At 45.6% G+C, this 144179-nt stretch overlaps 1 protein-coding gene across 1 annotated transcript; it reads left to right on the top strand.

Moving 5' to 3' along the window:
• The first annotated feature begins 32505 nt into the window (after positions 1-32505).
• On the top strand, positions 32506-104413 carry MEF2B (myocyte enhancer factor 2B). Its single transcript, XM_063954759.1, has 7 exons — positions 32506-32598; positions 32770-32973; positions 57309-57419; positions 58788-58932; positions 60832-60941; positions 104100-104196; positions 104301-104413. Exons 1-7 carry the CDS (start codon positions 32545-32547, stop codon positions 104411-104413), a joined length of 834 nt encoding a protein of 277 aa, XP_063810829.1. The 5' UTR covers positions 32506-32544.
• Positions 104414-144179: the final 39766 nt, after the last annotated feature.

The raw sequence follows: 144179 nt of genomic DNA, 5'->3' as shown, positions 1-144179 counted from the left end.
CAAAACCCGAAAAATTTCAAGTGCACATCTCTAGTAAATATGTGAAGATGTTCACTAATGATCGCATTATAAATGCATTCAATAATACATCTTGCCCTTAGTGAGATGGGGCACTTGTTACTTTGATATCCCATGTCTTGTGTGACCAAAGGATAGTCATGCAAGTGGAGACAGGCCTGAGAGATCAGGGGAGCTGCTAATAAGAAATTGGGTTGCGATAGCTGCGTTAATTTTTGCAGTGAAAATTACGCGCCCAGGTGGATATGCCGCATTGAGTTTGTTTACAGGTATGCCATTGTTGTGTTGCTCTTCCCTTGTTGTATAATATCATACCTCCCAAATGTCTCTGTGTTCGTAGGACAGTCCCACTCGCAGGCTGTAGTCCCACGATGGAGGAAGGGGGGGGGGGGGGCAGTTTGGAGGCTCGCTACTCTGCGGAAAATAGATTTTGTGTGCATGCGCACAGCGTCTATTCACGGGAGACAGAGGTAGTTGGGGCATGGCCAGCAGCTCACTGGGTGCTGGGAATGCCCCCAGAGTGACGAAAAAAGGGTGCGTGGCTCACGATCACGGCATTGGTACAAAGCCGTATCTTCTTTTTGTAGAGATCACGCCCCTTTTCAGGAGCGCAAGAAGTCCCGATTCCAGCTTCAGTGATGTATATGTATGCTATATTGATATTTTATTTTGGACTGGTTGCCATTAGGCCTACCTCCCTATGGGGCATATTTTTTTATTTTTCAGGTTCTACACCAAATAGTTTCATGTAATACAGTATCACCGCTTATCATCGCAATATGAAATTTAGGAATGCATGGCCAAGCATACAACTATGAATCCCTATTACATGTACGGACACACCCACAAATTATGGTTCAGTTTAATTAATCTACCAGTGGGCCTGATTCGGATGTGGATACAAATCTCATTGTGACTCATTGTGGCTGCTGGGATTTGTACACAGGCGCCCACCGGTGGCATCTCTAAATCGAAATTTGCCATTAGAGGTACAATGACATGACAGGCAGAATGATCTAGCAACTGAAAGTCACGAGTCTGCCAAGATACCTCCTTTCATAAACTTCCACCTACTGCTATCATGTAAGAGCCAAAGTCATGTTGCATCAGGAAGAAGACATCTTTCTTTGGGAGCAAGTTTTTGGGGCTAGACCTTTAAACTCCCCATGGACGATGATCTCCTCTGTCAACCTCCCACCAACAGCATCAACTTTTATATAAAATAACTTGTCTCAAAATAAGAAGACCAGACACGTATTGGTGGGGCAAAAAGGTCAACTTTATTTAAATATCACTATCCACCTACATGCATATTTAACAAAAAATGTGGACAACAAAAGGGGCCTTCTGTCAGCCCTGCCCAAGCTATCCCTACAAATCATCTCTCTATCTCTAATAGAGTGAGGTGGCCATATTCCTAACACCTGTTCTTTACTTCTTTCCCAGCCATAAGCCAACACAAAATGACACGGAGGGAGGGAATTCCAGAAAAAAGGAGGATGATTGACTGGCTACACACCTAACCAGAGCCGGCAACAGAAATCTTGGGGCCCCATACATCAACATTACCTGCAGTGACCCCCATTTTTTGCAGGATTGGAACAGCAGCAACAGGTCTGATGGAATCCAGTTGATGATTACCAGAACTTGTAAAGTAATTCTGCTGTTTTAAGAACTACCTGTAAAACCTGACCTGCAAAACCTGCATGTAAAGCTGTATCCTGCCTGAGGTGGAAATAAGGTGTGTTGGATTACACTCAATCTATGTGATTCCTGCCACAATATATATACAGGTTGAGTATCCCATATCCAAATATTCCAAAATATGGAATATTCCGAAATACGGAATTTTTTGAGCGGGAGTGAGATAGTGAAACCTTTGTTTTCTGATGGCTTAATATACACATACTTTGTTTAATACACAACATTATTAAAAATATTGTGACCTTCAGGCTGTGTATATAAGGTGTATATGAAACATAAATGAATTGTGTGAATGTACACACACATTGTTTAATGCACAAAGTGATGAAAAATGTTGGCTAAAATGACCTTCAGGTGTGTATAAAGTGTACAGTATATGAAATATAAATGCATTCTGTGCTTAGACTTAGGTCCCATCGCCATGATATCTCACTACGTATGCAATTATTCCAAAATACGGAAAAATCTGATATCCAAAATATTTCTGGTCCCAAGCATTCTGGATAAGGGATACTCAACCTGTATATATAATATATATATATATATATATATATATATATACTTACGGTCCATATACCAGGCGGCACTCAGAGACTTGTAACCAGCAGTATTAGTGCATAATGACCCCGCAGGGTGTGCTTTATTGAGGTGACATTTCGGGGACTTCTCCCTTTCTTCATTTAGAGAGGACCCCTGAGGAAGTCCCAGCACATTTGAAGGGACGAAACATATTGGGCATCAACCTCTGGTCTCCGCTCTGTCATGTGATTTGCAGATAAGCCTATACATCAGAGCTGGCCAAACCAGTCCTCGAGATCTACCAACAGTTCACATTTTCCAGACCACCTAGCTGGTGCACAGGTGTTGTCATTACTAATTAAGATGTGCTGCATTCATTCCTAACTGACAATTCTACAGATCTCCAGGCGGTCTGGAAAACATGAACTGTTGGTAGATCTCGAGGACCGGTTTGGCCAGCCCTGCTATACATTGTTTTAAAATTGTACACGTCCATTTATGTTTGTGCGTAGTTAAGTATAATAAATGTGTAAAAAAACGAAATTACACTATCAGAAGCACCTTTTCCCTTTAGGTAGCTTTTTCTTTGTTTTAAGGTCCTCAGTTGGATGGATGGTCTTGAGGAGTCCATTTGGCTACATCACATTCTAAAAAAGTGAGTGGCACCCCAGAGCTTTATTACATTAAATTGTAGATTTTTCTCGTTTTCCACATCCCCTCAACTTTTTTGATTGGTAAATAAGCACATTACCACAAGGTGGCACTTATAAAATTTTTGCACATCAAGCACTATAGCACTTTTTTTGCATGAAAGCACAGAGTCACTTTATATTATGATATGATATTATTGATATATTGTCTCCGTCCTTTACCCATGTGAAATATCACATAACGTTTGAACGGCCTTGGGAGGAGGAGAACACTAAAAAACTGCTAATTTAAAGACATCATTATATGTCAACATTTTCTTTCTGTCTGGTACGCATATTTGATTGTTTCTGCTGGATAGTATGAACAGTTATGTCTTGACCTCTAAACACTGAAGGCACAGCTGATTTACCATCAAAAACATTTTGAATCTGTCTTATTGGAAATTGGACTATTTTGAAATCTGGTTGTTGCCACTGTATATATTTGGAGAGTTTTCACGATTAGCCACCACGAGTTGGTGGTCCTTATTTATTATGTTCATTGAATATAAGGTTGTAGCGCTAATTGCACTATCTATCTATCTATCTATCTATCTATCTATCTATCTATCTAGTTCAAAAAGTCCCTCTGCAGTGAGCGCTGTCTGTGGGTGCAGGTCTCCTCAGCTGCTTTGGGAGGTCAGAGTGGGAAAAAGACAGTGGGGAATCACAGAGTGACCAGAGACTCTGCAACACCAGCTTATCTCATGTAAATAAAATGTTTAAAAACAATTATGTTGTCATTTTAGCACACATTTTCTGCGGGAGATTTGCTTACCACACAGTCACAGCAGAGGGACTGTTCCATCTGCAAGATCCCCCCCCCCCCCCCTCCCACTCCAGTCAACCTGCCAGGGTCCATCTCAGGGAACACCCGTTACCAAATGTCTAATCTTGCCTATGCCCCTTGCCCTCTGTTCAACAGAACAGCAGCTGATCCTTTTTTTTAAATATAGCAAATACGCTATATGTACCAACCAGAAGGGGGTAGTTGATAATGTTGTGCCTTTGGGCAGCCTGACCATTAAACCACTGGTTGTAGCTAATTCAAAATGGCATACAACCACCATGGAATTTGACACACCAATGTGATGTCATTAAACTCTCCACAGCCGATACACTCACACTCCATGCACACCCACTTACCTAAATAAATAAATACATGGACCACTGTAATTGCGGTGAAATGGGGTCAGCTTTTTATTGAAAGAGTTTAAACTATTTAAGTTTTATAATAATAATAATAATAATAATAATAATAATAATTTCATTTATATAGCGCTCTTTCTCCAATAGGACTCAAGGCGCTTAACAGATACATAGCATAATATAGTACAGAAAATAATGAAGTACAGAACAGAGTTTCATAAAATACAGAAGCATGGAGATACTAAAGGGACAATTATGGGAATGCTTGAGTAAAAAGGAAAGTCTTGAGTCTACTTTTGAAGGATTCTATAGTTGGAGCCTCTTGCACTGTGCGGGGAAGTGAGTTCCATAGAGTCTGAGCCGCATGACTAAAAGCTCGACCCCCAGATGAATTACGGGAGATTCTAGGTACTGCTAAAAGTCCTTCATCTACAGATCGCAGTAATCGAGTGGGGAAGTATGGGGGTTTTAAGCTAACTAAAGTATGGTGGCAGGATAAGAATGGCCTAGCGTAAGCAAACACTTAACATTAACTGTAAGAACCAGGGCCAATTGCCCGACAGGCAAGGAAGAGCCAACTGCCGTCGCGGGATCAGTACGTAATCCCGCTGGACGGGATCCCAGCAGTCGAAATACCGACGCCGGAATCCCGACCACACAATCCCGACAGGGGTGGCGAGCGGAACGCAGCCCCTTGCGGGCACGGTGCCTCGCTACGCTCGGCACACTATTATATTCTCCCTCTATGGGTGTCGTGGACACCCACGGAGGGAGAATATGTCGGGATTGTGGCGGTCGGGATTCCGGCATCGGTATTTCGACCGCCGGGATCCCGTCCAGCGGGATGTTGACCGCATCCCCCATCTTCCTTGCCCATCCAACTCACCAAAGCAGGGCCAACCGCCCAAGCCTTGCGGGGGGACAACACCACAAACCGATGAGGCCATCTGCCCACATCAGCATTGACTTGAGGCAGCAGTTCAGCTATATAGAAGAAGAAAGGAGGGCCCACCTGGTCCGGTGATGCCCTCCGACCAGCCACTGATTGTCCATGCCCAGACTCCTCTATGACTGAACTGCCTCCCAGGGAACAATTTACCTATCCTAACAAGAATGACACATAAGCCATTCTGAGAATGGCCACTCCTAAACCCAATCAACAACTAGCCGACACATAACAACAAAAACCAAGAACCAGGGGAGGGACAGGAGGGTAACGTCTCAGGAGAAAGAGACTGATTCTCCAATAACACCCTGGATTAACTTTATACAAGTACAACCCCTTCTAACTAAACCAATCAAAATTCCCTAGCAACTCGTTTAGACCCTCCAAATAAAAATGTTAACCCCTGGTGTGCCTAAAGGAATCATGAGTACACATAGCCGGGAGGTTTATGACGCTCCTGTCATATATTAATGCCTCCGTGTTCTTTCTTAAGGACTTGTGTATAAGGAAATTTGGTTCTTCACTTTTATGTTTTTTTTCTCTCTAAACAAATAAAAAATGGACAAAGAATGCAGATCATTTTCTTATGATGAAAGTAATAGCCAAAAATATTGACTGTTAGTGCGTTTCATTTTATTTAACCTATTGTCCAGTTTTAAAAATGCTGTCTATTTTTAACATATGTAGCATTAATTAAGAATTTGTAAAAATGTTCGGAAATATATAAAATCACACAAGTAAAACAAATAAAAACAGCAAAACAACAAATGCTACTTTTTTAAGCAAAATATGTAATAGATGGTAAAAAAAAAAATAGTTTTGACATGTTTCTTTTGTTTATGGTTTAAATCAGGTTCACTACGATCTGCCGGTGGCCGGCCTCCCGGCGACCAGCATACCGGCGCCGGGAGGCCGGCCGCCAGCTTACCGACAGTGTGGCGAGCGCAAATGAGCCCCTTGCGCCACGCTACGGGCACGGTGGAGCGCTACGCGTGCCACACTATTTTATTCTCCCTCCAGGGGGGTCGTGGACCCCCACGAGGGAGAATAAGTGTCGGTATGCCGGCAGTCGGGCTCCCGGCGCCGGTATGCTGGTCGCCGGGAGCCCGACCGCCGGCATACTGAAGACCACCCTTTAAATCATCTGTATGAACATAACCTAAAATATTATATTACATTGCTTCATCAGTGTTCAGTTGCCTTTCTCCAGGGAAAATGACTCCAGCGAGCCAATCAGCTAGTGGCTAAGGCAAAGATATGCTAATCATCCCATGTCACTGGAAAATGAAACATGTGTAGCTGTGTCCTTAGTATTGTACGGAGGTTGGAAGGTTATTTTGTTTCTAAAGAGGAATCAATGACTGCATTTACAAGAAAGGCTTTCTATTTATAGCCATCATTTCCTTTCATTCTTGCTAATGAAGCAGAAGCAAGTGTACAGATGTGAACCTGGGTATCATTGATTAGAGATCAGAGGAGTGAACACAGTGGCTCTGAGCAGGTGAGTGTAACACCACTAGTAAGGAAGAAGAACAATGCACATAGGAGACAATCAGCGAATAAGTAATTGTACAATATGACGGAAAAATGCATCAGTGTTTATGTTCATTGGAAACAAAGCTAACCACTGGCATGCCTTTTGCAAGGAATAATTGGAACAAAACGTCTGCATTTGCCTTGTCTTATTTACCATTGTCATGAGTTGAAAAATCTTGCAATCTTTATTAAGTAAGGGTGCAACTCTTATTCTTGTGTTTCCTGAATTGTGAGCAATATCTAGACCATTTACATGGGCAATTTAGAAAAAAAGCACTGAAAATGTCAGGGAACTAATTAATTCACCTATTTAAGTGTATTAAGTGTATTAAGACACCTCATACAAGTCCTGGGAATATTTAGTAAACTTTTATTGCTGATTGGCAGCAAGTCATGTCATCATAAACCCGCACCACTATGACTCCAATCACAGCAGTGCACAATGGGCCCAATTCATGTTTGTATGCAGTGGCCATTATTCATGCGACATCATGATTATCAGTAGACTGCGCATGTGCTGTGATTGCAGTGTGCATGCATCAAGGTTCCGCTGCCATCTCACTCACAACGAGCATTTCACAGAGAAGTGATTGACAGGAAGTGACTGTTTAGAGGTGCTAATGGAGTGTGGTTGGAAAAATGCAGGCATGTCATGGCCATGTTCGGGGTGTGTATCTACTGTCAGCTGCAAGCAAAAACATGGCATCTGTGTTACTACTGCTGTGTCCAGTCTACATAGCCGTAGGCCAACCCTAAACCCTGATATTCCTCCTTTTGGGTATAGGTTGCGAGTGTGTTCGCAATTGCGAATGGGCTTGAGATGTCTCCGGTGGGCGTATATTATCTTTTCTGGGTGGCAGCATCACTTGCTAACATTGGCCATAAACTGGGCATACACTATACAATTATCTGGCAGATTACATGCCAGATCTGGCTGGTTGGTATGAAAATCTGGTAATGGATGAGAGCAAATGGCAATCTACCATTTCCTCCCAAACACTGGAAAATGGACAACTTGCATGAACAACAGTATCAGTGTTTAGGAGCAAATGGTTGATTGTCATTTGCTCTCATCCATTACCAGATTTTTATTCCAACCAGCCAGACCTGGAAGATAATCTGCCAGATAATTGTGTAGTGTAATGGGCCCTAAACACTTATAGATCTAACTGAATGATATGAACATTCTCGTTCATTAATGAACGAGAACTCATTCATATCATGCAGTGTGTAGGCACCAACAATGAACGATGCGCTGCCCCAGACTCGTTCATCGTTGGTGCCGGGTCACTTATACATGCATGCCAATATGGACAATCTCGTCCATATTAGCATGCAGGGCTATGGGGCCAGGTGACGGCGGAGTGAAGAAACTTCACTCCCCCCCCCGTCACTCCCCCACCCCCGCCGCATGGTCGCCCTTCGGTGGCCAATCGCCAAATGTGTTGGGCCCATATGCCCAGCTGTAGTCTAGAAAATCAGAATTGCATCTGCATACACACATGAATTAGGTCCAATGTGGGTGCCAGTTATGATGAAACAGCTGCATTGCCACACTCTCACTCTTGCCACATAGATACCCCTTCTGACAAAAAATGGCAAGTATGCTGTGCAGTGTATTTGATAAAATAGCGAAAGTAACATGTAGTTATATATTCTTCTCTATAAAAAAAATACATTAATTGTTGTGTGCACCAGTAACATGCACTGGGCTCTGTTGAGAAAGGGTCTGGGAACTGGAGGGGCTGTGGGTAAATAAGCCTCCCAAGAAAAGTAAACTTAAAAATACTTGGTGTGGCACTGCACACTGCAAAGGGGGACATTTGTCCCCCTCTGCAGCTGACCCATACCACTGCTGGGACCCTCCAAAAGGCTTGGGCTTCCCTCTTGGTGCTCCCTGCATGTGCATGTGGCATTTGTTCTATGGATAGCAGAACAGTAGTGAATGGGACACCATCTATATGTTAATAGTAGAAGGACGATTTTGATGGGTGAATTATTTCTATGATGCCGTTGTCTGAGCAGGGCACATCATTTACCAATTTAAAGGTCTTAGGGGAGATGTACTAAGCCTTAAAAAGTGATAAATTGCACAGTGATAAAGTACCCGCCAAATCAGCTCCTAATTGCCATGTTACAGGCTGGGTTTGAAAAATGACAGGAGCTGGTTGGTTGGTACTTTATCACCATGCAATTTATCACTTTTCAAGGCTTAGTACATCTCCCCCTTATTCCATAGATTTGCAGAATGATATAGGCATTGTAATTGGTTACTTAATGCAGAGTTATGTGACAAAGGTCCGCTTGCTATTTACAATGCATCATCAATGTGACAATTGATGGACTCTCCCTGTGCACCTGCTGGAACATGTGATCTGCTGGGTGGTCTGGAAACTGTGACAGTTATTTGCATACATCCAATAAGCAGGTATTTTTCAAAATTCGACTCCTAAGGAGGTGAAAAGTGGTAAAATGTTCCACCCCGGAAAACTTTTGCCCGGTTGAAACACGGCACATCAGCTAGCTGGACTGATTAGGACAATGCAGTTTTTATTAGAAAAATAGGACAGAGACCTCAAATCGAGACGTCACAACAGAATTGGGATAGTTGTGAAGTATGCTTAAAGACATGGTATGCCATCAGGCAATGAACAGGTTAAAGCTGCAAAGATGCATTTCACTAGTAGGTCTCTGGTTGAATGTAATTAACATGGGAAAAATAAGATTTTACTCACCGATAAATCTATTTCTCGTAGTCCGTAGTGGATGCTGGGACTCCGTAAGGACCATGGGGAATAGCGGCTCCGCAGGAGACAGGGCACAAGAATAAAAGCTTTAGGATCAGGTGGTGTGCACTGGCTCCTCCCCCTATGACCCTCCTCCAAGCCTCAGTTAGGATACTGTGCCCGGACGAGCGTACATAATAAGGAAGGATATTGAATCCCGGGTAAGACTCATACCAGCCACACCAATCACACCGTACAACTCGTGATCTGAACCCAGTTAACAGTATGATAAACGAAAGGAGCCTCTGAAAAGATGGCTCACAACAATAATAACCCAAATTTTGTAACAATAACTATATACAAGTATTGCAGACAATCCGCACTTGGGATGGGCGCCCAGCATCCACTACGGACTACGAGAAATAGATTTATCGGTGAGTAAAATCTTATTTTCTCTGACGTCCTAGTGGATGCTGGGACTCCGTAAGGACCATGGGGATTATACCAAAGCTCCCAAACGGGCGGGAGAGTGCGGATGACTCTGCAGCACCGAATGAGAGAACTCCAGGTCCTCCTCAGCCAGGGTATCAAATTTGTAGAATTTAGCAAACGTGTTTGCCCCTGACCAAGTAGCTGCTCGGCAAAGTTGTAAAGCCGAGACCCCTCGGGCAGCCGCCCAAGATGAGCCCACTTTCCTTGTGGAATGGGCTTTTACAGATTTTGGCTGTGGCAGGCCTGCCACAGAATGTGCAAGCTGAATTGTACTACAAATCCAACGAGCAATCGTCTGCTTAGAAGCAGGAGCACCCAGCTTGTTGGGTGCATACAGGATAAACAGCGAGTCAGATTTTCTGACTCCAGCCGTCCTTGAAACATATATTTTCAGGGCCCTGACAACGTCAAGCAACTTGGAGTCCTCCAAGTCCCTAGTAGCCGCAGGTACCACAATAGGTTGGTTCATGTGAAATGCAGAAACCACCTTAGGGAGAAATTGAGGACGAGTCCTCAATTCTGCCCTGTCAGAATGAAAAATTAAGTAAGGGCTTTTATATGATAAAGCCGCCAATTCTGACACACGCCTGGCTGAAGCCAGGGCTAACAGCATCGACACCTTCCATGTGAGATATTTTAAGTCCACAGTGGTGAGTGGTTCAAACCAATGTGACTTTAGGAAACTCAAAACAACATTGAGATCCCAAGGTGCCACTGGAGGCACAAAAGGAGGCTGTATATGCAGTACCCCTTTTACAAATGTCTGAACTTCAGGCACGGAAGCCAGTTCTTTCTGGAAGAAAATCGACAGGGCCGAAATTTGAACCTTAATGGACCCTAATTTTAGGCCCATAGACAGTCCTGTTTGCAGGAAATGGAGGAAACGACCCAGTTGAAATTCCTCTGTAGGGGCCTTCTTGGCCTCACACCACGCAACATATTTTCGCCAAATGCGGTGATAATGTTTTGCGGTTACATCCTTCCTGGCTTTGATCAGGGTAGGGATGACTTCATCTGGAATGCCTTTTTCCTTCAGGATCCGGCGTTCAACCGCCATGCCGTCAAACGCAGCCACGGTAAGTCTTGGAACAGACAAGGCCCCTGCTGGAGCAGGTCCTTTCTTAGAGGTAGAGGCCACGGGTCTTCCGTGAGAATCTCTTGAAGTTCCGGGTACCAAGTCCTTCTTGGCCAATCCGGAACCACGAGTATAGTTCTCACTCCTCTCCTTCTTATGATTCTCAGTACTTTTGGTATGAGAGGCAGAGGAGGGAACACATACACTGACTGGTACACCCACGGTGTTACCAGAGCGTCCACCGCTATTGCCTGAGGGTCCCTTGACCTGGCGCAATACCTGTCTAGTTTTTTGTGTAGACGAGACGCCAACATGAACACTGCTGACAGTGCTATCACATGATTTTCCGCCCAGCGAAGAATCCTTGCAGCTTCTGCCATTGCCCTCCTGCTTCTCGTGTCGCCCTGTCTGTTTACGTGGGCGACTGACGTGATGTTGTCCGATTAGATCAATACCGCCTGACCCTGAAGCAGGGGTTTCGCTTGACTTAGGGCATTGTAAATGGCCCTTAGTTCCAGAATGTTTATATGAAGAGATGTTTCCATGCTTGACCACAAGCCCTGGAAATTTCTTCCCTGTGTGACTGCTCCCCAGCCTCTCAGGCTGGCATCCATGGTCACCAGGATCCATTCCTGAATGCCAAATCTGCGGCCCTCTAGTAGATGAGCACTCTGCAGCCACCACAGAAGAGACACCCTTGTCCTTGGCGACAGGGTTATCCGCTGATGCATCTGAAGATGCGATCCGGACCATTTGTCCAGTAGATCCCACTGAAACGTTCTTGCATGGAATCTTCCTAATGGAATCGCTTCGTAAGAAGCCACCATTTTTCCCAGGACCCTCGTGCACTGATGCACTGACACCTGGCCTGGTTTTAGGAGGTTCCTGACTAGCTCGGATAACTCCCTGGCCTTCTCCTCCGGGAGAAACACCTTCTTCTGGACTGTTTCCAGAATCATTCCTAGGAACAGTAGACGTGTCGTTGGAATCAGCTGCGATTTTGGAATATTTAGGATCCACCCGTGCTGACGTAACACTACCTGAGATAGTGCTACTCCGACTTCTAACTGTTCCCTGGACCTTGCCCTTATCAGGAGATCGTCCAAGTAAAGAATAATTAAGATGCCTTTTCTTCGAAGAAGAATCATCATTTCGGCCATTACCTTGGTAAAGACCCGAGGTGCCGTGGACAACCCAAACGGCAGCGTCTGAAACTGATAATGACAGTTTTGTACTACAAACCTGAGGTACCCTTGGTGAGAAGGGTAGATTGGGACGTGGAGATAAGCATCTTTGATGTCCAGAGACACCATATAGTCCCCTTCTTCCAGGTTCGCTATCACTGCTCTGAGTGACTCCATCTTGAATTTGAACCTTTTTATGTAAGTGTTCAAGGATTTCAGATTTAAAATTGGTCTCACCGAGCCGTCCGGCTTTGGTACTACAAACAGCGTGGAATAATACCCCTTTCCTTGTTGTAGGAGGGGTACCTTGAGTATCACCTGCTGGGAATACAGCTTGTGAATGGCTTCCAAAACTGCCTCCCTGTCGGAGGGAGACTTTGGTAGAGCAGACTTCAGGAACCGGCGAGGGGGAAATGCCTCGAATTCCAGTTTGTACCCCTGCGATACTACCTGTAGAATCCAGGGGTCCACTTGCGAGTGAGCCCACTGCGCGTTGAAATTCTTGAGACGGGCCCCCACCGTCTCTGAGTCTGCTTGTAAAGCCCAGGGCCGGTTCAAGGGCGCAGAGCGCCCCGGGCAGGAAAGGGGCGTGGCCTAATACAGGGGGCGTGGTGAGTCACGCCCCCTGTACATTGAAAGCGCCGCTTGAATGCTGAGCGGTGCGCGATGACGTCATCGCGCACCGCACAGCAAAAGGTCCTCTCCATGAAGAGAAACTAGACGCTATGCGTCTAGTTCCCTTTGTGGAGAGGACCTTTGCTGTGCGGTGCGCGATGACGTCATCGCGCACCGCTCAGCAGTTACTCTCCACGAAGGGAAACTAGACGCATAGCGTCTAGTTCCCTTCACAGGAGGCGCCGAGGACGGGGACGGCAGCGGGCAGCGGAGGCGGACGGGGGACACAGCGGGCAGCAGTGGCGGATCTTGCCACGGTGCGGCGCCCTCCGGATGGCGCCAGCGCCCTCCGGAAGGCGGCGCCCCGGGCAAAAGTCCTGCTTGCCCGTGGCAAGAACCGCCACTGGTAAAGCCCCAGCGTCATGCTGAAGACTTGGCAGAAGCAGGGGAGGGCTTCTGCTCCTGGGAAGCGGCTGCATGGTGCAGTCTTTTTCCTCTTCCTCTGCCCCGGGGCAGAAATGAGTGGCCTTTTGCTCGCTTGTACTTATGGGAACGAAAGGACTGAGTTTGAAAAGACGGTGTCTTTTTCTGCTGATGTGAGGTGACCTGGGGTAAAAAGGTGGACTTTCCAGCCGTTGCCGTGGCCACCAGGTCCGATAGACCAGCCCCAAATAACTCCTCCCCTTTATACGGCAATACTTCCATATGTCGTTTGGAATCCGCATCCCCTGACCACTGTCGCGTCCATAATGCTCTTCTGGCAGAAATGGATATAGCACTTACTCTTGAATATGCCAGGGTGCAAATATCCCTCTGTGCATCACGCATATATAGTAATGCATCCTTCAAATGCTCTATAGTTAACAATATATTGTCCCTGTCCAGGGTATCAATATTTTCAGTCAGGGAATCCGACCACGCGACTCCAGCACTGCACATCCAGGCTGAAGCGATAGCTGGTCGCAGTATAACACCAGTATGTGTGTATATACTTTTTAGGATATTTTCCAGCCTTCTATCAGCTGGTTCTTTGAGGGTGGCCGTATCAGGAGACGGTAACGCTACTTGTTTAGATAAACGTGTGAGCGCTTTATCTACCCTAGGGGGTGTTTCCCAACGCGCCCTAACCTCTGGCGGGAAAGGGTATAGTGCCAATAATTTATTAGAAATTAGCAGTTTTTTGTCGGGGGAAACCCACGCTTTATCACACACCTCATTTAATTCATCTGACTCAGGAAAAACTATTGGTAGTTTTTTCACACCCCACATAATACCCTTCTTTGTGGTACTTGTAGTGTCAGAAATGTTCAATGCCTCCTTCATTGCCGTGATCATGTAACGTGTGGCCCTACTGGACATTACGTTTGTCTCCTCACCGTCGACACTAGACTCAGTATCTGTGTCTGGGTCTGTGTCGACCCACTGAGGTAACGGGCGTTTTAGGGCCCCTGACGGTGTCTGAGACGCCTGGACAGGCACTCATTGATTTGCCGGCTGTCTCATGTCGTCAACAGTTTTTGCAAAGTGCTGACATTGTCACGTAATTCTTTAAATACGATCATCCAGTCAGGTGTCGACTCCCTAGGGGGTGACATCACTAACCCAGGCAATTGCTCCGCCTCCACATCATTTTCCTCCTCATACATGTCGACACACACGTACCGACACACAGCACACACACCGGGAATGCTCTGATAGAGGACAGGACCCCACCAGCCCTTTGGAGAGACAGAGGGAGAGTTTGCCAGCACACACCAAGCGCTATATATATATATACAGGGATAACCTTATATAAGTGTTACTCCCTTTTATAGCTGCTGTTTTTATTATTAGCTGCCAATAGTGCCCCCCCTTCTCTTTTTTACCCTGATTCTGTAGCAGGTCTGCAGGGGAGAGTCAGGGAGCCGTCCTTCCAGCGAAGCTGTGAGGGAAAATGGCGCTTGTGTGCTGAGGAGATAGGCTCCGCCCCTTCACGACGTCCTTATCTCCCGCTCTTTTCTGGAAAAATGGCAGGGGTTAAATACATCCATATAGCCCAGGAGCTATATGTGATGTATTTCTTTTTGCCAACCTAACGTATATCTGTTATATTGCGTCTCAGGGCGCTCCCCCCCCAGCGCCCTGCACCCTCAGTGACCGGAGTGTGAAGTGTGCTGAGAGCAATGGCGCACAGCTGCAGTGCTGTGCGCTACCTTAGTTGAAGACAGGACCGTCTTCTGCCGCCGATTTCACCGGACCTCTTCGCTCTTCTGGCTCTGTAAGGGGGCCGGCGGCGCGGCTCCGGGACCCATCCAGGCTGAACCTGTGATCGTCCCTCTGGAGCTAATGTCCAGTAGCCTAAGAAACCCAATCCACTCTGCACACAGGTGAGTTCGTTTCTTCTCCCCTTAGTCCCACGATGCAGTGAGCCTGTTGCCAGCAGGACTCACTGAAAATAAAAAACCTAAAATAAACTTTTATTCTAAGCAGCTCAGGAGAGCCACCTAGCCTGCACCCTTCTCGTTCGGGCACAAAAATCTAACTGAGGCTTGGAGGAGGGTCATAGGGGGAGGAGCCAGTGCACACCACCTGATCCTAAAGCTTTTATTCTTGTGCCCTGTCTCCTGCGGAGCCGCTATTCCCCATGGTCCTTACGGAGTCCCAGCATCCACTAGGACGTCAGAGAAAGAAGGATTTGGGTTCAGGATTTGGGTGAAACTGAGAAGCCTTCCAGTAGTGAAACATCATCCTGCAAAACTTGGTATATTATATAACTAATGAAAAATCAGGTATTTTAAGGGCAGATGTACTAAGCCTTGGAGAGTGATAAAGTGGAGAGAGATAAACTACCAACCAACCGTTTCCTAATTGTCATTTTTCAAACACGGGGGTAGCTGTAAGAATGGTCGTTATGGGGTAAAGGCAGTATCAGCACCATTATGTGCGCTGATACCGATTCTCCCCCATGTTGGAAGGAGGAGGTGTGTGCTGTATGACAGGGGTGCTATGCGCCCCTGTCTATATCGGTGCTGCTATATACAAGATAGCACGCTGATATGCTGGGCAATATATGAATGGATTTAGTATGATATCCCGCTGTCAGGATCCCGGCGATCAGGAGACTGACGCCGGGATCCCGACAGCCGGAATACCAACGGCAAGCGCAGTGTGTCCCTTCGCGGGCTTACTCTGGTCACCACGCTTCGTGCCCGGTGGCAACCTTTGGTCGCCACATGGTTATATTCCAACCAGTGATCGGGATTCCGACCGCCAGTATTTCACCGGGTGTCAGGATTCCGGCGTCGGTATCCTGACAGCTGGGATTTCAACAGCTGGCAAAATGAATGCCTCCCGTATGAACAATCAGTGGCACTTACCATTTTTATACCTGCAATATCGATTTTGACAGCCGCAGGTGTCGTTGCCCATATACCACAGCAGCTCTGTCCCTGGCTCCGGCGGCTGCCAGCTCTAGGCTACATAGTAGATAGTAGCGAGATCTTGTGCATGCCCACAGTAGCTGGCTGGGGGTGAGACACAGTGCATCAGCACTAAGCTGATGAGCTGTAGGGGGTCTGGCATCGTTTGCTGGAGGGGGGAGCTTCTGAGATGTTAATACTAGAGATGAGCGCCTGAAATTTTTCGGGTTTTGTGTTTTGGTTTTGGGTTCGGTTCCGCGGCCGTGTTTTGGGTTCGAACGCGTTTTGGCAAAACCTCACCGAATTATTTTTGTCGGATTCGGGTGTGTTTTGGATTCGGGTGTTTTTTTCAAAAAACCCTAAAAAACAGCTTAAATCATAGAATTTGGGGGTAATTTTGATCCCAAAGTATTATTAACCTCAAAAAACATAATTTACACTCATTTTCAGCCTATTCTGAACACATCACACCTCACAATATTATTTTTAGTCCTAAAATTTGCACCGAGGTCGCTGTGTGAGTAAGATAAGCGACCCTAGTGGCCGACACAAACACCGGGCCCATCTAGGAGTGGCACTGCAGTGTCACGCAGGATGTCCCTTCCAGAAAACCCTCCCCAAACAGCACATGACGCAAAGAAAAAAAGAGGCGCAATGAGGTAGCTGTGTGAGTAAGATTAGCGACCCTAGTGGCCGACACAAACACCGGGCACATCTAGGAGTGGCACTGCAGTGTCACGCAGGATGTCCCTTCCAAAAAACCCTCCCCAAACAGCACATGACGCAAATAAAAAAAGAGGCGCAATGAGGTAGCTGTGTGAGTAAGATTAGCGACCCTAGTGGCCGACACAAACACCGGGCCCATCTAGGAGTGGCACTGCAGTGTCACGCAGGATGTCCCTTCCAAAAAACCCTCCCCAATCAGCACATGATGCAAAGAAAAAGAAAAGAAAAAAGAGGTGCAAGATGGAATTATCCTTGGGCCCTCCCACCCACCCTTATGTTGTATAAACAAAACAGGACATGCACACTTTAACCAACCCATCATTTCAGTGACAGGGTCTGCCACACGACTGTGACTGATATGACGGGTTGGTTTGGACCCCCCCCAAAAAAGAAGCAATTAATCTCTCCTTGCACAAACTGGCTCTACAGAGGCAAGATGTCCACCTCATCTTCACCCTCCGATATATCACCGTGTACATCCCCCTCCTCACAGATTATCAATTCGTCCCCACTGGAATCCACCATCTCAGCTCCCTGTGTACTTTGTGGAGGCAATTGCTGCTGGTCAATGTCTCCGCGGAGGAATTGATTATAATTCATTTTAATGAACATCATCTTCTCCACATTTTCTGGATGTAACCTCGTACGCCGATTGCTGACAAGGTGAGCGGCGGCACTAAACACTCTTTCGGAGTACACACTTGTGGGAGGGCAACTTAGGTAGAATAAAGCCAGTTTGTGCAAGGGCCTCCAAATTGCCTCTTTTTCCTGCCAGTATAAGTACGGACTGTGTGACGTGCCTACTTGGATGCGGTCACTCATATAATCCTCCACCATTCTATCAATGTTGAGAGAATCATATGCAGTGACAGTAGACGACATGTCCGTAATCGTTGTCAGGTCCTTCAGTCCGGACCAGATGTCAGCATCAGCAGTCGCTCCAGACTGCCCTGCATCACCGCCAGCGGGTGGGCTCGGAATTCTGAGCCTTTTCCTCGCACCCCCAGTTGCGGGAGAATGTGAAGGAGGAGATGTTGACAGGTCGCGTTCCGCTTGACTTGACAATTTTGTCACCAGCAGGTCTTTCAACCCCAGCAGACCTGTGTCTGCCGGAAAGAGAGATCCAAGGTAGGCTTTAAATCTAGGATCGAGCACGGTGGCCAAAATGTAGTGCTCTGATTTCAACAGATTGACCACCCGTGAATCCTTGTTAAGCGAATTAAGGGCTGCATCCACAAGTCCCACATGCCTAGCGGAATCGCTCCGTGTTAGCTCCTTCTTCAATGCCTCCAGCTTCTTCTGCAAAAGCCTGATGAGGGGAATGACCTGACTCAGGCTGGCAGTGTCTGAACTGACTTCACGTGTGGCAAGTTCAAAGGGCATCAGAACCTTGCACAACGTTGAAATCATTCTCCACTGCACTTGAGACAGGTGCATTCCATCTCCTATATCGTGCTCAATTGTATAGGCTTGAATGGCCTTTTGCTGCTCCTCCAACCTCTGAAGCATATAGAGGGTTGAATTCCACCTCGTTACCACTTCTTGCTTCAGATGATGGCAGGGCAGGTTCAGTAGTTTTTGGTGGTGCTCCAGTCTTCTGTACGTGGTGCCTGTACGCCGAAAGTGTCCCGCAATTTTTCTGGCCACCGACAGCATCTCTTGCACGCCCCTGTCGTTTTTTAAAAAATTCTGCACCACCAAATTCAAGGTATGTGCAAAACATGGGACGTGCTGGAATTTGCCCATATTTAATGCACACACAATATTGCTGGCGTTGTCCGATGCCACAAATCCACAGGAGAGTCCAATTGGGGTAAGCCATTCCGCGATGATCTTCCTCAGTTGCCGTAAGAGGTTTTCAGCTGTGTGCGTATTCTGGAAAGCGGTGATACAAAGCGTAGCCTGCCTAGGAAAGAGTTGGCGTTTGCGAGATGCTGCTACTGGTGCCGCCGCTGCTGTTCTTGCGGCGGGAGTCCATACATCTACCCAGTGGGCTGTCACAGTCATATAGTCCTGACCCTGCCCTGCTCCACTTGTCCACATGTCCGTGGTTAAGTGGACATTGGGTACAACTGCATTTTTTAGGACACTGGTGAGTCTTTTTCTGACGTCCGTGTACATTCTCGGTATCGCCTGCCTAGAGAAGTGGAACCTAGATGGTATTTGGTAACGGGGGCACACTGCCTCAATAAATTGTCTAGTTCCCTGTGAACTAACGGCGGATACCGGACGCACGTCTAACACCAACATAGTTGTCAAGGACTCAGTTATCCGCTTTGCAGTAGGATGACTGCTGTGATATTTCATCTTCCTCGCAAAGGACTGTTGAACAGTCAATTGCTTACTGGAAGTAGTACAAGTGGGCTTACGACTTCCCCTCTGGGATGACCATCGACTCCCAGCGGCAACAACAGCAGCGCCAGCAGCAGTAGGCGTTACACGCAAGGATGCATCGGAGGAATCCCAGGCAGGAAAGGACTCGTCAGACTTGCCAGTGACATGGCCTGCAGGACTATTGGCATTCCTGGGGAAGGAGGAAATTGACACTGAGGGAGTTGGTGGGGTGGTTTGCGTGAGCTTGGTTACAAGAGGAAGGGATTTACTGGTCAGTGGACTGCTTCCGCTGTCACCCAAAGTTTTTGAACTTGTCACTGACTTATTATGAATGCGCTGCAGGTGACGTATAAGGGAGGATGTTCCGAGGTGGTTAACGTCCTTACCCCTACTTATTACAGCTTGACAAAGGGAACACACGGCTTGACACCTGTTGTCCGCATTTCTGGTGAAATACCTCCACACCGAAGAGCTGATTTTTTTGGTATTTTCACCTGGCATGTCAACGGCCATATTCCTCCCACGGACAACAGGTGTCTCCCCGGGTGCCTGACTTAAACAAACCACCTCACCATCAGAATCCTCCTGGTCAATTTCCTCCCCAGCGCCAGCAACACCCATATCCTCCTCATCCTGGTGTACTTCAACACTGACATCTTCAATCTGACTATCAGGAACTGGACTGCGGGTGCTCCTTCCAGCACTTGCAGGGGGCATGCAAATAGTGGAAGGCGCATGCTCTTCACGTCCAGTGTTGGGAAGGTCAGGCATCGCAAACGACACAATTGGACTCTCCTTGTGGATTTGGGATTTCAAAGAACGCACAGTTCTTTGCGGTGCTTTTGCCAGCTTGAGTCTTTTCAGTTTTCTAGCGAGAGGCTGAGTGCTTCCATCCTCATGTGAAGCTGAACCACTAGCCATGAACATAGGCCAGGGCCTCAGCCGTTCCTTGCCACTCCGTGTGGTAAATGGCATATTGGCAAGTTTACGCTTCTCCTCCGACAATTTTATTTTAGGTTTTGGAGTCCTTTTTTTTCTGATATTTGGTGTTTTGGATTTGACATGCTCTGTACTATGACATTGGGCATCGGCCTTGGCAGACGACGTTGCTGGCATTTCATCGTCTCGGCCATGACTAGTGGCAGCAGCTTCAGCACGAGGTGGAAGTGGATCTTGATCTTTCCCTAATTTTGGAACCTCAACTTTTTTGTTCTCCATATTTTATAGGCAGAACTAAAAGGCACCTCAGGTAAACAATGGAGATGGATGGATTGGATAGTTTACTAGTATACAATTATGGACGGACTGCCACGGTTAGGTGGTATAAAAAAACCACGGTTAGGTGGTATATATTATAATAATAATACAATTATGGATGGACGGACTGCCTGCCGACTGCCGACACAGAGGTAGCCACAGCCGTGAACTACCGCACTGTACACTGGTTGATAAAGAGATAGTAGTATACTCGTAACAACTAGTATGACACTATGACGACGGTATAAAGAATGGAAAAAAAACCACGGTTAGGTGGTATATATTATAATAATAATACAATTATGGATGGACGGACTGCCTGCCGACTGCCGACACAGAGGTAGCCACAGCCGTGAACTACCGCACTGTACACTGGTTGATAAAGAGATAGTAGTATACTCGTAACAACTAGTATGACACTATGACGACGGTATAAAGAATGGAAAAAAAACCACGGTTAGGTGGTATATATTATAATAATAATACAATTATGGATGGACGGACTGCCTGCCGACTGCCGACACAGAGGTAGCCACAGCCGTGAACTACCGCACTGTACACTGGTTGATAAAGAGATAGTAGTATACTCGTAACAACTAGTATGACACTATGACGACGGTATAAAGAATGGAAAAAAAACCACGGTTAGGTGGTATATATTATAATAATAATACAATTATGGATGGACGGACTGCCTGCCGACTGCCGACACAGAGGTAGCCACAGCCGTGAACTACCGCACTGTACACTGGTTGATAAAGAGATAGTAGTATACTCGTAACAACTAGTATGACACTATGACGACGGTATAAAGAATGAAAAAAAAACCACGGTTAGGTGGTATATATTATAATAATAATACAATTATGGATGGACGGACTGCCTGCCGACTGCCGACACAGAGGTAGCCACAGCCGTGAACTACCGCACTGTACACTGGTTGATAAAGAGATAGTAGTATACTCGTAACAACTAGTATGACACTATGACGACGGTATAAAGAATGGAAAAAAAACCACGGTTAGGTGGTATATATTATAATAATAATACAATTATGGATGGACGGACTGCCTGCCGACTGCCGACACAGAGGTAGCCACAGCCGTGAACTACCGCACTGTACACTGGTTGATAAAGAGATAGTAGTATACTCGTAACAACTAGTATGACACTATGACGACGGTATAAAGAATGGAAAAAAAACCACGGTTAGGTGGTATATATTATAATAATAATACAATTATGGATGGACGGACTGCCTGCCGACTGCCGACACAGAGGTAGCCACAGCCGTGAACTACCGCACTGTACACTGGTTGATAAAGAGATAGTAGTATACTCGTAACAACTAGTATGACACTATGACGACGGTATAAAGAATGGAAAAAAAACCACGGTTAGGTGGTATATATTATAATAATAATACAATTATGGATGGACGGACTGCCTGCCGACTGCCGACACAGAGGTAGCCACAGCCGTGAACTACCGCACTGTACACTGGTTGATAAAGAGATAGTAGTATACTCGTAACAACTAGTATGACACTATGACGACGGTATAAAGAATGGAAAAAAAACCACGGTTAGGTGGTATATATTATAATAATAATACAATTATGGATGGACGGACTGCCTGCCGACTGCCGACACAGAGGTAGCCACAGCCGTGAACTACCGCACTGTACACTGGTTGATAAAGAGATAGTAGTATACTCGTAACAACTAGTATGACACTATGACGACGGTATAAAGAATGGAAAAAAAACCACGGTTAGGTGGTATATATTATAATAATAATACAATTATGGATGGACGGACTGCCTGCCGACTGCCGACACAGAGGTAGCCACAGCCGTGAACTACCGCACTGTACACTGGTTGATAAAGAGATAGTAGTATACTCGTAACAACTAGTATGACACTATGACGACGGTATAAAGAATGGAAAAAAAACCACGGTTAGGTGGTATATATTATAATAATAATACAATTATGGATGGACGGACTGCCTGCCGACTGCCGACACAGAGGTAGCCACAGCCGTGAACTACCGCACTGTACACTGGTTGATAAAGAGATAGTAGTATACTCGTAACAACTAGTATGACACTATGACGGTATAAAGAAAGAAAAAAAAATACCACGGTTAGGTGGTATATATTGTAATACAATTATGGATGGACGGACTGCCTGCCGAGTTCCGACTGCCGACACAGAGGTAGCCACAGCCGTGAACTACCGCACTGTACTGTGTCTGCTGCTAATATAGACTGGTTGATAAAGAGATAGTATACAATACATACAACAATGAATATACTACTATACTGGTGGTCAGGCACTGGTCACCACTAGTCACACTGGCAGTGGCACTCCTGCAGCAAAAGTGTGCACTGTTTAATTTTAAATTAATATAATATTATGTACTCCTGGGGGCTCCTGCTATAACAACCTGCAGTGCTCCCCAGTCTCCCCCACAATTATTATAAGCTTTGCCTTTTATACATTGATGTGCAGCACACTGGGCTGAGCTGAGTGCACACAGACTGAGTCACACTGTGTGACTGGCTGCTGCTGTGTATCGTTTTTTTTCAGGCAGAGAACGGATATAGCAGAGAACGGATATATATTAAAATAAATAAAAGTTAACTAACAACAACTGCACTGGTCACTGTGGTAAACTCTGTCTGACTCTGCACAATCTCTCTCTCTCTTCTAATCTAATTTCTAATGGAGAGGACGCCAGCCACGTCCTCTCCCTATCAATCTAAATGCACGTGTGAAAATGGCGGCGACGCGCGGCTCCTTATATAGAATCCGAGTCTCGCGAGAATCCGACAGCGTCATGATGACGTTCGGGCGCGCTCGGGTTAACCGAGCAAGGCGGGAGGATCCGAGTCTGCTCGGACCCGTGAAAAAAACATGAAGTTCGTGCGGGTTCGGTTTCAGAGAAACCGAACCCGCTCATCTCTAGTTAATACATCATACCCCATACCTCAGTATACATCTACCACACAGTCTGTAACATGACGGTTAGGAGTTGATTGTCTGGTACTTTATCTCTCTCCACTTTATCACTCACCAAGGCTTAGTACAGTACTAATATCTGCCCCTAGAGAGATATTAATACATTCACAGACAGAACGTTTAATTTCTAAAGTGAACTTGATGTGCACAGCAAAAACCTTGCAACCAAGACCTCCTGAATGTAGTGCAAAGCCCAATGTCGTTGCACCAACTGTTCAGAGACACATTGTCAAAGTGTTAAATTCACAGTAAAGTTTAACCTTCAGTACTACCCATTAAAATATATATATATATAATTTTCTTTTTTTTTTTACCTATTCTGATTTTGCTCAATATTTGACCTGAACTAATATGAGAATAAGTGGACATTTAGCACAGCTACGATCATTCACACTAACATGCAGGGGGATGCCCAGCACAGGGCTATCCCACCCCGCATGTCACTGCCGCCCCCGTTCTGACCCGATCGCACCGCTGCGATAAAGTGCAGCGTGCGATCGGGTCAGAATGACCCCCATAAGGCAATATTATGCGTATGAAGCTTTTACATTGTTTCTGTACTGCTACACAAAACTAGTGGCATTGGTGTATCCTGTTTCCTTGACTCCTGGCTGCCGCAATGTTCTGCTCCTCTGCAAATCATGGCACTTTGCTCTGTAATCCTCCTAGTGGTATGCGGTCAGCATACAGATGGACGGGATCCCGGCTGTCACAATACCCACGCTGGGATCCCACCATAGGAACCATACCTCCGCAGGAATACTGGCTAGGTAGGTGATCCCCCCCCTCTGGGTGTCCACGGCACCCATAGAGGGAGAATAAAACCTGCGGCTAGCAAAGCTCGCCACTGAGCCCGCAAGGGGCTTCATTGCTCTCACACCCCTGCCGGCATTCTAATGACCGGGATCCTGACGTCGGTAATATAATGACTGCTGGGATCCCAGTCGCCGGGATCACATACTGATCCCCTCCTAAGCACACGTTCACAATCAAGTGGATGTGAAGATCACAATGGCCCTCATTCCGAGTTGATCGGTCGCAAGGCGAATTTAGCAGAGTTGCTCACGCTAAGCCGCCGCCTACTGGGAGTGAATCTTAGCTTCTTAAAATTGCGACCGATGTATTCGCAATATTGCGATTACTAACTACTTAGCAGTTTCAGAGTAGCTCCAGACTTACTCTGCCTGTGCGATCATTTCAGTGCTTGTCGTTCCTGGTTGACGTCACAAACACACCCAGCGTTCGCCCAGGCACTCCCACCGTTTCTCCGGCCACTCCTGCGTTTTTTCCGGAAACGGTAGCGTTTTCAGCCACACGCCCCTGAAACGCCGTGTTTCCGCCCAGTAACACCCATTTCCTGTCAATCACATTACGATCGCCGGAGCGAAGAAAAAGCCGTGAGTAAAAATACTTTCTTCATAGTAAAGTTACTTGGCGCAGTCGCAGTGCGAACATTGCGCATGCGTACTAAGCGGATTTTCACTGCGATGCGATGAAAAATAACGAGTGATCAACTCGGAATGAGGGCCAATGTGTTCTGCACTGCACATTCAGCATTTTGTGCTTTTTCAATGTGCTCCAACAGTGGTGTAACCAGAAATGGCTAAATTGTGATGATTCTGATGATCATCATCATTACGTTATATCCACTTCAATGTCTTAAAAAGTTACACTGCAATAGGAGAAAAAAGAATGAAAAAGAAAGAAAGAAAATGCAGATGCACACTCTACAGTACTAAGCACTACTAATCAAATAAATATAATAAACTTTTACATTCTAACAAAGAGCAAACTTAACGTCCATATGGGTCCACCAATCGCGACCAGGTGACCTCATCTAGTGGGTCCCTAACACTAAGGTTCAAGTCCAGGGCCAGCCGCTCCAAGGGATCCCACTAGTAAGAGGTTAAAGAGTTAATAATCGGTACATAAGTAAGAAACAGAAGCTATGTGTTAGGAGTGTTACATTGGTGAGAAGTAATAATTAGAATGTTAAAAGGTTTTAGGTAGAAAAATAATTAGGTGCTAAAAAGTGCTAGATTAAGTATTACAATGTGATGCCCCAAAACAGCCAGGCCACACCAACCCAGGGTGCCCCTTGTTCCGAACACATCCCTAAAACGGACAAATTGTATACTTTTATTAGTGCCTTTCCCAATATGCAGTCTATAAATGCCAGAGATCCATGCTAATTTAAACACACCCTTGGGTAGGTGGAAGGGATGCTAATCTAATCCTCTGTGTTAGATAACAGAGTTTATTTATCATTATTCTGATTAGCAGTGTGGAACCACAAGTCTCAGCATGATAGCACATCTTATTATGTTTGGAATAATAAAAAACATACTTATTAGTGCCAGGGGCTGTGGATCGGTGCTTCGGTGCGGGCTGATGGTCATTGTATCCTCCTGTGCGCTGCTGTGACCCCTGGTACAGTAAAGTGATGCTACAAAACAGCTTTACAGCACTGGGGGTCACAGCAACGCATAGGCCCGGCAGTCCTCCAGGAACACCAATCACCGGCTCCAAGGACTGGTAAGGATAATTACCAGTGGGGGAGCTTCGGCGAGGGGGTACCCAGCAGCCGTGGGAGCGACGGCGCATGCCCAGTAGGAACTCAAGGTATTTTTGGTGAAAATTGCTCCGATAATGCTGTGGAGGGCATTCAAAGGGACAGAGCTTTCTCACAAGCTTTGTCACTGCATGCGATTATTGATACATCCATGTGATGTATACAATAATGCATAGCGAGTTTGGTTGATTTTATCACATGACATCCTCATCCTGAGATGCGGATGGTGATAAATCGGCCCCTTAATATTTTATGCATATCATTATTTTTACAATTCTGCAGGTTTAAGTTGGTACATGGTGATTTCTCCGCATATTCAAATTATTAATACATGTTTATTCTTTATTCCATCATTTAAGGTTAGGTTCATTTTAGCAACACTAACAGCTAAAAAACACTAACACTAACAGTTAAAAAAAAAATCTTCCTAACAAACCTCATTATGGCTAATGAACCCTTGGGGATGCTTTGAGATCTGATGCAAGAGCTGCTACTTTACAGCACTACCCTACACATCTCCAGGTGAATCGTCTTGATCAGGAGAGGGTCTCTGTGTAGCGCAGACAGGATAAGACTGAAGATAACAGGGACACACCAGTTCTCTTGTGTCTCAGGAAGTTTCTTGATGGCGTCTGAATATATTCCCTATTGGAGTGCAATTCCTTTTAATAACTGTAAATGTTAACCTTGAAAGTGCAGTAAGTAACAATAGAATAATGTTACTCTATGTTTTAATAAAATTCAATAGGCTTAGCTAAAACAAGTTTTGCCACCTGTTTATTATACTTGAATGATCTTAATTAGGACTTGTTTACACATGATTAATTATTTTTTTTTTATAAGTACTTGGCGAAGTCATTTTAAAGTGCTTCGAAAATATGTCATAATTCATATCTGAACATAGATAAAAAAAGCAATACAAAAGGGTCAAAGCACAGTTGTATAATTAAAGTCCATCATAAACGGGGACTTAAGAGGCTGTTTCAGCATTTTAGGTGCTTGAAATAGCTGTATAGTATATTTATTTATTTATTGTCAGTTATTTATACAGCGCACACATATTCCACAGCGCTTTACATCAGTCCCTGCCCCAGTGGAGCTTACAATCTATATTCCCTACCACATGTACACGCACACACATTCAAGCTAGGGTCAATTTTGTTGGGCGCAAGTTAACCTACCAGTATATTTTTGGATTGTGAGAGGAAACTGAAGTACCCGGAGAAAACCCACGCTAGCTTGGGGAGAATATACAGAGTCCACACAGTTATGGTCATGGTGGGAATCAAACCCTTGACCTCATATAGAAGATAATAGACAAGCAGAGTGGTGTCTCCCGTGCTTCGGCAGCTGGCAAGTCAGTCACAGTGATACACACAGCGGCAGCTGCTGATCCCTGCGTAAGGTAGCCTGCACATATATTGCATACAACATCACATGTATGTTTATATTAGAGATGAGCGGGTTCGGTTCCCTGAGAACTGAACCCCCCTGAACTTCACTACCCGAGCCCGGATCCGAACCCGGCTCGGGTTTTCCCACCTGACTCGGAAACCAGAACGAGGCAAAACGTCATCATCCCGCTGTCGGATTCTCGCGGGTTTTGGATTCCATATAAGGAGCCGCGCGTCACCGCCATTTTCACTCCAGTCCCGGACAGTGTAACGAGAGGACGTGTCTCCGTCCTCAGTGTCTGTGCGGGAGGGAAAGTGGGGTGGCGATTCCAGTGCTGTCTTGTGCTGCTCAGTCCAGTGTAGTGTCTTATGCTGCATCAGTCCAGTCACAGTGGTGGTGTCCTCTGCTGCCATATCTCCAGTGTAGCTGTATAAATCCAGTGCAGTGATGCTGTGTTGTCCTGAATCAGAACACTGGTAGTGTCTTGTGCTGCATCAGTCCAGTCACAGTGGTGTTGTCCTCTGCTGCCATATGTCCAGTGCTGCTGTATAAGTCCAGTCCAGTGTTGCTGTGTTGTGCTGCATCAGTCCAGTGGTGGTGTCTTGTGCTGCATCAGTCCAGTCACACTGGTGGTGGCCTCTGCTGCCATATGTCCAGTGCTGCTGTATAAGTCCAGTCCAGTTGTGCTGTTGTGCTGCATTAGTTTAGTGGTGGTGTCTTGTGCTGCATCAGTCGAGTCACAGTGGTGGTGACCTCTGCTGCCATATGTCCAGTGCTGCTGTATAAGTCCAGTCCATTGCAGTGGTGCTGTGTTGTCCTGCATCAGTCCAGTGGTGGTGTCCCTGTGCTGCTGTATAAGTCCAGTGGTACTGCCGTATATGTCCAGTGATACTGCCGTATATGTCCAGTGAAACTGCCGTATAAGTCCAGTGATACTGCCATATAAATCCAGTCCAGTGGTACTGCCGTATAAGTCCAGTGGTACTGCCGTATAATTCCAGTGATACTGCTGTATAATTCCAGTGATACTGCTGTATAATTCCAGTGGTACTGCCGTATAATTCTAGTGATACTGCCATATAATTCCATTGGTACTGCCGTATAAATCCAGTGGTACTGCCGTATAATTCCAGGGATACTGATGTATAATTCCAGTGATACTGCCGTATAAATCCAGTCCAGTGGTACTGCCGTATAAGTCCAGTGGTACTTCTGTATAATTCCAGTGATACTGACATATAATTCCAGTGATACTGCTGTATAAATCCAGTCCAGTGGTACTGCCGTATAAGTCCAGTGGTACTGCTGTATAATTCTAGTGGTACTGCCATATAAATCCAGTCCAGTGATACTGTTGTATAAGTTCATTGGTACTGCCGTATAATTCTAATGATACTGCCGTATAATTCCAGTGGTACTGCCAAATAAATCCAGTGGTCCTGCGGTATAATTCCAGTGATACTTCCGTATGTGTTCAGTGGGACCGCCATATAATTCCAGTGATACTGCCGTATATGTCCAGTGGTACTGCCGTATACATCCAGTGGTACTGGCATATAAATCCAGTCCAGTGATACTGCCGTATATGTCCAGTGATACTTCCGTATATGTCCAGTGGTACTGCCGTATAAATCCAATCCAGTGATACTACTGTATAAGTCCAGTGATACTGCCATATATGTCCAGTGGTACTGCCGTATAAATCCAGTGATACTGCCGTATATGTCCAATGGTACTGCCATATAATTCCAGTGATACTGCCGTATATGTCCAGTGGTACTGCCATATTAATCCAGTGATACTGCCGTATATGTCCAGTGGTACTGCCGTATTAATCCAGCGATACTGCCGTATATGTCCAGTGGTACTGCCATATAATTCCAGTGATACTGCCGTATATGTTCAGTGGTACTGCCGTATAAGTCCAGTGGTACTGCCGTATAAGTCCAGTGGTACTGCCGTATAATTCCAGTGATACTGCCGTATAATTCCAGTGATACTGCCGTATAAATCCAGTCCAGTGGTACTGCCGTATAAGTCTGGGGTTTACTGCCATATAAGTGCAGTCCAGTGGTGCTGTCTTGTGCTGCATCAGTCCAGTGGTGTCCTGTGCTGTATATTATTTACTCCAAATAAAAGGGTTATATACATTACTAATATTATTATCCAAATAATTTTTACAGGGTTTTCCCTGTGTGGTGTAGGGGTACGCTCACCTGTGCTGCATATTATTATAATAGCTCTAAATAAAAGGGTTATTATTGTCCAAATTAATTTTACAGGCTTTGCCGTGTGTGTGTGTGTGTGTGTGTGTGTGTGTGTGTGTGTGTGTGTGGTTTATGGGTATGCTCTCCTGTGCCACCAATATTGTACGTGTATTACATCTGGGTAAATTCCAGCACGTCCCATGTTGTTTGTGCCACACACTTGTGTCGCTTAGCTTAGTCATACAGCTACCTCATTGTACCTCTTTTTTTATTTGCATGATGTGCTGTTTGGGGCCTAGTTTTTTTAAGTGCCATTCTGTCTGCAACTGCAGTGCCACTCCTAGATGGGCCAGGTGTTTGTGACGCACGCTTGTTTCGCTTAGCTTAGTCATACAGCTACCTCATTTTACTTATTTGCATGATGTGCTGTTGGGGCCTAGTTTTTTTTAAGTACCATCCTGTCTGCAACTGCAGTGCCACTCTTAGATGGGCCAGGTGTTTGTGCCGCACACTTGTGTTGCTTAGCTTAGTCATACAGCTACCTCATTGCACCTCTTTTACTTCTTTGCATGATGTGCTGTTTGGGGCCTAGTTTTTTTAAGTGACATCCTGTCTGCAATTGCAGTGCCACTCCTAGATGGGCCAGGTGTTTGTGCCGCACACTTGTATCGCTTAGCTTAGTCATACGGCTACCTCATTGCACCTCTTTTACTTCTTTGCATGATGTGCCTGTTGGGGCCTATTTTTTTAAATCTGCCATCCTGTCTGACACTGCAGTGCCACTCCTAGATGGGCCAGGTGTTTGTGCTGCACACTTGTGCCACTTAGCTTAGTCATACAGCCACCTTGGTGCAACCTTTTGGCCTAAAAACAATATTGTGAGGTGTTCAGTGTTCAGAATAGACTGGAAATGAGTGGAAATGAATGTTATTGAGGTTAGTAATACCGTAGGATCAAAATTACCCCCAAATTCTGTGATTTTAGCTGTTTTTATGTTTTTTCCAAAAATCATCCAGATCCAAAACATGAGCATGTGATGGAACCAGAACCAAAACACAAAACACAAAACACGAAAAAGTGCCCGCCGCACATCTCTAGTTTATATGTGCTGACCTGCTCTCCACTGCAATGTGTAGTCGGAGCTTCAGCCCAAGGGCAGCAGACGCCACTGGTCTGGACCCAGAGAAATAATTGCTTATATTTTATAGTCAGTGTATATGTACATCCCAAATACGTAAGTGAAATCCACACTAATTTTGGAACTTATTAACTCATAATTAATCACCAGTATAGTTCAACAGTTGTCAAGAATTTCACATTGCAATACACATATAAACTGCACAACGATTAATGACTCATGGATTGTTTTTCAAAGAGTTTTCTATACTAAATAGAGGGCAGACATTACCAACTACATGAAAGAACTGAATACTAGATGTCAAAAAGCATCAGTTAAGGAGCTCAAAATGAATTCATATAAGGAGTTTGTTTAATCATTAGCAGCTGTAACACATTACCTAATATACATATGAACCCTTACATTAGGCATACTCGTATACCCACAGAACAAAATGTAAGTTGCTCATATCAATTATAAAATACAATTCAGGTGCGTGAAAAGCAGGGGGTAGTCTAAGATAGAGATAAGATAAGATAATATGTACATAAAATAAAAATCCAGAGGTCTTAGTTACATACATTTGCAATTATATATTTCTATACTCTTATACTAGTAACCCTTTCTTTAATCATATGTTTTGCTTGCAAAATACACATTCACTATTAGGTTTCAATAAGGAGTTAAAAAGCTCTCTCTAATATAGCAGATACAATTCTCCATATCATATACAAATAAACATTTTTTTGCTAAACCACACACATGAAAAGTTGTACTGTATATACATGAATTACAAAGAAAGCACCTGTTAGCCAATCAAAAATGGTTTGCAAGTGCTGTTGACCAACATCAGCTTCGGCGTGTATTTGCTCCATACACACGGGATATATACTATTTGCTGGCAGAAGTGACCCCGGCTGTCATGATACCAACAGCGGGATCCCGTCCAACAGAATGCCGGCAGCGGGGCGAGCTCAAGAAAGCCCCTTGTGGGCGAGCTCAAGAAAGCCCCTTGTGGGCTCGCTGCGCTCACCACACTGCGGGCATGGTAGCTCACTGCGCTAGCCACAGGTTATACTCTCCTTCTATGGGTGTTGTGGACACCCACAGAGGGAAAATAGCCTGTCTTGCCAGTATTCCGGCTACATCATTTCACCCCCTGTCGGGATTCCGGCGTCGGTATTGTGACCGTCGGGATCCCAACTGGCAGTATTGTAACCACCGCTTTCCCTTCAGACTTCATAGGTGCATATATTTCTCTGTGCTGCTCTACAAACATTCCTAACTGTACTCAGCTGATGTTTCTGTCCCATCTCTCTATGCGTACTTGTCCTAATCTAGCACTCTGTTTAGCACATATTCCTTTGGACAGTTTGCGAACAGTGATTTTATTCTGCACATACTGGCTAGCTCTCACGATGCATCAACCCCAAGTATGAATTAAGGGCATGTACTAGCAATAGAACCATGGCCGTGCAAGGTTTCTTGGCACCCTAGGCAAAACTTCATCCTACTGCCCCCAACCACTGCCAATACTCATTTCTCAGGCCTTCAGATGAAAGTGTGACTTATAAGTTCCACAGCCACCACTTGCATGAAGTACAACAAGGATGTTTCTTTCAGAGACATCCTTAATTTTGTGATTGGCAGACTTAGAGGCACCCCCATATCCCATCACCCTAGACAGCTGCCTAAAGCTGCCCAATGGTAGAGCCGGCCCTGAATAGAACACATTTTGTTAGCCTTGTCTCTGTGTGCATGTAAGAACCATGAGCTCACATTAAATGAACTTGTATTACTTTTCTCTTTTCAGTTCTGCAAGGCAATTCTTATTAGACATAAAAGTACAAAAAATCTAAATGGGTCGGAAGAAGATACAGATTGCCCGTATTTTAGACCAGCGCAACAGACAGGTAAGAGACCAAGCAACAACTGTGTGATTGTGCCCAAAACTCTATGTAACTGAGGAATATGTATGCTGACTATTAGTAAATTTACTTTAGACATTCTAATAGAAGGTAACTGGTGTTCCAAAAATGATGAATGTCCTCATTTCATCCCTCTTTTAATGGATTGTTGCACAGGTTACCTTTACCAAGAGAAAGTTTGGATTGATGAAGAAGGCATACGAGTTAAGTGTACTGTGTGACTGTGAGATCGCCCTCATTATATTTAATGGATCTAATCGTCTCTTTCAATATGCCAGCACGGACATGGATCGGGTACTCCTGAAGTATACAGAGTATTCTGAGCCACATGAGAGCCGCACCAACTTTGATATCTTGGAGGTAAGTGACTGGTAGTAGGGTATATTGGGCTAAACAGACAAGTGGACAACCAGGGTTCAACTTCAGACGGCTGTTACTGTCGTACCTAGGGCCACCCTCACCCCTAAATCCACTCCTGTAAGCATCACGTGAGTATAACAAAAGTCTGCTAGGCATTGCTTTTATATAAATAATATGAAACGGTGTAACCTACATTTGCATCTAAGCCAATACTATGCAATCTAACACCCTTAAGGAGATGCTGACACATTTAGGGGTGGTGGGGGTGGGGGTGTATTAAAAGTGATATTTCTCTCTGGGAGTGCAAGGCTGCGTCCCCTCGTAGTGTTGCACAACTTCAAGAGAGGTTACATGTCAGGGTGTGGCTATGCCATTGCCACTACACATGGCCACACTCCCCTATTACCACATCCTGGCAGATGTTTGGTCAGCCCTGGTTGCACAAAAATATATGTCATCAAAAAAAGAGACAATATTATAATAAATTAGACAGTAAAGCAGAAAGGTACTGGGGCACAGGTCAAGGTTAATGCTTACATGCGATCATCACCTATATAAGCAGTGTTAGAGTAATAAAAACATATGCATTAGACACTTTTTTCCATGCATTTTAAAAAAACATTTTCTTTATGTTTGCCATGAACTGATTTCTTTCCACATAAAATGAAGACATCATTTAATAGAACATGTAGCACTATGAAATTGCAGCATTGAGATGTCACCGTAGCCCACATTACTGAATTATTATTATCTATTTGTATTGTGCGTTTCAGGCATTAATGCTGGACACCTGCACTGTAAGGGGTGTAGTATGATATGGCGGCGGCCGGCATACCAGTGCCGGGATCCCGACCGCCGGCATACCGACAGCTGGGTGAGTGCAAATGAGCCCCACGCTATTTATTCTCCCTCCAGGGGGGTCGTGGACCCCCAAGAGGGCGAATAGTTGTTGGTACGCCGGGTGTTGGGATTCCGGCGCTGTTATACTGAGCGCCAGGATCCCAATAGCCGGCATACTGAATACCACCCACTGTAAGAACTAATATGTGCAGGCCCAATAAAACTTTCATAGAGGGTGTAATTGTAATTACATCCTCAGTGAACCGTAATTGTGTCAATATAGGGGGTAATTCCAAGTTGATCGCAGCAGGATTTTTGATAGCAACTGGGCAAAACCATGTGCACTGCAGGGGAGGCAGATATAACATGTGCAAAGAGAGTTAGATTTGGGTGTGGTGTGTTCAATCTGCAATCTAATTTGCAGTGTAAAAATAAAGCACCCAGTACTTACCCTGCACAGAAACAATATAACCCACCCAAATCTAACTCTTTCTGCACGTTATATCTGCCTCCCCTGCAGTGCACATGGTTTTGCCCAGTTGCTATCAAAAATCCTGCTGCGATCAACTTGGAATTACCCCCATAATGCATTACTGGCACAACCTTGTATCCAGAACATCTGTCTGATTATCGCATACAGATATCAAACCAATATGTTTGAGCAATTGTACATTTCCCGAGTTTTTAGATTTGCTGTAAACCTTATTTATGATTAATTAATACATAAAATCTAGATATTAGATATTGTGCAAGCTAGAGTAACAGGAACTCTTTTCTCAAATTTAACACTTGTGGTCTATGTTTCCGTAACCAGAGATATGGCAGAAATACAAGTGTTATTTCTTTTTACTGTATTTCTCTTAAAGAACAAGCAAACACACTAATGGACAATAAATGTACCCTATGAGGTGCAAAAAGACAGAGGAACGGGCCATATGCTATTTGGCAATTTGAAAGGCCAAAGGATTTCCATTAAAGTGCAGTGGCTTGCCGGGAGCAAAACGGCAGTATTTGTGATGAGGTCTATCTGATGGGAAAAAGTGGGTGTACAAAGGTGTCTCTTGCTACATAAAATATTAGTGCACATGTGTGCCTAAGGGGTCTGTGTACTAAGCCACGGAGAGAGATAAAGTGTAGAGAGATAAAGTATCAGCAAAACAGCTGCTAACTGTCATTTTTCAAACGCACCCTATAGCATGGCAGTTATGAGCTGATTGGCTGGAACTTTATCACAGTCCACTTTATCTCTCTCCAAGGCTTAGTACATAGACCCCTCATTTTGCTGTTCCATGTCACTCTGTAAAAACACATAATTTATTGCAATCTGTTGTATTTTTTAAGGATTTTATGCTTCCATGTCACATGTGCCTACGTGCTCCAAAAGAGGGAGTGGCCTCACTGCAGGGGATGTGGCCTTGCAGGAAAACACTACCAATTTTGCAACCTGCACACCCAGACATTGGGCACCACAGGAAAACAAATTCCATTTTCTCTAACGTCCTAAGTGGATGCTGGGGACTCCGTAAGGACCATGGGGAATAGCGGCTCCGCAGGAGACTGGGCACATCTAAAGAAAGCTTTAGGACTATCTGGTGTGCACTGGCTCCTCCCCCTATGACCCTCCTCCAAGCCTCAGTTAGATCTCTGTGCCCGAACGAGAAGGGTGCACACTAGGGGCTCTCCTGAGCTTCTTAGTGAAAGTTTTAGTTTAGGTTTTTTATTTTCAGTGAGACCTGCTGGCAACAGGCTCACTGCATCGAGGGACTAAGGGGAGAAGAAGCGAACTCACCTGCGTGCAGAGTGGATTGGGCTTCTTAGGCTACTGGACATTAGCTCCAGAGGGACGATCACAGGCCCAGCTTGGATGGGTCCCAGAGCCGTGCCGCCGGCCCCCTTACAGAGCCAGAAGGCAGAAGAGGTCCGGAAAATCGGCGGCAGAAGACGTCCTGTCTTCAACAAGGTAGCGCACAGCACTGCAGCTGTGCGCCATTGCTCTCAGCACACTTCACACTCCGGTCACTGAGGGTGCAGGGCGCTGGGGGGGGGGGCGCCCTGAGACGCAATAAAAAAACACCTTGGATGGCAAAAAATGCATCACATATAGCTCCTGGGCTATATGGATGCATTTAACCCCTGCCAGAATATACAGAAAAACGGGAAGATAAGGCCGCCGATAAGGGGGCGGAGCCTATCTCCTCAGCACACTGGCGCCATTTTCCCTCACAGCTCCGTTGGAGGGAAGCTCCCTGGCTCTCCCCTGCAGTCACTACACTACAGAAAGGGTTAAAAAAGAGAGGGGGGCACTAATTAGGCGCAGTATTAACTATACTGCAGCTATAAGGGGAAAAACACTTATATAAGGTTATCCCTGTATATATATAGTGCTCTGGTGTGTACTGGCAAACTCTCCCTCTGTCTCCCCAAAGGGCTAGTGGGGTCCTGTCCTCTATCAGAGCATTCCCTGTGTGTGTGCTGTATGTCGGTACTTTTGTGTCGACATGTATGAGGAGAAAAATTATGTGGAGACGGAGCAGATTGCCTGTAATAGTGATGTCACCCCCTAGGGGGTCGACACCTGAGTGGATGAACTGTTGGAAGAAATTACGTGACAGTGTCAGCTCTGTATAAAAGACAGTGGTTGACATGAGACAGCCGGCTACTCAGCTTGTGCCTGTCCAGACGTCTCATAGGCCGTCAGGGGCTATAAAGCGCCCGTTACCTCAGATGGCAGATATAGACGCCGACACGAATACTGACTCCAGTGTCGACGGTGAAGAGACAAATGTGACTTCCAGTAGGGCCACACGTTACATGATTGAGGCAATGAAAAATGTTTTACACATTTCTGATAATACGAGTACCACCAAAAAGGGGTATTATGTTCGGTGAGGAAAAACTACCTGTAGTTTTCCTGAATCTGAGAAATTAAATGAGGTGTGTGATGATGCGTGGGTTTCCCCCGATAACAACTGATAATTTCTAAAATGTTATTGGCATTATATCCTTTCCCGCCAGAGGTTAGGGTGCGTTGGGAAACACCCCCTAGGGTGGATAAACGCTCACACGCTTGTAAGGGCTCTAACCTCTCCTGAGATGGCCGCCCTTAAGGATCCTGCTGATAGAAAGCCGCAGGGTATCCTAAAATGTATTTACACACATACTGGTGTTATACTGCGACCAGCAATCGCCTCAGCCTGGATGTGCAGTGCTGGGTCGGCGTGGTCGGATTCCCTGACTGAAAATATTGATACCCTAGATAGGGACAGTATATTTTTGCCTATAGAGCAATTGAAAGATGCATTTCTATATATGCGTGATGCACAGCGGAATATTTGCCGACTGGCATCAAGAGTAAGTGCGTTGTCCATTTCTACCAGTAGAGGGTTATGGACACGTCAGTGGTCAGGTGATGCTTATTCCAAATGGCATTTGGAAGTATTGCCTTATTAAGGGGAGGAGTTATTTGGGGTCGGTCTTTTAGACCTGGTGGCCACGGCAACAGCTGGGAAATCCACGTTTGTACCCCAGGTCGCCTCTCAACATGAGAAGACGCCGTATTATCAGGCGCAGTCTTTTCGTGGACAAGCGGGCAAAAGGTTCCTCTTTTCTGCCCCGTGACAGAGGGAGAGGAAAAAGGCTGCAGAAATCAGCCAGTTCCCAGGAACAGAAACCCTCTCCCGCCTCTGCCAAGCCCTCAGTATACGCTGGGGCTTTACAAGCAGAATCAGGCACGGTGGGGGGCCCGTCTCAATGAATTTCAGCGCGCAGTGGGCTCACTCGCAAGTAGACCCCTGGATCCTTCAGGTGATATCTCAGGGGTACAAATTAGAATTCGAGACGTCTCCCCCTCGCCGTTTCCTAAAGTCGGCTTTACCGATGTCTCCTTCTGACAGGGAGACAGTTTTGGAAGCCATTCACAAGCTGTATTCCCAGCAGGTGATAATCAAGATACCCCTCCTGCAACAGGGAACGGGGTATTATTCCACACTGTGGTGGTACCGAAGCCGGACGGTTCGGTGAGACCGATTCTAAATCTAAAATCTTTGAACACTTACATACAGAGGTTCAAATTCAAGATTGAGTCACTCAGAGCAGTGATTGCGAACCTGGAAGAAGGGGACTACATGATGTCTCGGGACATCAAGGATGCTTACCTTCATGTCAAAATTTACCCTTCTCACCAAGGGTACCTCAGGTTTATGGTACAGAACTGTCACTATCAGTTCAGACGCTGCCGTATGGATGGTCCACGGCACCCCGGGTCTTTACCAAGGTTATGGCCGAAATGATGATATTCCTTCGAAGGAAGGGAATTTTAGTTATCCCTTACATGGACAATTCCCTGATAAGGGTAAGATCCAGGGATCAGTTGGAGGTCGGTGTAGCACTATCTCAGGTAGTGTTGCGGCAGCACGATTGGATTCTCAATATTCCAAAATCGCAGCTGGTTCCGACGACTTGTCTTCTGTTCCTAGGGATGATCCTGGACACAGTCCAGAAAAAGGTGTTTCTCCCGGAGGAGAAAGCCAGGGAGTTATCCGAGCTAGTCAGGAACCTCCTAAAACCGAGCCAAGTCTCAGTGCATCAATGCACAAGGGTTCTGGGTAAAATGGTGGCTTCCTACGAAGCAATCCCATTCGGCAGTTTCCACGCAAGAACTTTCCAGTGGGACCTGCTGGACAAATGGTCCGGGTCGCATCTTCAGATGCATCAGCGGATAACCCTTTCACCAAGGACAAGGGTGTCCCTCCTGTGGTGGTTGCAGAGTGCTCATCTTCTAGAGGGCCGCAGATTCGGCATTCAGGACTGGGTCCTGGTGACCACGGATGCCAGCCTGCGAGGCTGGGGAGCAGTCACACAGGGAAGGAATATCCAGGGCTTAGGGTCAAGCCTGGAGACATCACTTCACATAAATATCCTGAAGCTAAGGGACATTTACAATGCTCTAAGCTTAGCAAGACCTCTGCTTCAAGGTCAGCCGGTGTTGATCCAGTCGGACAACATCACGGCAGTCACCCACGTAAACAGACAGGGTGGCACAAGAAGCAGTAGGGGAATGGCAGAAGCTGCAAGGATTCTTCGCTGGGCGGAAAATCATGTGATAGCACTGTCGGCAGTATTCATTCCGGGAGTGGACAACTGGGAAGCAGACTTCCTCAGCACGACCTCCACCCGGGAGAGTGGGGACTTCACCCAGAAGTCTTCCACATGATTATAAACCGTTGGGAAAAACTCGACAGGTATTGCGCCAGGTCCAGGGACCCTCAGGCAATAGCTGTAGACGCTCTGGTAACACCGTGGGTGTATCAGTCAGGGTATGTGTTCCCTCCTCTGCCTCTCATACCCAAGGTACTGAGATTGATAAGATGGAGAGGAGTAAGCACTATATTCGTGGCTCCGGATTGGCCAAGAAGGACTTGGTAACCGGAACTTCAAGAGATGCTCACGGAGGATCCGTGGCCTCTACCTCTAAGAAGGGACCTGCTCCAGCAAGGACCCTGTCTGTTCCAAGACTTACCGCGGCTGCGTTTGACGGCATGGCGGTTGAACGCCGGATCCTGAAGGAAAAAAGGCATTCCGGATGAAGTCATCCCTATCCTGATCAAAGCCAGGAAGGATGTAACCGCAAAAACATTATCACCGCAATTGGCGAAAATATGTTGCGTGGTGCGAGGCCAGCAAGGCCCGACAGGGGAAATTCAACTGGGTCGATTCCTACATTTCCTGCAAACAGGAGTGTCTATGGGCCTGAAATTAGGGTCCATTAAGGTTCAAATATCGGCCCTGTCAATTTTCTTCCAAAAAGAACTAGCTTCAGTCCCTGAAGTTCAGACGTTTGTAAAAGGGGTACTGCATATACAGCCTCCTTTTGTGCCTCCAGTGGTACTTTGGGATCTCAATGTAGTTTTGGGTTCCAAAAGTCACATTGGTTTGAACCACTTAAATCTGTGGAGTTAAAATATCTCACATGGAAAGTGGTCATGCTGTTGGCCCTGGCCTGGGCCAGGCGCGTGTCAGAATTGGCGGCTTTATCCTAAAAAAGCCCTTATCTGATTTTCCATTCGGACAGGGCGGAATTGAGGACTCGTCCTAAGTTTCTCCCTAAGGTGGTTTCAGCGTTTCACCTGAACCAACCTATTTGTGGTGCCTGCGGCTACTAGGGACTTGGAGGACTCCAAGTTGCTAGACGTTGTCAGGGCCCTGAAAATATATGTTTCCAGGACGGCTGGAGTCAGGAAATCTGACTCGCTGTTTATCCTGTATGCACCCAACAAGCTGGGTGCTCCTGCTTCTAAGCAGACTATTGCTCGTTGGATTTGTAGTACAATTCAGCTTGCACATTCTGTGGCAGGCCTGCCACAGCCAAAAATCTGTAAATGCCCACTACACAAGGAAGGTGGGCTCATCTTGGGCGGCTGCCCGAGGGGTCTCGGCTTTACAACTTTGCCGAGCAGCTACTTGGTCAGGAGCAAATACGTTTGTAAAATTCTACAAAATTGATATCCTGGCTGAGGAGGACCTGGAGTTCTCTCATTTGGTGCTGCAGAGTCATCCGCACTCTCCCGCCCGTTTGGGAGCTTTGGTATAATCCCCATGGTCCTTACGGAGTCCCCAGCATCCACTTAGGACGTTAGAGAAAATAAGAATTTACTTACCGATAATTCTATTTCTCATAGTCCGTAGTGGATGCTGGGCGCCCATCCCAAGTGCGGATTGTCTGCAATACTGGTACATAGTTATTGTTACCAAAAAATCGGGTTATTGCTGTAGTGAGCCATCTTTTCTAGAGGCTCCTCTGTTATCATGCTGTTAACTGGGTTCAGATCACAAGTTGTACGGTGTGATTGGTGTGGCTGGTATGAGTCTTACCCGGGATTCAAAATCCTTCCTTATTGTGTACGCTCGTCCGGGCACAGTATCCTAACTGAGGCTTGGAGGAGGGTCATAGGGGGAGGAGCCAGTGCACACCAGATAGTCCTAAAGCTTTCTTTAGATGTGCCCAGTCTCCTGCGGAGCCGCTATTCCCCATGGTCCTTACGGAGTCCCCAGCATCCACTACGGACTATGAGAAATAGAATTATCGGTAAGTAAATTCTTATTTTTTTCTTCATTTCTTCTCCTTATAGTAATGCCCATTAGACATTATGCCACATACCCTAATGCCCATTACACATTGGCACACACCATATGCCCATGACACATTATGCTACACACTGTAATGCCCATTACACAATATACCATACACTGCAATGCCCATTACACAATATGCCACACACCGTAATGCCCATGACACAATATGCTGCACACTGTAATGCCCATTACACTATATGCCACACACCATAATACCCATGACACAATATGCAATACGCTATAATGCCCATTACACAAAATTCCAGACGTTGTATTGCTCATTACTGTCACAACGGGGTGTTTCTGTGGATCCGTTGGACTTTGACCAACTGAAGGAGCAGATGCCCCAGAGTGCTGGAAGCAAGGAGGACGAAGATAATTCCTTCTTATATATTTATTAAGATAACAGACAAGAATGAGACTTGTAGGAAGACGGAGACTAAAGAGTTCTGGATTGGAAAACCGCCGGAAAGGAAGTCACTGAATGATACGAGGCTGAGACTGAAGAAGAGTGATGAATATCCTTAGTTGATACAAGACGTGGCTGAAGAATCGTGGTGTTGAGTTGTAGAGTGATACGAAGGCGAAGCTGAAGAACTGAGAAGATTGTGTTCCGGATAATGTAAAGACGTGGACGTGGAACTTGTGAAGACTGGTTGCTGGACGATGCAAGGACATGAATGGAGAACTGTGGAGATCGGTTGCTGGATGATGCGAAGACGTGAATGAAGGACTGTGAGGACTGGTTACTGGATGATGCAAAGACGTGAATGAAGGACTGTGAGGACTGGTTGCTGGATGATGCAAAGACGTGAATGAAGGACTGTGAGGACTGGCTCCTGGATGATGCGAAGATGTGGATAAAGAGCACAGGCTGAAGCGAGGGAACCACCGCAGGAATCCTACGGTATCCGAAGGCACCTGGTGGGAGAGCAGGTGACCGTGACCGCGCTCTGGAGACCCGGCGAGATCCTTGCAGCGGGAGATGGCGGGCAATCACTGAGAGCGGAGATAGGACCAAACAACTGGAAATGCACAGATATAATCTGCAGGAGCACAGAGCTAGGGTACAGAGTATCTACAACAAAGCACTGGCACAGATTGCTAAATTCCCAGCCTATTTATAGGCTACAAGGAAACAGAATTGGCTGACACCCACCCATAAACGCTCATTGGTGCACACTTGGTCTCCAACATGGCCGCCCCCAAGCCGCAGACACATAGGAGTGCTGCAAGCCACTAGATCCCCACACTCCCGGCTCCCAGAAGCCGCGTCATCTGCGCCGATGATCGTGCCGCGTCCCCACGCGGGCGCACAGGACCCCAAGCAGCCGCACCGGTAATGGACAGACCTGGGGACCTACAGCGGTAAGCGACCGCTTTGTGACAGTACCCCCCCTTTTATGGGTGGGCTCCAAACATCTTTGAGCTTTAATAGGATTTTTGGAGTAGAAATCTCAAATTAATCTTGGAGCGTGGACATCCTCAGCTGAAGACCCAGGACCTCTCCTCTGGGCCGTACCCCTTCCAGTCAAGAAGATATTGAAGACATCCATATCGGCGACGGTAATCTAAATCCCTCTAACTTCGAATTCCTCTCCCTGCAAGGTGTGAAGGACCCCAAGCAGCCGCACCGGTAATGGACGGACCCGGGGACCTACAGCGGTAAGCGTCCGCTTTGTGACAATTACACATTATGCCACACACTGTAATGCTCATTACACATTATGCCACACGTTATGCCATACACTGTAATGCCCATTACACATTATGCCCCATACATTTATGCCACTGACACCATTTTATGCCCTACACACAAAAATGCCACTTACAAAGTATAATCCAGAGTAAGGCTTCTAATTACTTTTAAATTACCTGCTCGTTGTCATGGGTCTCATGCTCGTTGTCAGGGATTCATGCTCTGGGTTCCATGCTTGTTGTCAGGGGTTTCATATTCTGGGTTCCATATTTGTTGTCAGGGGTTTCATGTTCTGGGTTTCATGCTCGTTGCCAGGGGTTTCATGCTCTGGGTTTCATGCTTGCTGCCATGGGTTTCATGCTCTGGGTTTCATGCTCATTGCCAGGGGTTTCATGCTAGTTGCCAAGGGTTTCATGCTCATTGCCAAGGGTTTCACAACAGAAGATGCAGCGTTCCCGGCACTTCCCTGGAAGACGCTAAAGGTCAAGTAGAACCTCTAGCATCAGTCTTCTCCTAGTTGGTGGCCATTTTTGAAGGGACATTTTCAGCAGATTAGATTGCAGACGGCTTGACCACATGCAGTCTGCATTACACTGGCAGGAGCATCAGCACCCACACCTCCACACCACCATGGGGGCTGTTGGTATGCCACTGTCTGAGAAGCATACTCCTAGCCACACTTTACACATAAGTGGAGATGTATCAATCCTTAGGGGTCTATTTACTAAGCCTTAGATGGAGATAAAGTGGATGGAGGTAAAGTACCAGCCAATCAGCTCCTAACTGCCATGTTACAGGCAGTGCTTGAAAATGACAGTTAGGAGTTGATTGGCTGTTACTTTATCTCCATCCACTTTATCTCCATCCAAGGCTTAGTAAATAGTCCCGAGAGAGAGAGAGAGAGAGAGAGAGAGAGAGAGAGAGAGAGAAAGGGACAATGTGGAAAAGTTGCCCAACCAATAACCTTTTAACTGTCATTTTAATAAAATGACAGAAGCTGGGTGCTTTGGGCTATGGGGGTCATTCCGAGTTGTTCGCTCGTTGCCGATTTTCGCAACGGAGCGATTAAGGCAAAAATGCGCATGCAGGAAAACGGCTGCGCAATGTAACAGGGAAAAAAATTGATGAGAGCCGACGTTTAAGAAAATTAACACAATTTATTAACCAAAAACACTTAATAAAAACATGCTAATCATAATACCAATGATTTAAAATTATTAATGTGTATGGCTATATAATAGAACACACCTTGATAAATATAGATATCATATGAGGTTTTGGAGCAGCTTGTATAAGCTGCACCAGCTTGATGAGGCAGGGTCCTAACGCGTTTCGCAACGTATCACGTGACTTTTTCAAAGGTGTGATACACCTTTGAAAAAGTCACGTGATACGCGACGAAACGCGTTAGGACCTTACCTCATCATCCACCTTGATTAAGGTATCCACATTAGCAGCTCTTTACCGAGTTCCCACGGACTCCTTCACCGGCACTCTGGTTCCCGCAAGCCGCACACACCAGCACGCGGCTCTCATCTGTTACACCGGCCTTACTTGTTACATCAGCCCGGCGGCCTTCACCATCTCCTTGCTGCACAGCACGAGTGGGCAACGCAGGACTAAGAACCGGGGACGCTCGGTCTCGGACCAGCCCACAGGAGAGGTACATATTACAGCAGCAGAGCTCTGTGACGGGAACTTTGTGCATTATCTTGTACCGCTTCTCATTTAATTATACAAATGAATCCACAAGTGTCAATCTTGTGAGTGATTACGGATCTTCAACAAGTTTATTATACAAGCTGCTCCAAAACCTCATATGATATCTAGTGATGAGCGGGTTCGGTTTCTCGGAAACCGAACCCCCCCGAACTTCACCCTTTTTACACGGGTCCGAGCCATACTCGGATTCTCCTGTATGGCTTGGGTAACCCGAGCGCGCCCGAACGTCATCATCCCGCTGTCGGATTCTTGCGAGATTCGGATTCTATATAAGCAGCCGCGCGTCGCCACCATTTTCACTCGTGCATTGGAAATGTTAGGGAGAGGACGTGGCTGGCGTCCTCTCCGTTATTGTTGAACTTGATTGTGCTGTGCACTATTGCTTAATTGTGGGGAGGGCTGGGGAGCAGCTGTATAATATAGGAGGAGTACAGTGCAGAGTTTTGCTGATCAGTGACCACCAGTTATCCGTTCTCTGCCTGAAAAACACGCTCCATATCTGTGCTCACATTGTGCTGCATATATCTGTGCTCACACTGCTTAATTGTGGGGACTGGGGAGCAGTTGTATTATATAGCAAGAGTACAGTGCAGAGTTTTGCTGACAGTGACCACCAGTATACATTGTCTGCCTGAAAAACACTCCATATCTGTGCTCAGTGTGCTGCTTTATTGTGGGGACTGGGGACCACCAGTATAATATTATATAGGAGGAATACAGTGCAGAGTTTTGCTGACCAGTGACCACCAGTATATAATATATAGCATTACGGTACGGAAGGCCACTGCTGTACCTACCTCTGTGTCGTCATTAAGTATACTATCCATCTACATTCTATACCTGTGGTGCATTTTAGTTTTGCAGTTTGCTGACACAGTGACCACCAGTATACTATATATATCAGTACGGTAGGCCACTGCTGTACCTACCTCTGTGTCGTCATTAAGTATACTATCCATCTACATTCTATACCTGTGGTGCATTTTAGTTTAGCAGTTTGCTGACACAGTGACCACCAGTATACTATATATAATAGCAGTACGGTACGGAAGGCCACTGCTGTACCTACCTCTGTGTCGTCATTAAGTATACTATTCATCTACATTCTATACCTGTGGTGCATTTTAGTTTTGCAGTTTGCTGACACAGTGACCACCAGTATACTATATATAATAGCAGTACGGTACGGAAGGCCACTGCTGTATCTACCTCTGTGTCATCATTAAGTATACTATCCATCTACATTCTATACCTGTGGTGCATTTTAGTTTTGCAGTTTGCTGACACAGTGACCACCAGTATACTATATATAGCAGTACGGAAGGCCACTGCTGTACCTACCTCTGTGTCGTCATTAAGTATACTATCCATCTACATTCTATACCTGTGGTGCATTTTAGTTTTGCAGTTTGCTGACACAGTGACCACCAGTATACTATATATAATAGCAGTACGGTACAGAAGGCCACTGCTGTACCTACCTCTGTGTCGTCATTAAGTATACTATTCATCTACATTCTATACCTGTGGTGCATTTTAGTTTTGCAGTTTGCTGACACAGTGACCACCAGTATACTATATATAATAGCAGTACGGTACGGAAGGCCACTGCTGTATCTACCTCTGTGTCGTCATTAAGTATACTATCCATCTACATTCTATACCTGTGGTGCATTTTAGTTTTGCAGTTTGCTGACACAGTGACCATCAGTATACTATATATAGCAGTACGGAAGGCCACTGTTGTACCTACCTCTGTGTCGTCATTAAGTATACTATCCATCTACATTCTATACCTGTGGTGCATTTTAGTTTTCCAGTTTGCTGACACAGTGACCACCAGTATACTATATATAGCAGTACGGAAGGCCACTGCTGTACCTACCTCTGTGTCGTCATTAAGTATACTATCCATCTACATTCTATACCTGTGGTGCGCCTCTTTTTTTCTTTGCATCATGTGCTGTTTGGGGACAATTTTTTTGAAGTGCCATCCTGTCTGACACTGCAGTGCCACTCCTAGATGGGCCAGGTGTTTGTGTCGGCCACTTGTGTCGCTTAGCTTAGTCACACAGCGACCTTGGTGCGCCTCTTTTTTTCTTTGCATCATGTGCTGTTTGGGGACTATTTTTTTGAAGTGCCATCCTGCCTGACACTGCAGTGCCACTCCTAGATGGGCCAGGTGTTTGTGTCGGCCACTTGTGTCGCTTAGCTTAGTCACACAGCGACCTTGGTGCGCCTCTTTTTTTCTTTGCATCATGTGCTGTTTGGGGACAATTTTTTTGAAGTGCCATCCTGTCTGACACTGCAGTGCCACTCCTAGATGGGCCAGGTGTTTGTGTCGGCCACTTGTGTCGCTTAGCTTAGTCACACAGCGACCTTGGTGCGCCTCTTTTTTTCTTTGCATCATGTGCTGTTTGGGGACTATTTTTTTGAAGTGCCATCCTGCCTGATACTGCAGTGCCACTCCTAGATGGGCCAGGTGTTTGTGTCGGTCACTTGTGTCGCTTAGCTTAGCCATCCAGCGATCTCGGTGCAAATTTTAGGACTAAAAATAATATTGTGAGGTGTGAGGTGTTCAGAATAGACTGGAAATTAGTGGAAATTATGGTTATTGAGGTTAATAAAACTATGGGATCAAAATGACCCCCAAATTCTATGATTTAAGCTGTGTTTTAGGGTTTTTTGTAAAAAACACCCAAATCCAAAACACACCCGAATCCGACAAAAAAAATTCGGTGAGGTTTTGCCAAAACGCGTCCGAATCCAAAACACGGCCGCGGAACCGAATCCAAAACCAAAACACAAAACCCGAAAAATGTCCGGTGCACATCACATATCTATATTTATCAAGGTGTGTTCTATTATATAGCCATACACATTAATAATTTTAAATCATTGGTATTATGATTAGCATGTTTTTATTAAGTGTTTTTGGTTAATAAATTGTGTTAATTTTCTTAAACGTCGGCTCTCATCAATTTTTCCCCCTGTTACATTGCGCAGCCGTTTTCCTGTTTACTGCAATTTTTATATGACACTCACCTAGTGTTGTCGGCCGCGCATTATGGGGGTAATTCCAAGTTGATCGCAGCAGGATTTTTTATAGCAATTGGGCAAAACCATGTGCACTGCAGGGGAGGCAGATATAACATGTGCAGAAAGAGTTAGATTTGGGTGGGTTATTTTATTTCTGTGCAGGGTAAATACTGGCTGCTTTATTTTTACACTGCAAATTAGATTGCAGATTGAACACACCACACCCAAATCTAACTCTCTCTGCACATGTTATATCTGCCTCCCCTGCAGTGCACATGGTTTTGCCCAATTGCTAACAAAAATCCTGCTGTGATCAACTTGGAATTACCCCCTATATCAGGGGAATTCTCTGGCATTGCACAGTCTATTATTTGGGCGCTTATAAGCAGTTATTTAGTTTTTGTTTTTTTAAAAATGTGCATGCGCATGGTACGCAGTGCGCATGCGCTAAGTATTTTAGCACAAACCTTAGTAGATTTACTCACGTCCGAACGAAGAATTTTCATAGTTGAAGTGATCGGAGTGTGATTGACAGGAAGTGGGTGTTTCTGGGCGGAAACTGGCCGTTTTCTAGGAGTGTGCGGAAAAACGCAGGCATATCAGGGAAAAACGCGGGAGTGTCTGGAGAAACGGGGGAGTGGCTGGCCGAACGCTGGGCGTGTGTGTGACGTCAAACCAGGAACGAAACGGCCTGAGCTGATCGCAATCTGTGAGTAGGTCTGGAGCTACTCAGAAACTGCTAAGAAATTTCTATTCGCAATTCTGCTAATCTTTCGTTCGCAATTCTGCTAAGCTAAGATACACTCCCAGAGGGCGGCGGCCTAGCGTGTGCAATGCTGCTAAAATCTGCTAGCGAGCGAACAACTCGGAATGACCCCCTATGTTTCCACTTTATCTCTCTCCAAGTCTTGGTTCCTCTATCCCATAAAATCATGATTCCAATACACAAAATTGACACATATAATAAACACTCACTGCCCTCTCGCTGTCATGATTCATTAAAGACCTAAATTAAGCTGAAGTTGAGCTGTATTTTAGGAGAAACCCCAAAAAGCTTACTTTAATTAAATGGTTGGCTCTATAGTTATAGGAGGCAGTGCCTTATCTTGTCAGTGGTCCCCCAGGTGCAAAATATGCTTTAGGCCCCCCTGATGTGCCCCATGGGGAGATGCAGTGGGTGCTTAGGGAGGCAGTGGGAGACAGGGAGGGGCAGTGGGTGCCTAGGGAGGCAGTGGGAGACAGGGAGAGGCAGAGGGTGACGGGAAGGCAGAGGCTGACAGGGAGACAGGGTGATGGGGAGGCAGTAGGTGACTGCTGAGATAGAGGGTGACTGGTAGGCAATGGGAGACAGTGGGTAATGGTAAAATGTCCAAATGTATGAATTAATTCCTTGGGTCCTCTAGATAAATCTATTCATTTTGACATTTCACTGGAAAGATCTAAAGAGGACTGTGTGTTAAGAACTGGTTGGTCAAGACATCAGAACCTCTCAAATTAATCTATCAGAGTCTGTAGATCTCCTATACTGAATTTATATCCGGAAATTATATGAACAAAATTTGAAATTGGTTTAAAAGCTAAGTGTGAGCACTAACTATAATAATGAAGCAGATGTATTAACCTAGAGAAGGCATAAGGAAGTGATAAACCAGTGATAAATGCAAGGTGATAAATGCAGCAGCCAATCAGCTCCAATATGCAAATTGACAGGTAGGAGCTGACTGGCTGGTGCGTTTATCATCTTGCATTTATCATTGGTTTATCACTTCCTATGCCTTCTCCAGATTAATACATCTGCCCCATTGTGCGCACCCAAAATATTTGTTATCTATATGTATATAGATATTACTGGTAAGTGGGCCTGCAAAATAAATATATATATATATATATATATATATATATATATATATATATATAGTTACTGATTTTGTGTTGTTTAAGGATTTTGCACCCCCAACCCCGTTATATAAAGAGAGGACTTGTGGTTTTTGAAGATATTAGGAGGCTACCACTGAGGCTGTAGTTCCTGATGGTCTTCTGGTGTTGCCTGCTTATTTCTGTCTCCCACTGCTTCCCCAGTCACCCTCTGCCTTCCCATTAATTCACTGCCTACCCCTGTCACTTTCTACCTCCCTGTAACATCTCTCTCCTATTGCCTCCCCAGTCAACCACTGCCTCTCCCTGTCACCCACTGCCTCTTCCTATAAACCACTGCCTCTCCCTGCTACTCTCTGTCTCCCAGGAAGTCTCTGCCTCTCCCTATCACCCACTGCTTCTCCTTGTGGGGCAGAAACGGGGGGAGGGGGGGAAAGCATATTTTTGCACCTGGGCCCACCACCCACAAGTTCCCCCACTGGGTAGCAGATCATGTATTAATGATGCTACCAGTGTTATCTGTGAAAGTAAATCACGGGAAGGTTGAAACCAAAAGAAGCCTTAACTTTTGTTTTTGCTAGCATAACATCAGTAGTTTCAATTAAGCTTTATATATGGGTATACACTAGTGCGATAACAGTTGTGTCATATATTAGGATTACCTGAAGTGATTGCATTTTATTTCAATATGCTGATGATCATTGTAAGTGATTGCGTGATAACATGTTAGATAGTGGGCTGGATCACTAAAGCTAAGTGATACAACTATACCTTTCATATGAATCCACTGTCTGGTATCCGTAAAGCTTCTTGCAATGTCTGGAGACTTCAGAATTTCGGGAAGCTCTGTCTACTTCATTGGAGAAATGGGTGGTCTGGGGTCTTGATGACCATGTCATAATGGCGACGTAGCACCGAGCAGCAGAGGCTGGGAAACAATTAAGCGATTTATCCCAGCATGCCACTCAGGGCCATCTTAAAGTATACGCATACTGGGCATATGCTGATGATTCTAGGGGCCTTCGAACAGGGGTAGGCTGGGCCACAGGGCATCTGCCTGCTCGGGCTGGTGCCTCAGGAGCTTCTTGAGAGGCAGGTAGAGAATACTGTCCGGCCACTCTGATTGTGAATTTCACCTAATCAGAGAGGCCAGGCAGCATTTTCTACTAGCCTCCCAGGCTGCAGCAAGACACCCAAATGTCTGTTAGTTTGCTGATTGGTGGAGGGCTGGAGCTACCCACCAATCAGAGTGCAGCATTCTCTTCCTGCCTCCAGCCTACAGCCAGACAATGAATATCTGTCAGCTTGCTGATTGGTGGATGGTTGGAGCTTGTCAGCAATCAGAGTGCTGATAGCTGTTCACTGTATGGAATCTGTTAGGCGCGGCGGTCTTCGACCGTGCCCTGACTGAGCAGCGGTCACGGCCGCCGCGCCTCTCTCCTTCCCTGTCCCCCGCACGGCGCCTAGCAACGCCAGGACTCCGTGCGCACGATAGCCGCCGGGTCCCTGGCAACGCAGGACGCCGTGCGTGCAGGGCCGCCGGGTGCATAGCAACGGGGACGCCACAGGTGGACCGCGTTCCCCGTTGCTAAGAATAGTTTATTAGGTTGCTCGTGCAGCAGGGCAGCTGCACGGCAACTAGTAATTAGGGTCTGGGGGCTGGTCCTGCTGGCCCTCCTGTTATTGGCCAGCAGGGCCTTTTTATGTGAGCCAGCACACTGCAGCCCCGCCGGTGATAGCTTCTTGTATGCTGTTCCTGCCTTGCAGAACTCTGTTCCTGTCAGCCGTGTTTGGTGGATCTTGCTCCCTGCCCTTTGGTACTTTGGAGGTCCGAAGCCGCTCCTGGGAATCCTTCTAGTCCTTGCGAACCTGTTTGTCATCTGGGGTTCTAGCCCGGTTTCGTGAGTAGCGGCTTCTGCCGCGTGTTGCGGCCTATGCCGCTTAGTGTTTACTTTACTGTGAATTTGTGCATTTGCGGAGGTTTCCGCTTTCACTGTCCTCCCCGGAACTCGGCGGTGCCGTGTAGGGGAGTGGACGGTGGTTTCTTTGTAGTTCTTTTTCCTTTGGCGGCGTGCCGCACATACGTTTAGTTTTTAGGTAGTTTATAGCCCCTAGCGTGGTTGTTTCCGTTAGAGGTCCCTTGTTATTACCCTGTCTCAGTTCACGCCTTGTCTCTCTTTAAGACCTGAGGGGGCATCGGAGTTGGGCAGACCTAATCCGCCCTTCAAACGCGGCTGCCATGGGCCCAAGAAACCATAGTTGTTCAGGCGTGAATTGATAACACGGGTAAGACAACGGAGGTAGGGTGCTAGGGGCTATTTCCTTCCCATTTCCCAATCCCAGCATTCCGTCTTGGTGCTCAGGACTCACTACATAAGATCTCCCCTGTCCTGAGCATCAGGATCGTAACATTATCACCGGCCCACATAAAAAAAAAAAGGGGGTTTAATTTTTTCCGTTGTATTGGTGGGCCTAGAGATTCGGCCTCATGAATCCGGCAGGTTTAGGGCCAAACCCCAGTCAGCTTTTGGTTAACCAAATACAGGAATTAACTCAGATGGTTCAGGACCTTACTCTTCGGGTGAGATCGCAGGAAGATCTTTTGCGAGCCTCCCCGAGTATGGTTCCAGAACCAAAGATGCATTTACCTGACCGTTTTTCGGGTAACCGAAAGGATTTTTTTAATTTTAAGGAAGCTTGTAAGCTTTATTTTCGTTTAAGGCCCCGTTCCTCTGGTACTGAGTCTCAGCGGGTCGGGATTGTGATGTCTCTACTTCAGGGTGATCCACAGACCCGGGCGTTTGGGCTAAGAGCGGATGATGCTGCTTTGTTATCAGTAGACGCCTTTTTTAAATCCTTAGGCCTCTTATATGACGACCCAGATAGAGAAGCATCAGCTGAGAGTCACCTGCGTGCCCTTAAGCAAGGCAAAAATCCAGCAGAGGTGTATTGTACCAAATTTCGCCGTTGGTCGAACGACTGTGGCTGGAATGACCCGGCCCTGCGCAGTCAGTTTCGCCTCGGACTGTCGGAAGTGATTAAAGACAGTCTCCTTCAGTACCCCGCTCCTGAGACTCTAGACAAACTCATGGAGCTCGCTATTAAAATTGATCGTCGTCTCCGAGAGCGGAGGGCTGAAAGAGGAACAACTTTTAGGCCTAATCCATGTGTATATACTTTTCCTGAGGACGTCGAGGAGCCCATGCAAATGGGTCTCTCCCGGCTGTCCCCAGAGGAAAGAACCAGAAGGTTAAGTTCTGGTCTTTGTTTGTATTGTGGTGGTAAGGGACATATCGCACGTAACTGCCCGAACAAGCCGGGAAACGCTCTGACCAAGTGAATTGTGAGGGGGTTCACTTGGGTCTGCAGTTAATCTCCTCTAATAATTCTCTATTAGTTCCGGTAAAGATTTCCTTTGGCAGCCTCAGTTCGTTGGTGTCGGCCTTCGTCGACAGTGGAGCTGCAGGAAATTTTATGGATTTAGCTTGGGCTAAGGCTTTAGGCGTTCCACTTATACCCTTAGATAGACGTATCACCATGCACGGCTTGGATGGGGGTCCGCTTTCCAATGGGGTTATTACTCACCGCACACCTCCAGTATTGCTGACAGTGGGGGCCCTACATTCAGAAAAAATAGAATTTCACCTTACACATTGTCCGGCAGTTCCAGTAGTTTTGGGTCACCCCTGGCTTGCCTTTCATAATCCCACCATAGATTGGCGGTCTGGGGAGATTTCCCAATGGGTCCTTTTTGTGTTAAGGAGTGTATTTCCCATCCTGTCCGGGTTGCGGCAGTTACCCCAGAACTTATTCCTCTGGAATATCAGGATTTTGCTGATGTGTTCTCCAAGGGTAATGTGGACGTTCTGCCTCCCCATCGGTCCTATGACTGCGCTATAGATTTAGTTCCCGGGGCCACTTTACCTAAGGGGAGATTATATGCCCTCTCCGGGCCAGAAACCACGGCTATGGATAATTATATCCAGGAAAGCCTGAAAAAAGGCTTCATTAGGCCTTCGAAATCTCCTTTGAGTGCAGGATTCTTTTTTGTTGAGAAAAAAGATGGGTCGCTCAGACCATGTATTGATTTTCGGGCTCTGAATAAAATTTCTGTTAAAAACACCTACCCTTTGCCTTTGATTTCAGTACTTTTTGATCAGTTCCGCTCTGCCGTTATCTTCTCAAAAATCGATCTTAGAGGAGCTTACAATCTCATCCGAATAAGATCTGGGGATGAGTGGAAGACGGCTTTCAGCACACAGTCGGGTCATTATGAATACCTGGCGATGCCCTTTGGGCTGTCAAATGCTCCTGCGGTATTTCAAGACCTCATCAATGATGTTCTTCGTGACTTTCTTGGAAAGTTCGTTGTCGTTTATTTAGACGACATTTTGATTTATTCTGAGTCTATGGAACAACATATTACCCATGTGCGTCTGGTTCTTCAAAAACTACGGGAGAATCATTTATACGCAAAACTAGAGAAATGTGATTTTCACATCACGGAAGTGTCCTTCTTGGGGTATATTATTTCTCCCCAGGGATTTTTCATGGAACCGAAAAAACTCCAGGCCATCCTTAATTGGGCGCAACCCACAAATTTAAAAGCAATTCAGCGCTTTTTAGGGTTTGCAAACTATTATAGGCGGTTCATTCATACCTTTTCTGATTTGGTCGCTCCTATAGTAGCATTGACTAAAAAAGGAGCGGACCCTTCCAATTGGTCGCCTGCAGCCGAGTCTGCCTTTCGGGCCTTAAAACAGGCCTTTGTCTCGGCTCCTGTTCTCAGGCACCCTAACCCGGAGCTCCCCTTTATAGTCGAGGTAGATGCCTCAGAGGTTGGAGTGGGGGCTATCCTATCTCAGGAAGATCCGAAGTCTCAGGAATTACACCCTTGTGCCTTCATGTCCAGGAAATTCTCCTCCGCAGAATCCAACTATGACGTTGGTAATCGAGAATTGCTGGCAGTTAAATGGGCTTTCGAGGAGTGGAGGCATTGGCTGGAGGGAGCTAGGCATACTATTACAGTGTTTACTGACCATAAGAACCTGCAGTATATTGAGTCAGCTAAACGGCTTAATGCTCGGCAGGCACATTGGGCATTGTTTTTTACTCGTTTCAGGTTTATTATCACCTTCAGGCCCGGTTCCAAAAATACTAAAGCTGATGCCCTTTCACGTTGTTTTCTTCCGGTTCACAATAACCATCCTACTACTACCCCCATAGTTCCATCATCTGTCATCCGGGCAGGCCTCACACAGGATTTATTTACTCAGTTAGTCCAGCTTCAACAACAGGCTCCTAAACCGACTCCTGCTGATCGTCTCTTTGTCCCTGAATTTCTGAGAGGCACTGTTTTAGCTGAGTTTCATGACAACAAAGTCTCTGGTCATCCAGGTATCACTAAGACCTTGGAGTTAGTCTCTCGCTCGGTGTGGTGGCCTAGTCTTTCTAAAGATGTAAGGGAATTTGCCCATTCCTGTCAGGTTTGTGCACGGCATAAGGTTCCTCGTTCATTGCCGATCGGGCAACTCATACCTTTAGCCGTTCCTCTCAGGCCATGGTCACATATATCCATGGATTTCGTGGTGGACCTTCCTCTTTCAGCCGGATTTCGAGTCATTTGGGTGGTAGTAGATCGTTTTAGTAAGATGGCTCATTTCATTGCTCTTCCCCGATTACCCTCTGCTCAAGGGTTGGCAGTCTTGTTTCTCCGTCATGTGTTCAGGCTCCATGGGTTGCCCAGGGATATTGTCTCTGATCGGGGTCCGCAATTCATTGCTCATTTCTGGAAACGTTTTTGTGCCTCATTAAATATGAAACTCTCTTTAACATCTGGGTACCATCCACAATCTAACGGACAAACCGAACGAGTTAACCAGTCATTAAAACAGTATTTACGGTTGTATTCGGCCAAACTCCAGAATGATTGGTCTGAATTTCTTCCGTTAGCTGAATTTGCTTATAATAACTCTTGTCATTCTTCCACCAAGGAGTCCCCATTCTTTTCAGTCTTTGGCTTTCATCCTAGAGCCAACTCTTTTTTTCCTCATTCTCCAGTCTCCTCGTTGACCTTAACCTCCCATCTCAGAACAATTTGGAGAAAGGTGCACCTTGCCTTGAGAAAAGCTGCCTTCCGAGAAAAGAAATTTTCTGATAGGCTCCGACGTCCTTGCACTTTTAAGGTGGGAGATAAGGTATGGTTGTCAACTCGCAACATCAAGCTCCGACAACCTTCGGCTAGATTGGGACCCAAATTTATTGGACCATTCCTTATCATTAAGAAGGTCAACCCAGTTGCTTTTCGGCTACGCTTGCCGAGATCTCTCAAAATTGGCAATACTTTTCACTGTTCTCTTTTGAAACAGTATTTTTCTTCCAGGAGATTTCCTCGGAGGACTTCCCAGGGTAGATCTCCGGTGGATGTTCAGGGGCAACAAGAGTTTTTGGTGGAGAAGGTTTTAGATTCTAAGCTTTCTCGGTGTCGGCTCTATTTTTTAGTCCACTGGAAAGGTTATGGCCCTGAAGAAAGATCTTGGGTCTTGGATAAAGATTTACATGCTCCCAAGCTGAAGAGGATTTTCTTTCAGGAGTTTCCTCAGAAACCTGGCTCTAGGGGTTCTTTAACCCCTCCTCAAGGGGGGGGGGGGTACTGTTAGGCGCGGCGGTCTTCGGCCGTGCCCTGACTGAGCAGCGGTCACGGCCACTGCGCCTCTCTCCTTCCCTGTCCCCCGCACGGCGCCTAGCAACGCCAGGACTCCGTGCGCACGATAGCCGCCGGGTCCCTGGCAACGCAGGACGCCGTGCGTGCAGGGCGCCGGGTGCATAGCAACGGGGACGCCACAGGTGGACCGCGTTCCCCGTTGCTAAGAATAGTTTATTAGGTTGCTCGTGCAGCAGGGCAGCTGCACGGCAACTAGTAATTAGGGTCTGGGGGCTGGTCCTGCTGGCCCTCCTGTTATTGGCCAGCAGGGCCTTTTTATGTGAGCCAGCACACTGCAGCCCCGCCGGTGATAGCTTCTTGTATGCTGTTCCTGCCTTGCAGAACTCTGTTCCTGTCAGCCGTGTTTGGTGGATCTTGCTCCCTGCCCTTTGGTACTTTGGAGGTCCGAAGCCGCTCCTGGGAATCCTTCTAGTCCTTGCAAACCTGTTTGTCATCTGGGGTTCTCGCCCGGTTTCGTGAGTAGCGGCTTCTGCCGCGTGTTGCGGCCTATGCCGCTTAGTGTTTACTTTACTGTGAATTTGTGCATTTGCGGAGGTTTCCGCTTTCACTGTCCTCCCCGGAACTCGGCGGTGCCGTGTAGGGGAGTGGACGGTGGTTTCTTTGTAGTTCTTTTTCCTTTGGCGGCGTGCCGCACATACGTTTAGTTTTTAGGTAGTTTATAGCCCCTAGCGTGGATGTTTCCGTTAGAGGTCCCCTTGTTATTACTCTGTCTCAGTTCACGCCTTGTCTCTCTTTAAGACCTGAGGGGGCATCGGAGTTGGGCAGACCTAATCCGCCCTTCAAACGCGGCTGCCCTGGGCCCAAGAAACCATAGTCGTTCAGGCGTGAATTGATAACACGGGTAAGACAACGGAGGTAGGGTGCTAGGGGCTATTTCCTTCCCATTTCTCAATCCCAGCATTCCGTCTTGGTGCTCAGGACTCACTACATAAGATCTCCCCTGTCCTGAGCATCAGGATCGTAACAGAATCATGTGGAGAGGTGGTTTGGGATAGCAGGAGGTGTAAGCTAATTTTTCGATTATTTATTCCTTCAAATGGGTTGCTGGAGTCCCAGTGCATTGCCAAGGACCTTCAATGCTGTTAAGATGGCCCTGACACCACTCGCACCTCCCAACTACACTTGCTTTCTGGGATTTCCTGGAAAGCGTTAATGAAATATTAGTAACGTTAGTAAAATATTGGTATGTATGCTCTTACTTGCGATGTTACATGCTGAGGTCAGGTTACATAACATACAGTATGATGTTCTGCACTGTGTCATACAGCTTTATAACAATGGCAACAACTGCTCTTTCCTCAACAGTCTCTAAAGCGCCGGAGGCTGGAACTGGACACTGAGGACATATTGGGGCAGGGGGAAAGGATGCAGAAGATGAGGAATGAAAAGATCAGTCTGTCTTGTGACATGTCACCTGTGAGTAAACAAAGTAAAATGTTATACAGACATAATTATTTGCTCCATTTAAAGTATGACTTAATAACTACTTTTAAAATCAGAACATGCTAAGCATTATATATCCTCTACATATTTATTTTGGGAAAGTATATTGGGGAATTGTACAGTGTTAACCATGTATGTGTCTATTCTATGTCCATTGGACAATTCCTAAATGTTGCCAAGTGGGATTGCACACACTTCTACTATTGGCCCTCATTCCGAGTTGTTCGCTCGCAAGCTGCTTTTAGCAGCATTGCACACGCTAAGCCGCCGCCTACTGGGAGTGAATCTTAGCTTATCAAAATTGCGAACGAAAGATTAGCAAAATTGCGAATAGAAATTTCTTAGCAGTTTCTGAGTAGCTCGACACTTACTCGGCAACTGCGATCAGTTCAGTCAGTTTCGTTCCTGGTTTGACGTCACAAACACACCCAGCGTTCGCCCAGACACTCCTCCGTTTCTCCAGCCACTCCCGCGTTTTTCCCAGAAACGGTAGGGTTTTTTCGCACACACCCATAAAACGGCCAGTTTCCGCCCAGAAACACCCACTTCCTGTCAATCACATTACGATCACCAGAACGAAGAAAAAACCTTGTAATGCCGTGAGTTAAATACCTAACTGCATAGCAAATTTACTTGGCGCAGTCGCACTGCGGACATTGCGCATGCGCATTAGCGACTAATCGCTCCGTTGCGAGAAAAATATAACGAACTAACAACTCGGAATGACCCCCTTTGTGTAAATATGCCTGTTGTGTATTCTACTAAGCCTCCTTGCCGTTACATCTATACACAGGCAGGATGCCTCCCACTATCTCCTGGACAATGGTGTAGCAGGGCTATGGACTCTGTTGTACTAGTCGCAGATAAATGAGGGTTCACCATAAGTGATTTGTGAAGTCTCCATGAACTTTGCAACTGGGAATATGTTCCAAAAGTGGAAAATTATTGAACATCACCTACCTAATGTGTTAAGTAGTGTAGAGAATAGCTAAGCAGCACATACAAATGATTGGAACAAAGATATGGTGAGTTATGGGAGAGATTTATTATCAGTGTTGTGAACCCCCTGGTATTGTCACATTTGTGCTATTATTGTGTGTTGTGTATATCTTGTCATATGCTTAAAGGGTGAGTCTTCAACCCACTATTTGCTTGGTAAGTTATCCCATATTAAGGTAGCAGAAAGGCCAGGGATGATGCATAAGGTGGACCTATGGACATACCAGTTGGCTGACCTAAAGAGCTCTGTATCCTCACACCAGCAATATTTTTTTAATATATCGTTTTGAGCTATAAGACTAATTAATTCTGTTTGCCTTTTTTGTCTCTTTCCCCCATCAGCCTTTGTTGTTAAACCGTGGTGTTTCATACTCTGCATTAGATGTAAGAGCCATGGAGCGATCCCTACCTTCCCCTCCAAGCATACATCGTCCCTTCAAGTCTCCAGAACTGAAGAGCAGCCTCTTATCTGAACCCATGGCACCAGGTAGCAATTGTCAAATACTTTGCCGTACACTAAACACTAGTATTGGGGGTCATTCCGAGTTGTTCGCTCGCAAGCTGCTTTTAGCAGCATTGCACACACTAAGCCGCCGCCTACTGGGAGTGAATCTTAGTTTATCAAAATTGCGAACGAAAGATTTGCAGAATTGCGAATAGACACTTCTTAGCAGTTTCTGAGTAGCTCCAGACTTACTCGGCATCTGCGATCAGTTCAGTGCTTGTCGTTCCTGGTTTGACGTCACAAACACACCCAGCGTTCGCCCAGACACTCCTCCGTTTCTCCAGCCATTCCCGCGTTTTTCCCAGAAATGGTAGCGTTTTTTCACACACACCCATAAAACGGCCAGTTTCCGCCCAGAAACACCCACTTCCTGTCAATCACATAACGATCACCAGAACGAAGAAAAAACCTCGTTATGCCGTGAGTAAAAAACCTAACTGCATAGCAAATTTACTTGGCGCAGTCGCACTGCGGACATTGCGCATGCTCATTAGCGACTAATCGCTCCGTTGCGAGAAAAAAATAACGAGCGAACAACTCGGAATGACCCTTATTGTGTCCACCACTGATTAGTGGCAGTGTACATTCACAGCTCAGTTACCTCAAATCTATTCTACTAATGAGCCTGTGAATTCACTTGTAGGAATAAAACCATACCTCATTCTGTACTTAAACATGTATAGGAAATGTAAGTATGCCTACATTTGGCTCGGTAGGAAATGGTCTTGCACATTCTCACTATAAGTTTGGTCTGACACATGAAGCCCCCACGCTCCACATTTCTGAGCACAAGGCAGGATGTGGTATGATGAAAGGGGATGCAGTCGGAGGAGTGCATATACCAAACTATATTTATAGACAATTTACAGATTATTTATATACCTATTGGGAATCACCCTAAACCATACCACCAAGGAGTTCCATGCAACCATTTAGACCATGTAATCAAAGCTTCAGACCTTATGGGCTGGATGTAATGCAGTGCAAGACGGTCGCAGCGCCAAGATTCCGGTCGAACTTGTAAGTTTTTTTAAAGTGGCAATCACTTACAAGGCAAAACCAGGTTGGCTTTGCCTTGTGAATGATTGGCGCTTTAAAAAAAATGTACGCATATGGGGGGTGATTCCGAGTTGTTCGCTCGCTAGCTGCTTTTAGCAGCATTACACACGCTAAGCCGCCGCCCTTTGGGAGTGTTTCTTAGCTTAGCAGAATTGCGAACGAAAGATTCGCAGAATAGTGAAAAGAAATTTCTTAGCAGTTTCTGAGTAGCTCGAGACTTACTCACAAATAGCGATCAGTTCAGTCAGTTTCGTTCCTGGTTTGACGTCACACACACGCCCTGCGTCCGGCCAGCCACTCCCCCGTTTCTCCAGACACTCCCGTGTTTTTCCCTGGCACGCCTGCGTTTTTCTGCACACTCCCAGAAAACGGCCAGTTTCCGCCCAGAAACACCCACTTCCTGTCAATCACACTACGATCACTTCAACGAGGAAAATTCTTTGTTCGGGCGTGAGTAAATCTACTAAGTTTTGTGTTAAAATACTAACTGCATGCGCACTGCGAACCATGCGCATTTTTGCCTTAATCGCTCCGTTGCGAAAATCGGCAACGAGCGAACAACTCGGAATGACCCCCATAGCCTGAATCTCGGATCCAAAAAAACATTTCCAGGGCTATTTTATTGTAGCTTCACTGACAGTTATGCACTATGGAACACTTTGCTACTGTATTTTACAGCACATTTCTCATATATTCCTGTATATATTTGTAAGCATGTGTCTATATGTACAGTATATGTGTATATTATATATGTACTGTTATGTATGCAGCCATGTAGGCCTCTGTCTCTAATAGTGTTGCATTTTTTTCTAACACTTGTAGATATGGGCCATTCATTGGTGACTCACAGTAGTCATGCCAGGCAGACCAAAGCCACCTCCTCTCCTCATCAGGGAGGCCACGCTCAGGGAACCGAGATGGATAGTATCCAGGTGAGTGCTGAGAGAGGGAAGGCAGGGAGCATAATGTTCTCCCCTTTCTCTTAGATCCACATCTTTGGCAATCAGTAATACAAACAGTGAACAATATCATGCACAGTATTCCCTGGAGGAGGATTCAAGGATGTCTAATTTTCTGGCAAATTATTATGGGGGTGTTTCTGATAGGCACCCCCTAATGTCCGGCGCCACGCTTGCTGTAGCACAGTTTTCGCTCATCATTCCCGTGCCTCCCCCCACTGCTGTGCCCGGCCCCCGCTGCCTGCTGATAGTACTGTAAGTGTACTTTACTGGTCGGTGTCGGCGGCCTCACATCACCTTGATATGTGATGTGATGATGTCCGCCTGCGCTCAACTCCCGCCCACCCGCGTTTAGCTTCATCCGAGGTCTCTCTCTCAGAGTGTGCCGCCGCACAACGGGCAGCGTTCCTCTGGGGGGGACTGGGAGCCGCCACCATTCTGCTGAGACTTGCATATAGGGAGACTGGGAGCAGGTGTCACAGGGAGTGTGCGGGTAATACTTCCGGTCAACGTGGCGCTGCTAGTTCTTCATCTCCCGTGTCTCTTCACCTGGCGGCGGAGGTCCGGGATTGAGTGATGTCAGTGTGAAGTAACTCTGTGAGTAACACTGGTGGTGCTGCAGAATCAAGAAGCAATTGATTCATAAAATACAGTATAATTTTATCTATCAGTTTATATATACATGCACATACATGTATTTGTGTGTGTGTGTATATATATATATATATATATATATATAAATCATATTTTATCTGTCCCTTCCCATATCTATTTTTCTGTCGATCTGTGATATACCCAGTATATATATTTATACTGTATATACCGTGTATGTGTGTATGTATGTATATATATATATATATATATATATATGCCTTTCAATCTATTTATTTTTATGTATAGCAGTGAACCGCATATTGTACAGCATATATTGTCCAGTAGGTATTGTTTAATTACACAATTGGTGACTATGGATAATAGAAGGTGCTTGCTTGCACAGTGATCACACAGCTTCGGATTTGCAGCTTGTCTAAGATGATAATAATTATAAGGTCACAAACTGTGTGGCATAATGTGAATTTCGGCTCATACACTGTGGCATAATATGAGTTTGGCTCATACTGTGATGCGTAATATGAATTCGGCTCATACTGTGTTGCGTAATATAAATTTGTCTCATACTGTGTTGCGTAATATGAATTCGGCTCATACTGTGTTGCGTAATATGAATTCGGCTCATACTGTGTTGCGTAATATGAATTCGGCTCATACTGTGTTGCGTAATATGAATTTGGCTCATACTGTGTGGCGTAATGTGAATTTGGCTCATACTGTGTGGTGTAATGTGAATTTGGCTCATACTGTGTGGCGTAATGTGAATTTGGCTCTTACTGTGTGGCGTAATGTGAATTCGGCTCATACTGTGTGGGGTAATGTGAATTCGGCTCATACTGTGTTGCGTAATGTGAATTTGACTCATACTGTGTGGCGTAATGTGAATTCGGCTCATACTGTGTGGCGTAATGTGAATTCGGCTCATACTGTGTGGGGTAATGTGAATTCGGATCATACTGTGTTGCGTAATGTGAATTTGGCTCATACTGTGTGGCGTAATGTGAATTTGGCTCATACTGTGTGGCGTAATGTAAATTCGGCTCATACTGTGTGGCGTTATGTGAATTCGGCTCATACTGTGTGGCATAATGTAAATTTTGGCTCATACTGTGTGGTACAATGTGAATAAGGGGCACTACTGTCAGTAGCTGGTGAGCATGGGGACATGTGTGACAAATGCTGGTGTCCTGCAGATGATGGGTCTGATGGCATAGAAAGAGGCAATTGTGGCTCTGACACGTGTACATTTTAAACTTCATGTTATGTTAAAACTCAAATGTTCGTCCCCCTAAATCGCCTGTATTTTTCAGAGTGGTCTACTCAAAATCAGGGTGTCGGTGTCGGATGGGTGCAAAGTGTGGGGTGGGGGGGAATGCATATGCAATTAGGTCCATCACTCTCTTGTTCCGCCACAGGGTCAGGTATAGAGGTATAGGTTGGGGAAGTGTAAGCAGCGATAGGGTGCAGCGGCAGCTAGGACACGGGTATATGCCGTAGTGGAAAGTTAGTACAGGCCCGTGGTCAAAGCATAATGTTTAATTTGATTTCTCTGGGGTGTATTATATCTATTTGTTTTATTAGGAACTATGGAGAAAGTAGAATTAAGCTATGTGATTTTACTGAGAGAATGTAAAATAGTGCTAGACATGTTGCTGGGCAGTGCTAGACATGCCCAAAAGGCGGTGCTAGACACACCCCTTCGGTGGTGCACCCCCTAATAAAATTAGCTGCGCACGCCTATGTATTCTGGCAATGCAAATCCTTATGCCAGAGGTTCCCAAACGTGGTCCTCAAGGCACCCCAACGGTCCAGGTTTTAGGTATATCCATGGCTCAGCACAGATGGTTAAAACAAACTGACTAAGGTGCTAATTAAGTCATCTGTAGCCAAGCATGGATACATTTAAAACCAGGACCGTTGGGGTGCCTTGAGGACCACGTTTGGGAACCTCTGCCTTATGCTATGATAATATACAAGTAAATCAAGTTTTTTCAAAATTATCATTTAGAGGACACAGCTGTGGGTTGTGTTGTGCCACATGGCACTGCAAAACTTCACTTCATTCCTCTCTCCTAGTGTAATTCAAATGTTGTTCAAAGGAACAATATTTCTTTCTTAAAACACAATTTGCATCCTTCCCTGCAAATTACGTTCCTGGTGACTGCTTAAGATGAGTCAATTGGACTTCCGCTTCCGGTTTCTGATGTGCGGCCGCTAGTCCCCGGAGCTCCGGACCGCTGGCCACCCTCACCTCCTTAATCATGGCTATTTAGCCTCTCTTGGGGGACCCCAGCTGTGGGAGACTGCTGGCGCCGCATCCCGCTGCATGGACAGGTATTTTCCTGTCATGCCCAGATCGCGAGCGCCGAAGGAGAAACAGCAGCGGGGGACCCTCTCAAACCAAGATGGCGCTGGACGCCGTCTCCCGCCGGGTGCAGCGAGATTTGTCACCTCTTCTGCCAGAGGACAGCACCCACGAGGCTGAGGAAGGGGACCTCTCTGAAGGAGACTCACGCCCTGCTACAACTACTAAAAAGGTACAGTGCAGCACAGCTCTGAACGGAGACATGATAGCTACAATTCAGGCTGCCATAGCCCCCATGTTAAAGGAGCAGACGGCTGGTATTAATAAGCAACTATCCCATCTCACACAAAAAGTTCTTAATGTGGAACAAAGACTGGGTGAGACATTTTTGCAGATGTAGCGAATCTTAAAAAGTCGGCATCCCAGAATACCAAAGATATACATGTGCTGCACAATAAAATCCAAGATCTGGAAAATAGGTCTCGTAGAGGGAATTTGAGGATTATAGGCTTGCCGGAGTCTGTCAAGGGCCAAGATCTATTTGATTTTATTAAATTGACTCTGCCTGATTTACTGAGGGTGAAAGATAGATGCTCTGACCTTATTATAGAAAGGGCTCATAGGCTTGGCCCAATACGGCCACAAGAGGGAGCCAGACCACGTGCTATTATCTTTAAACCGCTGAACTTCCTTCACAAGGAGCTGCTGTGGACGGCATCTCGTCGACAGCGTCAGCTTTCATGGGAAGGCCATAAAATATTAATTTTCCAAGATTATTCTGCAGAACTTTCAAAGGCGTGGCGGGATTTCGCACCTTTATGCTCCAAGCTTATACAAGACGGCAGAAAGTTCGTTCTCCTTTACCCGGCGCGATTGCGCCTATACAATGGCTCCTCCTTCAAGGATTTTCTGTCCCCGAGAGATGCAGAGGCCTACCTAGCGGAGATGTCCACGGAAGGTGCCTATGTCTCTAGGATGTCTGATTGTGAATGAGTTTCCTGGGATCTTCAATACCAGTTTAATGTGGAGCATCACCTTATGATGTAATCGCACACTCTCCTGTCGACACTGTATCGGGACTACTCATTATGAACTGCTGCTGAATATATATCACCAAGTTCCACAGTAATTGATAGATAATGCACGCTACGAGTATGTTCTTACTGAACATCCCTACTGGTATCAATAATCCGTGCCGGCATTTATATGTTCTTGCAACTGTTTGTTTCCCCAGTTAGACCTATTGTTCTTAGTGTCCCATCTGCTAGATTAGAGGTCTCCAATATATTGCATTCTTTCTGCCCATCTCCCATTGGGATGACAAGTGTAGGTGCGTCACGTGAATCTATATATGCCACTAACTTAATCATTACTTCTCCTGATGGGAGAGAGCCCTCACACGCTCCCCCCCCCCCCCTTCTCCCCCTCCCCTCCACATTGTGGGGTTTTCCCTGGTTTCATGGATGATCTAGGCTCTCCCCTTTCAGATACTAAGCACTGCTGTTGTAGTATATTGATAGTTTGATGTTGGAGGATTATGTTAACGCTGCTGTGCTGCCGCAGCTCCACGGTTCATGATATACCCAGCTGCTGTACTGTTATGGCACTGAGGGCACGTAATTCTACCGGTAACTTATAGTTCTTGTTACCCTGGCACTATATATGTTCTGATGGGGGTGGAGACCCGGCGGTTGGAGTACCTGCCTTGCATGACAATGACTCTGAGTAACCGAGAGTTACTCAACATGTTCGGAAGTTCTAAATGTGTTATGTGCTGTTTTTTATTATTTTGTGTTTTTTATTTTCTTTTTATGTTGGCCACACCACAGGCCTACCTTCTGTTCCTGCCCTTGCCTCTCCTCGACCATCCTGCTGTCAATGATGCTAGTCAGTACCTATGCTATCCTGGGCTCTTATGGCGAACCATTAGCCCCGGGTTCGAGGTTATCTATAAGCCTTTCGGCACACTGAACTGCAATCCCCTCATGCCCTGGGTCCATGTCGTTGAAAATTGGTAGTTGGAACGTAGGGGGATTTAATTCGCCTAAAAAGCTAAAGTGTGTGCTATTGTACCTACGTAAACTACGCCTGGACGTAGTATGTTTACAAGAAACCCACCTTATTCCTAGCGAAATACTTAAACTTAACATACTTGGATGGAAGGTTTTGACGTCTGCCTCATTTAATTCTAAAGCCAGAGGGGTGGCCATTATTGCAAGATCTAGCATTCAAATAGATGTCTCTGATATTATAGCTGACATTTCAGGCCGATATGTTGTCTGTCAATTACTGTATGACCAGATGAAGTTTCTCTGCGCCTCGATATATGCCCCCAATGTATACTCAAAACCTTTCCTGCAGAAGCTAGTAACACTATTGCTTCCATACTCACATATGTCCATGATCATATGTGGAGATATGAATCTAATCTCTGCTGTCCAGCTGGACCGACAGAACACTGTTGGTACCAAGGTTAGGGTGCCCCGATTTGGTGTCCCACAGGTAGCGAAAGAGCTTCAATTGGCGGACGCATGGCGTGCTCTACATCCAACTGACAGCGTTTTCTCCTGCCTCTCTGCAGCTACTAATAATCTCTCTAGAATAGACTATATTTTGATGTCCGTGGCCATACTTCCACAAGCCTCTGATGTATGTATGGAGCCGATCGTGTTTTCGGACCATGCAGTGGTATGGGCGGATATTAAAATGTCCCCCGATAAAGGGAATTGTTTTCGCTGGCGCTGTCCCTCTTCCCTCAAACCTTCACAGACTCTCAGGGATTTAGTGCTTAGAACAGGCATGTCCAAACTGCGGCCCTCCAGCTGTTGAGAAACTACATATCCCAGCATGCCCTGACACAGGTTTAGCATTCTCTGACAGCAAAACTGTGTCAGTGCATGCTGGGATATGTAGTTTCACAACAGCTGGAGGGCCACAGTTTGGACATGCCTGGCTTAGAACATGGGAAAATTTCTTACATGATAACCTAGAGACGAAAGAGAACAATATAGTGCTGTTCTGGCAAGCCTTTAAGGCGACGGTTATGGGAGTTATCATCTCTCACTCCACGGCCCTCAAAAAGGAGGCACTCCGAGACTACTTAGCAGCCCAAGCGACTTTTACTTCCTCCTTTCAACTTTATTCTTTATCCCCATCCCCAACCACCAGAGAGGCATACCTTACAGCCAAGATTCATTTTGAGGGTATATTCATTAAAATGGAGGCCTCTTATACCTTCACAAAAAACTGCAAATCATATAGATTCGCTAACAAGTCGAGTAAATTATTGTCAAACTTATTAAATGGACAGCGCACACCCTCTATAATATATCCCCTGAAAATGAAAGATGGCACTCTAACTTCCTCTGACACGCAGATAGCGGAAGTGTTGTCGGAATTTTATGGTGAATTATACGCAGCCCCACCAGCGTCCTCTCCGGAGACGTCCCTCTTTTGGGAGGGCCTGCCTGTTCCGCAGCTGTCGCCTGACTTGGGAGATTCACTATTAGGTGCCATAACTCAGGATGAGGTGTCCCTCGCTATTTCCCAGCTTAAAGGGGGGAAGGCACCGGGCCCGGATGGCTTCACGACAGATTTCTATAAACTGTTAGCTCCTCATGTTACCCACATATTGGTTATGGTTTTTAACTCTATACTAAACACAGGCGAGCTGCCTTTATATTATAATACAGCCAATATTAGGGTACTGCTGAAGCCAGATAGGGACCGCTCTGACCCGGGGTCGTATAGGCCAATATCGCTATTAAATATTGAATACAAAATACTGACCAAAATCTTAGCATCCAGACTAAGTCGGGCGCTACCCACCCTTATTCACAGAGACCAAACGGGATTTGTTGCGGGCAGAAACCCGATGGCAAATGTGAGGAGACTGTTGGCGGCGGTTTGTGACTCCCAGTGCGGCATGTCGAACACATCCAGAGCACTTCTCTCCCTGGACGCAGAAAAAGCTTTCCACATGGGGCACTGGGATCATCTTTATGACGTGTTAGCTCGTTTTGCAATCCCACAGAAGTTTATCTCTTTTCTAAAAACATTGGGGCAGATGTATTAACCTAGAGAAGGTATAAGGAAGTGATAAACCAGTGATATGTGCAAGGTTATAAAGGCAGCAGCAAATCAGCTCCTAACTGTTAATTTACATATTGGAGCTGATTGGCTGGTGCCTTTATCACCTTGCACATATCACTGGTTCATCACTTCCTTATGCCTTCTCCAGGTTAATACATCTGCCCCATTATACTCTAGTCCTTCCTCCCAAATTATATGCAATGGCTTGCTGTCTTCTCCTTTCCAGATAATGAGAGGCACCCGGCAGGGCTGTCCTCTCTCCCCCCTCTTGTTTATACTGGCTTTAGAACCACTGGCGATATCCCTAAGACACTCCCCTCTGTATACGCAGTGCCAGATTAAGGTCCACACGGGCCTGGAGCTGAAATCTATGAAGGGCCTATTACATGTCGCGCAGTTGGTGTGATTAGCGTCACAGAGAATTTCTACCTGTGAGGGCAGGGGGGGTGTAGTGGCATACTACTGCACTTCCTTCCTCCCACGCTACATCTCTTCACTATATCACTATTACACTACATCGCCGCACTATGGGGCATATTTATCATAATCCGCATCTGAGATGTGCATGGAATGTGATAAATTCGACCAAAATCGCATTGAGATGATTGAATACATAGCAAGGATGTATCAATTATGGCATACAGGGCATAGTTGCCGACTTCTGGGCTGCTCTCTCAGGGAGAGAGTAGCCCGTCGGCTCAGCAGGGGGGGCGGGCAGTAAGGTGACGTGACAGGGGGCGGGCCAGAGGCGAAACGGAGGCGGGCCAGAGGCAGAACGGGGCGTGGCTTCTGGACCGCGTCATTTAAGCCACGCCCCTGCTGTGTAATGCCGCATTTACCGGCATTATACAGCAGGGGGCGTGGTTACGATTACGCGATTCAACAAGAATCGCGTCATCGCCTGCCCGGACCGCCTACTTTACTTGTTAAGTGGGCGGCGGGCAGGGGGTGACCCGCGGATATCGGGAGACTTGCCTGCTCTTCCGGGGGGCCGGGAGGGTCACCCGTTTTTCTGGAGCCTCCCGGCCATTCCGGGAGGGTAGGCAAGTATGATACAGGGACAGAGCTTATGAGAAAGTTCTTTTTCATGAAAAATACCCTGAGATTGTACAGCGCATGCGCCGCCACCGGCTACTCCCTTTTCACACCCGTGACACCCCCTCCCACCACTGCTTACACTAAGCTGCACAGTGATCAGTGAGCTCTCCCCCCCAGTCATATGGTCACCGGGCTCCTGCTCTGTGGGACCCAGATCAGCTGAGCTGTAAACCGGCATCTCATACACTGTAAATGGAGGTACCGGTTTACAGGACAGCTGATCGGTGTCACAGAGCAGGATTCCGGTGTCAGCTGACTGGGGGGGGAGAGCTCACCGATCAACACTACGTTACCTACTTACACTACATTCCTGCACTATATCACTACGCTACCTCCCCACACTATATCCCCGCACTACACCTCACCAACCTACCTCCCCACACTACATTACTGTTACCTACTTACACTACATTCCTGCACTATATCACTACGCTACCTCCCCACACTATATCCCTGCACTACACCTCACCAATCTACCTCCCCACACTATATTACTGTTACCTACATACACTACATTCCTGCACTATATCACTACGCTACCTCCCCACACTATATCCCCGCACTACACCTCACCAATCTACCTCCCCACACTACATTACTGTTACCTACTTACACTACATTCCTGCACTATATCACTACGCTACCTCCCCACACTATATCCCCGCACTACACCTCACCAATCTACCTCCCAACACTACATTACTGTTAACTACTCACACCTCATCCTTTAGAGTGAAGCAGTACAAACAGGATAGAGGGAAAGGAGGGGTGAGCCTGAGGAAGGAAGGAGTGGGAAAAAAAGGGGGAGAGCTGGGTATAGAAGCAGGGAGGGGTGCGTACCTGGTCCTGGGGATGGGAGGGACTATGCTGGATGTCTGAATACTCACTACAGTGCATCAGCTTAGTGGCTGGCTTAGGCGTCAGCAGGATCTTCAAACAGGGATGTGCAGGACATACCCCCAACACAGACTACTGACCTGATCTTCACATTGTATTCAGGGTCCCCTGCATGACTCATATTAGGAACTCTGATGGCTCCAATGATGAAACTGCTGCTACATTTGGTCTATCAGGCACAGCCCTCTTTTCTACACAGTTTGTGAGAGGCGCAGGTGGCAAGAGGGGTGGAAGTATGGGTCGTGAAAGGAGTAGAGACACAGGTGGGGGGGAGGCAGAGATACATTTGGAGAGGGAGACTGAAGCATAGATGGGGAGAAGACAGGCACACAGGTGGAGAAGGGGGTAGACATACAGGTGGGGAGGGAGGCAGAGATGCATTTGGAGAGGGAGGCGGAAGTGCAGATGGAGACAAGGCAAAGACACAGGTGGAGTGGAAGGTAGTTACAGAGGTGGAGAGGGAGGTGGTAGCACAGGTAGAGAGAAGGCAGAACCATAGGTGGGGTGGATGTCAGAGAAGGGGGTTGATAGGAGCAGAGACACAGGTGGAAAGGAGGGCAGAAGCACAGGTGGGGAGAGGGCAGAGAAACAGGCAGTGAGGGGGCAATGGCACAAGTGGCGAACGAGGCAGAGGTACTAGTAGTAAGGTATAGGGGTGGACACACAGGTAGTGAAGGTGGCAAAGAGACAGGATGTGAAGGTGGCAGAGAGACAGGTAGTGAAGGTGGCAGAGACACAAATGGAGAGGGTGGTGGAAGCACAGGTAGAGAGAAGGCAGAAACATACAATATGTGGAGAGGGGGAGTCTTACAGGTGGGGAGGTGGTAGGGATACAGGTGGAGAGGGAGACAGAGACACAGGTGGGGAGGTGGTAGACACACAGGTGGGGAGGTGGTATAGATACAGGTAGAGAGGGAGAGAGAGACACAGGTGGAGAGGTGGTAGACACAGGTGGGGAGGTGGTAGACACACAGGTGGGGAGGTGGTATAGATACAGGTGGAGAGGGAGAGAGAGACACAGGTGGAGAGGTGGTAGACACACAGGTGGGGAGGTGGTAGACACACAGGTGGGTAGGTGGTATAGATACAGGTGGAGAGGGAGAGAGAGACACAGGTGGAGAGGTGGTAGACACAGGTGGGGAGGTGGTAGACACACAGGTGGGGAGGTGGTATAGATACAGGTGGAGAGGGAGAGAGAGACACAGGTGGAGAGGTGGTAGACACAGGTGGGGAGGTGGTAGACACACAGGTGGGGAGGTGGTATAGATACAGGTGGGGAGGGAGAGAGAGACACAGGTGGAGAGGTGGTAGACACAGGTGGGGAGGTGGTAGACACACAGGTGGGGAGGTGGTATAGATACAGGTGGAGAGGGAGAGAGAGAGACACAGGTGGAGAGGTGGTAGACACACAGGTGGGGAGGTGGTAGACACACAGGTGGGGAGGTGGTATAGATACAGGTGGAGAGGGAGAGAGAGACACAGGTGGAGAGGTAGTAGACACAGGTGGGGAGGTGGTATAGACACAGGTGGAAAGGAAACAGAAATGTTTTCCTAAAAAAAAAAGTGTGCAATTAAAAGAGGACATGCAGCTGAAGATTCTCAATTAGAGCATTCATCAGTACTCCATTAGATTGAATGTGCGGGATGCGGTTGTTAGGTCGACCCAACTTAGGTCGACAGTCATTAGGTCGACCTCTGAAGGTTGACATTGCTGTTAGGTCGACAGGCAATAGGTCGACATGGGCGTTAGGTTGACATGTACTAGGTCGACAGGGCAAAAGGTTGACATGAGTTTAAAAAAATGCTTTTTTTAATTTTTTTCATACTTAACGATCCACGTGGACTATGATTGGAATGGTAACCTGCGCCCGAAGCATGCGAGGGGACACGGTGCACTAATTGGCGTTCCCCATCACTTTGCGGAGAAAACGCACCAAAAACAGTCAAAAACTCATGTCGACCTTTTTACCTGTTGATCTAGTACATGTCGACCTAATGCCCATTGCCTGTCGACCTAACAGCAATGTCGACCTTCAGTGGTCGACCTAAGTTGGGTCGAGCCAACGACCCATACCCGAATGTGCATCTATATCAGCGCTTCCCTGTTGCAACATATACACATAAACATCTTCAACTGTACCAAAAGTACAGGAAAAGGGGCGTGGCCACACCTCTTTACCCGTGGCCATGCCCCCTTTTCTAATTTGTAGCAATTTTTATGTGTAAAATGTTGGAGGGTATGGGGATTTAAAACAAATAATTATCTTTTGAGAATAGTCCTAATAATGCTGGATAGTCCAATAAAGGTACGCTTTTATTTTAAGTAAAGCAATATCCAAATAATATAGCCACTTCCTGTTTAGATCCTGGAACAACAGATGTGTCCTCCTTCCATATAATGGCTGAAGTCAGTAGCTGAGAGGTGGTAGTGACAGTCCACAAGGGCCCCCCCTGGGGCCACTCCGGTCACCCTTTTGCTGCAGCTAGTGGTGATGGCATCTGGCTGCAGTACTGTCAGTGGAGAGGGGGCATAGACACAGGTGTGAAGGAAGACAAAGATAAAGACGGGGATGGGAAGATATAGGTGGGGAGGGGGGAGATACAGCTGGTGAGGGTGGAGATACAGATGGGGAGTGGGGAGATACAGGTGGGAGGGGAATGATACAGATGGGAAGGGGGAAGATACAGGTGGGGAGGGGAAAGATACAGGTGGGGAGGGGGGAGATACAGGTGGGGAGGGGGGAGATACAGGTGGGCAGGGGGGAGATGGAGGGGGAAGATACAGGTGGGGAGGGGGAAGATACAGGTGGGGAGGGGGGAGATACAGGTGGGGAGGGGGGAGATACAGGTGGGCAGGGGGAAGATACAGGTGGGGAGGGGGGAGATGGAGGGGGGAGATACAGGTGGGGAGGGGGAAGATACAGGTGGGGAGGGGGAAGATACAGGTGGGGAGGGGGGAGATACAGGTGGGGAGGGGGGAGATACAGGTGGGGAGGGGAAGATACAGGTGGGGAGGGGGGAGATATAGGGAGGGGGGAGATGCAGGTGGGGAGGGGGGAGATACAGGTGGGGAGGGGAGAGATATAGGTGGGGAGGGGGGAGATGCAGGTGGGGAGGGGGGAGATGCAGGTGTGGAGGGGCAGATGCAGGTGGGGAGGGGGAAGATACAGGTGGGGATGGGGGAGAGGAGATACATGTGGGGAGTGGGAGATACAGGTGGGAAGGGGTGGAGAGGGGGGAGATACAGGTGGGGAGGGGAGAGATACAGGTGGGGAGGGGGTAGATACAGGTGGGGAGGGGGGAGATACAGGTGGGGAGGGGGGAGATACAGGGAGGGGGGAGATGCAGGTGGGGAGGGGGGAGATACAGGTGGGGAGGGGGGAGATGCAGGTGGGGAGGGGGAGATGCAGGTGGGGAGGGGGGAGATGCAGGTGGAGAGGGGGGAGAGGAGATACAGGTGGGGAGTGGGAGATACAGGTGGGAAGGGGTGGAGAGGGGGGAGATGCAGGTGGGGAGGGGAGAGATGCAGGTGGGGAGGGGAGAGATGCAGGTGGGGAGGGGAGAGATACAGGTGGGAAGGGGGGAGATACAGGTGGGGAGGGGGGAGATACAGGTGGAGAGGTTAGATACCGGTGTAAGAGCAGCAGATGACAGGGGAGGAGTAAAAATGGGATGGGGGTGGTGGTGCAGCATGTTCACAGGAAGAGCTGCGACCCCTGTGTTAACGGTGCATCGTGAAATTCTGTGCAAACTAGTAGTAGACTTCTGTCCTAAATGATCTACTACTCACAACCCCCCCCCCCCCCCTCCCCGGCAACCCCACTGACCCCCAGCTCTACCCACCTGCTGAAGATCCAGCTTCAAAGTTCTAACACTGTCAGCAGAGTCTGCAAAGCTTCTGGCTATCTATGATCCAATGGTGCACAGGAGGCGGGGCTTTGGACGGGTCCAGGGGCGGAGCTTGGATGGATCCCGGAGGCAGAGCTTTGGACGGGTCCCGGGGGTGGAGCTTGGATGGATCCCAGAGGCGGAGCTTTGGATGGGTCCCGGGGGCGGAGCTTGGATGGATCCTGGAGGCGGAGCTTTGGACGGGTCCCGGGGGCGGAGCTTGGACGGATCCCAGAGGCTGAACTTGGACGGGTCCCGGGGGCGGAGCTTGGATGGATCCCGAAGGTGGAGCTTTGGACGGGTCCCGGGGGCGGAGCTTGGATGGATCCCAGAGGCAGAGCTGTGGACGGATCCCAGAGGCTGAGCTGTGGGCGGATCCCAGAGGAGGAGCTTCTTTCAGGTCTGGGAGGTGGTGCTTACTGCTTAGGGTGGCAATGTCCCACAGTCTGACATAGGAGGGACTAATGTCGGCCGGCTCTGGTCAGGGGGAGAGTGAGCTAGGCTGGTGGTGACAGGAAAAACTTTTTCCTGTCAACACTGGCAGTACTGCAAGGGATCCTGTGGGCCTATTTTGAATGGGGGGCCTGGAGCTGCAGCTCCATCCGCCCCATTGTTAATCCGGCCCTGTGTATACGGGTATCTGAATTGGGAATAAGGACCTCAGAGTATCCTTATACGCTCACGATATGTTACTTTTCTTCTCACACCCCGAACACTCTATCCCTGTGGCCTTAGACATAATTTCAACATTCGGGACATTTTCAGGGTATAAAATAAATATCAGCAAGTCTGAACTGTTAGTTTTATCAGAGCACTCTCCCGACTTACAAACATGCGCAGCACTGCAGGCCATCCGGGTGGTGTCTTATCACATTAAATACCTGGGTTTCCAGATACCTAGACGACTAGTAGATTTATATAGGCTAAATTTCACTCCGATTATTGCTAAGATAGCTGAAACAATGGAAAAATGGCATGATTTACCTCTATCATTGCTTGGTAGAATTGAGGTGATTAAAACAGTTCTGTTACCAAGATTAACGTATTCCATGCAGCTTCTCCCAATAAAACTGACCATGACAGACATTAAACAATTCAACAGATTGTGCACCAGGTTTATATGGAGATCAAAAAAGCCTTGAATAGCATCCTGGAAACTGAAACGCTCAAAAAGGGAGGGGGGCCTCGGTTTCCCCGACTTACTGCTATACTCGAGGGCGCTACTGTTTAGAATAGCCATGGACTGGGTCTTAGAACACAACAACTATGTGGACTCTGACCTGGATTGTGCACTCTTTGCTCCATTTTCCCCGGGCGCCCTGATTCAAACCAAACGACAGTTGCTACCAGCGCATATACGTAATAATATACTGTTTAAAGATATATATGAGGCCTGGAATGCAGTCTCTGTGAAAATTAAGAGATCACCGCATAGACTTGACTGGATTCTACTGTGGGGTAATCCTTCTTTTACACCTGGGCTGGAAAACCCGGTGTGTCGCAGATTGATATATAAAGGTCTTAGAATGGCATCTCAGGTCTTTGACCTGGGCGGTCAAGTAAAGTCTCTTAGACGCTTAACCTCGGAATTTTACATCCCGCAAAATAGTATGTACGCCTTAGCACAGATTCAGCATTATGCCCATTCCCTAGCTGCGTCTACATTAACACTACCTTCCCAAGACCCTTTACAACCACTCATCACTAGTTTCATCAATAATAAATATAAACCCAAACTCCTGTACTCGCTTTTACTAACACACTCTCCACATACTATACCCCAGCGACTGCCGATGCTATGGATGAGGGATATATCCTCTTTATCCTCAACTGATGAATTGGTTAAATATTATGATACTACCCTCCGCATAGTTAGGGCATTGGTCCTTCAGGAGGTCCACATTAAGACAATACAGAGGGCATATGTGTCCCAAAGCCAACGGGCACATTATGCTGAGGACGATACTGGCAGATGCCCGAAATGTGATGCTCCATCAGCCTCGACTTTCCATAACTTGTGGTCCTGTGGCAAAATTAAAAAGTATTGGTATAAACTTTTACATTATGTGAATATGACTTTTAAATTGTCCTTGACCCTAGATCCAATACCTCTGCTTTTTGCCAACTTTGACAAATGGAATCTGCCAGATGCTAGGAAATCCCTTGTACCTTTCTTGTCTCTGTTGGTAACGGTGGCAAAGAAAGTTATCCTCAACTCATGGATAATTCGCCATACCCCTACGTTGAGAGAGATTGACACGCTGTTGCTGAGATATATGTACTTTGAAAGGTATGAGATGCTCGGTGAACCGCACCATACAGGCAGTCAATTTTGGAGAAAGTGGGGGGCTTTTATAGAATCCAAATCAGATTCTGAACAACTTAAAATTTATACTATACTAGATTACCCAACCCTGTTACAAGTATAAAAGCTAGATGTGACTGCATAGATTATGTACTGAAGCCCTTGAATATGTATTCGCGGGTCGGTAACTGATTTCCCCCAATAGTCCCTCTACAGCTAATCTTATAGATATAGAAGCTGAGGTCACCTAAATTGTCTAAGAAGCCTATTTATACATATATCTCTGTTTCGGTACTATACGAGTATCGAGTACTGACCCTTCTGATTTGGTTACATAGGCAGAAATGTCTGGACTCAGTGCGCTTTGCCTGGAAAGAACTACTTCCTCTTTAATAAATGTAGTACTGTATAACTGCATACTGATTATGCCAAGCCCAGGTTCCTGATCCTAAACACAGATAAAGAGGATGGTTCTACCACTTTACCCAATCCCCCCATCCCCACCCCCACCCTTCCCTCCCTCCCTCATTTCTTGCATTATATGTTTTACATTGACTATTGATGTAATGGTATCTGATGGGGATAGTTTGTATGTATTTTGTCTAAATGTGTTTACGGCTGTTTACAATCCCTGTGGAATCTACCCTTTTGATGTTTTGATTCGCCGCTCTGTGTGGCTTTTGTTCCCTAACAAGGGTTTGTTGTCAATGTTATACTTGAAAAACCAATAAATATATTTAAAAAAAAAAAGATGAGTCAATGGTGGAGTCTCCTTTGAGTGAAGAGGAAACTGAAACAGGAAAGATTGTGACAGGCCCCTGGAAAATTCATTAACCGCTCCAGTTCTTCTGAACAATTAAAGTTGTACTCCCATCAGTCTGTTATTCAGACGATGAGGGAAGGGGTATTTGTGACATCCCAGTATTTCAAGGATGCTTCATATCCCTTTATGGTGGGATCTCCAGTGCTTACTGCACTTTGCTTTCTAGGGAGCTCACTTTCAATTTTGAATTCTTACTCACCAAGGACATACCCTCTACGGTGATACTTCTACACTGTCAGAGGGTCATGTTTGCCAAAAATCTGGACCAAATCCTTTAGAATATCCAATTCACCTTCTCCATGTTATGCTCCTACATCTCTTATAAACAGCCCCAAATCATCTTTGGCTCTGTCGATTTCCATAGTGTTCCATTCTGAAACTGCATAAGAGTGGTGGACACTGCATATGCAGTTCAACATGCAATCCATTTGGAATACACTTCTTCATTTGTGGAATTGGTCTCTTTGGTATCTCACAAGATGGTGGAGGAATCTCATCTGTCTCAGCACACATCAGCTCCTGGGAAAGGGAATGGATTGTTTTCATGTGATGGTGTGCATATTGTGCTTAGCTAATATGGCATCTCTTGGGCAGTATGGATGGTGTAATGGTTAGCATTAGTGCCTTACATCACTGAGGTCATCAGTTTGATTCCCACCGTGGCCCTAACTGTGTGGAGTTTGTATATTCTCCCCGTACTTCCGTGTGTTTCCTCCAGGTACTCCAGTTTCCTCCCACAATCCAAAAATATACTGGTAGGCTAATTGGATCCCTACAAAAATTAACCCTAGCGTGAATGTGTGTGCGTGTACTTGTGGTAGGGAATATAGATTGTAAGCTCCACTGGGGCAGGGACTGAAGTGAATGTCCAGATATTTTCTGTAAAAAGCGCTGTGGCATATGTGTGCGCTATATAAATAACTGGTAATAAATTAATAAATAAATAAATCTCTTGGGGGGGGAGTGGCCTGGCTATCACACTGAGAGGACGTGCTCTCTGGCTGCTCCTGAGGGCACCTTATTTTTAAACTCCTCACATCTGCCTGCTGCCTCCCTCGGAACCTTGGAGTGCCTCCTGTAGCCCCTTTTACCCTGCTGTAGTTGTTGGGGGGGTCCCGCGGAGTCGGGGAGCGCTTTTCAGCCCTCCTGCGGATTGCGGCCTTCCCCCCGACGTGAAGCCGGGGCCTGGAGTTGGGATCATAACCGGGCTGTGTGTCCGGAGCTGCACTGCCGACTCTGCGGTGCCTTCCGTGTCCCCAGGATACACTTTGCGGGCATCCGAGCAGCTTCTTCAACCTCCCACCTGCCGCTCTACGACCCCCGCGCACGGGACACGAGTGAGGAGACGCGGCCCGCAGGGACGGGGAGTCGAGCGGCGGCCATCTTGCTTTCGACTGTGGAGATCGTTGGGCGTCGGGACATCGGCCGTGTGAGCTGCTACCTTCCCTCCGGCTGCTATTCCCCGTGACATCCCGTCAGCTGGGCTCCGGCGCCGCGTTGAGCAGGATCGCTGGGCTCCCGCGCTCACTCCTGCCGCCAGCCGCTCTCCTCCTTCTGCCCGCAGGTAACTGACTCCTGAGCTCCCCGAGTGGGGGCGGCTTGACACGGCCCTCGCTGCCCGCTGCCTGGTGCACAGATAGCGGCTCTCCCTGGGGCTCCACGGACCCGCTGGCTGCAGTGCTCACTCCAGCTGCACCGGACAGTGGCCCTGCTCCCCCCCCCCCCCCTCTGGGCTCGGCTGCCTATGATTAGCGCCCTGCCAACGCTGGGATACCGTGGGGCACAGAAGCAGATAAAGTATATATATCCTTACTCAGCCCTGTTGCACTGCCACCGGTCGCTGGCTGGTCCGTGGCCGTGTTGGCGTGCTCTCCCCCACCGCTTGGCTTCCGAAATTGGCTTTTGTGGAGGATACTTACCTTACTCTACATCACTGGTTCACACCACACATGATTACTACTTACCTCGTCCTATACGATGTGAGGAATACAAGATGCCTGTTTTATGCTAAATCATTCTGCGGCCATATAGTGCTTAGGGGCTCATCTTGATACTACTTATAGGGTCTATAGGAGTCATCATTAACCCATTTCACACTTGTACCAACTGTTCCACTGAACCGATAGTTTCAGCTGCTACCCATCTACCTCTCTCATTCCACTATGTCACAGAGGAACCGCAAAGCCCCTGCTCTGGCTAAACCTAGTATCCTCCGGGCTTGGGAGAAAGCAGGCGCTACTCCTCATAACTCCCCCACCGTGGACCCAATGTCGGATACCGATGATGCTCCTTCTCCGAAGACTGGTCTCACGACCCAAGATGTAATTGCTATCGTCACTAAGACCATTCAGACGGAAATGAGGTCGGTCCTAGCTGAATTCAGAACTGAATTCGCTGATCTGGGCACCCGCACTGACTCCCTGGAGCGTAAAGTGGATGAAGTCTGCCAATATCAGGTAGTGGTCGAACAGGAGCTATCAGAGATTCGCGCGGATATGGCCCAGCAGGAAGACCACTTAGAGGACATGGACAACCGGAATCGCCGGAACAATATCCGGATCCGCAACATACCGGAGAGCGTCTCTATGGAGGGCCACCCGAGTTTTCTGGAGGGCTTGCTGCTGACTATGATTCCTGAGGTCTCTAAAGATTTCCTCCTTCTCGATAGAGCGCATAGAGCGCTGCGCCCACGTCCTCCCCCCACCCAACCCCCCCGGGATGTCATCCTGCGGTTCCACTATTACAAAACAAAAGAGAAATTCATGATGGCGGCTCGGGAACATCACTCAGTTATTTACTCCGGAACCCAACTGCAAATCTTCCGGGACTTGGCCCCCTCCACACTTCGAAAATGCAGAGACCTTACCGCTATCACCAAGGTCCTTCGAGACAACTCCATCAAGTATAAGTGGGGTTTCCCGTTTCAACTTCATGTTTCCAAAGATGGTTCTCACCATTCGATTAAAACGCTCGCCCAAGGCTACGACCTCCTTAGGTCCCTTGGCATCTTTGACTCTCTTCCTGATGAGATCCGGAATCATCTCACTATCACCTCCCCTAGAAGACCCGTGGCGCCTACCCCCGAATGGTCTACTAAATGAGCGATTGAGATGCCTTCTCCAGATTAGCTACTATATTTGACATTGCACATCAGCTCTCCCCTTTATCATATTATTCACATGGTACTGTCACGATCCGGGTATCTGGACGCCATTTCTTACCTATCAGATGCCTCCTAAGGCTGGCTCAGCGCTCCAGGACCGGATCCCATCTGTTATCCTGATGTGCACATTCCCGCATCCTCTCCTGTCTCTCTGGATGCAGTCACAGTAACGCCTTATACATCTGGCATGGCGTCTCCCGCGGCCTCCGCCGCCGTCCCTGAGCTTCTGCATTCAGAGTGGCGATTACGTCAGCCGCGGCCTCCGCTGTGTCCGCGTGGTCGGATGTGCATCTGTCAGCCTGACGTCTCCTGTCTCCGGTGGCCGGCGCCGCCATTACTGTTTTCCAGACCACATGGATTACAATCCAAACTTCCCTCCAAGTGTCTGCATGGGCGCAGCCATCTTGGATTCTGTCAGCTGATCTTTCCTACCAATCCGTTGTCAGTATTATTAATTTGCATAATTGCCTAGCCAATGCCTTCCTTGCTGCAGGTATAAATAGGTTGTGCCTGAGCAAGGAAGGCGTCAGTGCTTTGGTTGTCAAACCTAGTTCCAGTTTGTCTCTCTTCTGTGAATGTCTTCCAGGTTCCAGCTCCTGTCTCCAGACTTCTGCTATAGAGACCCGCACCAGCATTCCATCTGCGGTGTAGCCTGACTCTCCGATCCGTTCTGGACTCACCTGTTTCTAGCTACAACATCACCTGCTTCCAGCTCAGCTTCCAGCAGTGTACAGCTTCTCTTAAAGGGCCGGTGTCCTTTCTGCAGTTTACCACTCTCCACCGGTATTATTATTTCTCCGCTCTCAAATTCTACATTTCATCTACATTGCATCGCTCTCAAGCTTTATTTATTATTTAACTGGTTCCAGCCAGTATCCACTCCGTGCCAACACCTGTCTGGTTCTAACCAGTACCCACAGCAGCATTTTATCTACAGCAGTCCAGCTTTCCCTGGAACACCAGCTGGTACGACCCTGGGCTTTCCTCATTGCTACAGTTGAGCCTGGTAAGGACTTTCCAACTTGCAGATAATAAGAACTGTCTCATACCACCAGAGCTCTGTGGCCCCTGCCACCCTGTAGTACCCAGGAACTGTATTATTATTTCTCTGCTGACTTTTATGTTACTTTTTACTGCTACTGTGATGCATGGAGTTTGTCATAAATAAATATCATTGACTTTTACTCAAGTTGTCGTGGTCACGCCTTCGGGCGGTTTCTCTTCATGTTACTTACATGTCCAGGGGTCTGATACAACCTCCCAGGTTCCGGTACATCTCAGCCCCTACAACTGAGGCTGCCTTCCGTCACCTCAGGCCCTCAGTTGTGACAGTAAGCACTGACCTAATGAATCCAGCCGGAGACCAGGATCAAGCGGCCAGGCCGATGCAAGAACTGGCAGCCCGACTTGAACATCAGGAGGCTGCACAGGGCCACATCATCCGCTGTCTCCAGGATCTCTCTACTCGGCTGGATGGGATTCAGACAACTCTCCGTGGATCAGACGCATCTGGGGCGTCAACCACAGTGACTCCAACTATAACCCCACCCACCTTACCCGTTTCTGCTCCACGTCTTCATCTTCCAACGCCAGCAAAATTTGACGGATCTCCAAGATTCTGCAGGGGATTTCTCAACCAGTGTGAGATTCAGTTTGAGCTACAACCTGGCAATTTTCCCAGTGACCGTACAAAAATTGCCTACATCATCTCTCTTCTCAGTGGCTCCGCCCTTGACTGGGCATCACTGTTATGGGAGAGGTCCGACACCCTGCTATCTTCTTACACTGCATTCGTGTCAACATTCAGGCGCATCTTCGACGAGCCAGGCCGGGTAACTTCAGCTTCGTCTGAGATTCTCCGTTTACGCCAGGGATCACGTACTGTAGGACAATATCTTATACAGTTCCAGATCCTGGCATCTGAACTGGCATGGAACGACGAGGCCCTGTATGCTGCATTCTGGCATGGTTTATCCGAGCGTATTAAAGATGAGTTAGCTACCAGAGACTTACCCTCCAAGTTAGATGAGCTAATCTCACTTTGTACGAAAGTTGACTTACGTTTCAGAGAGAGAGCAATTGAGCGTGGAAGATCATCTGCTCCAAAATCTTCTGCTCCTCCTCCTCGCCAACTGTCACCAACTAAAGATGAACCCATGCAAATTGGCCGTTCCCGTTTAACTCCTGCTGAGCGCCGAAGACGTCTCTCTGAGTCTCTTTGTCTTTACTGTGCAGCTCCGTCTCACACCATCAATGCCTGTCCCGAACGTCCGGGAAAACTCCAAACCCTAGCTCGCCCAGGAGAGGGCCGGCTAGGAGTAATGATCTCCTCTCCATCTCCTCATGATTGTAATCTCCCAGTCTCGCTTCAAGTTGCTCAACGTTATCGGAACGTCATTGCCCTCCTTGATTCCGGAGCAGCTGGGAACTTTATTACTGAAGCCTATGTTAAACGGTGGTCCCTACCCACCGAGAGACTTCCTTCCTCCTTTTCCTTAACTGCCGTGGATGGCAGTAAAATTTTTGATACTGTTATTGCTCTAAGGACTCTACCAGTTCGTCTGAGAGTGGGAGTTCTTCATTCCGAACCTATTTCACTTTTAGTGATTCCAAGAGCCACACATCCTGTGGTCCTGGGCCTTCCATGGCTCCGTCTTCACAATCCTACAATTGATTGGACGACTACGCAAATTCTGGCATGGGGTCCCTCCTGTGCTGAGACATGTTTGTTTAAAGTGTTGCCTGTCTGTTCTTCCTCCCCCAGGTCGTCTGATGTTCCACCTCCTCCATATCAAGATTTCACGGATGTGTTCAGTAAAGCTTCTGCTGATATCCTTCCTCCTCATAGAGAATGGGACTGCCCGATTGATCTCGTTCCAGGGAAGGTTCCACCTCGAGGCCGAACTTATCCGTTGTCTCTGCCTGAGACGCATTCTATGGAGGAATACATTAAAGAGAACCTAGCAAAGGGGTTCATTCGACCTTCTTCTTCTCCAGCCGGCGCAGGCTTCTTTTTTGTAAAAAAGAAAGATGGTGGTCTGCGGCCGTGCATCGACTACAGAGGTTTGAACGACATTACCATCAAGAACCGTTATCCTTTACCCCTGATTACTGAGCTCTTTGACAGAGTTAGCGGAGCTACCATCTTTACAAAGCTGGACTTGAGAGGTGCATACAATCTCATCCGGATCCGTGAGGGTGACGAGTGGAAAACCGCATTTAACACCCGTGACGGACATTATGAGTACCTCGTCATGCCCTTCGGATTGAGCAATGCTCCAGCTGTCTTCCAGCATTTCGTCAATGAGATCTTCAGAGACATTCTATACCGCCATGTCGTGGTCTATCTAGATGATATCCTCATTTTTGCCAACAATTTAGAGGAACATCGTTTTTGGGTAAAGGAGGTTCTGTCCCGTCTCCGTGTCAATCATCTCTATTGCAAATTAGAGAAATGCGTCTTTGAAGTCAACTCCATTCCGTTTCTAGGGTACATTGTGTCCGGTTCCGGACTAGAGATGGATCCTGAGAAACTACAAGCAATCCAGAATTGGCCGGTACCCTTAACCCTCAAAGGGGTCCAGAGGTTCTTAGGGTTCGCCAATTATTACCGAAAGTTTATACGAGACTTTTCCACCATTGTGGCGCCTATTACTGCTTTCACCAAGAAGGGTGCTAACCCGTCCAAGTGGTCTGAAGAAGCCATGCAAGCTTTTCATCTTTTAAAACAGAGGTTCATCTCTGCGCCTGTCCTGAAACAGCCTGACATCGACTCTCCTTTCATCTTAGAGGTGGATGCCTCCTCCGTTGGAGTAGGAGCGGTGTTATCTCAGAGGGCTAAAGATGGCCATTTACATCCTTGCAGTTTCTTCTCACGGAAGTTCTCCCCAGCGGAGCGCAACTATGCCATTGGCGACCAGGAGTTGCTAGCCATCAAGCTCGCTCTAGAGGAGTGGAGATATCTGTTGGAGGGAGCTTCTCATTCTATCACCATCCTTACAGACCACAAGAACCTTCTATATCTGAAAGGCGCACAATGTCTCAACCCTCGTCAGGCCAGATGGGCACTTTTCTTTTCCAGGTTCGACTTTAAACTCCAGTTCTGTCCGGGCTCTCAGAATCGCAAGGCCGATGCCCTTTCCCGCTCATGGGAGCAAGAAAATGAGTCAGAGTCTTCAGACAAGCATCCTATTATAAATCCGTTGGCATTCTCCACGGTAGGGATGGACTCTACGCCCCCATCAGGGAAAAGTTTTGTGAAGCCGACACTAAGGAAGAAGCTCTTGCATTGGGCCCATGCTTCCCGCTTTGCCGGACATACAGGTATCCAAAAAACCCTGGAGTTTATCTCTAGGTCCTATTGGTGGCCAACTCTGAAAAAGGACGTTTTGGAGTTTATTGCATCTTGCCCAAAGTGTGCTCAACATAAAGTATCCCGCCAGTCGCCTGCGGGGCAACTGGTTCCACTATCTGTTCCCCGTCGACCATGGACCCATTTGTCGATGGATTTTATTACAGATTTGCCCATGTGCAACAAGTTTAATACCATCTGGGTGGTAGTTGACCGGTTCACCAAGATGGCACACTTCATTCCTCTCACCGGTCTTCCGTCAGCTTCCAAGTTGGCTCAAGTATTCATACAAGAGATCTTTCGACTCCACGGTCTTCCAGAAGAAATTATCTCAGATCGAGGAGTTCAATTCACAGCCAAATTCTGGCGAAGTTTATGTCAAGTCCTCCAAGTCAAGCTAAAGTTTTCCACGGCTTACCATCCTCAGACCAATGGTCAAACTGAGAGGGTGAATCAGGACTTGGAGTCCTTCCTCCGCATCTATGTGTCCTCCTCTCAAGATGACTGGGTTCAATTACTTCCCTGGGCCGAGTTCTGTCATAACAACCAGTATCATTCTTCATCTTCTTCAACACCATTCTTCACCAACTTTGGATTCCACCCTAAAGTCCCTGAGTTCCAACCGCTTCCAGCAACTTCTGTTCCCGCAGTGGATATCACCTTGCATCAGTTTGCCAATATCTGGAAGAGCGTACGATCTGCTCTGCTCAAGGCATCGTTCAGGTACAAGAAGTTTGCGGATAAGAAGCGTCGGGCAGTTCCTGCTCTCAAGGTGGGTGATCGGGTATGGTTATCCACAAAGAATTTGAGGTTAAGAGTTCCCAGTATGAAGTTTGCACCTCGCTACATCGGTCCTTTTAAAATTGATCAAGTCATCAATCCTGTTGCTTACAGACTCCAGTTGCCTCCCTTCTTAAAAATACCCAGGACATTCCATGTTTCCCTGTTGAAACCGCTAATCTTGAATCGGTTTCATTCCTCACTTCCTCCAACTCCGAAAGTCCAAACTCAACGAGGCGTTGAGTATGAAGTAGCCAAGATCCTGGACTCACGTCACCGTTACGGTCAACTTCAGTATCTTATTGACTGGAAGGGCTATGGCCCTGAGGAACGTTCTTGGACCAATGCTTCTGATGTCCATGCTCCTGCCTTGGTCCGGAGATTCCATTCCAAGTTTCCTCAAAAGCCAAAGAAGTGTCCTGGGGCCACTCCTAAAGGGGGGGGGTGCTGTCACGATCCGGGTATCTGGACGCCATTTCTTACCTATCAGATGCCTCCTAAGGCTGGCTCAGCGCTCCAGGACCGGATCCCATCTGTTATCCTGATGTGCACATTCCCGCATCCTCTCCTGTCTCTCTGGACGCAGTCACAGTAACGCCTTATACATCTGGCATGGCGTCTCCCGCGGCCTCCGCCGCCGTCCCTGAGCTTCTGCAGTCAGAGTGGCGATTACGTCAGCCGCGGCCTCCGCTGTGTCCGCGTGGTCGGATGTGCATCTGTCAGCCTGACGTCTCCTGTCTCCGGTGGCCGGCGCCGCCATTACTGTTTTCCAGACCACATGGATTACAATCCAAACTTCCCTCCAAGTGTCTGCATGGGCGCAGCCATCTTGGATTCTGTCAGCTGATCTTTCCTACCAATCCGTTGTCAGTATTATTAATTTGCATAATTGCCTAGCCAATGCCTTCCTTGCTGCAGTTATAAATAGGTTGTGCCTGAGCAAGGAAGGCGTCAGTGCTTTGGTTGTCAAACCTAGTTCCAGTTTGTCTCTCTTCTGTGAATGTCTTCCAGGTTCCAGCTCCTGTCTCCAGACTTCTGCTATAGAGACCCGCACCAGCATTCCATCTGCGGTGTAGCCTGACTCTCCGATCCGTTCTGGACTCACCTGTTTCTAGCTACAACATCACCTGCTTCCAGCTCAGCTTCCAGCAGTGTACAGCTTCTCTTAAAGGGCCGGTGTCCTTTCTGCAGTTTACCACTCTCCACCGGTATTATTATTTCTCCGCTCTCAAATTCTACATTTCATCTACATTGCATCGCTCTCAAGCTTTATTTATTATTTAACTGGTTCCAGCCAGTATCCACTCCGTGCCAACACCTGTCTGGTTCTAACCAGTACCCACAGCAGCATTTTATCTACAGCAGTCCAGCTTTCCCTGGAACACCAGCTGGTACGACCCTGGGCTTTCCTCATTGCTACAGTTGAGCCTGGTAAGGACTTTCCAACTTGCAGATAATAAGAACTGTCTCATACCACCAGAGCTCTGTGGCCCCTGCCACCCTGTAGTACCCAGGAACTGTATTATTATTTCTCTGCTGACTTTTATGTTACTTTTTACTGCTACTGCGATGCATGGAGTTTGTCATAAATAAATATCATTGACTTTTACTCAAGTTGTCGTGGTCACGCCTTCGGGCGGTTTCTCTTCATGTTACTTACATGTCCATGGGTCTGATACAACCTCCCAGGTTCCGGTACATCTCAGCCCCTACAACTGAGGCTGCCTTCCGTCACCTCAGGCCCTCAGTTGTGACAGGTACATTGTTTTGCGTATTTGACTTTATGATTTAGTGGACTGTATGTTATTTCAGACTCCTGCATGATGCCCCATGGTGACCCTATTCTTATGATGGCTGCGTGCTTTGGGGTGAATCGGCATTGTGCCCCTTCGCTCCAGGGGACGACATAGTCTTCTAAAAACAATTTGTTCGTTCCAAATGTTAGGTTCTTTACACATTGCCACTAGTTCCTATAAATTTCAATGTATACCTGCCTACTGCTGCCTTTTCTATAGAGGGGTTAGCTAATTTTGCATTTAAATGTCCTCTTGCTATGTTTCTTATACCATGCTAGTTCCTCCCCCTCCCTATTACATTGTCTTACACGTTTGATTTGGTTGCTTGATGGTCTATATGTTGTCTGGACCTCCTACACATCAGTCCTTGGTGGTCCCTTTTTTTTGTGTTGGTCTCGTGCCTTGACTTGGTAAAGCTAATCTACCGCTCAATCCTGAGGGACTACCCTGGCGTATAACTTAGACATGTTTGTTTTGGTTGCTATTGTTTTCGCAAACCACCACTGATTCATCTAGGCATCGTTGTAGGACTATTTGATGTTTTTTAAATGCCTTGGTTGAATTCACATCTTAATGTATTGTTATTAGATACATAGATATTGTCTGCAATGTCTTCTCTTCTCACCCTGCTCCTCTCTACTCACTGACCCGATTCTCCCACACCCCTTGCCCTGGCTCGCAGAATGTATCTTCCCTTTTTCCGTATGGTCCTCTTTCTCCTTGTTTTTTGTTATTATTGGCGCTACCCCCCACTCCGAAGGGGCTGCCCACCTGGCACCCGCCCCTTCACTCCTGGACCCAACCCGTTTTTAGGAAAGGGTCTATCCCTTAAGTTCGTACTTACGTTCCCCCTCACCCATTTCTTTTATCTTTTTCTTCCCTCTCTAATGTCCCCTGGTCGGCCATGTCAAGGGTTAGTCTTTCTACTGAGCTATGCTGTTTTTCAACCTCCATGACTCTAAAAGTTTTGTCCATTAATGTCAATGGCCTCAATTCCCCGACCAAGCGCTCCATGGCGTTTCAGTTTTTTGCCCGACAAAAAGCGGATATCAAATTCTTGCAGGAGACCCATTTTAGGGCCCCTCACCCCTCTTTTAGCTCCAAACGTTATCCTCATGCCTTTTATTCTACAATGCCAGCTAAGCGCAGAGGCACTGCCATTCTGGTCCACCGTGACCTTCCCTTGGTCGTCCGGGACACAGTCCTCGATGACCATGGCAGATTTGTAATTCTTTCCAGCTCCCTTAATCAAACCCCCATCACCTTGGCATCGGTGTACGCGCCAAACATGTAGCAGGGTTCATTCTTTAAGACGTTCTCTGACCATCTTTCTAAATTTTCGAATCCCTGGGTTATTGTGGCCGGTGATTGTAACGCTACATTAGACCTCCCATAGTGACAGATCCCGTCCATGCTTGGGGCATTACAAAACTATCTAAACTCCTTCAGTCATACGTCAAAGCTCACAATTTATATGATAGCTGGAAAACACTTTACCCGTCCGCTAAGGGCTACACGCACTATTCCCCACAACATGATATATATACTCGTATCGATTACGTTTTTGTAGATAGGGATTCCACTCAAACCCTCTCGGGCGCTCAAGTAGTCCCGATCACCTGGTCTGACCACTATGCGATATTACTTGATTTCGCTACTCCTCATAAACCCTAGACTTCCCGTAAGTGGCGCCTTAATGAGTCCTTGCTTCTTAAGTCTTCCAACGTGTCTCAAATCGATGCCGCGATTCATCACTATTTTGTTGATAATGTCTCCTCCGACATCTCACCGGCAATACTATGGGAAGCACATAAGGTAACACTGCGAGGTTTCCTCATTAGCCTTACGTCTATCCAGAGGAAGGTTGAATCTAAACGGATCGCAGACTTAGAGGCTGACTTGGCTTCAGTGACTCTCCGCCATCAACGCTTCCCCAAACGCAAACTATACCTAAAGATACTTCCCTTGAAAGGACAACTGTCACAAATCCTTACTAAAAAAACGATAAAATCACTCTTGTGGATCCGTCAGAAATTTTACGAAAAGTCAAATAAGGCAGATACCCTGTTAGCCCGCCGACTACGTGAGAAACGCACGCTTAATCGAATCCTGGCTTTGAGATGCCCTAATGGATCCACAACATGTGACCCTAAACTGATGGCCTCCCACATCCAAGATTATTATACTTCCCTCTATAACCTCGCCTCCGAGGTCTCTACCGCTCCACACCATGTTTCAGCTATCCAACAGTATCTTTCCTCTTGTCATTTACCGACACTCTCTGCAGCAGATCTTAAGACACTCGACGCTCCTATTACTCACGAGGAAATCCTTACTACAATTAAGCAACTTCGCCGTTCTTCCGCCCCGGGTCCTGATGGGTACACTGCCATATATTATAAAAAAAATTCCCAAGCCCTTCTTCCTATGTTGCACTCACTCTTTAATTCATTGATGGAAGGGAGCTCCCTCGATGCAGCCACCACCAGAGCCAATATTATAGTTATCGCCAAACCTGATCGTGATCCACTAGAAATGAAAAACTATAGGCCCATTTCATTGTTAAACACAGATCTAAAGTTATTCGCTAAAATCCTTGCAAACCGGCTCGCCCCTTATCTCCCCACATTAAACACCCGGACCAAGTGGGTTTCATCCCCAACTGTCAAGCTGCAGACAATACTCGGCGTCTTATTGATCTCATACACCTCTCCCATCGGGACTCCCTTCCGGCTCTGGTGGTGGCTCTTGATGCGGAAAAGGTCTTTGATAGAGTAGCCTGGCCTTTCATACAGCAAGCCCTACAGGCTATAGGAATACATGGTCCATTTTATAATGTCATCACTTCGCTCTATTTTAACCCTTCGGCATCTATCCTGGTTAACTGTCTTTCCTCCCTGCCCCTACCTATTAGAAATGGCACCCGGCAAGGAAGTCCACTTTCTCCCCTACTTTTTGCCCTGGTAATGGAACCGTTAGCGGCAAAAAAACGGCTGAACTCCAACATCTCGGGTATCTTGGTAGACAACCATGAATATAAAATTGCGTTATATGCAGATGATGTCATATTGACTCTGACCGAACCACACACTTCCCTGCAACATCTCTTTGAGGAGATTCAAACATATAGCTCCCTTTCGAACTATAAACTCAATGCCGACAAAACAGAGGTTCTAGACCTACACATTTTCCCTACAACATCTCTTTGAGGAGATTCAAACATATAGCTCCCTTTCGAACTATAAACTCAATGCCGACAAAACAGAGGTTCTAGACCTACACATTGCTCCGCAGGATCTTAGTCTTTTACGTTCCTCTCATTCCTTTAAATGGCAAAGCACTAAACTCAAATATTTAGGCATTTACCTAACCAAATCCTATTCATCGTTATATGCTGCCAACTTTCCACGTTTAATATCTTCACTGAAATCCAATCTCACTGCGTGGAATAAATTGTTTATCTCTTGGTTTGGACGCATCTCGGCAGTCAAGATGAACCTATTGCCGCGCATATTGTACTTATGGCAAACCCTTCCAATTCACATCCCCATTAAGATATTGAAGAACCTTCAGCGAGACATATCTAACTTCATCTGGGCTGGGAAAAAACCCAGAGTCAAAATGCGGCTGCTCCAACAACACCGCTCAGAGGGCGGTCTTGGTGTACCAGACCTTATTCGCTACTACTGTGCTACGCATTTGGCCTCTTGTGTTCTGTGGCACTCACCCCCGGCACAGAGAACGTGGACTTTTCTTGAGGCGCATTCTCTTCATATGTTCTCACCCTCAACCCTGCTCTGGTGTCCGTCCCGCTCCCACCCGAACTCTACTCTTCTCTTACCAACGGTGCGCTTTTCTTTGTCGATATGGGATTTTTGTACTCGCTTCTATCAACTCCGTTCTCACAACCCTTATTTAACTCCTTTATGGAATAACACACAATCAGGGCCGTCTTTCCGTATGGGCTCAATGGGCTCTTGCCCAAGGGCCCCAGGAGTGTAAGGGCCCTAGGCTGATAGCTGAGGGTCCCCTCTTTCCAGGGGTACCAGATTTTTGAAAATCGGGCCAGGGGAACCAGAGATATCCGACTTCAAAGCAGTGGTCTCCATCCAAGCCTGTTAATTGCTCTACCCAGCCAGATATCTCAGATTCTGTTTGACTTACAGTTTTTCTGATGGTATACTCCAAAAGCTGGGACTCTCCCCTTTTGGTGAACACTGGCATCTTGTCTCTACTATGCCCAGAACCAGAGATATCAGCCTTCCAGCAGCTGGTCCCTGCTCCAGCTCCACACGCTTGGTATACAGTTTTATATTTTCGTTGGTGGATTGCTCTGGCTCCTGAACTCTGATCCCCAAGTCCCCAGTACCTCCTGAAAGGTGAGACTCTCTAGTGTTTTTATCCCATTGAAAGCTAAGAAATCTATTTCCAGGTACTGGAGATATCTGCAGTCAAGCAAGCTGTCCTCCCACCGGAAAATGATGAATATTAAGCCAACTCCACTATCCACCCCTCCCCTGCACATTAAAAAACCCCTACCATCCTGGAAGTTATGTACCAGGGCCCCTTCATTCAGCCCAATGCCACCTTCTACAGTTTAGTGTTCTCACTTCTGACCCATCTGTGCAGTAAAGGATTAACAGAAATCACTGCTCCAGGTCCTACAGTACATGCTGAGCGACAGATAGAACACCCCCTGCCGCCCACGGGCAGGCCCGGCGACAGGGGGGGTCAAAGGGGACATCCATCCCGGGCCCCGACGTTGTGAGGGGCCCCAAGGTCCACCTGCAGCAGTTGCAGCATGGATTCACGTTTGTAATTGTAGGTATAAGTTTTGATATCGCGGCATCTCGCCGGCCGACCGCTGTGTGTAGCTCCCATCTCCCAGGTCAGCTGTCCGGAACTCCTGAAGTCCCCGTGTGTAGCGACGTCGCGCCGGGCTATGCGCGACATCGCTGCGTCCTCCACTTCTCTCCTCCCCGACCGCCCTGTGTCTCTGCTGTGAGGAGCAGCCGAGCAGGAGCGGGACTGCAATCGGCTATAGAGACCGCACGGCCGGCGCAGCTCACAGACAGACTTGAGGAATACAACAGCCTCAGGCTGTCTGGAGACTCGGAGCCTTGTCTGGATAGCGGCAGGCAGCTGTGTATATTGGTAAGTGTGCGCTCTTGGCTCTCCAGGAGTTTGGGGATTTGGAACTAGGCTTCTGAAAGGAGCTGATAAATGTTTTCTTGATGCACTGGATAAAACAATATTAATAGAATTATATGTTAAATATGCTTATCCAGGGTGTTTATGTTATGTGAGATTTATTTTATTGATTAATGCCATTGTTATACAATGTATAATTATTTTAATATTGTTCTATCCAGTCAAGAAATCATTTATCAGCGCCACCATCTCTTTCTTTTTATATATTGTTTATTGTGGGTCTGACTACCCCCTTTTTATGGTGGCAGCTTGCAGCAAAGCACACCATTTCAAGCGCCTGGGTTGTATTTATTTACCATTTTAGCTTCTTAAAGGACTGTTTCCCACGGAATGTAGTTGGGATCCTGGCAGTCAGAATGGTGACGCCGGCATCCCAAACGTAAGTATGCCAAGGAGGGTTAGGGTTAGGCTGCGGGGGAAGGGTTAGGTTTGCAGGCAGGGATGTGTGGGTCTGAGGTCAAGGGGGAAGGTGGAGTAGGTTGAGGAGGGGGAGGGGCCAGCAGAGATATCAGTGTATCGGGCCCCAAGATTTCTGTTGCCGGCCCTGCCCACGGGTCATCAAAGCTGCTGCTGATAGCACCCCCAACCCCTACCGCTGGAGGATAAGTAGGGGCCCCAGTGCATTGTTGTGCCCAGGGGCCCACACTGCTGTTAAGACGGCCCTGCACACAATTCCCTCCGGGCAATAATCACTCTGCATATCACCATTGGACCACAACATTCTTTTTCTGCAGGACGTAGCCCCTCTCTCCTCATTTCCATCCTTTGCGGATCTACAATCCCGTTTTTCACTCCCCCATTCAGTTTTATTTATCAGTTTTTACAAATTAGACATTTCTATGGAACTCTCTCTAAACCCACCCAACCTATTATAGCTACCCCCCTAGAGATATGGTGTCGCGGATCTCATTCGACGAAGGGACTACTTTCTCACATTTACCGGGTGTTACTGTCACACAATGTCCCCCCCAAGGAGAGTCACGAACTGACATGTTCGAATTGCTGAAAATTCATATGCACTGTACTACCGCTGGTACCTGGTTCCTACTAGACTGCAAACTATCTATCCCACGTGCTCGGCTGAGTGCTGGAGATTATGTGGGCACCGGGGGACCCTACTGCATGTTTGGTGGTCTTGTCCATCGATCCGACAGTATTGGAGACAAATCCATAAATTGGTTTTAGATGTTGCACACATAACCGTCCCTGACTCGCTTCTTTATTCGCTACTCTCTCGTCCCATTCCTGACACCTCACGTCACCAACGTGCCTTAATTAAACACATTTTGAATACGGCTAAATGTCAAATTGCGTCTAATTGGAAACCCACGACCCCTCCCACTCTGACCGCTACTATTAACGCAGTTTGGTTCACATATAAGCTAGAGAGAATTACAGCTGCACTCCGAGACTCCCCAGTATCCTTTACTGAAACATGGACACCTTGGACCCAACACTTTAATGCTGAACCGCCATTGACAACTATTTAATATTTAATATTTAATATTTAATCTGTACCTTATTTATGCCCCAGTTTTCTATTATACATGGCTCTGACTGGCCGACCTCTCCCTCTCCCCCTCCCCCGTTCTTTATTATCCCCTCCCGCCCTTGCTCCCTTTTCTTTATCCTGTATCCCTCTCCATTTTGTTCTTAACTTCTTTTTTTTCCTTTTTCATTTTAATCGCTATTTGTAACAATTTATGTAGCCTGTTTGAACGGAGGATTGTTTGATATCCGCCAATTGATATACCTGTTTAGCGCCCCCCTCCCTATTATGTTATTTCATTATATCCTTATATGCCTCTTACTGTTTATAACAGTTTATTTGTTTGTTTATATGCTTATAAAATCAATAAAACGTTTAAAATAAATAAATAAATAAATAAATCTCTTGGGAGGGCAGGGCAAACACAGATTTCTGGGGGGAAGGGGGGGGTGTTTCCAAATGTTTGATTTTGGAGCAATTGTCGCCAGCCCATGAAGGATGCATAATTAGCATGTAACCACTAACAAGTGTAACGGGTGATATCCCAGCTAGATTTTGAATAACAGTATTGTATTATTATGCTAGTGCCTCCACCCAAGCCTCAAAGGTTATGTTCCCCAGGTGTAGGCTCGGAACAGTCCTCTAAGGTCAGATAATATGCAATACCAATCGGTGTAGCAAGATTCATTTAACAGCAATTACATTAGCATAAGAATTAGGCACGTATTAAAGAAAACATTACGTTTATTTTCTCAGGAACCGTTCTTAGTTCTTGATGCCTTTAAATTAAATCAGAGATTAAACAGAAAAAGGTACAGTAAATGAACAATAGCATCCTTTGTCACAGAACTGACTTTTGTACACACAAGCATTACTTGTTGTAATTTTTCTGCTGTGGACAAAAAATCTTTGTCCCCTTTCTGACTCTGAACCCTTCATTAACTACTTTGTCCCTTTCCTGAAGGTATTTCTCTTATAGGGGGACATTTACTAAGCAGTGATAAGAGCGGAGAAGTGAGCCAGTGGAGAAGTTACCCATGCCAACCAATCAGCTCTGAAGTAACATCTATAATTTGCATACTATAAAATGAAACAGAGCTGCTGATTGGTTAATGGGGCAATTTATCCACTGGCTCACTTCTCCACTCTTATCACTGCTTAGTAAATGTCCCCCATAGTCACTTACAGGGCTATCTAGCTACATAGCCTCCATTTTGTAGCTTCTCTATACCTACATCACCTCCCCCAACTCTCCATACTCACACTCAATCACACCCAATATGAGTTTTCTGACATTATAATTTAATAACAGAGTAATTATATTTCAAAATATTTGAGATCTCAAAATACCCCTTTTATTTTTGTAAGAGTGTACTTTAAATCTTTACTCAAATCCGGGCTGAGGATGCCCTGAAGTAATTCATTCGATGGATGATATGGTTATCAATAATTTCAAGGCAAACGATGGTTAGATGCCTAGAATCCTGCTAATTAGCTGTATTTTACAGATGCTAGAAGTTAATCTCGGCTCCAGAAAGTTATCATCTGAAATAAGTACAATACATTCCTTAATGCTGGTTAGATAACTTAAGACACTGATGAGGTGTGTTATATTGCCTTGTGGAGAAGCATATGCTATCTACTATATCTAGTACCTTTAGTGATATAACTCCTATAGTTCTTAGGGGGACATGCACTAAGCAGTGATAAAAGTGGAGAAGTGAGCCAGTGGAGAAGTTGCCCATGGCAACCAATCAGCATTGACGTAACATTTCTAATTTGCATACTATATAATTGTATGGAGCAGCTGATTGGTTGTCATGGGAAATTTCTCCACTGGCTCACTTCTCCACTTTTATCACTGCTTAGTACATCTCCCCCTTAGTCTTTAACACTTAAAGAGGGCAGATTAAGGTTATAGTTTGTGGATGATATGAAGATTGATGGCTGTATGAGTATATAGAGTCTGGACAGGAAGAGTAGGGAGTTCTTTAAGTGAAGAGCGGCATGGGAGAAGTCATTGGCAGATCTAAGAGGGTGTGATGGATAGTGTCAAAGAGGCATGAGGTGCATGTTAGAGATGTGCACTTGAAATTTTTCGGGTTTTGTGTTTTGGTTTTGGGTTCGGTTCCGCGGCCGTGTTTTGGGTTCGACCGCGTTTTGGCAAAACCTCACCGAATTTTTTTTGTCGGATTCGGGTGTGTTTTGGATTCGGGTGTTTTTTTCAAAAAACACTAAAAAACAGCTTTAATCATAGAATTTGGGGGTCATTTTGATCCCAAAGTATTATTAACCTCAAAAACCATAATTTCCACTCATTTTCAGTCTATTCTGAATACCTCACACCTCACAATATTATTTTTAGTCCTAAAATTTGCACCGAGGTCGCTGGATGACTAAGCTAAGCGACCCTAGTGGCCGACACAAACACCGGGCCCATCTAGGAGTGGCACTGCAGTGTCACGCAGGATGGCCCTTCCAAAAAACACTCCCCAAACAGCACATGACGCAAAGTAAAAAAGAGGCGCAATGAGGTAGCTGTGTGAGTAAGATAAGCGACCCTAGTGGCCGACACAAACACCGGGCCCATCTAGGAGTGGCACTGCAGTGTCACGCAGGATGGCCCTTCCAAAAAACACTCCCCAAACAGCACATGACGCAAAGAAAAAAAGAGGCGCAATGAGGTAGCTGTGTGAGTAAGCTAAGCGACCCTAGTGGCCGACACAAACACCTGGCCCATCTAGGAGTGGCACTGCAGTGTCACGCAGGATGGCCCTTCCAAAAAACACTCCCCAAACAGCACATGACGCAAAGAAAAAAAGAGGCGCAATGAGGTAGCTGTGTGAGTAAGATAAGCGACCCTAGTGGCCGACACAAACACCGGGCCCATCTAGGAGTGGCACTGCAGTGTCACGCAGGATGGCCCTTCCAAAAAACACTCCCCAAACAGCACATGACGCAAAGAAAAAAAGAGGCGCAATGAGGTAGCTGTGTGAGTAAGATAAGCGACCCTAGTGGCCGACACAAACACCGGGCCCATCTAGGAGTGGCACTGCAGTGTCACGCAGGATGGCCCTTCCAAAAAACACTCCCCAAACAGCACATGACGCAAAGAAAAAAAGAGGCGCAATGAGGTAGCTGTGTGAGTAAGATAAGCGACCCTAGTGGCCGACACAAACACCTGGCCCATCTAGGAGTGGCACTGCAGTGTCACGCAGGATGGCCCTTCCAAAAAACACTCCCCAAACAGCACATGACGCAAAGAAAAAAAGAGGCGCAATGAGGTAGCTGTGTGAGTAAGATAAGCGACCCTAGTGGCCGACACAAACACCGGGCCCATCTAGGAGTGGCACTGCAGTGTCACGCAGGATGGCCCTTCCAAAAAACACTCCCCAAACAGCACATGACGCAAAGAAAAAAAGAGGCGCAATGAGGTAGCTGTGTGAGTAAGATAAGCGACCCTAGTGGCCGACACAAACACCGGGCCCATCTAGGAGTGGCACTGCAGTGTCACGCAGGATGGCCCTTCCAAAAAACACTCCCCAAACAGCACATGACGCAAAGAAAAAAAGAGGCGCAATGAGGTAGCTGTGTGAGTAAGATAAGCGACCCTAGTGGCCGACACAAACACCTGGCCCATCTAGGAGTGGCACTGCAGTGTCACGCAGGATGGCCCTTCCAAAAAACACTCCCCAAACAGCACATGACGCAAAGAAAAAAAGAGGCGCAATGAGGTAGCTGTGTGAGTAAGATAAGCGACCCTAGTGGCCGACACAAACACCGGGCCCATCTAGGAGTGGCACTGCAGTGTCACGCAGGATGGCCCTTCCAAAAAACACTCCCCAAACAGCACATGACGCAAAGAAAAAAAGAGGCGCAATGAGGTAGCTGTGTGAGTAAGATAAGCGACCCTAGTGGCCGACACAAACACCGGGCCCATCTAGGAGTGGCACTGCAGTGTCACGCAGGATGGCCCTTCCAAAAAACACTCCCCAAACAGCACATGACGCAAAGAAAAATTAAAGAAAAAAGAGGTGCAAGATGGAATTGTCCTTGGGCCCTCCCACCCACCCTTATGTTGTATAAACAGGACATGCACACTTTAACCAACCCATCATTTCAGTGACAGGGTCTGCCACACGACTGTGACTGAAATGACGGGTTGGTTTGGACCCCCACCAAAAAAGAAGCAATTAATCTCTCCTTGCACAAACTGGCTCTACAGAGGCAAGATGTCCACCTCATCATCATCCTCCGATATATCACCGTGTACATCCCCCTCCTCACAGATTATCAATTCGTCCCCACTGGAATCCACCATCTCAGCTCCCTGTGTACTTTGTGGAGGCAATTGCTGCTGGTCAATGTCTCCACGGAGGAATTGATTATAATTCATTTTAATGAACATCATCTTCTCCACATTTTCTGGAAGTAACCTCGTACGCCGATTGCTGACAAGGTGAGCGGCGGCACTAAACACTCTTTCGGAGTACACACTTGTGGGAGGGCAACTTAGGTAGAATAAAGCCAGTTTGTGCAAGGGCCTCCAAATTGCCTCTTTTTCCTGCCAGTATAAGTACGGACTGTGTGACGTGCCTACTTGGATGCGGTCACTCATATAATCCTCCACCATTCTTTCAATGGGGAGAGAATCATATGCAGTGACAGTAGACGACATGTCCGTAATCGTTGACAGGTCCTTCAGTCCGGACCAGATGTCAGCATCAGCAGTCGCTCTAGACTGCCCTGCATCACCGCCAGCGGGTGGGCTCGGAATTCTGAGCCTTTTCCTCGCACCCCTAGTTGCGGGAGAATGTGAAGGAGGAGATGTTGACAGGTCGCGTTCCGCTTGACTTGACAATTTTCTCACCAGCAGGTCTTTGAACCCCAGCAGACTTGTGTCTGCCGGAAAGAGAGATCCAAGGTAGGTTTTAAATCTAGGATCGAGCACGGTGGCCAAAATGTAGTGCTCTGATTTCAACAGATTGACCACCCGTGAATCCTTGTTAAGCGAATTAAGGGCTCCATCCACAAGTCCCACATGCCTAGCGGAATCGCTCCGTGTTAGCTCCTCCTTCAATGTCTCCAGCTTCTTCTGCAAAAGCCTGATGAGGGGAATGACCTGACTCAGGCTGGCAGTGTCTGAACTGACTTCACGTGTGGCAAGTTCAAAGGGCAGCAGAACCTTGCACAACGTTGAAATCATTCTCCACTGCGCTTGAGACAGGTGCATTCCACCTCCTATATCGTGCTGAATTGTATAGGCTTGAATGGCCTTTTGCTGCTCCTCCAACCTCTGAAGCATATATAGGGTTGAATTCCACCTCGTTACCACTTCTTGCTTCAGATGATGGCAGGGCAGGTTCAGGCGTTTTTGGTGTTGCTCCAGTCTTCTGTACGTGGTGCCTGTACGCCGAAAGTGTCCCGCAATTCTTCTGGCCACCGACAGCATCTCTTGCACGCCCCTGTCGTTTTTTAAAAAATTCTGCACCACCAAATTCAAGGTATGTGCAAAACATGGGACGTGCTGGAATTTGCCCAGATTTAATGCACACACAATATTGCTGGCGTTGTCCGATGCCAGAAATCCACAGGAGAGTCCAATTGGGGTAAGCCATTCCGCGATGATCTTCCTCAGTTGCCGTAAGAGGTTTTCAGCTGTGTGCGTATTCTGGAAACCGGTGATACAAAGCGTAGCCTGCCTAGGAAAGAGTTGGCGTTTGCGAGATGCTGCTACTGGTGCCGCCGCTGCTGTTCTTGCGGCGGGAGTCCATACATCTACCCAGTGGGCTGTCACAGTCATATAGTCCTGACCCTGCCCTGCTCCACTTGTCCACATGTCCGTGGTTAAGTGGACATTGGGTACAGCTGCATTTTTTAGGACACTGGTGACTCTTTTTCTGAGGTCTGTGTACATTTTCGGTATCGCCTGCCTAGAGAAATGGAACCTAGATGGTATTTGGTACCGGGGACACAGTACCTCCAACAAGTCTCTAGTTGGCTCTGCAGTAATGATGGATACCGGAACCACGTTTCTCACCACCCAGGATGCCAAGGCCTCAGTTATCCGCTTTGCAGCAGGATGACTGCTGTGATATTTCATCTTCCTTGCAAAGGACTGTTGGACAGTCAATTGCTTGGTGGAAGTAGTAAAAGTGGTCTTACGATTTCCCCTCTGGGATGACCATCGACTCCCAGCAGCAACAACAGCAGCGCCAGCAGCAGTAGGCGTTACACGCAAGGATGCATCGGAGGAATCCCAGGCAGGAGAGGAATCGTCAGAATTGCCAGTGACATGGCCTGCAGGACTATTGGCATTCCTGGGGAAGGAGGAAATTGACACTGAGGGAGTTGGTGGGGTGGTTTGCGTGAGCTTGGTTACAAGAGGAAGGGATTTACTGGTCAGTGGACTGCTTCCGCTGTCGCCCAAAGTTTTTGAACTTGTCAATGACTTATTATGAATGCGCTGCAGGTGACGTATAAGGGAGGATGTTCCGAGGTGGTTAACGTCCTTACCCCTACTTATTACAGCTTGACAAAGGCAACACATGGCTTGACAAATGTTGTCCGCATTTCTGTTGAAATACTTCCACACCGAAGAGCTGATTTTTTTGGTATTTTCACCAGGCATGTCAACGGCCATATTCCTCCCACGGACAACAGGTGTCTCCCCGGGTGCCTGACTTAAACAAACCACCTCACCATCAGAATCCTCCTTGTCAATTTCCTCCCCAGCGCCAGCAACACCCATATCCTCCTCATCCTGGTGTACTTCAACACTGACATCTTCAATCTGACTATCAGGAACTGGACTGCGGGTGCTCCTTCCAGCACTTGCAGGGGGCGTGCAAATGGTGGAAGGCGCATGCTCTTCACGTCCAGTGTTGGGAAGGTCAGGCATCGCAACCGACACAATTGGACTCTCCTTGTGGATTTGGGATTTCGAAGAACGCACAGTTCTTTGCGGTGCTTTTGCCAGCTTGAGTCTTTTCATTTTTCTAGCGAGAGGCTGAGTGCTTCCATCCTCATGTGAAGCTGAACCACTAGCCATGAACATAGGCCAGGGCCTCAGCCGTTCCTTGCCACTCCGTGTGGTAAATGGCATATTGGCAAGTTTACGCTTCTCCTCCGACAATTTTATTTTAGATTTTGGAGTCCTTTTTTTACTGATATTTGGTGTTTTGGATTTTACATGCTCTGTACTATGACATTGGGCATCGGCCTTGGCAGACGACGTTGCTGGCATTTCATCGTCTCGGCCATGACTAGTGGCAGCAGCTTCAGCACGAGGTGGAAGTGGATCTTGATCTTTCCCTAATTTTGGAACCTCAACATTTTTGTTCTCCATATTTTAATAGGCACAACTAAAAGGCACCTCAGGTAAACAATGGAGATGGATGGATACTAGTATACTTATGGATGGACTGCCGAGTGCCGACACAGAGGTAGCTACAGCCGTGGACTACCGTACTGTGTCTGCTGCTAATATAGACTGGATGATAATGAGATGAAATCAATATATATATATATATAATATCACTAGTACTGCAGCCGGACAGGTATATATATATATTTATTATGTAATGACTGATGACGGACCTGCTGGACACTGTCAGCTCAGCAGCACCGCAGACTGCTACAGTAAGCTACTATAGTAGTATGTATAAAGAAGAAAGAAAAAAAAAAACCACGGGTAGGTGGTATACAATTATGGATGGACGAGCGACTGCCGACACAGAGGTAGCTACAGCCGTGGACTACCGTACTGTGTCTGCTGCTAATATAGACTGGATGATAATGAGATGAAATCAATATATATATATATATATATAATATCACACTAGTACTGCAGCCGGACAGGTAGATATATTTATTATGTAATGACTGATGACGGACCTGCTGGACACTGTCAGCTCAGCAGCACCGCAGACTGCTACAGTAAGCTACTATAGTAGTATGTATAAAGAAAGAAAAAAAAAAAACCACGGGTAGGTGGTATACAATTATGGATGGACGAGCGACTGCCGACACAGAGGTAGCTACAGCCGTGGACTACCGTACTGTGTCTGCTGCTAATATAGACTGGATGATAATGAGATGAAATCAATATATATATATATAATATCACACTAGTACTGCAGCCGGACAGGTATATATATTTATTATGTAATGACTGATGACGGACCTGCTGGACACTGTCAGCTCAGCAGCACCGCAGACTGCTACAGTAAGCTACTATAGTAGTATGTATAAAGAAGAAAGAAAAAAAAAAAACACGGGTAGGTGGTATACAATTATGGATGGACGAGCGACTGCCGACACAGAGGTAGCTACAGCCGTGGACTACCGTACTGTGTCTGCTGCTAATATAGACTGGATGATAATGAGATGAAATCAATATATATATATATAATATCACTAGTACTGCAGCCGGACAGGTATATATATTTATTATGTAATGACTGATGACGGACCTGCTGGACACTGTCAGCTCAGCAGCACCGCAGACTGCTACAGTAAGCTACTATAGTAGTATGTATAAAGAAGAAGAAAGAAAAAAAAAAACGGGTAGGTGGTATACAATATTATATATATATTATATACAATTATATATATATATATATATATATATATATTAAACTGGTGGTGATTATTAAACTGGTGGTCAGGTCACTGGTCACACTATCAGCAACTTGCAAGTAGTACTCCTAAGCAGACAATCACAATATATATTATACTGGTGGTCAGTGTGGTCACAATGGCAGTGTGGCACTCTGGCAGCAAAAGTGTGCACTGTACGTTATATGTACTCCTGAGTCCTGCTCTCAGACTCTAACTGCTCCCCACTGTCAGTGTCTCCCCCACAAGTCAGATATACATTATACAGTCACACTATCTATCTATCTATCACTTCAGCAAGTAGTAGTACTCCTCCTAATGCTCCCCAAAATTACTACTGTGTCTCTCTCTACTCTAGTCTCACTCTCTTCTCTATAAACGGAGAGGACGCCAGCCACGTCCTCTCCCTATGAATCTCAATGCACGTGTGAAAATGGCGGCGACGCGCGGCTCCTTATATAGAATCCGAGTCTTGCGATAGAATCCGAGCCTCGCGAGAATCCGACAGCGGGATGATGACGTTCGGGCGCGCTCGGGTTAACCGAGCAAGGCGGGAAGATCCGAGTCGCTCGGCCCCGTGTAAAAAAAAATGAAGTTCGGGCGGGTTCGGATTCCGAGGAACCGAACCCGCTCATCTCTAGTGCATGTGCAATGAAAGCACATGCAGGATACCTCTTACCAACAGGCATACACTCATCTCTGCATCAGCAAACAATGAGTTTTCTTTCTGTGTGTGAGCTGCATAAATGAACTTAGAAGAAGACAGAGCAAACGTGAAGCTTTTCTTAACTTTGCATTTGCATTTATTAAGTTTTCAGAGTTTATACCTCAATTCTTCAGTGACCACACAATGAATATATGATAAACACACGTCAGTATTTATGGTTAATACAGTAGGAAACTCCCACCAGCATCAAGATAAATGTCATCAGAGGGATGGACAAAGTGATGTGAGTGGCAGGTGATTGTCCCACATCTTATCATAGCCCAGTGTGTCCTGCTGCTGCATCACAATAAATGACGAATCACGGCCAGGGGTTCTCTATCACTTTATAACATGCTGAAATAAAGCAGAAATCATTTTTATTTTATCTGAGGAGACTCTTCACAATGATGAGCAGCAAGTATCCAGCTTTCTTTCCAGTTTAACCCAATATGCTGAGACGCATATGCAGTGTCGGACTGGGGCATGAAGGGCCCACCGGGGGAATGCAGTGATAGGGGCCCATACTTAGGTGTGTGGCCAGCCTACAAAGGGGGTGTGGCCAGCCTCCACAGAGGATTGAAATACACAGTTGTCTTGTGCAGTGTAATGCAACATATCTGCCATGTATAATACAAGTGCACAGTCTGGAACCTGATCCCTAGAGGAAGGAGTGGGCTCTCAGGCAGTGGGGCCTACCGGTGGTTTCCCTGGTACCCCTGTGGGCCAGTCCAACCCTGCGCATATGTCTTTATAGAGACGGTCCTCCATTTACATTAAAAGTGCTGGTTTTCCTCCTGAATTCAGGAAATACCGCACCTATACAGTGTCATTTGTTTACTTTAGTACTTCTGGTGTCTATAGTGTTGTATTGTAAGCTGTGCTCATGGGAATTTGTACCTGGATACTTGTGGCATCCGTATACAGTATATCTTTAATAGTATAATTCTTATATATCAGTCTGTATATAACAAGAAGAGAAAACTTTTTGTCTCCCAGGAAAGACCTACGGTATTCCCGAGTCTCCCAACCCGATACACCACCCTACCAACCCATGGTCATGGAAAATACCCACATGCCCCAGTGCATCACCCAGGTATGTGTCCACATACATTTGTTTTTCAGTAAGAATCAATCCTGTAAGAGATTTACAGAAAATGACAAATGCATTGGTGCCTCTTTTTTAATTATTATTTTTAGATATATCTGATCCATCCTACCACCTACACTCAGCTAGGCAGCCAAGACCCACATCACCCTCTTGGGCACGTCCTCATTCATCAGTGACTCATGGAGGCTCTCTTTTAAGGTGAAGTAGAAATTAAAAAATTCCTAAGTGCTTTTAAATGTTTTTTTTTTAAATCCTTTTCCATAAATATATTAAATAACTTGTTATACATCTTGTCAGAACTTGCAAATGGGAGAGATGTTGTGTGCGCTCACCTATGATTTATGGTATACTGCATAGCTGCAGATATTACCAAAATGATATGCGCTTATACAGTATTATACTACACAGAAACAGTTCAATTTGTAACTACTTTACTTGATAGAACATAGCAAAAAATTGTCACAATATAACATTTAAGTGCATGCAGTGGTCTTTCTTAATATTGTATCAGCCTAAGCTGTTGGAGGCGTTTGGCTGGCTAGTGTACAATGTCAGAAATACATCATACCAACCAAGGGAGTAGCTACCATAGGTGCAGGCAGTGCAGCTGCTATGGGGCCCAGAGCTGAGAGGGGCCCACCTTCCCTGTCAAAGTTACATATGTTATATACATTTTTCACCATTGGGTAGTATATAAGGGCCCTTACAAACTTTTGCCATGGAGCCTACAGTATATCTAGTTATGCCCCTGGACCTGCTCAATGTAATGTGGTATAAAATTAACAGGAGGGTATTATAATGTTACATATTATATGCTGGGGCACTGTAATGTGGCACAGTATGAAGTGGAGGCACTACAGTGTGGCATAATATGAACTAGGGGCAATGCATGTCCTAATGTGTATTAGGTACTGTGCTGTGTAATGTATACTGGTGGCCCTACAATGTGGGGCATAATGTGAACTAGGGCACTACTATGACTCATAAAATAAACTAAAGCACTACTATGGGGCATAACATTAATTAAAGCACTACTATTGTTCAGAAAATGAACTAGAGCACTAAAATGTGACATAAAATTAACAACTTCTGCAGAGAGGTGTCTCTCTAGAAGCAGGGGCCCCACAAAATGTTGCTAAAGTTCTGGCTATGCCCCTGATACCAACCAAATCCCCAGCAGCTGTCTTAACGGAAACTGCTAGTGAGATAACATATACAGAAGCTCTCAGCCTCAGCAGTACCTCTAGCCATCACCTACTAGTAACACATTGGGAAGGGTACTAGGGTAAGCAGGCATTTGTGCACTCTCTTAACATATATTGCAAAGACCCTCTCTGCCGCCCATTGTCCAGATGCTAAGTTGACCTGGATAAGGTCGACAGTCAAAATGGTTGACATGCATTAGGTTGACATGGACAAAAGGTTGACATGTCAATGGTCAACACAGGAAAAGGTCGACGTGACTTTTTAAAAAATTTTTTTTTACTTTTTTCATACTTTACTATCCACATGTACTATGATTGGGAATGGTAACATGTGCCAGGTGCAGCGGTAATTTGCTCGCCATGTGAGAGGACGCAGTGCACTAATTGTGGTTCCCGGTCACTTTACGGAGTAAATGACACAAAAAAGCCTAAACATCGCATGTTGACCTTTTCCTGTGTCAACCTTTTCCATGTCAACGTTTTTGTCATGTTGACTTTTTGGGGTGTCGACATTTTGCCTGTTGACATTTTGGGGTCACTGGCGATCTTTTCCAGGTTGACTTAGACAGCCATACCAGTGCTGCCCTGCGATGTAAAAAAAAAAGTATAAATGTGGGGCTTTGACCTCCTCCTATTGTGGAACCCATAGCTGCAGCACCCTATTCCAATGTGGTAGTTATGCCATTGGACTTGCCACTGACTTGGCTCCTGCGTGTTTGATCAGGCTAATGGATTATGGATAAGGACATCTGTATAACCGTTATAAATTGTGGGACACTACCCAGTGTTTCAAAAACAGCACAATTAAGAAAAAAACAATGGCAGGTAAACATGAGGATACAAGTTATCTTTTAATGTTAATTGGTGAAAATGCCTTTGCCGAACATAAATAAACTTTGTCAACAATTTTATATTTAATTTAAAACAGGCAATATTTATTCAGTAAATGCCCCACCATCTAATCTACCACATATGTCTATGTTATATCTACTGGATGCTGGTATTACAATGAGCAATCAATTGTTTCATATTATAATAAGCTGTAACAACAGTCTAAGGCAGGGCTAGCCAAACCAGTCCTCGAGATCTACCAACAGTTCACATTTTCCAGACCACCTAGCTGGAGCACAGGTGTAGTAATTACTAATTAAGATGTGCTGCATTCATTCCTAACTGACAATTCTACAGATCTCCAGGAGGCCTGGAAAACATGAACTGTTGGTAGATCTCGAGGACCGGTTTGGCCAGCCCTGGTCTAAGGTAACGACACAGAATCATGTAATATGTGTGTGTGGTTGTTATTATTATTACCAGTTATTTATATAGCGCAAAATATTACGCAGCATTTTACAGAGACTATTTGGCCATTTACATCAGTCCCTGCCTCAGTGGAGCTTACAATCTATATTCCCTACCACGCATACACATTCACACTAAGGTTCATTTTGTTCGGAGCCAATTAACCTACCAGTACATTTTTGGAGTGTCGGAGGAAACCGGAGTACCCAGAAAAAACCCATGCAAGTACGGAGAGAATATACAAACTCCATACATATACATTTTGCTTCTATAGTATACTGCAGATGTAATTTTCTATACCTCTTTATTCAAACATAGGGCCACATGTACTAAGTATTGAAAAGTGATACATTTCATGGTGATAAAGTACCAACAAACTACTGTAGCTCCTAACTGTCATTTTTCAAACCCAGCCTGTAACATGGCAGTTAGGAGCTGATTGGCTGGTACTTTATCACTGTGAAATGTATCACTTTTCAGGGCTTAGTACACCATCCCCACAGAACATTGTATTCTAATATCCAGTCCAGTTGTGATGCTATTTAAGGGTCTGTACTCTGTACAGATTGTACTGCACATATTCTGTCTTCAGTATGTATTACCTAGCAGCAAACTGTCACTGGGAAGGCTGATTGTCTAGACTCAAAAGTCAAAATGCTGCAAAATAAATTGTTAGTGAAATGAAAAAGAACCTTCTCATATTACAGTACATGGGGGGTAATTCCAAGTTGATCGCAGCAGGAAATTTTTTAGCAGTTGGGCAAAACCATGTGCACTGCAGGGGAGGCAGATATAACATGTGCAGAGAGAGAGATTTGGGTGTGGTGAGTTCAATCTGCAATCTAAATTGCAGTGTAAAAATAAAGCAGCCAGTATTTACCCTGCACAGAAACAAAATAACCCACCCAAATCTAACTCTTTCTGCAAATGTTATATCTGCCCCCCCTGCAGTGCACATGGTTTTGCCCAACTGCTAAAAAATGTCCAGCTACGATCAACTTGGAATTAGGTCCATGGATCATTACACAGGTTCTGTAGCTAATTAAAACCAGGTGAAATGTAAACTTGAAGACAGCCACAGAACCTATGTATTTCAGTAGTGTCCCCGTTTATACTTGGGATAGTATGGTAAGCCTAGTAATAGCTGACTTCACTTTGTTCACCCCTCAATGAAGCGGGAGCAAGTCTTTTCTACCCTAAAGTCACGTAGCATTACTCACAAGAGGCTATTTGAATCTGCAGTGTTGTGTGTCCTGTTTGTTCTAATGACTGATATATTTTTTTGCGACTTTAACCTAATTAAGAACTGTCCACTTCTGGCATTAAATAATTCACAGTGCTTTCTTCCTTAAGGACTAACAGTAGGATCTATTATGGTGGAGAAACACATACATTTGATGAAAAGCCTCCCCACCCAATGGATATAAACGTTAAAATAGAACCTCTCTCACCGGCACTAGGATGTCCTTCATCAGCACATACGCACTCCCCCGCTTTGAAGCATAATGTTCCGATGGACCTCAGGCATCATCACCCTATATTAATACCTAGGACATTGTTAGATGGAAGACCCAGCTTTTCCACCAGAGGCCTGCAGTTGCCAAGAACCTGGCAAAGTTAATGTGGAGTCACAGTTATGCCATTACAATAAGATCATATATATGTCTTCTGTGAGGTCCTTGATTGATATTGAAGTGAAAGGCAAATGCTTAAGTTAAGAAGTTTGAAATGACAGAATTATTGTAATACCATATAAAATGTAGTGTGTGGTTCAACGAATGTACATTTAGTAATACAAATGCATCTGATATTTATTATTTGGCCAGGATTCAAGGTCACAGGGCAAAGAGCTTCAATTGACTATTTCAGAGCATCTTACAATAGTCTTTTATTTCTAAATAAAGATCAATTACAGAAACAATAGAAGATGAATGCATAATTGCTAGTACCTTGAACCTAGCATTATACTGTATGTACGGTAATCACAGATAAGATGAAATTCATGTGTACAGATCTCTGTCATACTCTACAACCTTCTGTGTATTCATGATGTACCCATCATTGTATATTTTCCTCTATCAGTTTCCTCCTTGTGTGTCTTCTAATCACAGTATTTGTTTAGAGGTTCTTAAACGCGGCCCTCAAGGCAACCCCAAGGTTTTAGGTAGGTCTATGGCCCAACACAGATGGTTAAATCAAATTGACTGAGGTGCCAATTAAGGGGGTAATTCAGATCTGATCGCTGCTTTGCATTTTTGAACTGCATATGCACCGCACTGAACTGGCGTGTCGCACAGCTGCAACGGGGATCGCCGGTCAGCGATTGGTTTGTGTGAAAGATCCATTCGCACAGGCGTTCGCAAGGAGATTGACAGGAAGAGGGCATTTGTGGGTGTCAACTGACCGTTTACAGGTAGTGTCTGGAAGAACTCTGGCGTGTCCAAGCGTTTGAATGGAGGGTGTCTGATTTTAAATCCGGTCCTGAACAGGCTGATGTAATCGCAGCGGCTGAGTAAGTCCTGGGCTGCGCCCAGACTGCACAAAATCAGTTTGTGCAGCTCTGCTACACATGCGATTGCACGCTTGCACAGCGAAAGTACACTCTCCCTGTAGGCAGCGACTATCCGATCGCAGGACTGCAAAAATTGCTGCCTAGTGATCAGATCTGAATTACCCCCTAAGTCAGAGATTTTCAACCTTTTACAACTCGCGGCACACTGAACAAGATCTAAATATTAAAAAAGAAAAGTGACTGATTGCGCTATTTCTCCAGGTGCGTATATGAATAAAAACACGTGTTTTTCACTTCTCTGGTGTTTATTTTAGTACAAACGTTATATCTCATACAACAATATAATAAAAAAATTTAAGTATGCATACTCATTAGGGGCACATTCTAAAAAATTATTTTATAATAATAAAAATGATGATATTTCTCTGTTTTAGACATCCAGTGCTCAAATCTATCAGAAACAATTAATAGTTACACTCCTGGATTAAAATGCAACATAATTTATGTATCCACAACGTTTAAACGGTGATTTTCCAAGGTGAAAACTCAGTTCTCTGTTTAAAGACACAGTTTCCACAACATTGAATATTGCTTATCTTCGTTGTATTAGAACTCAGTCTTTAGCATAGGACCACAGTTTTCATTCATATAATTGCAAAGTCCATAGACTGACAGATCTAAATATTGCCAAGGCACACTCAACTATAATGGTGATGCATGGTGCAGTTCCGTGTCCTAGGAGGTCATGTCGCAGCTTCTCCATAGGTAACGCCTGATCCACATCTGAGAAAGCCAGAAGAGCCCAACACTGCCCGGGCCCAAAATTAGAACTGGCTCTGCAACCACTAAACCCACCAGTATTGATCGTTCCAGGGCCTCAGTAGTGGCAAAACAGTGATGGGCCTGGCTCTGCTTCTATGGCGGCACACCTGGAGACTGCTCAGGGCACACTAGTGTGCCACGGCACAGTGGTTGAAAAACACTGCCCTAAGTCCTCTGTGGCCAAGCATGGATAAACTTAAAACCTGGACCTGGAGATGTCTTGATAAAGGTCCAAATATAGACCGAAATACGTTGACAAAGGAGTGTGGTCAGCCTTTTTTACCCTTTGGATTTTGCTTTTAAGGTAAACTACATGCTATTTTAATCGTTTTTTTTTCCATCTTCAGAGGAACTTCGGTTCTTTTTTTTGTACATATCTGGATGTTTTTTCCAAATTTTTCATTGCTATTGTATTGTATATACCCTATTGTGGGGGTTGTCTGCAATAAATACGCTTTCTACTTTTTAAATACATGGACATTTGGCGTTTTTTGGAGCTATATGGAGTTGGTTGAAAATTTTATGGAGGATTTGCATGCGGATGGCAAAGAATAAAGATACCTTGATGTGCCTGAATACAACCTCCTTGACTGTGAGCCTGTTGAAGTTACCTAACTGTTCTTTCTAAAGATACCTTTACGTGCAAGTTACTTCATATACTTCTAGTGTGTGGGGTACGTTTACTTTAGACCAACACCTCTGGCACATATTGGGCAAATTTGTGAATATACCCTAAAGAGACATAATTTGGGAAGGCTGTATAGAATGAAAGATACCTTGATAAGTTTCCATTATCTTTTCATGTGTAAGTGGGGTACGTCTCTTTTGCACCCAGCTTGGAAACTCTTCTTCATATATATGTAATACCCAGCTGGTACTAAGTATGCAAAAGCTGCAGTCACTGTGTATAGTACATCACACTTACTTTGCCCCGGCTTGTCATGGGTTCAGGCACTGTTACCAGAGGGTCCCCTGAAGAATCAGGTCTTTAACTACAAGTACATTGTGGGTGTGGACTACAGGTGTCGGTGCAGCGCATAAAGAATTGGGCGCCAGTCCATCTCAGAAAAACAGCATAAAGTTTATTTAAACATCAAACAGGGATATTGCAGGGATAACTTGTGAACACTCCTCCAGCACAAAGCATAAGTTACAGTGGATCCCATATCAGGGCACCTCCTCCAGCGCATCGCTTAGTCGCAGCGGCATATTTATAGCGAACATCAGTACATACCAGGGCATTCTGTGACCAGTAGTGCTACACATCAGGTTGCCGTCTCTCTCTCTCTCTTACTTAGCGAGGATTCTTTTCCTTGGGGGCGCTTACTCACGCCGCGTGGCTTTCCGACCACTTCACCCAGATACCTCTCGAGATACTTTTCCATGGGGGGCGCTTACTCACGCCGCGTGGCTTCCGACCACTTCACCCAGATACCTCTTGAGACTCACACCTTGAGTACACTTTTCTCCTGGCATCACCCTTTCACTGGATTCTGCATACTGCTGCTCTCACACTGCGATGTCTCCCTCTGTCAAATGCTTTGCTGTGGCTGGCATCACTCCCCACCTAAACATGTGGGGAGCCCTCACTGGGGCTACATCTTTCTGGTTAATCCACCACACTTCAGCTAGCTAAACCACGTGCTTCTCCTCACTGTCTGTCTGCTCCTCACTGACTGAGTGTCCTCCCCCTAGGCTGCTGCAGGACAACCTTTTTATAACCCTGCATTCCCAGGTACACATTCTATCTGGGATTTCCCGCTCTGTTTTTCCCGCTCTCAGTTTCCCGCTCTGAGTCTGCAAATGAGTGAGTCATGCCCTTTGCATTTTGCAGACTGATCTGTATAGCTATGAGCTGTGCTGTTAACTCCTTCTGTGCTGCAAGCTGTAGGCTGCTGGCACAGTGCTATGCAACTCCAGCAAACATTTTACTTTTATTAAAGTCATGCTGGCACCTGTAGTGCCACAGTTGATTTGGGTTGCAGTTTCAGGGTATCACATGCACCCCTGCTGAAATCTTGCGTGTCCTCACGCAACAGCAGTTTTCAACATAACATATAATGACAGTACATGTGACAGAAAAAACAACAATCACATATTCAGGAAAACATGGCATGTCAAACATCACATTACATACAAATCACATATTCTGTTGCGGTTTTCAAACGAGTTACAGTCCAGAGTCACATGTGATAGTAAAATGCTCTAGACATCTTGTGGCAATTGCGCCAAACACAGAGAACCTGCCCTCGCCTGCCCTCGTCTCCCCCCACGTCTGGGTCAAAAGAGACAGGTGGCTCTCGTGGGCCCCTCCCATTAAACAAGTTTCTCCAACTTTAGGAAAATAGATATAGGGGACTACATTCCCCTTGCGATCCTTGGCTCTTTTGGACACTCAGAAATGGCCAAACACAGTGCCCCCAAGGGTGTTGCTCCGACCGGGTGCACTGCATAGTCCCGATGTCCTGTGACATGAGTTCCACCTCCACAAATATTGCCCTTAGAGCCCCACGTTTGTAACCATGGTTGCTCGTATCCTGTTCGCGGACGCCAAATGTAATACCCAGCTGGTACTAAGTATGCAAAAGCTGCAGTCACTGTGTATAGTACATCACACTTACTTTGCCCCGGCTTGTCATGGGTTCAGGCACTGTTACCAGAGGGTCCCCTGCTGAATCAGGTCTTTAACTACAAGTACATTGTGGGTGTGGACTACAGGTGTCGGTGCAGCGCATAAAGAATTGGGCGCCAGTCCATCTCAGAAAAACAGCATAAAGTTTATTTAAACATCAAACAGGGATATTGCAGGGATAACTTGTGAACACTCCTCCAGCACAAAGCATAAGTTACAGTGGATCCCATATCAGGGCACCTCCTCCAGCGCATCGCTTAGTCGCAGCGGCATATTTATAGCGAACATCAGTACATACCAGGGCATTCTGTGACCAGTAGTGCTACACATCAGGTTGCCGTCTCTCTCTCTCTCTTACTTAGCGAGGATTCTTTTCCTTGGGGGCGCTTACTCACGCCGCGTGGCTTTCCGACCACTTCACCCAGATACCTCTCGAGATACTTTTCCATGGGGGGCGCTTACTCACGCCGCGTGGCTTCCGACCACTTCACCCAGATACCTCTTGAGACTCACACCTTGAGTACACTTTTCTCCTGGCATCACCCTTTCACTGGATTCTGCATACTGCTGCTCTCACACTGCGATGTCTCCCTCTGTCAAATGCTTTGCTGTGGCTGGCATCACTCCCCACCTAAACATGTGGGGAGCCCTCACTGGGGCTACATCTTTCTGGTTAATCCACCACACTTCAGCTAGCTAAACCACGTGCTTCTCCTCACTGTCTGTCTGCTCCTCACTGACTGAGTGTCCTCCCCCTAGGCTGCTGCAGGACAACCTTTTTATAACCCTGCATTCCCAGGTACACATTCTATCTGGGATTTCCCGCTCTGTTTTTCCCGCTCTCAGTTTCCCGCTCTGAGTCTGCAAATGAGTGAGTCATGCCCTTTGCATTTTGCAGACTGATCTGTATAGCTATGAGCTGTGCTGTTAACTCCTTCTGTGCTGCAAGCTGTAGGCTGCTGGCACAGTGCTATGCAACTCCAGCAAACATTTTACTTTTATTAAAGTCATGCTGGCACCTGTAGTGCCACAGTTGATTTGGGTTGCAGTTTCAGGGTATCACATATACATATATATATATTGAAAGTTATCATAAGAAAAAAGCTTTTTGGGTAATTTCAGAACCGATAAATACACAAATTTTACTTTATAACGTTTTATTATATAATACACATTGGGATTGTTTTGTTTTTTTTCACATATTTGAAACCTAATCATCTTCGGGAGTTGAGTTAAAGGGGACCTGGATCATCTATGAGAAAACCAGTGGTAAAGAAACCTTGATGTACCGGTTACCATTTCCAACATTGTGAGTTGGGTACGCACTTTTCTTCACCCTAGAGGGTAAAGATACCTTGATGGGATTTTCCCACTCCATGAATCCAGTGAGTGGGGTACACCGATCTAATCACGTTCAATATTGTAATGTCTAGTACCACATGACAACTATTTGGTGGTGGAATTAAAAGATACTGTTATACACATATCTTTATACACTGCAGTGTGAGTCAGGGTACGCCCTCATTGTATTCTGGCACTTGACTAGGAGGGATTTGATAACAGACAGAAGTGAACACTCAGTGTTGTGAATGTAAGACTGTTCTACATATGTACTATTTTGGTTTTTTATACCTTTCACAATATCTGGAGAATATATGAGAGCAACATTGGACGAAAACAGAACGAAAAGAAGAATACTACTGAAATTCACTAGGAGGGACGTATTGTATTTATTTTAATACACATTCATGTTTTTTTCACATTCACAATATTGTTATATACTGGTATAATCGACAAGCGTCAGGGTTGCATTCCTTCCAACCAATTTTTCGTGTATTTTCTGTTTGAAAGTGTGGTGACACTTTGGGGAGGAATGCGATTCAGGGCAGCTTTCTGAGGCGCCAAGGTGATAGGGGTCCTCTAACCCCTTTTTTTGGTAAATTAAAATCTTGACCGTTGGGGTGTCTGGAGGACCACGTTTGAGACCCTCTGGTTTAGATCAATTATGTAACTCTGCAGCAGCAATTTATACATAACCAGAGTACTCACATCTAATCATCATCAACTTTTTTTTATCTATTTACAAGCTGCTGGGACTGCAAACAGGACCTCTATGCTCTGTTGGGGCATTGCTCCTATTCAGCATATATTTGACACAGCTACACGTTCTGCATCAGCCTCTTCAATTTATATGGTCCAGTATCTTTTCCTTAGGAAACTCATTTATCCTGACTGCACCACCTGGTGAAGACACAGCCAAGCTGCACTTCTTTTGTTTTATATTAGATCTGAGGGGGTCATTCCGAGTTGATCGCTCGCTAGCAACTTTTTGCAGCGCTGCGATCAGATAGTCGCCGCCTATGGGGGAATGTATTTTAGCTTTGTGAGTGTGCGAACGCTTTTGCAGCTGATGGCACAAAAAAGTTTTTTGCAGTTTCTGAGTTGCTCTGGACTTACTCAGCTGCTGCGATCACTCCAGTCTTTTTGGTCCCGGAATTGACGTCAGACACCTGCCCTGCAAACGCTTAGACACGCCTAGATTGCGACTTGCCATGGACTGCGGGCCTCAGACTGGGATGATCCTCCTTAAATGTCTTCAGTGCGCCTGATTTATCATCCTTGTTTGATTCTGACTGCCTGTCTTACTAATGCTTTCTTAATGCTTCATTATCTGTGTCTGGGGTTTTTTTTACCTACTATTTGCAAATTTGATTACTGATATCACCTGTAGTTCTTTCTTCATCTGCTAGTATTTAAATTATGTCCAGGGTTCAATCTGTGCACCTATTCTCCCTCTTTTTTTTTTTTTTTTTTTCGTTTCAGTCCTTGATGGCCCTTTAATCCTGGGCTAGATGCTCCATGACATTAGGGTACATTGCTATAGTTGTGCACATTTTCTTAGGTTGGTGAGGTAAAGCAGTTTTGAGGAGTTGGGGTTGGGTTGGGAAGGGGTTGGGTCAGTTTGGAGTTCCAAGTGTTCCATGAATTGGGGGTATGGTCATGCAGGGTGGGAGAAAATGGAGGGGGATGTTCTTAAAGTTGCTGTCCATGCTTTAGAGACATTGGATTATGTGTGTTTTAATTACCTTAATTTTATTTCCATTGGTCTGATACTTCTTTAATCTATGACTGCTTATTTGAAGGGATTATAATATTAGGTACTGAGGCCTTTCCTATTTAGAGGATCTATTTTTTTTTAATAAAGAGCTATATTGATCCTCTATATTAATGTAGCTATTCTTCATTCTGTTGGTACTTACCTTTACTGTTATTTAGATTTTTTGTTGCGGGGGCCTGAATGGTGCCTTTGGGCACCCGTCTTGTTGCTATTACCCTATTGTCTTTTCATTAGGTTACTAATATTTCATATGTATTGTTCATTTTCCTTTTGATTGCTGTCTTCATTTATGCCAAACCTTTGTATCATTTTCTAATGCTGCTTGTCCTTTCTCAATTTTTTTTTCTGTTTTTGTGGGTGTAAATTTAAAATTTCCAAAAATAAACACGATTAAAAAAACAAAACAAAACTATGAGCAGCATGTGTGCTACAGGGGAAGGCGTGAGCGCTGCAGAGGGAGCTGGGGTCCTGTGGAGTGGTGGCTCACTTATTGGTGTCCTTGTTGGATTATCTGCCATGCTGCCTCTCACTCTGGGGTCTATGTATTAAGCCTTGGAGAGAGATAAAGTGGCAGAAATAAAGTACTAGCCATTCAGCCCCCAAATGCCATGAAACAATATGAATGGAACATATAAATAGTTGCGCAATGAACAAATGAAGCAGCCGTATATTTCTGTTAACAAAAGGTTTCTCAAATAACCTTCAAAAATACAATGGACAAAAGGAATTGTAACAAAAACACAATGGCGCTAAATCTGAACCAAATAGAGTAATATGGATAATCACCCTTAAAATGATCCTCAAGTTGCGTTAGATCCTATATGAGGGAGGATAGTCCATAGGATAGTTCAAAATTCTTCTTATAAATAATCTGACAAAACAAGAAGAAACTGTGCCCACTCTGTATCAAAACTCAGTCTAAGACAGAGTATGTGGAAGGCACAGGAAGCAAATAATCGTGTAGTAACGCAAATATAAGGATGTTACTTCATTAATAAACCAAAACACTCACAATATTCAGGTGTTTATAGAGCATATCAATCCATCCTCAAGTAGTTTCCAAATCAGGATGGCCAAATTATAGTTGTAACCTTGGTTTTCCCAAAAACCTGATAAAATGAAGCAGAAACCTGCGTCCACCGTTTTTAAAGCCAAATGCGGTGGTTACACAGAAAGAGAGATCATGGTGCAATACCTTTCATAAAAAAGGGATAGTTTTTATTCACAATAACGCACTCACAATTTAAAAAATGAATGAAAGCATGTAATACATCACTCCAATATAAGAGTCCTCTCTGGTCTAAAGGGTAAACCTCCCGGTGTTCCCAAGATGGAAAAGGGATTTGACACAACCCGGGTAAAAGTGTCAGTCACCGGAGATCACCACAAGAAACCCGTCCAGGACCCACGAACCACACCGTGCTTAACGCGTTTCGGATCCTCCTCGATCCTTCGTCAGAAGCATGTGTGGTGACTCTGCAGTACTCTCTATTTATGTCCAAAACTAATTGCAAATTGATTGCAATCCGTGAATTGAATTCCCCGCTACAGTGACCGGAACCGGAAGTTCTTGCGTTCCACTATGCGTTCCACGGCCCGTACTCATGAGCGGAAGTGTCCGATTATATCATACATCATCACCAGGAAACGAAGGTGCTTGCGTTCCACGGTCTTCACGTTCACATAGAGATGTCCACAATCGGAATCAGGAATTCTTGCGTTCCATTACATATTCCGCAATACATAAAAATGTGTTCCATATTAAATCATAACAATATTAAAAAATCCACATACATTTGTTTAAGAAAGGGGGTCCAATGATATCCAATAGGATTATAACCTCAAAAGAAAAAGAAAGCAGCATCAATATTCAAAAATGAAAAATCTAAAAGAATTCACTTTATAAAAAAGATAATAAAGATATTAATCTATTTAAAAAAGGATAATAATCTATTTTTAAAAACAGGATACTTCAAAATCAGTGTTAAGACCTTTCGGAACTAGAGTTTTAAGTAAGTATATCCACTTCATTTCCGATTTTGAAAGACGGGAATCTACGTCTCTTGTTCTCCATTTTGGTAATATTTGTTGTATACCACAAAATTTCTTAATAAAACATTCCTTAGACCCATGTACATTTTTAAAGTGTGCAGATACTGAATGGGTCAATAGCCCCTTGCGGATATTGTAAATGTGTTCGGCTAAGCGTACCTTTAAATTTCGTGTGGTTTTCCCTATATAATGTAAACCACAGGCACATTCTAATAAATAAATAATGTTTTTCGAGTGACATGTAATAAATTCCCGTATCGGATAAACTACTCCGTTAACTGTAAAATTCTTTACAACTTTTTCTTCCGATGGTACGGTCCTGCACATAAGGCAGGTACCGCACCTATGAAAACCTAAAGTGCGAATGCTTTGTCTTGGATCACTTTCTATTGAACTCCTAACCAGATGAGATTTAATAGATGGTGCTTTTTTATATATAAAAACAGGTCTTTCTGGCAGATCATTACCAATTACTGGATCCTGTTTTAATATTTTCCAGTTGTTTGAAAATATCTTTTCTATAATCTTAAAATCAGAGGTATACTGACTAATAAAAGCCCAATCATATTTATTAGGTTCATTTCTGCTCACTTTTCCCTTTTCCTTCAATAAATCACTTCTCTCCATTTGTGTTACTCTCTCTCCTGTTTTTATTAGGGTATCTTCTATATATCCTTTGCACTTAAATCTTTCTGTAACAGTTGCCATTTGTTCCTTGCATATATTTGTGTCTGTACAGTTTCTTTTTATTCGAACATATTGGCTGAATGGAATACCATCCAGCCAACTAGAATGGTGTAAGCTTGACCTTTCTATGTATCCATTCACATCCGTCTCTTTCCTGTGAGTTTTAGTTTTTATCTGCTCTTCTTCAATATAAATATTTAAATCTAAAAAGACAATTTTTTCCTTGCTCCTATTAAATGTTAATTTAATATTATATGGGTTACTATTTAGCATATCACAGAAGGAATCTAAATCTTCAATGTTTCCTGCTCTTATAAAAATGATATCATCAATAAATCTGTGCCACAGGGCCAGGTCTGCCCCCAGTCGACCATCTGGTGTATATACATACATTTCTTCCCAGAAGGACATAAATAAGTTAGCATAACTGGGGGGCAAACCTGGTCCCCATGGCAGTCCCGATCAGCTGTAAGTAAAATGAACCGTCAAAAATAAAATAATTATTTCTCAGAATGAAACTGATACCTTCTAAAATGAACCTTTTCAGATCCTCCCCCAAACTACTTTTATTAAGAAAATGGGACACTGCGAGTAGACCTTGATCATGATCTATAATCGTATATAATGTGCTAACATCTGCACTACACAGAGTATAGCTGTCATTCCATTGAATGGTATTTAGCTTCCTTAATATATCCCCTGTATCTTTGAGGTAAGCTTTGGTAGTGCTCACAATGGGCTGTAAGTGGAAATCTATAAATGCGGACAGGTTGCTAGTCAAACTATTGCAACCTGAAATTATAGGTCTACCTGGGGGGTCGGTTTGGCTCTTGTGGATCTTCGGGAGTGTATAAATAGTTGGAATCGATGGTTCACTGATATTTAAATATTCAAATTCTTTTTTCGTTATAGTTCCTTTCTGTTGGGCCTTAGTTGTTAATTCTCTCAAGGATTTTGCAATCCTTGAAGTAGGGTCTCCTTTTAACTTCTTATAAGTACCATCACTATGTAATTGTTTATTTATACCTTCAATATATTTATCCCGATCCACAAGAACCACACCTCCCCCCTTGTCTGCAGGTTTGATAATTAGTTCTTTATTAGCCTTAAGCCCCTTCATTGCTTCATATTCCTTTTTTGTTAAATTGAGTTTTTTCTTTCCTCTATTTCTCTCTTTTAGGGCTAATTCAGTTTCTTCAACCACCAATTTTGAAAAACAGTCTATCTGACTACCCTTACAATAAGTGGGGTAAAAGGTAGAGACAGGTTTAAACTGTGATCTTTCTTCATTACAAGTTGGGGTTTCAATACCATCCTGTTTAGTTTTGAAGAACTTTTTTACTGTCAGCTTCCTCGTGAACTTTTGTATGTCCACGAAGAGATCAAAACTATTCATTGATTTAGACGGGGCAAATTTTAAGCCTTTTTTCAAGACCCTCTCTTCATCAGTAGTAAGTTCATGAGAACTCAAATTAAATATTTTGATATCTTTATCTTTATTATTTGCTAGTCTGTTTTTTAAATCAGTAGCACATAACTGTTTTGTCTTTTTAGATGAAGTTTTATTAATTTTACCTGCTCTTACCCCTCTCCTAGTTTTTTTGGTATTTTTAGGCCTTAAAAACCTCTTGGGGTTCTCGGATCCCAATCTAAAAAATTGGGGGATATACCTAGACGGACATCCGGATTCATGTGGGAGAATCTATTTCTGACCTCAATTGGATGATCTACATTTGGTAAAGTTCTCGTCTTAGGTCCTCCCTGATGTTGATTGAACCTATTACTCCCACGATAATCATTTACATAGGGAGTGTCTTTTTCATCAAAGTGGCGTTTTTTCCATCTTCTTCGTGGATATTGAAAAGATGTATCGTCACTCTGATGATTTTTTGGATACTCTATCCATCTCTTTCTTGGATTTTGTAATGGAGTTTCATTTATTCGATTGTAATTCCCTATCTTATTAGTCCCAAAGTTATCTTTCCTCCTCCATTTTGGAACTTTAATTCTATTATAATTTTCATTTTGTGATTGAGAATTCTGTGGGTCCTCTACTATCGTTGGACCTCCTGTATCTCTAATGTACTTTTTTTGTTTTTTATCTCTTAACTCTTTTGTATTTCTTTTAATTTTAGTGAGGAGTTCTTTTTCAGCTTCTCTAAAATCTTCTAAATCCTTAAAGGGTAAAACCAACGATTGTAATTCATTGATCTGATCATTAAGGGAGGACAGTGTACCCCTTCTCTCCCGAATTATCAAATCAATGAGAGCAAGAGAACATTTGTCTAGGATTGAGTTCCACTCCTTCTTAAATTCATCCCCTGAAGAGGAAAAAGAAGGTGGTTTTATTAATTTTAGTCCTTTAGGTATAATACCCTCCGCCTGATAGTGTTCTAAAGCTAGGACTTCCCACCAGATTTTATTTTCTTTCATCATAATGGTTTCTAGTTTTTTAAAAACTGAACCCAAATCCTCATCACATAAAACAATATCTGTATCATCTTTGACATGTGAGAAAGTTCTTTTGGCCAATTCTTTTCTATTTTCTCTATACGAAAACATGGTTGCAGCAACAAAATATGTAATTTGAGAAAAGAACAATGAAACAATATGAATGGAACATATAAATAGTTGCGCAATGAACAAATGAAGCAGCCGTATATTTCTGTTAACAAAAGGTTTCTCAAATAACCTTCAAAAATACAATGGACAAAAGGAATTGTAACAAAAACACAATGGCGCTAAATCTGAACCAAATAGAGTAATATGGATAATCACCCTTAAAATGATCCTCAAGTTGCGTTAGATCCTATATGAGGGAGGATAGTCCATAGGATAGTTCAAAATTCTTCTTATAAATAATCTGACAAAACAAGAAGAAACTGTGCCCACTCTGTATCAAAACTCAGTTTAAGACAGAGTATGTGGAAGGCACAGGAAGCAAATAATCGTGTAGTAACGCAAATATAAGGATGTTACTTCATTAATAAACCAAAACACTCACAATATTCAGGTGTTTATAGAGCATATCAATCCATCCTCAAGTAGTTTCCAAATCAGGATGGCCAAATTATAGTTGTAACCTTGGTTTTCCCAAAAACCTGATAAAATGAAGCAGAAACCTGCGTCCACCGTTTTTAAAGCCAAATGCGGTGGTTACACAGAAAGAGAGATCATGGTGCAATACCTTTCATAAAAAAGGGATAGCTTTTATTCACAATAACGCACTCACAATTTAAAAAATGAATGAAAGCATGTAATACATCACTCCAATATAAGAGTCCTCTCTGGTCTAAAGGGTAAACCTCCCGGTGTTCCCAAGATGGAAAAGGGATTTGACACAACCCGGGTAAAAGTGTCAGTCACCGGAGATCACCACAAGAAACCCGTCCAGGACCCACGAACCACACCGTGCTTAACGCGTTTCGGATCCTCCTCGATCCTTCGTCAGAAGCATGTGTGGTGACTCTGCAGTACTCTCTATTTATGTCCAAAACTAATTGCAAATTGATTGCAATCCGTGAATTGAATTCCCCGCTACAGTGACCGGAACCGGAAGTTCTTGCGTTCCACTATGCGTTCCACGGCCCGTACTCATGAGCGGAAGTGTCCGATTATATCATACATCATCACCAGGAAACGAAGGTGCTTGCGTTCCACGGTCTTCACGTTCACATAGAGATGTCCACAATCGGAATCAGGAATTCTTGCGTTCCATTACATATTCCGCAATACATAAAAATGTGTTCCATATTAAATCATAACAATATTAAAAAATCCACATACATTTGTTTAAGAAAGGGGGTCCAATGATATCCAATAGGATTATAACCTCAAAAGAAAAAGAAAGCAGCATCAATATTCAAAAATGAAAAATCTAAAAGAATTCACTTTATAAAAAAGATAATAAAGATATTAATCTATTTAAAAAAGGATAATAATCTATTTTAAAAAACAGGATACTTCAAAATCAGTGTTAAGACCTTTCGGAACTAGAGTTTTAAGTAAGTATATCCACTTCATTTCCGATTTTGAAAGACGGGAATCTACGTCTCTTGTTCTCCATTTTGGTAATATTTGTTGTATACCACAAAATTTCTTAATAAAACATTCCTTAGACCCATGTACATTTTTAAAGTGTGCAGATACTGAATGGGTCATGTCACAGGCTGTGTTTGAAATATGACAGGAGTTGGTTCATTGGTTTCCATCCACTTTAGCTCTGTCCGAGTATTAGCACATAGACCGCGTTGTCACATGGCACTTGGTCAGTCAGGTCCTTTGGGGAGGGGCCAAGCTGCACTACAAAAGGGAGTAATGTGAATCGCCCCAAACAGGCAGTGGCTCACAGTGCTTCATGGTACCACCTGCTGTTCCTCTCATCAGTTGATCCAGGCCCTTCCAACAAGCCTAGGCATGGGTAAACAGCCTGCCACCACCCCCCTTCCCTCCCACCCACCCCCCCACATTCCCTTCTTGGTGCCCTTGCCCACATTTCTAACATGATTGTTGTGCTGCAGTTAATTTAGCTGTGACTAGGTCTCATCTCTGTTAGATACAAGCTTGTGCTAAATTTGATACAATACCCAAGCTGTAGGGGTGGTTACTACGCCAGGGGGGCTGGTAATAATGTATTTGGATTCTGATTACGTGTGGTTTTGTTTCTGTTCAAACTGCATACTAAATGAGTATTACCACCAAACCATAGGAGTAGTCTTGTGTGGACAATGGGGGTAATTCCAAGTTGATCGCAGCAGGAATTTTGTTAGCAGTTGGGCAAAACCATGGGGGTCATTCCGAGTTGTTCGCTCGCTAGCAGAGTTTAGCAGCATTGCACATGCTAGGCTGCCACCCTCTGGGAGTGTATCTTAGCTTAGCAGAATTGCGAACGAAAGATTAGCAGAATAGCGAATAGAAAGCTCTTAGCAGTTTCTGAGTAGCTCGAGACTTACTCCTACACTGCGATCAGCTCAGGCCGTTTCGTTCCTGGTTTGACGTCACAAACACGCCCTGTGTTCGCCCAGCCACTCCCCCGTTTCTCCAGACACTCCAGCATTTTGAGCAACTGCCAAATTGTTTGTCTGCTTGTGTGCAAGAGGCATTGAATGGGAGCAGCATTTGGAAGGCATGCTGTTCCTTGTAGTGCCAATGGGAGATCCTGGGAGTGGCTCCTGGGTAAGTTAGCTCTCTATCTGGAAGTGTTTTAGTAATAGCCTTTATCATGAGGCCTACTGTGACAAATTACATGGCCCTATGTGGGCACTGCTATTATGTAGGTTAGGACTGCTGTATCGGAGAAGCCGTGACGTGGCCAGCAGCTAAACATGTGTTTGCAAACATTTGTGACTAATTCTCTGAATTTTATTACCAGATAGGCTCAGGGATGGTTACAGGTAATTTTCAGTGTGCGGAAGGGAATTTAGGGGTGGGGATTTGCACCCCCCTCCTCTCTGTCTGTTGTTTGTCTGTGACCCCTCCCCCTTCCAGCACCTGATATATAATTATCTCCAGGTATGATTGAGCAACTGCCAAATTGTTTGTCTGCGTGTGTGCAAGAGGCATTGAATGGGAGCAGCATTTGGAAGGCATGCTGTTCCTTGTAGTGCCAATGGGAGATCCTGGGGGTGGCTCCTGGGTAAGTTAGCTCTCTATCTGGAAGTGTTTTAGTAATAGCCTTTATCATGAGGCCTACTGTGACAAATTACATGGCCCTATGTGGGCACTGCTATTATGTAGGTTAGGACTGCTGTATCAGAGAAGCCGTGACGTGGCCAGCAGCTAAACATGTGTTTGCAAACATTTGTGACTAATTCTCTGAATTTTATTACCAGATAGGCTCAGGGATGGTTACAGGTAATTTTCAGTGTGCGGAAGGGAATTTAGGGGTGGGGATTTGCACCCCCCTCCTCTCTGTCTGTTGTTACTCCAGCATTTTTCCCTGACACTCCTGCGTTTTTTAGACAACGCCGGGAAAACGCTGAGTTACCACCCAGAAACGCCCCTTTCCTGTCAATCATTTACCAAACACCAGTGCGACTGAAAAGTGCAGCAGAAGCCACAGCAAAACAGCTAAGTTTTTAGTAACATAACTAAGCGAATGCGCTCTGTGTACCTTGCGCATGCACAGTAAGCGACTAATCGCAGTATAGCGAAAATCTGCAACGAGCGAACAACTCGGAATGACCCCCCATGTGCATTGCAGGGAAGGCAGATTTAACATGTGCAGAGAGAGTTAGATTTGGGTGTGGTGTGTTCAATCTGCAATCTAATTTGCAGTGTAAAAATAAAGCAGCCAGTATTTACCCTGCACAGAAACAAAATAACCCACCCAAATCTAACTCTTTTTGCACATGTTATATCTTCCTTCCCTGCAGTGGACATGGTTTTGCCCAACTGCTACCAAAATTCCTGCTGCGATCAACTTGGAATTACCCCCAATGTTACTACAACATTACTATTACTAGTGTCAAAGTCGAAAAATATTGCAATACACACATCACGTACAAACTACACACAGATGGCCTCCACACGTGTACTTGTTCTGCCGTGCGTGCGCATATCTATAATTTGCGTATGGTCGCTCCCGCGGTCCTGCGCATTAGCGCGTGGTATGAGTATTTACGGTAGAGTTTGTGAACGCATGGAAGGCTATCAAAACACATTACATATTTAATCCAAATAGTGCACAATGTACACATAGTCTCCCTGCACCACATCAGAAAGTAACAGCAGTTTAAATGGTAACAGAACAAAGGGATTCACCTTTACAGGATAGCAGGGGACAGAACAAGGTTACAAGGTGGTGTTTGGTATCCAGCTGAAGGGTATTTTAAGGGTAACATTCCGGTGTTGGTTTGAGAAAGATCGCATGTTCCTGCGGATAGTTATGTGCAGGAGCAGAATATAGATATAAACTGTATTTACTGTACATTATGTATGCGGCGGGAATCCAGAGGAGACCACCCACAAGAGCAGTTGGAACAGACATCGCCTACCTATTCAAACCGACCTATGACCTCTCCTGTACTGTAAATGACCATCCCTGTGTCCAATGGACAAAGAGATAACAGTATCCATTGTGTTATGTTTTGGATGAATTGTATAAAGAGAGCCTGCAGCAGGCCTGGTCAGACACAAGACTCACAAAGTTATCTATTAGATGACCGAGGACCGGACCGGGTAGCGCGGCGAATCCAATCACGTATGTACCATTGAATGTAGCCATTATTCTGTTGTATTGTATTGTTTATATTGTAACCCCCTTTCAGCAATAATACGCTGTGGTGTCGGAACCCAGTGGTTTAACTACAGACTGGTGTCGTGTCTTTCTTTCCCTGCTAAGGTTTAAAGTGTAATAGCATCGCACTGCATTGCTGCATAAGGTTTCAAGTGTATTCATTGGGTGTGTACGCGCTGTGTGTACTTTGTACCGTCAGCGCGGCGTTTGTACGCAAAGTCCGTACACGGTACGGGATTCTGTACGCTAACAGCGTAAAAGGTGCGTAGAGTGTGTATTAAGTTTAGCGCCTGCAGCGGCTCCATGGTAAAGTGTATTTAAAGTGTGTATAAGGTATAGCTTTTCATTCCTGTATATAAATCAGCATTCTCAATTGGGGGCGCCGTCCGGTTTTCCACATACTCACAGCCTAACAGGTCACAGCAGACTTAATCTATCAGCAAAAGGGTGGACAGAAAGTATCCTATGTATCCTTTTCCTGGTCGATGGATACACTGAAAACCCTACTTATTTGCTGATTAGATGGCGTCTGCTCTGTATGGTTTGTAGAGATGCTGGTAGAACCCATAAGGTAAACAGAAAAAAAAGCTATTTCAAAATCTGTGATTTTTTTTATTGGCGCCAAAAGCGTACACAGCACCCATACTCTTTGTATACCCTCACATTGTTGCCATAACATTCAGATTGCTAGATTCATTTAGACCTGTGTGAAACCGTAGATATTTGTTGCTATATAGTTAAAACTAAAATAAATATTTAAGGAAGTAAGCGTAAAGCACAAACACAGTCTGGCCTAGTTGTAAAGGTTTATACAGAAATGAACTGTGTTGTGTTTAGTGGGCAATAGTAGTTTTATTGCTCACATTTATAGAGTTGTATGATTTGTGCTATTGCGGACGTACGGTTTTGTACACGTGTCTCGGACAAAGTACGGAACTGCACACGCGGCGTAAGAGACACGCACGGTCACGTGTTTACGCAAATTGCGTAAGAGTATGGGCGCTAAGTACAAATTACAAAATAGTTTGTTTAGTTTAAAGGTGGGACAGTAGCCACGCTACAATAGCACAAAACTACCCGGTTTCTAAAAAAAATTTAGTATAAACAAAATTTTGTATAAATAATTTTTATTTAAATTGCCTCTGGGGGTAAAGCTGCCAACCTGAATGAATCCAAATTTTCTGTACAGAAAAACAAAGTATATTTGAGTGAGCGAACGTAAGAGTGAACATATTGAACTCCGGAAATCGGGTCCCGTGGTACACCAAGTAAGTAGAGGCTTGGTGGCATGAGGCGGCTGACTCATGTTAATATAGATTGAAATACGCAAATCGTGAGGCGATTTGCAGAGGAGCGTGATAGTGCATAGTAGTGCGAAGTATTGAAATTAAAAGGTTTTTGTATTATGCTCCGGGCTGAGGGTCGCAGTTTGTACATCGACCCGTGGTTGTACGGCAGATAGGTAACAAGTACCTATACGCTGTACGATTGGACCGCGCGTTTGTGGGTGCGATAGATAGCGCAACGTGATATCCTTTTTACGAGTTTTGCGTAAAATCGCTGTATCATTAGCGCTGTATAGAGCATATGCAAGCGTGATTTGTGTATAAGGTTATAGGGAGTTTTCGCTGGTCTCTCTCAGGGAAATCTCCAGCGGTGTATATTTACTGGAATAGGTAAGTCACTCCTAAAAACTTCCAGTAAATATAGGTCAGATAGGACCCTAGGTTGGGTACATTGCCTTCGCTATCGACAGTGTATGGTAGTACTGGCCAACGTGGGCGTGAGCGAGTGAAATCGCTAGGTGTCTTTCACCGTTTATCTGCGTTGTGCATTGGGGATTGCGTTTATTGGCAAAAAGTCAGCGATGGGATCCAATTGCACAAGCAGTGGGCATTTAGTAGCTAGGGTTCAGGCTGAAGAAGTGGGACCGAAAAGGTCAGATTTGCGACCGAGAGGGTCAGCAAGGTTTATTATGTATGAAAAGTATGGTTCACACACGGAGGCTTTTTGCAATGAATGGGTATGTATGACTAACAAAGATAGGGTACCATACCCTAGGGTGGGCAGCTTTGAACCAGAGGTATTGCAGAACTTAAGGATAAGGATATGTCTGATAAAATCCGAGAAACAAATGATTAGACATACAGATTGTTTAAATTAATGGCAGCAAGAGGGGGATGTGCAAAGGGAATTAACTCGTAAAGCAGGTTCCAAACCTAGCAGGAATGGAGACACAAACACACCATTACCGACACAGGTCGAAGAAAAAAAGATGGCTACAATCAATGGTACATCTGTAAATGATAATAGTATGCAAGAGCAATGTATTAACCCTAACCTTTGCAAGTTGTATCCTGTTTTGAAGTCTTTTCAAGGTTATAGGTCACAGGAAGATGAAGGATCCAGCCAAATCGCAGCTCTCCTCCAAGCAGTCACTTTGCAAGAAACTCAGGTGGGGCCTGTCCAACCAGGTAGAGCAGTAACAATATTCCCCAATGAAAGAACTAGTGAAATCACAGCTACCGGTAAGTGTGAGACAGTTCATTGCACAGAGACAACAACACCTCACAGTAAACAGATTAGGAACGGAATGGTAGAATTACATCCTGTCTTGGAATTAGTAACTCCCAATGGGGGAACCGATAGTCAGGGAGTAATCCTCACCAGGAATAATGCAATGTATTGCCCGTGGCCCAGAGATGAGCTGCGGTCAATCATTTCAGAATTCACCGACCCTCGGAAGCATTTAGCCAGATGTCAGAAGTTTATCAGAGATCTGGGTAATGCATATGAACCGACAAACAAACACTGGCGGATATTTCTGAAAGCGTGCCTACCCCCTAATATTGACACCCAAAAATGTATCACTGATTGTAGATTAGAGTCGGATAGTCATATGACTGACAAACACAATCAGGAGAACTTAGAGCAAATTAACAGACAACTAGAGTTGTATTTCCCCACAACTGTTAAGTGGAGAAGAATTTTCTCCATAAAACAGAGGGAAAATGAAATGACATCTGAATATTTCCATTAGGCCCTGCAAATAATGGACAGATATATTGGGGTATCAGATACAGGGAACGATGCGAATTACAGGGAGGTGGCTGTCTCTGAGCTAATGGACGGACTCGATAAGACAGTAAGGGACAGGGTACAAACATCTTTGCCTAATTGGAGAGGGGTCACAGTAGCTTGTCTTAGAGAGTGCAAAATTGAACACCACAAGAATATTGTTAGGCGTAGAGAACTGCAGGAGGAGAGGCTGAGGATTGAAAGTATACAGGCTCTTACACCAAAGTCTCATCAGCCTAAACCCCAAAACCCTGGTGGTAAGAAAAGGCCAATAATATGTTACACTTGTAAAAAATAAAGGACATTTTGCTAGAGATTGTAAGAGTAGTAGAGCACATAGCCAATATAGACCCCTAGACAAAGAAAACAAGCCACATTATTAAAACACATAGACGGGATCAAGGGACATATAGTAAGGAATCATGAGCCATATAGAAAACACAGATTCGGTTAATGGGAAGAACAGAATAAATGCAACTTTACCTTTTTGACAGAACTTACTGGGGTTAGGAGGAGGCCTCTAAACTTTTGCTTCTTCCTCTAGCAGAAGTGACTTCTAATTAACTTAACAGGAGTTTTGTTAGAGATGGTATACATATAGCGTGCTCCCGCCCAGGAAGCACAAAGTATGTTGGATACTCACGAAGACTAATATTACATTTCACTGTTCTAGATGCATGTCCATCACAGGTAGAGGAAATTATCTCACAGATACCGGGTTCCCTATGAACTTAGGATGGACAGGACACTGGATTGATGGCTGGGATAGTTCCAGTAGAGATAAGACACACAGAATTTTTTTTAAGGGGTATAGACCAAGTAGAGAATCACTTCCCCGTAGTGCCCAATCCAGTTGTCAAATTTTTATAAAATCTTCTCCACCTCTACAAACTACTAAACTCTATGTGATTTGTCTTCAAAGTTTCCGCTTCATCTCTTACGTTCACCGACAGGATTACAGTTCAGACGTCGCATGCCTATTTGGTCCTTCAGAGCTCTGCCCAAATCCAGTATATCTCACCAGCATAGGGACACCAGTATTAATGCAGTGTGCCTGGTCATGCACAAAGGGTGGAGAATGGGAATACTGGTGAAGGGAGACTGTGTATAGACACCGATATACATGATGGTGTGACAGCCTGATGGTGAACGCAAATCTGACAAATTTTCTTTTTATTATTTCCGCTCTCTTTTCGCTTTCCACAGACGGTTTACTTCACACAACTGATCGTACACAACAGTTAAACACATTGAAATGCAAGATTTGTGTTCCCTGCAGAAAAAGGCAGTCTGGAGGTCAAAGGGATATGGCCAGGAATCCTCAGGACTGTGGACAGGTGGACAAGGTAAGCCAGTGGCCCCCAGAGCATATCTTCCAAGCCTAGCTGAGGCGGCACACGGTCTGACTCATCTGGGTAAAGAGGGTATGTGTAAGCTGGTGAGAGCCTACTGGTGTGCGCCAGGATTCTCTTCTCATGCAGGTAAGAGAGCAATGACATGTTTTACTTGCTTGAGGAAGAATATTGGAAAGTCAATACCAACAGAGCCATCCCATATCCCTCCGACAGACGGACCTTTTCAGGTAATACAAATCGATTTCATACAGTTACCACCCTGTAGGAATTTAAAATATGTGTTAGTTTGTATTGATGTATTTTCCAACTGGGTAGAAGCGTTCCCGGCTGCCACAAATACTGCTACGTTCACTGCAAAGAAAATTGTGCAGGAATTTGTGTGTAGATATGGTATCCCTAGAATAATTGAAAGTGATAGGGGTACCCATTTTACAGGTGAAGTCTTTCAGGTCATGTGCAAGCTGATGGGAATTAATAGCAAGCTGCATACTCCGTACCGTCCACAGGCGAGTGCAAAGGTGGAGAGAGTGAATAGCACTATTAAGAACAAGCTGAGCAAATGAATGGCTGAAACTGGATTGTCGTGGCCAGAAGCTTTTCCACTAGTGTTGTACAGCATCAGAACCACTCCCAGGTCTCCCCTTAACCTATCACCCTTTGAAATTCTTTTGGTCGACAACCTCATGTAATGATAGACCCCCAGGATGATTTGAAATGTAATAATGAAGTGACTGTGAAATATTTGTTTGGGATGAGCCAGCAGCTGAGAAATCAACAAAGAAATTTAAAGCTGGTGATTCCTGACCTACCGAACAGTAATTGTCATGACATTGAACCTGGGGATTATGTGATGATTCGAAATTTCTTACGCTCAGGTTGCCTCATAGACAGGTGGGAAGGACCATATCAAGTCTTGTTAACCAGCACAACAGCATTGAAGGTCGCCGAAAGAGAGACTTGGATCCACTTGTCCCACTGCAAGAAGGTCGCTGACCCGGAGAGAACTCGTGACAAAGAGCAGAGTGTAGAGAATCTCGTATCACTGGAGTGTCTATTCCGGGAAAGTTGAGAGGCAGGACTGTTGAAAGGCATCTGAGCACAGAGAGTAACAAGAGCTAGAACGGTTGTCGTACCACTTTCTTTTTTCACCTCCCCCTGCATTTTTCCTTTCTTTTCTCCTTCTTATTTTCCTCCTTACCCCTAACGAAATGGATCGATCACAAGAGACTGCGTTTCGGGTTCTGTTAGTAATTCTGGTTTTGATAAGGACAGTTTGTTTTGGTGAGGGTCCCAGAGAGGTCGAACAGGGATCTGGAATGGGTTCTGATGGCAAGTATGAATTTGTAGGATCTCAGGATCAGCGCATCACTTTAGTAAAGGCTGGCATCAGTAAGCGCTCTGGTAGTCAGGGAGCTCGAAGGCACTGTGAGGGGTTATTGTCTGATGAATATTGTATTTGTAGGAATTGTGAGAATATAGTTGAGGATGGGTGCATCCAGAGATGTCAGTCCAACCTTAATATCGACATGGACCATCATCCGTTGAGTGATTACCACTCACTAGTGGGTAAGGTCTTAAACCAGACAGAATGCTGGGTGTGCTCAAAGGTACCTCAAGGTCAGAGCAAGTCAGGATTAGTACCGTACCCTTTAGCAATAGATGAGGTACTCGAATTATGGGGTGGGAGACCGGTGGACAAGAAATTCAATATCTCTAGGCCCCCTAGTTTGAAGCTCCACCAGTATCATGTAGACAGGTCCTTATTGTGTTTTAATATTTCCAATTACCGAAAACCAGGAAATTGGGAAGTGACGTGGAATAACCAGACAATTACCTTTTCACACAGAGCTGATAGGATACCCATAGACTCTGAACTTGTACGCCAAATAGCCAACAGTGGGAGGTATTTTCGGTATAGGTATACTCGTGGAAGCAAGACCATGTGGGTTGGAAAAGTATCGCCAGGGTATTGTGTTCATATCATCCAGCCCGATACTTGTACTGAGCAGATGGGAGAACTAGGGATTGGTTTCTTCACTTGGAAAGTTTGTAATATGGTGAGGTTATATTTTGTCCCCTGTGTTCTCCCAGATGATGCCTATTTCATATGTGGGAGGAAGGCGTACAAGTGGCTTGCCCCAAGCTCAGAGGTATTGTGTTATATTGGGAGAGTACTGCCAGAGGTCATGACCATAACCTATGATAAGATGAAAGACGTTCACCGCAGTGCTCAGGCTCCTTATACTCATACTCACTATGAACACATCATCAAGAGACACCTCATAGATAGGACAGAGCACGCAGCCTCTGATTTGATCCACGAATCCACCGGGATTCAATTCCTTCTCGCATTAGACATCACCCGTACTCATAGGCGTGCGCAGCTAATTTTATTAGGGGGTGCACCGACGGAGAGGCATGTCTAGCACAGCCTTTTGGGTGTCTAGCACCACCCAGGAACATGTCTAGCACTATTTTACATTCTGTCAGTAAAATCACATGGCTTAATCTAAATTTTCCCTAGTTCCTAATACTACAAGTAGATATAATACACCCCAGAGAAATAAAATGAAACATTATGCTGTGACCTCCGTCCGGTACTGACTGTCCGCTACGCCATAACCCTGAGTCCTAGCTGCCACTGCACCCTATCGCTGCTTACACTTCCCTAACCTATCCCTGACCCAGTGGTGGAACTAGAGTGGTGGGCCTAATTGCAAATGCATTCCCCCCACCCCACACACACCCCGCCCCTTGCGCCCACCACCCCCCTGCACCCTGATTTTGAGTAGGCCACTCTGAAAAGTACAGGAGATATAGGGGGCCGAACATTTACGTTTTAACAGCACAAAAAGGATAATATATTATCAGAGAGCGCATATACTTTTGTATCCAATTTATTACATATAAAATGAAAAAATAATTACAATTATAAACACATGTACACATTAAAAATAAAAATAAAGCTAAAAACTCCCCCTACTGCAGCAGGTAAAACCTTAATATTGAGACACTTCCACCACATCCAGATTAATAATTTGCAGTAAGGAATACTCCTACAATAAAGTCCAGATCAAGGTGTCAGTCCTGGAATAAAGGAACAACTGATAGATTTATACGTTTTGGTGCAGCTGTGAGCATTTGCACATGCTCTCTGAGATCCCTGTGTATAAGGGCCGGGCGGCCGGCTTTCAACTCCCGCTAATTAAAGCCGCAAATCGGCCAGGTGTATTTGCTGTTGAACTTGCATACATACAGGACTTGTATGTCTACTCCCGCTGTGCTTAGGGCCAATTAGCAAAATGTCCACTTTACTCACGGCCAGCAGCGTGTTTGCTTGTCATCTGTGGACGGCCCCCGTTATCGATAGCTGTCACAGTCGGGAGGCGGCACTTTTCCTTTCCACAGTGCGGGATACACCGGAGGATCTCATAGGATGATCAGCTTCCAAAAAAATAAGAATTTACTTACCGATAATTCTATTTCTCGGAGTCCGTAGTGGATGCTGGGGTTCCTGAAAGGACCATGGGGAATAGCGGCTCCGCAGGAGACAGGGCACAAAAGTAAAGCTTTTACAGGTCAGGTGGTGTGTACTGGCTCCTCCCCCTATGACCCTCCTCCAGACTCCAGTTAGGTACTGTGCCCGGACGAGCGTACACAATAAGGGAGGATTTTGAATCCCGGGTAAGACTCATACCAGCCACACCAATCACACCGTACAACTTGTGATCTAAACCCAGTTAACAGTATGATAACAGAGGAGCCTCTGAAAGATGGCTTCCTAAACAATAACCCGAATTAGTTAACAATAACTATGTACAAGTATTGCAGATAATCCGCACTTGGGATGGGCGCCCAGCATCCACTACGGACTCCGAGAAATAGAATTATCGGTAAGTAAATTCTTATTTTCTCTATCGTCCTAAGTGGATGCTGGGGTTCCTGAAAGGACCATGGGGATTATACCAAAGCTCCCAAACGGGCGGGAGAGTGCGGATGACTCTGCAGCACCGAATGAGAGAACTCCAGGTCCTCCTTTGCCAGGGTATCAAATTTGTAAAAATTTACAAACGTGTTCTCCCCTGACCACGTAGCTGCTCGGCAGAGTTGTAATGCCGAGACCCCTCGGGCAGCCGCCCAAGATGAGCCCACCTTCCTTGCGGAATGGGCCTTAACAGATTTAGGCTGTGGCAGGCCTGCCACAGAATGTACAAGTTGAATTTTGTTACAAATCCAACGAGCAATCGACTGCTTAGAAGCAGGTGCACCCAACTTGTTGGGTGCATACAGTATAAACAGCGAGTCAGATTTTCTGACTCCAGCCGTCCTTTAAATGTATATTTTTAAGGCTCTGACAACGTCCAACAACTTGGAGTCCTTCAAGTCGTCTGTAGCCGCAGGCACTACAATAGGCTGGTTCAGGTGAAACGCTGATACCACCTTAGGGAGAAAATGCGGACGCGTCCGCAGCTCTGCCCTATGTCGAATGGAAAATTAAATAAGGGCTTTTATAAAACAAAGCCGCCAGTTCAGATACTCTCCCGGCCGAAGCCAGGGCCAGTAACATAGTCACTTTCCATGTGAGATATTTCAAATCCACATTCTTTAGTGGTTCAAACCAATTGGATTTGAGGAAATCTAAAACTACATTTAGATCCCACGGTGCCACCTTAGGCACCACAGGAGGCTGTATATGCAGTACTCCTTTGATAAAAATCTGGACCTCAGGGACTGAGGCCAATTCTTTGTGGAAGAATATTGATAGGGCCGAAATTTGAACCTTAATAGATCCCAATTTGAGACCCATAGACAATCCTGATTGCAGGAAATGTAGGAAAACGACCCAGTTGAAATTCCTCCATCGGAGCACTCCGCTGCTCGCACCACGCAACATATTTTCGCCAAATACGGCGATAATGCTTCGCGGTGACTTCCTTCCTTGCCTTTATCAAGGTAGGAATGACTTCTTCTGGAATGCCTTTTCCTTTTAGGATCTGGCATTCAAACGCCATGCCGTCAAACGCAGCCGCGGTAAGTCTTGAAAAAGACAAGGACCCTGCTGAAGCAGGTCCCTTCTCAGAAGTAGAGGCCACGGATCGTCCGTGACCATCTCTTGAAGTTCCGGGTACCAAGTCCTTCTTGGCCAATCCGGAGCCACTAGTCTTACTCCTCTTTGCCGTATAATCCTCAATACCTTTGGTATGAGAGGCAGAGGAGGAAACACATATACCGACTGGTACACCCAAGGTGTTACCAGCGCGTCCACAGCTATTGCCTGCAGATCTCTTGACCTGGCGCAATACCTGTCCAGTGTTTTGTTGAGGCGAGACGCCATCATGTCCACCATTGGTTTTACCCAACGGTTTAATAGCATGTGGAAAACTTCTGGATGAAGTCCCCACTCTCCCGGGTGAAGGTCGTGTCTGCTGAGGAAGTCTGCTTCCCAGTTGTCCACGCCCGGGATGAATACTGCTGACAGTGCTATCACGTGATTCTCCGCCCAGCGAAGGATCCTGGCAGCTTCTGCCATTGCCCTCCTGCTTCTTGTGCCGCCCTGTCTGTTTACATGGGCGACTGCCGTGATGTTGTCCGACTGGATCAACACCGGTCTTCCTTGAAGCAGAGGTTCCGCCTGGCTTAGAGCATTGTAGATTGCTCTTAGTTCCAGAATGCTTATGTGAAGAGACTTTTTCAGGCTCGACCACACTCCCTGGAAATTTCTTCCCTGTGTGACTGCTCCCCAGCCTCTCAGGCTGGCATCCGTGGTCACCAGGATCCAATCCTGCATGTCGAATCTGCGGCCCTCCAATAGATGAGCCTCCTGCAACCACCACAGAAGGGATACCCTTGTCCTCGGCGACAGGGTTATCCGCAGGTGCATCTGAAGATGCGACCCTGACCATTTGTCCAACAGATCCCTTTGCATGGAATCTGCCGAAAAGGATTGCTTCGTAAGAAGCTACCATTTTTTCCCAGGACTCTTGTGCATTGATGTACAGACACCTTTCCTGGTTTTAGGAGGTTCCTGACCAGGTCAGATAACTCCTTGGCTTTTTCTTCGGGAAGAAAAACCTTTTTCTGAACTGTGTCCAGAATCATCCCCAGGAACAGCAGACGAGTTGTCGGCATTAATTGGGATTTTGGAATATTCAGAATCCATCCGTGCTGCTTTAGCACCTCTTGAGATAGTGCTAAACCCATCTCTAGCTGTTCTCTGGACCTTGCCCTTATTAGGAGATCGTCCAAGTATGGGATAATTAATACGCCTTTTCTTCGAAGAAGAAATATTATCTCGGCCATTACCTTTGTAAAGACCCGAGGTGCCGTGGACAAACCAAACGGCAGCGTCTGAAACTGATAGTGACAGTTTTGTACAACGAACCTGAGGTACCCCTGGTGTGAGGGGTAATTGGAACGTGGAGATACGCATCCTTGATGTCCAAGGATACCATAAAGTCCCCTTCTTCCAGGTTCGCTATCACTGCTCTGAGTGACTCCATCTTGAACTTGAACTTCTTTATGTACAGGTTCAAGGACTTCAGATTTAGAATAGGCCTTACCGAGCCATCCGGCTTCGGTACCACAAAAAGAGTGGAATAATACCCCTTCCCTTGTTGTAGAAGAGGTACCTTGACTATCACCTGCTGAGAATACAGCTTGTGAATGGCTTCCAAAACCGTCTCCCTTTCTGAGGGGGACGTTGGTAAAGCAGACTTCAGGAAACGGCGAGGTGGCTCTGTCTCTAATTTCAACCTGTACCCCTGAGATATTATCTGCAGGATCCAGGGATTTACCTGCGAGTGAGCCCACTGCGCGCTGTAATTCTTGAGACGACCGCCTACCGCCCCCGAGTCCGCTTGCGAAGCCCCAGCGTCATGCTGAGGCTTTTGTAGAAGCCGGGGAGGGCTTCTGTTCCTGGGAAGGAGCTGCCTGTTGCTGTCTCTTCCCTCGTCCTCTGCCTCGTGGCAGATATGAATAGCCCTTTGCTCTCTTATTTTTAAAGGAACGAAAGGGCTGCGGTTGAAAGGTCGGTGCCTTTTTCTGTTGGGGAGTGACTTGAGGTAGAAAGGTGGATTTCCCGGCCGTAGCCGTGGCCACCAAATCCGATAGACCGACCCCAAATAACTCCTCTACGCATCGCCTGTCCACTGTCGTGTCCATCAAGCTCTTCTGGCCTAAATGGACATAGCACTTACCCGTGATGCCAGTGTGCAGATATCTCTCTGTGCATCACGCATATAAAGAAATGCATCCTTTATTTGTTCTAACGACAGTAAAATATTGTCCCTGTCCAGGGTATCAATATTTTCGATCAGGGACTCTGACTAAACTACCCCAGCACTGCACATCCAGGCAGTCGCAATAGCTGGTCGTAGTATAACACCTGCATGTGTGTATATACCTTTTTGGATATTTTCCATCCTCCTATCTGATGGATCTTTAAGTGCGGCCGTCTCAGGAGAGGGTAACGCCACTTGTTTTGATAAGCGTGTTAGCGCTTTGTCCACCCTAGGAGGTGTTTCCCAGCGCTCCCTAACCTCTGGCGGGAAAGGGTATAAAGCCAATAACTTCTTTGAAATTAGCAGTTTTTTATCGGGGCACCCCACGCTTCATCACACACGTCATTTAATTCTTCTGATTCGGTAAAAACTACTGGTAGTTTTTTCACACCCCACATAATACCCTGTTTAGTGGTACCTGTAGTATCAGCTAAATGTAACATCTCCTTTATTGCCAAAATCATATAACGTGTGGCCCTACTGGAAAATACGGTTGATTCGTCACCTTCACCACCGGAATCAGTGCCTGTGTCTGGGTCTGTGTCGACCGACTGAGGCAAGGGGCGTTTTACAGCCCCTGACGGTGTTTGAGGCGCCTGGACAGGCACTAATTGAGTGTCCGGCCGCCTCATGTCGGCAAACGACTGCTTAAGCGAGTTGACGCTATCCCGTAATTCCACAAATAAAGGCATCCATTCTGGTGTCGACCCCCTAGGAGGTGACATCCTCATATTTGGCAATTGCTCCGCCTCCACACCAATAACGTCCTCATACATGTCGACACACACGTACCGACACACAGCAGACACACAGGGAATGCTCTATACGAAGACAGGACCCACTAGCCCTTTGGGGAGACAGAGGGAGAGTCTGCCAGCACACACCAAAAAGCGCTATATATGACAGGGATAGCCTTATGATTAAGTGCTCCCTTATAGCTGCTTTTATATTAATATATTGCCATTTATTTTGCCCCCCCTCTCTGTTATACCCTGTTTCTGTAGTGCAGTGCAGGGGAGAGACCTGGGAGCCTTCCTGACCAGCGGAGCTGTGACAGAAAATGGCGCCGTGTGCTGAGGAGATAGGCCCCGCCCCTTTTTCGGCGGGCTCGTCTCCCGCTATTTAGTACATTTAGGCAGGGGTAAATATCTCCATATAGCCTCTGGGGCTATATGTGAGGTATTTTTAGCCTTTTTAAAGGTTTTCATTTGCCTCCCAGGGCGCCCCCCCCCAGCGCCCTGCACCCTCAGTGACTGCCGTGTGAAGTGTGCTGAGAGGAAAATGGCGCACAGCTGCAGTGCTGTGCGCTACCTTAAGAAGACTGCAGGAGTCTTCAGCCGCCGATTCTGGACCTCTTCTTGCTTCAGCATCTGTGAGGGGGCCGGCGGCGTGGCTCCGGTGACCATCCAGGCTGTACCTGTGATCGTCCCTCTGGAGCTTCATGTCCAGTAGCCAAGAAGCCAATCCATCCTGCACGCAGGTGAGTTCACTTCTTCTCCCCTCTGTCCCTCGTTGCAGTGATCCTGTTGCCAGCAGGAATCACTGTAAAATAAAAAACCTAAGCTAAACTCTCTAAGCAGCTCTTTATGAGAGCCACCTAGAATTGCACCCTTCTCGGCCGGGCACAAAAATCTAACTGGAGTCTGGAGGAGGGTCATAGGGGGAGGAGCCAGTACACACCACCTGACCTGTAAAAGCTTTACTTTTGTGCCCTGTCTCCTGCGGAGCCGCTATTCCCCATGGTCCTTTCAGGAACCCCAGCATCCACTTAGGACGATAGAGAAAAGCAGTTGTTATAAGGATGTTGGTAAATAGGTATCGCTGAATTGTAGGAGGGCATCAGTGAAGAATAAGCCCCAGTCCTAACGCGTTTCTCCGCTATTGTAAGTATGCGGTTTCGTCAGAGGATGAAGAGGGGCTGTCCTGAATGATATTTAAACTCCAGGAGACCAATCACATTGTTAATTACTTGCATAGTCACACCTGAGTAATTCCTAATTACATCTCACATGTGTTTAAATAGCTTTTATAGCGACCAATATAATTAAAAATCATAATCTTACATTATAAATATAAATAGACATGGTGGACTTATTGTGTAACAGAAATATAATAAAAAATTGGTTACAATGATTCCTAAATCTTCTAAAAGTCGGAAGACAAAGGTGATGGCACACACTTAATAATTGTAATCAAGGATAGCAAATCCATCAAAACCTTCTAACCCTTGCATAGCTTCCACTATAGTCTAGTGGTATAATGCTCTGCACCACTACACACACGGTCCCAGGTTCAATTCCCATCACAACCACACTGGACCACAACCTCTCATAATAATCTTTGTTATTATCATTATTTTCGTTATTATTAATATTATTATTCTTATTCATCAATGTATATAAATTACTTTATGTATACATATAACAAATGTAGTATAATCAATTGACATATATCAAATGTGTCTATGATGAAAGATAATGGAGATAGTTCTCATTTCACATTACACTTCTAAATATTAAATTAAATTCTCAGATTTTATTTAGTAGCAACGGACCACCCTACAGTATAACAGTCACACCATCCTATTAGGATCCCTGTTAATCTCCAAAACATTTCTCACTGTTTAGGTGAATATACCAAAAGAAGGAGGTTATAGGAAAAAGAGAAATAGAAGACAAAAAATGGGAGGTGAAAGGAGGCAACCAATTATGTAGCTCACACTTGAAGGTTATCTAATGTTATTGATCTCCATGTTTTCATTTAAACCATCAGGCATCAGAGTGCCTAGGTTAAAAATCCAGAATGCTTCTCTGGTGCATAATTTATTGAATCTGTCACCACCTCTAGGGGTAGGGGCCACAGATTCAATACCCTGTATTTTCAACAGATCTACATTGCCGTCATGCTGATGGGTTACATGTCTAGATACGCTGTGATGAACATTCTTCTTTAGAACATTTCTTCTGTGTTTGAGAAACCTAATATTTAGGCTCCTAGTCGTCCTCCCCACATACTATTTACCACAAGCGCAACTTATCAAGTAAATGACGTATGTCTGCTGACAATTAATAAAGGTCTCAATGCCAAATTCGAGTCCAAGTGCTGTTGATTTGAAGCAAATGCTTCTATGTATTATAAACTTACAGGTAATGCAATTAATCTTACCGCATCTAAAACAGCCCACCATTTGATTTAACCAAGTTTTCTTGACCAATGATTGTGCATTGGCCTGAAAAAAGCTGGGAGATAGGTGATTCTTTAAGTTCCTAGCCTTTTGAAATACTACCCTCGCCGAATCTCCTAGGCAAGGGTTAAGAACTTTGTCTAGTTTAAGAAGTCCAAAATTTTTCTTAATAATTTTCCTAACATCCTCTGCATGTGTATTATATTTTGTAACAAAGGGCATAATCTGGTTGTTGTCATATTTTTCCCTTGATGCTCCCAAATGGGTGTTCATGGAGAGGAGAGAACTCCTCTCTCTCATGGTCACCTTTTCAAGGGATTCCTCTAAAAGTTGTCTAGGGTATCCCTGGTCAAGAAATGCACGTGTAAGAACCTTAGATTGTTCCTGAAACGCCTCTTCATCCGTACAATTGCGCTTCATTCTAAGATACTGTCCTATGGGTATGTTATTTTTCCATTTTTGGTGATGACAACTGCCATAGTTTAAAAAACTGCTGCAGTCGACCTCCTTTTTATAGGTCTTAGTGACCAACTTGTTACCCCTGACCGAGAGAGCAATATCGAGATAGTTAATCTTAGTAGGGTGACAAGAGTGACTGAACTTAAGCCCAAAAGTGTTAGAATTAAGATAGGAAAGAAATGAAGACACACTAGAGACCCCATCCCAAATAATAAAAAGATCATCAATGTACCGACCATAGAGCACCAAATTCGCGCCGAAGGGGCCCCCCCAGATATATTGATCCTCAAAGAGCCCCATATACAGATTGGCAAAACTCGGCGCGAACTTGGTGCCCATGGCGGTACCGTGCACTTGGAGATAAAACTGTGAGTTAAATAAAAAATAGTTATGTGATAAAATAAAATTCATGGACTCCAACACAAACTCATGTCGTCTGGGCGACAGTCCCACAACAGGTTCGAGAAAACGACGACAGGCTTCCACCCCTCCTTGATGGGATTTTTATCTTTATTTTTATTTTTATTTTTAATGTGTACATGTGTTTATAATTGTAATTATTTTTTCATTTTATATGTAATAAATTGGATACAAAAGTATATGCGCTCTCTGATAATATATTATCCTTTTTGTGCTGTTTTGTTGGTGGACAGGTCAGTACTGTCCAGTTGAGAGCTGCTTTTTCATAAACGACCAATTCTATTAGTCAGGTGGCCAGGAGGCGCTGGAAATATTTTTTTTTTCTTTTTTTTTTCTTATTTACGTTTTAACATAACATAAATAACGTTTAAAATTTACACATGTCAGAGCCACATTTGCCATTTTCTTTGCCATTTTCTGTGCCATTAGACCCCTCCTCCACAGGACACCAGCATTTGTCACATATGTCCCCATGCTCATCCGCTACTGACAGTAGTGCCCCATATTCACATTATGCCACACAGTATGAGTTAAAATGCATCTTCTGCCAAACAGTATGAGCTGAAATTCACATTAGCCACACAGCATGAGCTGAATTCACATTACGCCACACAGTATGAGCTGAATTCACATTACGCCACACAGTATGAGCTGAGTTCACATTACGCCACACAGTATGAGCCACATTCACATTACGCCACACAATATGAGCTGAATTTACATTACGCCACACAGTATGTGCCGACATTAACATTACGCCACACAGTATGAGCTGAATTCACATTACGCCACACAATATGAGCTGAATTCACATTATGCCACACAGTATGTGCCGACATTCACATTACACCTCACAGTATACTGTATATATTATATCACAGATCGACTGAAACATATATATGGGCAGGGATAGATACATTATATATACGTGCATAAACATGTATACACAAATACATGTATGTACATAAATATATATATATATATATATATATATACACTGATAGGGTACATTATAATTATTTGCTTCTCGATTCTGCAGCAGTAGCACCACCAGTGTTACTCACAGAATCACTTCACACTGACTCCTGCACCACACACCACTCAATCCCCGGGCCGCCCGCCGCCTGGTGAAGAGAGATGGGAGATGAAAGACCAGCAGCGCCACGTTGAGTATTGTGAATTACCTGCACACTCCTTGTGACTCCTCCCATCCGATGCCCGCAGCCCAGAACCTGAGCTGACAAGTTAGTCTCACCAGAAAGTGTCTGGCAGCGGCTCCCAGTCCCCGCTAGAGGAGCGCTTCCCCGCTAGAGGAGCGCTGCCCGTGGTGTGGCACACTAGGACTGAGGCCGCGGCTGGAGGAGAGCGCGGGCGGACATCACACGTCACATCGCAAGGTGACGTCAGTCCTCCCTGTGAGGCCGACTTAGCATACAGTTATTATATTATCAGCAGGCAGCGGGACCCGGGCGCAGCAGTGGGGGGAGGCACGGGAATTAAGCTGCAGGCTGGGCTCCGCCGATCACACGCTCAGCGATCACTGACTGTGCAACAACAAGCGTGCCATTTTGGGGGGTGCCGGACATTAGGGGGTGCCTGTGCGCACCAGGCACCCTCCGTGCGCACGCCTATGCCCGTACTGCCAGAGGAATTATAAATTATAGGTATATCCATGCGCTAGCGAACTTGATAGATAATATCACTGAGATGTATGACGACACCTTCAGGTATACGGGAAGGGAGTTACAAGCTTACAAGAAGGAACTGATACAGCACAGGATGGTCCTTAATTATATCACAGCCGTGACAGGTGGGTACTGTGTTACTCTGGCAACTCAATATGGTGTGAAGTGCTGTACGTATATTACAAACAGCACTGACGACCCCACGGATATCATCGATCAAAAGATGGACGATATCTTGCCGTTGAAGTGGGAGTTCCGGAGGAGACACAACCTTACCTTAGCGACTGTGAGTAATGAACTGACCGGCTGGGTCTCATGGTTGAACCCACGAAATTGGTTCTCAAGTTTAGGAGAATGGGCTCAAAATGTTATTATGAGTGTAGGGAAGCTTCTCCTTTGTATCCTGGGAGTCGTCATAATTATTGGTTCGGTATTTAGGTGTGTTCAAATTCTGACGCGGCGCAAGCACGGCACAAAGTTGATGAGTCTAAGGAGCGAGGGCGCTGTTATAGCAGCAGCTTTAATTTATGACCCATCCATAGAGACAGTGTTATGATAAGGATTGCAAATGAATTTCATGGATTGTTTCTTTCACCCGTTTTTCTTTTGTTTCCCCCTCTACCCAGATACATCCATCCGGAAAAGACATCAGCCCTACCCAAAAAAAATGTTTAAGTGAATGTATTTTAGATATGTGTCTTATCTTCATCTCTGCAACCTCCAGATAACAGCACACATAGTCGACAGGTGATATCCACATATATTAGCACTCACTTATGTTTCCCCCTCCATGTATCATCAATTAAATGTGCACCCCATTTGTTTTAACAAGAAGCCGAAAAAGAGCTCGGTAGTGTTTGTTGGCCCCATTTACAGACCCTTAATACGGGATGAGAAGGATTTAATGTATACTTCGCAATACCTCGAAGCTTATTTAGAACAT

Source organism: Pseudophryne corroboree, chromosome 1, assembly GCF_028390025.1.
Source record: "Pseudophryne corroboree isolate aPseCor3 chromosome 1, aPseCor3.hap2, whole genome shotgun sequence".
In the NCBI taxonomy this organism is placed as follows: Eukaryota; Metazoa; Chordata; class Amphibia; order Anura; family Myobatrachidae; genus Pseudophryne; species Pseudophryne corroboree.
Note: the sequence above shows the minus strand (reverse complement) of the source record. Positions and strands in the feature narration are given on the sequence as shown.

Bases quoted from the DNA above. Each gene is read 5' to 3' on its own strand.
- MEF2B (XM_063954759.1), top strand. From the start codon at position 32,545: ATGGGTCGGAAGAAGATACAGATTGCCCGTATTTTAGACCAGCGCAAC. The intron at 32,974-57,308 runs GTAAGTGACTGG...TTTCCTCAACAG, and splicing joins CCAACTTTGATATCTTGGAG to TCTCTAAAGCGCCGGAGGCT. The intron at 60,942-104,099 runs GTGAGTGCTGAG...TTTGTCTCCCAG, and splicing joins CCGAGATGGATAGTATCCAG to GAAAGACCTACGGTATTCCC.